Genomic DNA, 121,611 nt, shown 5'->3' on the forward strand with positions numbered 1-121,611 from the left:
ACAGTTTAAAAATATATATTTTCAGTATATGAAATCCAACATACATCAACACATAGCAATCATAGGAAGCATTCCTACAAAAAAGAGCTTTTATCTGTAAAATCCGTTGACAGTAAGAAAGTTTGTACTCTTTATAATACTTTAAAACTGAGTGACTAAAACTTTGAAACTTTTTTTTTCATGAATGCATTTGAAACTTAGTATAACAGCTGGACTGGTGTCATGTTCAAATTATGTTGTTTTGTCCTCAATTATTCATTAATTTCCTTCCCATTTTTGCAGACCTCTAACCATTATAGGACACAGTTCTGGTTGATGTCTTTATTCTTTCACTTACCTTGGCCTATCAGTGATCTTTCAAACTTATTCTCTTGAAACTCTCTTGTTGTCGAGCTTGTTTAAGTCTTTCGCCTTCTGTGTAAATCTAACTTATCAATTTCATCACAAATGAATGCTGCCAGAAGTTGAGGTGTCGGTCAGAACCGAAATAAATCTACCTGAGGTGCCAGACTAATTTCTTCCTGCTGCACGCATCCTGCCAGTGAGATAATGTAGCACCTTAAGTTTTTTTTTTTGTTTTTTGTTTTTTTATAAGAGGTCTCGGTGGCAGTTTTCAAGACAAGCTGAAGCTTTAAAACCGCCCGAGACGTCTCGTCATGGACAGAAGGTTGAGAATCCGATTGCTTGTTGACGCGTTCGTCCCCGTTGAGATCTGTGAGCAGTCAAAGGCATCTTGTAAAGTGTTGTGTTACCTGTCAGGAGAAGAGCCTTGTTTCGGGAAGATACAGACGCCATAATTCATCAGGCCGAGGCGGAAGCTCTTGAAGAATGGAGAAGTGACAAAGTGGATCCTTATGAGAATAATGACGGCTGCCGTCATTCTGAATGGATGAAGCGTCTTTTAGGATCTATCAAAGCCTTCCTCCTGGCCCACAGGTGTGAGGCGCCGCCACAGTTTTGTCAAACTATCTTGTAAAAAAAAGTGAGACGTTTACATTCGAGTCTCAAAAAATGTCCACACTTCGGTTTTTGTAGTGTTAGAAAATGAGCAAAAAATGTCAACAGTTTGTCAATATACTATAATATGACATTAATCCCATAAGATATTATTGAAAAACTACCTGTTTTTTCAGAGTAAATAGCATAACTATTTGTAGGCTTCATTTGATAAGGGTCTTTTCATGAACATTATGGTTTAATGACTCATTTCAAATAATGACCCTTTTTTAAATACATAAAAGTTGTATTGAATCTTTTTTAATAATTTGCATCATTGCTTGGTATGGTAATTTTTATCTGGCCAACATAATAGACCGTAGTAGCCTGGTTAAGGTGATGGATACAGTAGGAGGGAGGACTCAAGTCCAGCTTGTGGACTTTTTTCTAAAAGGTAGACACTAAAGATGTCAACCTCTGTCATGTTGTGCTCTGATCATTCTCTTATCAAAGGCTGCCAATATTTTTCCTCAGGTAGTTGTTCTGCAGTGAAGACCATGAAAGTCTCTTTTGCAGCTGCTGCTTCTGCTATTATCATGGCTAATAACATAAAAATGTAAGGTATTTTGCAGCACTTTGCCTTTTTGTGACGCAGACTGATCATGCTCAGGCTGGGTTTTTTTTCTCTTTGCACAATGGATAAGATGTAGTCCATCCTGAGAGAGCGTAACCAAACACAACAAATGGAGCAATGCCACAGGTAATTGTGGGGGCTGTATGGCATGATATAGATCAGGGATCAATAACATGGTGCCCACGGACAACATGTAGCCCCCGAGGACCACATGGGGTACCCACCTGCACAAGCTACCAGTGAGCTGCAGCTAAAACTTTATTTCATTCCATTACTCTTCCTGTTTATCCACACTTGCATGCATGTAGATTTAAAAATGACAACATCTATAACAAGGCATGAAAAATTTGTTTATTTTACATAAAGTGTAGGCGAACTCTGACTCTTCTAGTTCAAAGGTCAGTTCTGGTGGCCCTTCGTATGGAACGACACCAATGAAGTAGCTCTCAGTTTCAAAAAGGTTGGTGACCCCTGGTTTAGAACATGAGCAAACTGTGAAAATAATGACGAAGAGGATGACAGAAATGACTTCGGTTGTGATGCATTCATGGTGATATACGCATGGTTACACAGACCACAGTGCCTCTTTTTTTCTTTCTGAGAATGTCTGGTATAAAACTTGAGCATCACCCCAACATAATAATAATAATAATAATAATAATAATAATAATAATAATATTCATAATAATTAATACATTGGATTTGTAATGCACTTTATATTTATACAAATCCAAAAGTGCTACATTATAAAACAGGTAAGTGCTAAATAAAAACACATGGAGAGCATGAAAAAAAAATCATAATCAAAAACAAACCCACATATTATGTTAACGTGTCATTTTTTGTTAAAATGTTAATAATACACACTTTAAATTACATCCATATGATATTGTGTTATATTTTGGGTGATGCCTGTGTCATCTCCAAACAGAATCAAACTTCTTGATTGAATGTAAGTAATATCAAATCTAAGCATAAAAATGTAATTAAAGCTGCCTGGGGTGAGACTAATATTGTGCTTAACTGAATGTATTCAAAGTGTTTGAACTGGCCTAATGAGAGTTCAGAGCTAAATCTGGCAGAGAATCTGTAGGATTACCTGAAGAGGGGCTGTGGACAAAAGATGTGATAGAGTTGGAGAACATTTACAAGGCAGATTAGGCAAATAATAATGTCTGTATTGTGCTAAAAAAAAAAAAAGTATTTCAGCTACATCTAATTATGCAAATCAAGTTGTAATTTTTTTCTATATATTTTCCCCTTGACAGATATGTTGGTTTTCAGTTTTATTATAAGGAATATATCTAAATTTTTATGTTTATTGTAATCCCAAAGACTTGTTTCCAACTTCTAAATATCAGCGTGTGTCTATGACGAGACTTCATGTTCTCCGTGTTTGGACATGTCCTATTTAGCGCCTCAGACAACGTAAATAGATTACACTCACAGCGATGTGGTTTCTCCCTTAAATTCCTCATTATTCTGAACTAGTTCTTTTCTTTTTTTTTTCTTTTTTTTTTTTTAGTTGCCTGGTTTGAATGTCAAACGTCGTATTTATTTCATCCCGAGCTGGCTCGAGGAACTACTGTCATGTGGCTGGGTTTCAGACTCTCGGACAGTGTGACGAGTCTCATTCACATTCTGTCCAAACCTGACATCATTTGCATGAGAATAAGCCCAAACTCTGCAAACGTGACACGTCCCAGACAGTGGATCACAACTTGGCTGTCATATTAGGCCGGTAAATTCAGGTGACATGGATCCTGTGTCCTCATCTGGGCCAACCTGACAGTGGTTCATGTTCCCCACTGTCTTTTTGTGCAGGGCTTTGTGAGTGAGCTGGAGGGAGAAAGAGAGAGAGAGAGGGGGGGTGCTTTTAATCAGCATGACGAAACCTGCCACCCCCCTGCACACACATGCACACAGGAGAGTGGGCATACGCTGAGGGGGCAGTGGGCTGGCCGTTATGCCATCATTAGTCCAAACCTACACGGCAAGCTTCTGACACATGTCGAAGGAGCTTCATTCGACCTACAGAAGGCGCATACGCATTATGCAAAGGCAGCGGTGTGTCTATGAGCAGCGCCACTGTCACTGCTTGAAGAACTGAGGGAGGAAGTACAGGGGGCCTGGGGGTAAGAGAGAGGGGAGGAACCGGTGGGGGAGACGAGCCGCAAATCAATAAGAGAAACGGAAGAAGTCATGATTACCTGAGCTAATATATTAGTGGAGAAAAACGTGTTCATTATGAAACAGGTTTTTTTTTTTTTTTTTTTTTGCTCTTCGCTCAGATCGAGGTCTTTGATGCTTCGGTTTGCAGGAGACCGCGGTGTTTCTTCTTCACCTGTGCCTTCTGGCATTTTAATGACTCACTCTGACTTGGACTTGGTTCAGTTTAGACACTGTGGGGGTATGTGTCATTACTGATAAAGTTCTGCAGTGCTGTCATGCCGCTGTGGTGGACTACATCGTGCCTGCCTGCTCAGACCACCAAAGGCCTCGCAAATGCATGCGTTGTCTGATGTTTGATTTCTGGCTTTTAATCATTTGGTAAATCAAGTCTACATGATAAACGTCAGTAATTTAGCGCATAGAGGCTGTGTGGTCAGTTTGTTTTGATGCCTGCTTACCATCTAGTACGCTGGTAATGCCGCATCAGTGTAAGTGAGTAATTCAAACCTGTACTGTTTGTCCTTTAGGCCTAAATTACCACACAAACAAAAATAACACATCCCTTTTTTCTCTCTGAATCATTCAACATTTAATCCACATGAAAAAAAAATATATTATTATTTTGAACAGTGGTAAATAAATGTTTTTCTGGTGAATTATTTCCCATTGGTACAGGTCATATTATTCACTCCTTCACTCAATCCTATGTCTTTAGGGTTCTCTCTTTTTGTTCTGAGTCAGTCAATTTTTAGGATTATTAAAGGGGCCTCGTCACATACAATGATCGTATTACAAAAACACAAAAAAACATCTTCAAATAAAAACCGCTGTGGTTGAAGACCAACCAGATCTACAGAGTTAGGGTTACTTTTAGCCTCCTTCGTTCCGTACCTTCACCGGGCGTTGCTGACTCGCTCTGCTCCATTGCTTCTCCTTGTTTACTCATTGTGCACAATGTCGTACTTCTGGTAACGTTGTCTTGTTTAGGTAAATATACACAAATCGCTTTGCTTACTGGCAAATATAGCAAAAACAAAGTATAAAACACAGAAATAAAATATTATTGTGCCACCGGGCACAATAATTGGATCCATACACCTTTGTATGCAACCAGAGTAAGCTACTACTTGACTAGGACCCTTTAAAAAAGAAGATAGAAAAACACATTTAAACACATTTTAATGCTTAATTTTTTAGTTTCAAATTGATAGTGTTTGTGAGTCTATATAAATATTAATATAAATATCTAAAATGTATTTAAACTGCTCCTTTGACTTGTCAGTGTCTGATAAGTCTGTGTCTTTTAAAATATTTTACGCTTAAACTTTCTTATGTTTTCAAACTTCTAAAGTATTATAGCTTCTGATGATTGTGTTTTTGTTTTTTGTTTTTTGCTGTCAGGCCATAATATATTGGCTTCTATGCAAGCTGTAAATGTATTTATAGGGATAATAAGGCCTGGATAAGTACGGGAAAAGAAGACAATTAAATCATATTAGTATTTTAAGACTTGATATAGATATATATATATACATGTCCATTCTTCCATGCTTTAATAATTTTCTTCTTCACAGTCTATGTCCATTTTCAAAGTATCTCCATTGTAGAAATATATGCCATCAATTAATAAAGTAAGGATATATTTTTTACATAAAAATATGCATGAACTTGTTCTGCAGATTTATACATTCCATATGTATATATATATATATATATATATATATATATATATATATATATATATATATATATATATATATATATATATATACGTTAATTTAAAAATATCAATTCCTGAGAAGAATGCATAATAGACTCGTATAACAAGTCCATTAATTAACAATAGAGTCATTTATTTTTTTCTCCTCTCCGTTGTCTAAAGACTTTAGCATCATTTTGGGATGTATGAATAGAGGAACCAATAATCCACTTTGTGTCCAAAGTGAAGGGTAAAGTCATTTCTGCAAGTCCAAAGAGGAAATTCTGCTTTCATTGCCCACGTCAATACAGTGATGTAGTACCAGGCACTGCCAGTCCTTTGTCACTTGGGCACTGCAATTTTTCTCTGTCAGTTGCCAGGGATGAGCACTGAGATTCAGGTTTTTTCAATAAAGCTAAATGCACATGGTCCAATAGCTCATAAATATGAATATACTTATGAATAGACAAGATGAGGAGGCAGATTGATGTTGGCCTGTCACTTTTGCCTTGCCCAACATCTCCACTGAGGGTGAGCCTGTGTCCTGGATCTTTTAACGCAACCAACTCCCTGCAAAACCCAGCACAGGCATTCCCTCTTTTCATCTTTCATCAGCACGGTGTATTAGTGTTTTATTTATTTTTTTCCCAGCCCCAAAATTAAGCCGCTATCATTAGGATAAGTTTGACATCTCATTAATTAACAGTTATCCAACAATCATGATCACAGTAGGAGTGAGAGTGACAGAGGAATGACAGGAGGGCGGCGGAGGAGCTGTGAGATGGTGACAAGTGTGGACTTTGTACAAAACTGTATTAATATGATGAGTTAGTTAAATGAGCCAAACACACCCAAACAGCTGTTTTCACAGGAAGGGGCAACTGTATCTGAGTAGATCTAATCTGAGACCATTAGCAGTCAACGAGAGAGATGTTTATCTCGTTATGTAAAGCCTGACGCTACTAACAGCACAGCTTCCTGGGGCTATCACTAAATCAGCAGAGACAAACACATTCTTGACTTAAAAGATCTACCAAATACAGTGAAAAAGTATTTGCCCTTGATAGACTTCCATGTTTTTTTATCACATTTATATGGTTCAGATCATTATTTTAACATCAGACAAAAAGTACCTAAATATAAAAACATATATATATATATATATATATATATATATATATATATATATATATGATAGTAAGACATTACCCACAGGGCTTTCAATTTTGTACTTGGTTCTTTTGTAACCTTCTGGATGAGGATGGTCAATGCACTCTTGGAGCAATTTTGGTTGTCAGGCCACTCCAGTAAAGCTTCTCTACTGTTGCACGTTTTCTCCATTGTGTGAAATGGCTCTAACTCTGGAGTCTCAAAGTCTTACAAATGACAGTTAGATTTCAGAGACTGTTTATCACATTTTTGTTGATTGATTTCGGATGGGGGCATGGTGTAAAATATTATTTTGAAGAAAATTCTTGATTCAACAGATCAGGCAGAAATCAAGCTTGGGCGTGGCTAGTGAAGTTTCACCCAACTTTCCAAAAACAATGATTTATTAAAGTTAATTCATGATTTAATTAGGAAGTATTTCTTTTCGTACATTGGCCAAGATGGTTTGGATGGCTTTTCCACCAATAAATGAAATCATTTGAGAGTTTTTCTTTAGTGAAACTTATTTTTTTGTTCAAATTGGTTTGATCATCCGAAACTGGCTATGAAAACTATGAATATCTGCAAGTTTAGGTGAGTACCTCTCTTTCTATTTAGTTATTTCCTGACATATAAAGACCAACACACCACCCTTCAAATGGCAAGTTCTATGCAGTGTTGAAGAGTGGCTAAGAGAAAACTCTGATATATATATATATATATATATATATATATATATATATATATATATATATATATATATATATATATATATATATATATCAATAAATATTGAAAAGAAAAACAAAAGAAAACATGGACCTGTATGAGATACAAACTGTATCACTGCTTTTACACAAATATTTTAAATAAAAAACTATAGCTTGAAGTCAATTATTTTGCTGCTTAAATATAAAAAAATTGATTTTATTTAGTTAGAACAATGTTATCTAAACTGTTTTTAAAATCTGATACCTTACCATAAGAAAAAAAATGTTCAATGAACACTTCCAAGTGCTAGTTGTGCAGAATAGTATCTTTTTACCAGCCTGAATTCAGCTGCTTTACCGACACACAACTGTGGCTCTAAAAGGTTGTTACTTACAGTAACTATGAGTAATGCTCTTTTAGTTTCCATATCAGATCAGCCAAGTTTTTCTATCCTGTAAGGTAAGGGGATGTGTAGCTTCTTTATGCCAACTGACTGGAAGTGTAATGCAACATGTGAGAGAGGGGCTATACTATTTTGCTCTACGCTCCATAAAACCATTTCAGCCTGGAGAGACTCATACAGATAGAAGAGACCATTAGAGAGGTTTATTGACATAAATCAAAAAAGTTCTTCTTTGGCGCTCGGACCCCAGCAGAAGACGTGAAAGCTGTGAATGTCTATGACCTTGGATGTTCATTTTAGGATTAGGATTAGTGAAGTCTTCCACCTGGGGGTCCGGACACTGGTGGTGGAGGTCAGAGGAGTGAAGGAGGGGATAAGGTGGAGGAGGGTCAAAGCGCAGCGGAAGAACAGGAGAATCCATGGATGGAGAACCTTATAGGAAAAGTCTTGTGGGATGATTAGATGATGACGCAGATTGGTTGTGGCACAGGACGAGACAATCAGTGGATGCAGGAGCAGCTGGGGTGAGTCTCCAAGATTGCATTTACATATAAACTTCATAAGTCACTTTGGCATTCAGTTCAACCCACAGGGCTTTTAAAAATGCCAGCAAACTATTATTTAGTTCTTAAAGATGAAGGATAAAATATATTTATGTTGACAAAATAAAGAAAAGGTTTGATCGTCTTGTTCTGCAGTGATCCGCCTCTAACATTATAAGATTTAATCCATAAAACCTGGAATCTCTTTAAACGTAATTCTAATACCATGTTTTCGTAGTAGGTACTATGGGCCTCAGTGTTAAGAGTAAAATCAAAGTTTTTCTTGAAAGTCCGTGTTCAGACTTGTTTGACTTCTTGAAGTGTTAAAGCTGGGAGTTTATTGTGAATTTACCTGTTGTTGTGTGATTTGAAGCCTCCGTTTCAGGCAGTCTTTTAGGGAAACTACCTGCACCTTTCTTGTCATACCTGCCCGGCGCACAATGCAAAGGAGCCGCTCTGCTTTGTTTGTCAAGATCCCCACCAAACTCGGCTCTCCAGCTCCCAGTTTAACTCCCACACTGTCACTATCCGGCTCGTTTCTCCACAGCCGTGGGAGTATTAACGCATGACATCTACAATGGCCCTAACAGAACACGGCGAGATTGAGTTCCTCATGCTGCCTTGTGCGCATCACTTCTTACCTTCACTCCGATTTAAGCCAACACCAAGGCTGGGAAAGAGATGTGACAAAACCAGGGGGAAGGGAAGTGGGAAAGTAAGGCAGAGCCAAAGCCGATCTGCCACTCAGCTGCGGGCGTTTTGACAATCATAGGCTGTCATCACTTTCTGATCAGACCTGTCAGCAAGAACCGCGGCGACACGACAAGCACTGCTGCGGCAGGAACATCCGCCTGCCCACCTCTCCCTTTCCCATCCCCATCCCCAGCCCTACTTACTGCACACAGATATTCAGGGTTGTGTTATTTATGTACACACACATCAGAAAGAGACATGCAAACACATCAGATATGTCAGAAAGTGGGAATAAAACAGGTTTGGTAGCATGCTATAGAGTCAATTAGCTGTGCTCTGCCGAGACTGCAGGGAGAGTCCAAAAAAAGTCAGCAGGCAGTTGATTCTAAGACTGACGGTTCAGCGAGATAAAGTCCTTCAGGAAAAACCTGGCTAAATATTTTAAAATTTTAAGTCTGACTGAAAGTATTAGTAAGATTCTGGTCTAAGCCTCAAACTCATCTCTCCCGAAAAGGATGAATTAAGACAAAAGAAAATCAACGGCACAGCGTCTGTTGCTTAAAAAATAGAATAAGCTCAAATCAATGGCAGCCTACAAACAAAATGGAGCCAAAAGCGTGAGAGTCCCATTCAACAGATCCAATCATTATTCTCTGTCCAAACAGAGAAAAACAAGAAACAGAGAGATGAAATAACATCTGTCATGTCATCTGAGCCTAACTGCCAGTCAGAGGAGCCAAGCTGCCATCTGCGGGACTGATGGAAATAGAAGGGGATCTTAAAAGCATTTTTTGTTTGAATTATTTAAAGACACAAAGTGGTGGAAGGACAGCGTCTCGCTTGCTTCCACATTTTTAAGACAAAAATCATTCTTTTTTTCCCCCCTTTTCTTGTTGATATAATTTTAATCTGATAGTTTGAGCTCCACCGGGGTGGAGTTGTTGGATGGAAACTACATCTTTTTTTTTTTTTAGGATTATAGTGTTATTGTTTCTTTTGTCAAAACAAGTTTTGACAAAACAATGCAAAAGACAATAACGCAAAGGAGTAACAACACACGGCTGATACTCAACAGTCCATCCATCCGTCCATCCATCCATCCATCCATCCATCCATCCATCCATCCATCCATCCATCCATCCATCAGGCTGCAGTGGTAATATCCAGGGGGAAACTTTGATATAGACTCCAGCCCATTCTGGGGGATTCTCCCCAGGCCAGATGTTTCTGGGTCTGCCGTAGGGTCTCCTCCCAATGGGACGTACCTATGAAACTTTTTAATTCAAGCCTCCCGATTAAATGGCTGAACCATCTCAATTTACTTGTTTTGATGCAGAGAAGCATTGACTCTTTGCACCTGAAAGGACAAACCGTCTGTGTTCTTGTGGGCTATGCATAGATTTTATTTATTTTTTTCAGTCTGGGTCGCTTTAAAGGATGGATTGGAATGTGTAACTTATTTGAGCGACTCTTAGCCATTGAACTTACATAGTTTCTATGCACAAATATTGATTAAATGTCAGCCAAATGACATGTATGCAAATGACTTTATGAGTGTTATGGGTTTAACTTCAATGGCCTGTTCAATCAGCGCAGGACTCTCATTGAGCCGAAACTTGTTTTTGGTTTTAACTATTCTCTTTGTTGCCCTCATCAAGCCACTAGTCATCACAGCAGAGGCAGGAGTGGATGGTCAAGTGATGTTACAGGGAAAGACGTGAGAGCAACCCCCACCCACGATTGTTGTCAGCCTCTGAAGCAAACAGCGCTGAAAAATTAGCAACCTCACACAAAGACAAAATACAAAACAAACAACAACAACAAAAAAAAAACAGAACATCTATACAACTTGCTGCTATGATCTAAATCAGAGACTTTTGTCTCGTTCTTTTGTTTGTTTTTGTTTTGGGTGCTAACAGCAAAACAAACAGGCAATCACAGCTCCCACGACCTCGCGGCTGACTGTTAGCCTTCATTTCGTTCCTTCTTCATTCCTCTTCCTCCCACTCAAACGTCTCTCTGACACGCATCAAGCCTCGCGCTGTTTGATGATCCCAGAGTTAAGTGCTCGGCAGCAGCTGAGGACGTTTTGTTTGCGGCGTCTCGCTGTGTCAAGGTGCTCGCGGATATTAAGTGTTTGCTACGCGGAGACTAATTAAAAAAAAAAAAAAAAAAAAAGGTGCATTTCAAAAAGCGGTAAATGAATATGCAAATTTTTTGTGAGCCTGTGCCTCCTCTTCTGAAGTGGTGATAACAATATGGCTCTAAGCTCTTCTCTTAACTGTAATTTTCTTGATCCGCCGTGACAAACAAACAGAAATGATAATCCTATTATTTATTTTTTTAAATGGCACAGTTTTGTTTTCTCAAGGCAGCTGATGAGAGGAGGCTTGTTTTTATATTCACTGTCTTCACCACCACTGACACAACTTTAAATCAATTTCCATCCCTCTCTGTTTCAGTCTATATGTTATTATTACTTTTTTTTTTTTTTAAAGCATTTCACTCTTTGTCTTCCTCTGTGATGTGTGCACTTGCACCGGACAAATAAGCAGAGCATAGTGTTCTCCTTCAGGGCAGAATTTCCCTTAAGTAGCTTAGCATCACAGTAGGTTATTGTTTGTTGCCATTTTTCTTTCTTGTTCTGACAAAGATATGTTCATTTGTTGTATGTATTTTGTTGGATTTTTTTCCCCCAATAAAACCTGTGTTTCAGATTAATTGTTTCAGGGGATTCAATCAATCACTGCCCTTTGCTTTATTATCATAATACGTACATAGCAAGGGTTCTTTTTAGAGCAGACAAAAAAAAAGTAAAACTAAATATAACTCCGATTGTGTAACACTTGGCAGTCAGAAATATGTAACAGGCATCTGCGGCTTGGTAATATATATTGCTTTTGAAAATGCCGCGGCAGTGAAGGCTCTGCTAATGCAGGACAACAGCACTGTCTGAGAATCGTTTGTACTCGCTCCCTTCAGGGGTCGCCACAGCAGCTCATCTGCCTTCATCTCAGCCTATCTCTACCATCCTCCAATGAACACATCCAACCATGATCCGTCTGTTGTCTTTCTCTTTTCCTCCAAACTGAATGTTTAATATTTAACATCCTGTCCCCGGTATCGAAACTATCCTCCCTCTGCACTTGTACAAAACATCCAGTGCATCCAAACTTCTTACAACCCCAGCTGTCCCTTCAATATACTAATTTATTATCCCCTACAATTTAAAATTTAAGTGGAAATGAGAGTACGGCTGCAATTGTTCCATCTTCCATTCATTCATCCATTGTCTTTACCCGTGTATCCTTGCAGACTCACTTGGGAGGCTGGTACCCGGTGTTCAACAGTGATTGATTGAGAAGCGAAGTACACCCTGGATAATCCACCACTCCACCACAGGGCAACACGGAGACAAACGGGACAAACAGTCACGCAAGCAAACACGTATGCCTGAGGGCAATTTATATCGACCAATTAACCTAACAGTCATGCTTTTGGACTGTTGGAGGAAACCAGAGTATCCAGAGAGAACTCACAAATGTATGGGGAGAACATTCAAACTCCCCTGCAGAAAGACAGCACCGCTCCAACCGCCAGGATGGCACCATGGTCCACTTCACCGCTCCTGATCGCTCCTTTTGCATAGGGATGATATGCAAATCCCCCGCTCAGACCGCCTCGTTCACATTCGGTGTGAACGCACCATCCGAGTTGGGATACGGGCAAAGGATCTTCTTGCTGCAAGGCAACAGTGCTACCAACTCTTCCACCGTGCTGCTGCCTATCGTCGGCGGTCAGAGGGAGACAGGCGGGGTCCACCCTGGACAGATTGCCAGTCCATCAAACCAAATGATAAATGACCTGCACTTGTTTAGGCCATTATCAAGTCCGAGGACCCCAAAGCTTGTCATACTACATTCAGTCATTCATTCCCGTTCATCCGTTTGACAGCTATACAGTCGGCGCCATCGGGTCCTCTGACCACCAACAACAGGCAAAGCTGGTCAAGTGCCTTGCCCAAGGACACAATGACTGAGACAGTCGGATCGGGGGTTCAAACCAGTAACCCACCAGTTACAGGATGAACTCGTAGCTCCTGTGACACAGTAGAATCACATTTATTTTTCAAAATGTTCTGAGAATACTTTGGAATAGCATCTGTTGTGCCAATATTTCTGTGAGAAAGTGTAGATCTGGTAAACAGGATTCTGATAGGGACCTTTGGACCTGTTTGGTTTATACAAATGTGGTGTTTGTGCTGGACATCAGTGGTAGCAGATGGTCCGACTGATGTGCTGACAAATGACAGCACATCCAGAGTTTGGTCACCACCTTTATAAATAAACTTGCCTTACAATGTCTAGTAGAACAGCTGCTATTCAGGCCACCGGTAGGTTACAGTATCCAAATAGTCTTCTGACTGGTTTAAAGGAGCCAGCATGGTACATTTAAAGTTTCAACATTTTTAAGTCAGAAAGCTGAGTGGAAAGTTTTTAAATTATTTTACTAATTTCAATCAAAACTTAGGAGAGGAAGGATTTAATTTTGTGGCCTTGTTTAAAGTTGCAGCAAGTTTGACAGATTTTGCAGGTATTAGTAACTTTTTTGTATTTTTTTTTAAACAGGTTAAGCTCTACGTTAAGAGGTAAGGGTGCAACATATGCAGAAAGTGTTGCCTTTTGGCACGGCTGCCAATTTAGCCTGACGACAACCTATGGCACATTCATTTCTCTAACTAATACTTGAACTAAATGCTTTACTCCTCTTGAACCTCAAAGGCTTATGAAGTGCGAGCATTATTATATTATTTTCCACGCCGTGTGCTGTAATCAGTAAATAGCAGTGTTTTTTTTTTTTAAAGAAAAACGAATCAGCTTGAGTGCTTATGATCCACAATGAAGGAATTTATTTTAATTTAAATTAGAAAAAAAAACTTCTCCTGTGGAAATGAAGAAAAGTCAACATGTAATTATTGTGGAAGTGTTTGTTTGAATCTTAGTCGACAGAGGTATTTAAGAGTCTGAGACAAATCCTTATGCAGTCTCCCTTGAACCCGACAGAAGACACCGAGACCCCTTTAATCTTGGCGGTAATGCACTGACAAGCCCCTCTGACGCACCTTTCATTTGGAATGTTTTAATGTCTCTTCACATTCTGCTCCTGTCGTCCTTCCCTTTTTTTTCTCTCCGTGGCTTCTTCACTCTCTTCCACCTTCTCTTTGGAGGTAGGTGTTGTCAAGCGTATTACGGAGAGGGGGGAGAAAAAAAGAGGTGCTTGAACTAACTTTTATGGAACATCAGTCCAACTTTAATCAGAATTTTTCCAGCTTTATGGAGAGGTTTATTCATTAAAGTGACGGCATTTGCAGGAAGCTGCTTTAACACCTTGAATTCCCAGAGGACGGCTGAGCGAGTCACTCCGAGCTTCCCTCCATTAAAAGCGTTCAGCATGGATGCAATAAGAGAAAAGTACCCTCGGCCCCACATACAGCAAACCAAACAGAGGATACCGTGGAAATGGAAGAAACGTTTCTGTCGTATTTTAAAATCTTGACTTTACAAAGATGGCCAACGATTCATTGCATCGTGGCTTTAATTTCTCACATGTCCTTGGGAGCGGTCGTCTTGCGATCTGACAGCTGCTGGTTTGTTTCCAGCTCCTTCCTGTCACATGTCAATGTGCCCCTGGGCAAGGTGCTTAACCCATAATGCCTTCCGATGTCCGTACCGGGGTATGAACATCATTTGTGAGTGCAATTGCGCTGTGAGCGGTCAGTATGTCTGGAAAAGTGCTAACGTACATAAATTCAGTCCATTTACCATTTAGTCCATTCCATTTACCACATCAAAAGATGACTTTTAGCTCTATTTAGTAAAGATTTAAAGCAGATTTTCTTCCCCCGTCGATGGTGTATAATGACATTAGACTTTATCAACTTGGGATCCTTAATCTCCTGCATTTTGTTAATTGGGCCTTCTTAACTGTCTGATGTTTCAGACTCCTGTAAGAGGATTGAAATGCTTTACAAACTGCACGTTTGAGACTGATTTGTCTCAAACTAGACAGGAGAAAGATTTTTGAGGCTTGTTTGGGAGGTATGAGACGAGATGGCATCAAGACTGCTCAGCTTCCCACTGTGTCCACCGCGGGGGTCCACCGCTTACCATATGGAGAGGGATTTAGATATTTTACTGAGATATTTTTGGATTCTTTGTTTAATTTGAAGTACATCACTGCTTCTGTTTCTACATGCGATAGAATGCAAACCTGCAAGATGGACAAGGAAAACAAGAAAATTTGAAACTGCAAACTGTGAAAATAGATTTATGAATAAAACACATTTTCCTCATTTACGTTTGCACAAATATTTGTAGCTGTGTTTTAATTTTTATGTCGAGAATCACAGTCCAGGACGTTAGTATATTGCAACCCCCCAAACCATGGGCTTCCACTTTTCATTGGCAGGCCTGGTGAGAAGAGCATCAGTCAGAAAAGCAGCCATGGCCATGGAGGAGTTGTTGGGATTCACAGCTTAGGTAGTAAAACTGTTAGGAGGATAATTATTCATGATAAACTCCACAAATAAATCATGTTTGCTGTTAGCCCCTTGTACACAGCAAATATCCAAACAATTTGGTGTTGTGGGCAGATGAAACCGTAGTTGAACTTTTCGGCCTAAATGCAAAGACTATCTTTGAGGGAAACCTACATCAGTGTGAACACGTCATCCCCATTGTGAAACATAGGGGTGGGACTATCATGAATTGGGGACATGGAAAGTATGTTGTTGTGGAGATGGGTGGATGGAGACAAATACAGGAAATCCCTTAGAGCAAAATCAAATTGAGACTGCTAAAGATTTAAGACTGGGGTGGACGTTCACCGTCCAGCAACACAGTGACCCCAAAAGCTAAAGCTAGGGCTACAATGAAATAGCTTAGGACAAAGTGTATATATGTGTTAAAATGCCCAAAATTCAGACCTAAAAACTAGAGTGATGTGCTCACTTCATCTCTTTTAAGTCAATATGAGCCTTCTTCATTTTGCATAATTTGAAGGCGATTAAGAAATGGCTGGTTTAACACATAGTATGAGGCATTAAAATGTATCGGCTGGATGTTAAAAATACATGAATGGTGTACTGCAAGTAATTTTAGGGAATTTAACGCTTTAACTTCAAGATTATATTAAAAGCCTGCTTTACCAACTGATCCTTTCTGTTTTCCCATTTTAAAAACCTTTGAAGAAACGGCACATTTTATTTTACAGAGGCAAGTGTATAAGGTTCGCTGTCCAAAAGCATTTACAAATTTGTACTGCACATCAGTTTTACTTTAACATAACAGTTTCATTTCCCTTTAGACTTAATAAGTCTATTTACATTAATGATTTGATGTCATTAAAACAGTTCTGCAAGGTATTGATATCATTTTTTTTTTCATTTCCAGTTGAAGGTCAACTTTAATGTCATTTTCAAAACAATAAGAAGAAATCTACTTGCTAAAGATTGACCCCAGGGGCAGCATATGCAAATAAACATGCAGTTCGGGCCTAGAACCCAGAGGAATGTCATATTGTGATGGGACTAGGGCTGAGGGAACTTATTTCGCGTGGTTTTTGATTTCATGTATTTTCCATGGTTATAATAAATGTCATTCAACTGGCATTTAATACTCCTATATTCAGCAAATAGGCCACATGTGTTTTTGTAGATCAGTGGTTCTCTAACCGGTCAACCTAGGGAATCAATCCCACCAGCTGAAAGGAGGAAAATTTGATTTAAATATTTCCATCAACTGATTTGAGGTGAATTTACCAGGCTACAAATAACGTTGACGTTGCCAACCAGAGTGATACCAGATTGATAATGTGCAGGCGTTCTGCACTTTGTCAATCTGAGACTGCTCCCATCGAATCTGTTCGGCAAAAGGACTGACGTTCAACATTTCCGAGCTGATTGGGCGAAGTGACACCTAGTGTCCGCCTACCAAAGGTTGGTTTTAACCAATCACGGTATCAAATGAAAATTTAAGCAGCAGGCACCATGAGAAACCACAACAAGTTACACTGGTCAAGGCACTTCTTGCTAAAGAAATCTTGGACTCTGACAAAACAGATGTGATGGCAGCAGCTACGCTTGCGTCCTCCTGCGCTGCCATGTTTATTTTGTTTCGGCTGTTTTGTTCGGCTCGGCAGCTCTTGCTTTCGTCGCAGCTGGTTAAAAGGCAGCAGCCTGCTAACATAGGAAGACAGTAAGAGAAGCGGACCAGAAATAGAACAGAATACAACACCATATACCTTTGCCGTGTAAGGAAAAATTCAGAGGAGTTTCACAGCCGCAGGACCGTTGGGTAAATAGCGGGTCTCCGTGAAAGGCATCGCGTATGTGTTGTTCCGATTTTAACCACTAGGTATCATTACTTATTGTTCCTTTAAATCGGCAGCAGCAAATTTTTGCGGGGACGGTACAGCCAGCTGCCTAAACAGAAATTAGAAGCAAAAATAAAAGCTACAGTCTTGCTGATCATAACATCACCAGTTTATGTATAATGCAAACAGTTTAGTGGCCGTTTTAAGCCTCAAACTCTGGCCTTTTTGCGTGTAAAAGCAAACATATAATTATATATTTCACTTCAAAGCCTTTACTTTTTTTCAGTGACATTCACACTTCTCCAGGGTCAAACAACATCTCCCATCCTCTGTATCAATTATTAAATATTTTAAGAAGCATCCCACCTCCACCTCTGTCACCCCCCTGGAGAACGATGCCGTTATCATTTTTGTCAGAGTCAGTTTCCATCTGCATTCGTCATCCCCTCGCACACATTTACGAGTTATCAATCGCCGTGTCAGGATGCAAAATAAATGATGTTCTTCGGGGCGGGATTGGATGGGACTATCTTTGGCTTTCAATCAATGCATATTCTCTCTTCCTCTCTCCTGTTCCTTCACTCCCTCATAAATCTCAAAGCATTGTGGGGCTGTAATGTATTTGTGGTGGTGGGGTTTGGGTGGGGGACGCTCTGCTGTGGGTGTGTGCAAATGGGGGGGATGTGGGGTCGTCTGGATGACAGAGGCAGTAGTTATATTATCAAACATTACACCTTAGGGTGAACACGGTATCAAGGGCTTTCAGGCTGTGTATGCTTGGTGCAGTGGCAAAGGAGGAGGCCCGACTACAGCAGGCAGGACAAGAAGGGATTACTTTCTGTCGTCCATAAATCAACTCTGCAGCTAAACTAATCTTTCTGACTGGATGGCAGAGTAAATACACAGGGAACAGGGATGTAATGTGTGCTTGATGCATCTGGTGGTGGCCGCCCGGCTGCTTGCAGGAAGTGTGAAGAGGCGCTCTGCCAGCGGTTGGAAGTTGGTTAATGTAGACTTTCCTGCTCTTATATCCTTCTCCATCTTGTTGCACATGATAGAGAGATGTCAGCCAGCTGTGCAGTTCTGATGGTGTGTCTGTAGAGATGTGTAACATCTTATTTGATTGGAATTTTGCGGAATTTTTTTTATTAAATACAGACTAAATTAAGCATTTAAGCTATCTGATAAGCACTGTTGCAGTTTGTTTTTTTGAAAAGGGGTTCAGGGCACTATAAGTCACTTAGCTAAGGCACAGCTTTCATCGCTGCTTGGAGGTTTGATTCTTATCATAATCTCTAGATATCTTTACTTGACCTTTTTTCTGTTATAATTTTGACACCTGCTCCATGTTCCCAGTCAGCTCACAAGTGTCCACCTCCCTGTCGATTCCCCCAGTTAATGTAGTATTAGTCTTGGTTTTTACATTTGCGTAGGCTTTTCCCACATCCTGTGCTTCTGTTTAAAAAGAAAAGTGTTGTTTTGGCTTCTCAACCTTCTTGCTTGCGGACTCCTATGTGCTTGCATCCCTCATAATGAGAACCTGTAAACCGCAAAAATATTCACTGTTCAGACCTGGACAGTATTATATTTACACCACTTTCAAAACACAGTTTGTGATTTGTGAGAAGAAATATTGGGGATTTTCAGTTTCCCAAAATACATAACAAAAATCTGGTCTCATCTTGTGTTGACTCTCTTGTCCTGTCAGCTTAATGTATTTTTACACCTCTACGATTAATACAATTAATTGAGAACAGCTATTCATCAGCTGTTGATATAGCTGCAAAGGCAATTGATTATTTCAGAAATCATGGTGCCCAACTCTACATGACCCTATTCACAAATATCACCTACTTTTATTATCAAAATAAATAAGTGAGATGTTCTGAGGGACCAACACAAAAAGGACCAACTAGATCATTAGCAAGGTACCAATTTAGGGATCGGTACTTTGTTGCCAAGGATAATGTAACATATATATTATATATATATATATATATATATCACAACTGTAACGGCTCTTCTTAGTGCCTTAGGTGATGCAACATCATAGATACAGGTGATTGTCCTGGACTCTTAACGCTGGTCTTTGCCTCAGTCTTTGATGCAGTCGACCATCAGTTTGCTCAACAGGCTGACTCAGTGGACCAGATCTTTGAAGCAGTTCTCTTCATATCTATCGTACTGTTTATTTGTAAGCTATTTTGTTAGCCGCTTCATGTCATCTCAATCTCTGTAGTAGTGTGCCCTTTTTTGTAGTTTGGTGCCTTTGTTATTTTGGGTTTACTTGCCTGTCTTCTGCACATTTTGAGAACTTTTAAAGACATCTATACGATTCTTGTTTTTACTTGTAGCGCGCTAACACACATTTTAGAAATTTTAAAACCATGTCCTAAAGGTGTGAGGTGCTGTGACCAGAGCCTGCTGGCTGGAAAATAAGGCCCACACGGAGATGAGATTAGGTATATCTGCAAAGGTATTTTGTTAGGTTTTGTGTTTCTGTGTTTACGAACAAGCTGCCCCTTTTCTTAAATGATGATGTCGTAGTTTCGGTTCTCTCTGTAACCCACATGCAACTCGTTCTGACCAATAACAACAAACATGGCGCCGTCTAGTGTTGCGTTCATGCTCAAGCAAATGCTGGCTTTGTTTTGGCTGCTGGTAGCTCCCTCGGACTCTTCCTTTCTAATGAGCCCGCTCTACACAGCGTGTCCCCTGCCAATCCACACAAAGATCACGCTGAACATGCATACATGTCTGTGTCTGATCCGCCAGCCTGTTGCTGCGTTTACATGGGTTGCCTGTTTGTAGCCGGTGCTTTTGCTGTGTTTCTGTGGCAGTGTCACAGAGTCACCAATGGGCAAAGGCATACCCACTACAGCGTTTTCAGTGGCGCAGCGTCCTCTCATGCGGATGCAGATTTGTTTTTTTTATTATTTATAGGAATTTACACTTTTTGTCTTTGTGTGGACAGGGTTCTGTTTACACAATGTTTCTTTGGTATATCGGAAAAGTTTTGTTGTAGTTTTACAGTTCATCCACACCATTACACTACATGGCACAATGGCACGATTTAGAAAAAAGGTGTTCCCATTTTGAAAATACCCAAGTCTCTTTTGTCATGTACACAGGAAAAAAACAAAGCCCTGGCACATACATAGTAGTATTTAGTTGTGGTGCCTGTTATGTATGCATGTGCATATTGTTGCGTTTCAGAGAACATACCACCTACTTGTGGCTAGGCAAGGAAATTACTCTGTTTTATTTTTTTCTGCTAGTGTTGTGTGCATGGAGATCGTAATTCATGTAGTTGTCATGTAGATATGTTAACAGAAATGGAATAACATTTCTGTTTTTAAATGATTATTGTCATGTTAACAGGGCCTAAAGGAGACAGAGCTTTCATATCAATAGCTGAAACTGAGGGTTTCAGCACTCTGTTTAGTTTAGTTTTTTTTTCGAGGAGCAGCTAAAAACCCATCTTTTTCAAAACTTTGTTTTCTGATTTATGTTTCTCACTGATTTTATTTTACGTTTATATTTTTCCAGTGCCTTTACTGTGTGCTATATAAATACAGCTTTACATATTTTTTTTAATTTTAGCCAATTCTGCCATATCAGCGACTGAAAAGAGGTCATCAGTTCAAGTTAAATATTAGAAATAACAAACCGTATTTTGTTTAAAGTGATTTAATGACATACAGTAGTCAGACGGTCAGACCGCTTGAGAACATATTCAGTGAAATGATACAAATGTTTTTCTCAATCTCAAAACCTTCTCAGTTTTCTTTCTGTTTTTTTCTGTTCTTTGATGAATTAGAGAGCAAGACGTTTTAAAACCTTCCACAGTAGGTTGGCAGATTTTATAAAGTTGGAAAAGGTACAGAATAAGGACATTACCAGTTACAAATACGCTGATATGCAACACATGGGGCTCCTTAATATTTGAGAAGGAGGAGAGGTACGATAATGAGAAGCAAACCCGGGTCCTCACATAGGCAATTTAAGTTCAAATCAGACCTGAGGGACAGGAAGAAAGCCCTGGTGACATGTAGCCTGCTCAGAGTAAATCACCTCTTACATTGTGTCTGCGCTCACCTGATAAGTTGTTAGGCTTTTACATTTCCTTGTGAAGAGGATTTTGTCACTCTAGTTGAGGACCCCACCAGGGACTCAGGACCTTTAATGACTATTTGGACTAGCAGCGCATACAATCATGGATCCCAGTGGAAAACAATAATTGACTAAGAAGATGCACATCTGCCTGCAAAACTGTGGCAAAGCATATTCCTGTTAAAAAATGAGCTTTTCAGATCTCATATGGACTGTTTATGCCACAATCTAACTGGAAATGCTTGCTAAACAAATAGCTCCTGTTTCTTGTCACAGGGTGTGTATAGAGGAATAAGCTATGTTGAGAAAGTCATTAGAATATTTTAAGATTTGAGGATTATCAAGATTGACAGGGGAGACTGCTGGTAAAGACCCATAACTGACATTTATGTTTAAATTGGGCTTTTATTTTACATGAGCTTTTCTCTGGGTGGAACTATTAGAAAATGTTGTATTATGGCACCACTGTGTGCAGCTGACTGTCTGTCAGTGCTTATTTTATACATGATTTTGTTATTTTATAGTATATTATTCAACACACCAACTCCCTGCCGGCGTGTCATCGGCAAACTTTATTAGATCTATGTTTTGTTTTTTGTGAAAAATCCCGGGAACTTTGTCCATTGTGGGCTAGAATAATCTCAGCGGTCTCCTGACTCCACCTGTTTTTGGTGTCAGCATCACCGTTGCAGGGGCACACAGGGTGGCTGCAGGTCTCAGAGGGTTTGCATACATTGTACATGTACGTATACTATTACGAAACAAACGTTTACTTCTTGACTTAAGTAAATATCCTAATGTTTTATTTATATAATTATTTAAGTAGAACAATGACTAGTGCAAAATTAAGATGTATTTACCGGAGATGAAGTGTAGACTGCAAATTCTGTCATGGTATGATGGCTCCCACAGTCGATTAGGATTGTTTGCCTGCATCCTTTTCATTGAAATTATCCATTTCTTTCGTCTTTCTTCGTCCTTCGGTAAACAAAAGAAACGTACATCCAACGATTTGGAATGCCTCTGTGTGCAACCGGGAGCACAACAAGTCGTAGGCATTGTTTAGGTTCCAAAAATAAACGAACTAGAAGCACACTCTAATTCACCCGTTTTGTCATGGTAGTAGACAAGAACAGTCCTGTTTTTGCCTACCAGCGGGACCCGGATGTAGCGCGAATGTAGCTTGTGACGTCACGCGTGAACTGGTCTATTGACTTCTGTGTTTGGATAACACTGTTCCCCTCCAGATGGTGCTTTTACAACAACAAGCCTCAGATAAACCCTGAAATAAAGGCTGTCCTCAAGGAGAAGAAAATGGCCTTCTAGATCAGGGAACAAGGAGGAACTGAGAGTTGTGCAAAAGGAACTGAGAAGAAAGATCAGAGATGGAAAAAAATCTACAGGAGTAATATGGAGGACCATCTTCAGCAGAACAAGCCTTTCGGGTCAAAAAGCCCACCCACTCCACCCTGAAAGCACTGTGAGATTGATATTGTTTGATTTCTCCAGTGCTTTTAATAGCATCCAGCTGGGACTAGCTGGAGCTGTCAGAAGTGAACCATCCCCTGTAAATATCACATAATATTTGCATGCAAATTTAAAAAGAATAAAGGGCTGACACATGATTATAACCAGCTAAAATATAATCATATCAAAAGTATATGAAAACTGCAGTAAACCATTGTTTTAAATCCTGATTTCAACAGGCCCGCAATTTCTATGCTGTGATTTAATCATCTGCAAGTGTTTATTTTTTTTTTTTTTTTTTTTTTTTTTTTTTTTACTTTATTTTTTTTTTTTTTTTTTTTTTTTTTTTTTTACCCCAGTGTCCTGTCTAGCACTATGGCAATAGGAATTGATATCTCAATGCCAGATGGAGCTCGACAGATTTTGCTTTTACAAGTGGAGCAAACAGCTTTCGCCATAGTGCTCCACTTGATTTATGCTTTTAAATAGCTTTATTATGATTCCTGCAAGGAGAATTTCAAATTATATGGACATGACAATGGGAGAGTAAAGGAAGAACAAAAAGTGAAAGAAAAGAAAAAGAGTAGAGGTGAAAGAAAGAGGAGATAAAAGGAAGAGAATGATAAAATGTCCTCTGTCTGCTCCATCACCTGGAAAGAGACACAAAAAGAACAGCACAACCAATAGACATAAAGCAACAGATACACTCGAATAACACCTAGATGCCATTGCTAAATGATATATATTATTATGTAAGCTGACATGTGTAATGTGATATTTGAAAAAAGAAAGTGACACAACATAAATAAATAAATAAATAAATAAATTATAAGATTACTGTATATAAGTGAACACTTAATACCTGGGACCCAGCACCAGTGGGAGATGTGAAAGTGCACTAGTTTAGGTGAAGATTATCCAGAAATAGCTTGATAGTGATTGTGGAGAACCAAAGAGCCACCTTCCCCGAGCACAGAGGCAGGCGTCAGGGGACCCGTAGCCCCGGACTCCCAAAGGGGTCCCTAAAGCAGGTCGCCCAGGAGGGGCCGACACAGGATATCTGCAACCCCCCCCCCCCCCAAGGAAGGAGCAGAGACGACCCCGAGGAAATCCCCCAGCCACCGCAATGCCGACGCCCTCAAGAGCCGCGGAGACGAGCCCGTGGGCTCCGCCGGCAGCCAGCCCCGCTGAAGTGGTCCCGGCCATGGGCCCTGAGGGCCAGAGGCCCCAGGGGCGCCCCGCCCCCGCGACGAGGGCCCCGGCCGCCCCCCGGGGGGCCAGGCCCCGCGAAGAGGCCGCCAGGAGCGGGCCGGCGCACGCCCGGGAACCCGCCCCAAACCCGAAGCCAACTAATGCGCCAGGGGGCCAAGGCGCCCGCCAACGAAGTGGAGGAGGGCAGGACGTGGGGGGATGGGCTCCGCACCTATCGGAGACTTGAGATGTTCTTGGGAGAGGGAGCGGACCACACCCATACCTGGAAAAAAAAAAAAAAAAAAAAAAAAAAAAACTCATTCACCCCATCCCTCCCTTGTGCCCCACTCGCCACACACAAAAAAAAAAAAAAAAAAAAAAAAAAAAAAAAAAAAAGACGCTGTACACACATTCCCACATAACACTCACATCCAACACTGACCAAAGGGGGGAGGGTCACCCCAAATCGACTATACGACTGCTTGTGCCCGACCCCCGGCCCCGGCCCCCGACCAGACGCCCCCCGGACCGGGCCCCCCCAAGAGGGCGGGCCAACACGACCCGCACGAGCCACCCGGCCAGAGCCCCCCCCTCCCCCTAAATACCTAATAAACCCACTCCCTCCCCCCACCTTGCCCTTGCCATCCCTGCCCCCCGTCCCCTGGGGGGAGCGGAGGCATCAGCCCCAGACCTGGCAGGCCGCTGACTGCACCCCGCAGCCCCCCGCCAAGACCCCGGACACAGTGGCCCGCACCTCCTCCAGGCCCCAGACTCCTTGCCTCCATCGGAGAACGGGGGTGTGCAGAAGACCCCGACCCTCCCTACGCCTGCTCAAATGTTGTGTTGTTGCATGTTGTTCTCAAGTGCGTTTAAAAACTGGGAGCGCCGAAGGGGATGCACGGCACAGCCCACCCCCCTTTCGGAAGGAAGCTGTTGCCAGCGCACCCCCTCCGTGTGACTGCCCAGAACCCTCAATGTCTAAGTGGGAGAGGAGGTGAAGGGAGCCGTCCGAGGTGAGGCCCACACAACATAAGCCCCCTCCCAGACGTCTTCCCCCCCACCCCCCCCCCTACCATGGCCTATATGAGTGTGTGATGTGAAAAATGTTTGAAGTGAAAGTGTCTAAGATGCAAAATAAAATTGGGGAGAGGGGCGTCACCAGAAAGTGGCAACCTCCAGTAACGCCCCCTCCCTCATGACCTACATGTGTGGCGGCGTGATGGAGCAGGCAGAGGGAGGAGTCCGGGGATGGGGAGCAAATGACTGGGAAGCCAACCCAGGGAGCCAGCTCCCCTACTGACTCCAATAGGCACCCCCGCTCCCCGAAAGCCCCACCTAGAGAAGGGGGCCTCGCCAGCGGCACCACCGTAGCCCGGGGGCCAGGGAGAGGCCGCAGGGCCCGCCAGCCAACCACCCACCAGGACCAACACCTAAGCCCCCCCCAGCCCACCCACCAAGCCTACTTAAACTAAATAAATAAAATTAATAAATAAATAAATACATAAATACATAAATAATAATAATAATAATAATAATAATAATAATAATAATAATAATAATAATAATAATAAGAGGGGGGGACCTTGGCCAGCCGGCCCGCACGAGCCACCCCAACCCCACCCCCCAGGTGAAACCCGCACCGGAAGACGACACGGACCAGGACCGGGACAGGGGGCCGGACACAAGCCCACCAGAACGTCAACCCCCCCCAACCCCCCCCCCCCCCCCCCCCCCACCCGTGGATTTAATCCCTCCCCAACATTAACGTTCAAACAACTCACCATACATTCGACAGTAGACATCCAGGCTGGGTAGATCCCTACTCCCCCTCCTTTCCCCCTCCCCCCACTGGCAGAGTGCCTTTCCAATAAAGGAGAAGAGCATCTGCCCAGAGGTGTTAATGACCATGCCCCCCTACCAGCTCAACGGGCCCCGAGGCCCCCCAGCGCACCAGAGGCCCCGTGCAGGGGCGGACACCCGGGCGCGCGCCGGCCCACACCAAAAGCGGCACACCCCCCGGAACCGGAACCCCCGAGGCCCCGCCGGGGCCCGCGCCCGAGGGCGGCGCGCCCCAGGGACCCCAGACCCCCAGACCCACCCCGGCCCCACCCAGCGGCAGCACAGCTACCAGGTCAGTAACCCACGTCCGTCAACACGCAGCTCCCAAAGAGCGCCGCAAGCGGCTGCTGTAGGCCACCCGTAGGCCTCCCAAACTCCTCCCAGATGGGGGCAACAGACCCCGGAGCCGGATCCACCAGGCGCCCTACTCCAAGTGCCCCCAGGGCCCCAGGTACCCCTCCATCCAGCCACTGCGCCCTGCAGGAAGCAACCCACCGCCCCCTATTCCACTAAGTGATGGTGTTGATCAGAGGAGCCCAAAAAGACCAATCAGATGTGGAAGCAGATGCTGTCTCTAGATTAATATGATCCAACAAAAGGTCTCTATACTGATTGATACTGAGATTTTGTTTACTTTTCCAATTCATGAGGATAGTTTTCTTTGCGATGCATAAAGCAGTAAAAACCATGTAAACTATTTCTTTTTTCAGAGGACTTTCCTCAAAATTACCGAGCAGGCAAACTGATGGGGATGGTGTAATCTTACAGCTCAAGCACCTTGATAAGTCCTTACATATCTGTGTCCAGAACCTCTGGACTGGTGTGCATAACCATAACGCATGAAAATAATTATCAGGATGATTGCCTATGCAGTGTGGGCAGATATTAGATTGTGCCAGACCCATCTTGAATAATCTTTGTCCTGTGTAATGTACTCTGTGAAGGATTTTGTATTGTATTAGTTGTAAGTTGGTGTTTCTAGTCAATTTGAAAGTTCTTAGACATGTCTGAGCCCAGAAATTTTGTTCAAAGGTGCCAGATAAATCTTTTTCCCACTTCATTATAGGAAGAGATATCGAATCATCTATTTTAGTCAGTGTCCTGTATGATTTAGACAGTAGTTTGGGGGGGGTTAAATCTAAGAACTCTATTATATTAGTTGGGACTTGTAAACCACCATTAATATGCTTATATTTATTTTTAATTATAGATTTAAGTTGTTCATATTCCAAGAATTTATTTTTACTAATGCCATATTGCATATTTAGTTTAGCAAAATTGATGAACTCGGTTCCGTCAAGTAGATGTTCCAGATATTTAATACCTTTATTCTTCCAGTATGTAAAATTTATCATTTTATTATTTTGTAGGATATCAGGGTTATTCCAGATAGGTGTACGACTGCATGGGATAAGGGATGACTTTGTCATTTTGAGGAACTCCCACCATGCTGTCAGAGTAGAACTAATGTTGATATATTTGAAGCATGTATGCCGTTTTATATTTGAGCTTATAAACGGCAGATCTGAAATCATGATATTATTGCACATTTCCTGTTCTATATCTAACCAAGGCTCATCTAAAAGACTATTTTTTATCCATTTAGAGATGTATTGTAGCCTATTTGCTAAGTAATAGTTATGGAAGTTAGGCAGATCTAATCCTCCCCTGTCTTTAGTCTTCTGTATTGTCTTTAAGCTAATACGTGGGGGTTTATCTTTCCAAAGAAATCTAGAAATGGCAGAGTCTAGAGATTTAAACCAGTCAGATGATGGTTTATTGGGGACCATTGAAAATAAATAATTAATTCTAGGTAGGACCATCATTTTTATTGAAGCTACCCTACCCATAAGTGTGATTGGAAGCGATTTCCATCTTTCAAGGTCCTCTTCTATCCTGTTTAAAAGTGGGGCATGGTTAAGTTTAAGTAAATCTGTTAATTTATTCGACACAGTAATACCTAAATATTTAATATTTCCTGATTGCATTTGTAAATTTAGGGAGTTTTCGAGAGAGCAATTAATTGACAGTACCGTAGATTTAGACCAGTTTAACGAGTAATCTGATACTTTGGAGAAAGATTCTAGTATTCTAATTACTTGTAAAAGAGAATTATTTGAATGCTGGAGATAAAGTAATACATCATCCGCGTACAAACTAATCTTGTGCTCTATTTTCATGCATTTTATACCTTTTACAGCTTTTGTTTGTCTGATTGTTGCTGCTAGAGGTTCTATAAAGATGGCAAAAAGTGATGGAGAAAGAGGGCATCCTTGCCTGGTGCCCCTCTGTAGACAAAAACTGGAAGATATTTGATTATTTGTCCTGACACAGGCTGTTGGAGAATTGTATAGAATTTTTAACCAGTTTATGAATAAATCGCCAAAACCGAATTTATGAAGAGTAGCGAATAAAAATTTCCAATTTACTCTATCAAATGCTTTTTCTGCGTCTAAAGACAATATATTGGTTTTAATGTTTTTACTGTAGGAATAATCAATTAAATTAAGTAATCGGCGTGTATTTGTGGATGACTGCCTTCCTCTGATGAAACCAGTTTGATCTGGATGTATTATGAGAGGAGTTACTTTGTCTAATCTTTTTGCTAAAGCTTTACAGATTATCTTAATATCCACATTAATTAAGGATATGGGACGATAACTAGTGGGCAACACAGGATCTTTGTCTGGCTTGAGCAGAAGGCTGATGGTGGCAGAGTTCATATTAGCTGGAAATCTACCTTTTTCCTGTATTTCCTGCAACATTCTGTGGAACGTTGGGGCTAGAATATTCCAGAACTCTTTATAAAACTCAGTGGGGAATCCATCTGGACCTGGAGCCTTTTTATTAGGCATGCTTTTAAGAGCTTCCTGGGTTTCAGCTGTTGTCAGCGGGGAATCCAGTGTCATTCTTTGGTTATCTGATAATTTAGGAAGTGTAATTTTATCCAGAAATTGCTTAATATCCTTCTCTGATGGATTTATCTGTGGTGTGTATAAAGATTTGTAGAAATCGCGGAAGGTTTTATTTATACACTCTGGTTCACTTACTGTATTACCAGTTGAATCTGTAACTGCAAATATAGTAGTTTTCTCCTTATTTATTTTAAGCTGATTAGCTAGAAAGCTTCCTGACTTATTGCCATGTTCAAAATTTTCTATTCGGAGCCTTTGTATTAGAAATCTATTTTGCTTTTCAATATAGTGGTTTAGTTCTAATTTTACTTCACGGATTTTACCTAACTTCCCTTCATCTTGAGATAAATCTAGTAACTTAAGTTTTTCTTCTAATTCCTGAATCTTTTTGTTTTCTTTTTTCTTTTTATGAGATGAGAAAGAAATTATTTTACCTCTCATCACTGCTTTTCCAGCTTCCCACAATATCGATGCCGATGTACCTGGTTGATCATTGTATTCTAAGTATGAAGCCCACTCTTCTTTAATGAATTTTATAAATTCTTCATCTTTAAGCAGTGATGTATTAAATCTCCAGCTTTTGTTTTGTGTGGTTATTTTTTTATTAATTAAGGTGAGAGTAACAGGAGCGTGATCACTGATAGCAATAGGATGAATTACCGTCTCTGAAACGACCGACAGCAGTGAGCTACTTATAAGAAAGTAGTCCAGACGAGAGTACGAATGGTGAACATTTGAGAAAAAAGTGTATTCTTTACTAATAGGATGAAGAGAACGCCATGCATCGCAAAGACCAAAATCACTCATGTATTGTTTGACTACATTTACTGACTGCCAACTACGCTGAGTCCCTGTTTTATTCAACCTGTCTATATCGTTATTTAAACCAAAGTTGAAGTCACCTCCTATAATTAGTGAACAATCCCCGTGTTTTGAAAGTGCAAGGAAGAATTGGTGGAAAAAAGAGGGGTCATCAACATTTGGACCATATATACTGACAATACATAGCTTCTGGTTATGGATAGCTATTTTAATTATTATGTATCTACCTTCAGGATCTATAGTTTTATCTAATATTTTAAAACTAACGCTTTTGTGGATTAAGATTGCTACACCTCTCTGTCTAGAGTTATAGCAGGCCGCAAACACATTAGGGAACTCAGGTGAATTAAGCTCACTTGCATTTGTAGCTGATTTGTGGGTTTCTTGCAATAATACAACATCTGCCTTTAATCTAGTAAGCTGGTTAATGATCTTCATTTTTTTCTCTCTGGTGCCAGCCCCATGCACATTCCATGTCACAAACTTTACATTCGCCATAGATGTGAGTGAGAAGTTAGAAGGTGCATGCCCTTGAGAAAATAGTCATACATAGACCCAGGTAGCATCATATGATGTGCTTGTGATTGACTGATGTTCAGGAAAGAAGCAGACAGATAAGATAGAAATACACAAAAAAATAAAAAAGTGCAAAGAGTAAGAGAGTGTGTAAAAGGATAAACCATAGCCCGTGCCTTCTGTACCCAACCGTGAACACCAACCATACCAACGTACTCTTTAGCTGTGCGTGTATTTAATTTATCACCGTGTACCGATCTGTGCGTCTTATTTATTTATTTATTTTATTTATTTATTTTAAATCATTGAAACATGCTTTAAGTCCACCTGTGGTGTAACTAATAAAGCCAAGGGGTGATCTTCTGATCCCTGAACAACTGTCCATTAATATAAAGTCTGTCAACCGATATGGTGGCTTTAACGCCGTCCATCATGTATTTCTTCCTGATTGGGAACAGCACTCGCCTGCGATCTAGGATTTCCTTAGGAAACTGATCATTAACACTAAAGTCTGTCCCTCTCAGTTCCCTGCCGCAACTTCTAACGAATTCTTTTTGTTTATAATGCTCAAATTTAGCTATGATCGGGCGAGGACGGGTTTTGTCGGGTTTCTTACCTCCGAGCCGGTGGACTCGATGAAAAGTGATGTTTTTTACCTGATCCGCCGGGATTTTTAGCTTCTGCTGGAGAAAGTTCCGGACCGTTTCTTCTGCTATCTCTCCCTGCTGCTCCTGAATGCCTGCAAAGACGAGATTATCTCTCATACTTCGCGACTGTATGTCCAGAATGGATTCCTTCATTTTCTTATTTTCGCCGGAAAGCTGGATAATCCCTTCGGTCAGCTCCGTAACCTTCCCCCTCAGCGCGTCGTTCTCGGCGGCCATAGCTGTTAGCTGGGCTTGGCTAAACTCCACCGACTCCCTGAGGGACTGAAACTCCTTGTGTAGAACCTCTACCAAGGCGAGACGCGCATCAAGGCTGGTAAGCTTCTTGTCGATGGATTCCAAGATGTCGCTGAAGTTCCTGTCTGGGGACAAAGTGGATGAAGAAGAAGCACTGGTGGAATTAGAACGAGTGCGCTTAAGTGACGGTGTGCTAGCAGCTGTAGGCTTCTGGGCCTTCCCCATCACGATGCTATCAAAACACTCGTCCAGGTAGCACTCCAGGCTCGTCACGGTCTCTTCGTCCAGTTTGTTCCCTCGTAGAAAATAAGACAGTTGTAAATGTTTCCATCACATTTAAACACATCTGCAAGTGTTTAAAGGCATAGTGATCTTATTTAGTGATCTCATAGTGGTCTTCTTAATTTAAGAAAGTAATTAAAGTATACATAAAAATCCTCTTTTATCTGGTATTTAGCAAATAGAAATCATTTTAGTGATCCTAACTGAGCTAACCAAGACATGTTTAGGCTGATATAATGTCAGGCAGTGAGGGGGGGAAAGTTGTATTTAAACAGTCTGTAAATATCAACTGTAAGTAAGTGCTCTTGGCAGCAGGATACTATAGATCCCAATGCTGAGCCTCAACAGGAATGTCTATGGTAGGATGCTGGTGAGGGAACACATGAAGGATTATACAGAGTTGTAAAGTTAACTGAAGAATAAAGAAACAGCACTTTGATCACAAACATAATTCCAGAAGACACTGGTCATGTATCACCATCCAGGGAAACCTCAATAAGATTTGTTGACCTTCTTTGTGAATGCCATAGGGAGTACCCTCCTTTACATTCCAGCCAACAGAGCTGTTTGCTTGTATGTTGTCTTCTGTATGTCTGGACATCGTTGCCTGGATCCAGCTGGCCAGCTGCAATATTGCATTATTCATAAAACATAAACAGGCAAAATGGATTCCTCTGGTCCACTCCCCACCAAAGTCAGAAGATTAATGAGTCACTCTTTAGGTTATAATTCAAAGTTCATCCTCACATACATCATATTTTGAAGCACATAGATTATAGGAGAGAGAACATTTATCATATGACAGGGCCATACACAAGCTCTCTTGCACACACAACGCACACAAACACTCCTGCTTCCTAAACTTACACACACACGCACTCACAAAATTGTGCGCACACAATTTGTTTTAAAAGCAGACCTCACCAGAGTGGACCTCCTCTTTCACATCTACTTATTCTAATTTTAATCACATATCTCTGAAGCATTACAGTGCCATTTAAACAAACTGATGAGCGATAATAGTCTAAGAAACTCGCCATTTCTATACTCTGCTGCCCTCAGAGAGCCAGACGGATGATAATAATCCATCATAATAATCAAACCACCACACACACACACACACACACACACACACACACACACACACACACACACACACACACACACACACACACACACACACACACACACACACACACAGGGTTATTCAGGTTCCTGTAACATTTAACCCCAAACGTTGTGTTTGGCTAATTGCAGCGTTATTTAATTTGAAGAGTTAATTATTTAACTTAATTTACTCTTTTTTTCATTTTCTGTGGTTTTTGTTGTTTCATTAACCCCATTTATATCACTTAGGGTAGGCTAAATCATATTTACACCATGCAGCACAAGGCAGTGTATAAGCGCCACTAAAATGGTATACATATTCAAACTAGGGCTGTCAAAAATAATCGATAAGTTGATACATTCATTAACAAGATAAATTATTTAATTTTATCCTCTTTTCAATTTTCTTTGCTATTATTAAGCTATAAAGAAAAACATTACTTTTAAATGTATTATTCTTCAGTGTTTGCTGAATTTCCAACTTATGGCATGTTTTGTGGGTTTGGTGAAGGATTAAATCGCAAACAGGATTGTGTGATGAGCTGTTAATTTTTATAATATAATATATAATTTATATAACACGATATACTGAACTTGAGGAGAATAGAACATAAAGCACAGGCACAGGCAGAACTATAGAGAGAAAGATGGGAAGTCACGGGAGGCTTAACAAGAAGATCCATCTGGGAACAATGGCCAACAGTGAAGCTAAATACTGAGGGATGTGTGGAGAATATCATAGGAAGCTGGTGTGATAATCAGAGGATAGGTAAGCAGGGAGGCTGAAGAAGGGAGACTAATTTACATGAAGATCCTGAACTAAGACAGGGAAACAATTCAGAATCAGAAATACTTTAATAATCCCAATAATTCCACCTGCCTTTTCTGAGACAGATCTCTTCAAGAAATTAAACCAACTGAAGCCTGCTGTCGAAAATGGGTGCATTTAAAACAATATTGTGATAAAAAAAAAGATAAATGTAAGCTTAAGGCTGGGCAAGTTTATTTGTATAGCACATTTCAGTAACTGAATGTGCTATACTGAATGTGAATTGAATTGAATTGATCAGCCATAACTTTGAGAGCTTAAAAGCTTTGCATAAAACTGGTCATGAATAACCATGAAAATTGAAACTTTACAGTTTGTTGCAGGCTTTCCTGCAACCACCAGCAACCTGTTGTATTATGGTCCAGTAATGTCATATATTTGGATACAGATCAGCAAAAAGTGCTGTGTTGCTTTGTCTAAATACTTCATTGGCATACATTTGAAAGGATTTTGGTACATGCTGATCCAGCTGGAAGTTTAAAATTAATGATATACAAGCCAGTGATTTATGCTTTTGATTTTTTTTTAACATACAACTTCAGTGTTTTTAACCAAAACATTGGTTAAAAACTTTGCATACAGGCTTAAATATACTATATCCACTGTTATTGGCAGAATTGGTTGAATTTATTTTAATTTGTTACCTTCAAAAATATTTTCTAAAACTTTAATTAGGTTTAGGCCTAAACCTTAAGGCGATCCCAGACATGTATTGTTAGCCTGGTTTATCCCATCAAAAAAACAATTTCGATGTGACCTTTGGAATTGTTGTCCTCTTATATCACCTAGTTTATCCTTTTTACTAGTTGCCATGTCACAAATCACAAATTTCATAGTATATTTAAGAGACTTTATTCTAGAACAACACAAAGATGCACATAACTGTGAACTGGAAGAATTTGATAAATAGTTTTCAAAACATAAATCTGAAATGTGTTGCAGGCATCCACATTCAGTCTCTCTACACTCTTGCACATGCAACAAATTACTTTTAGACATAAAAATATTTAGTATGAGGGATCGCTGCAAAGTCGTCAACATGCTCATTCAGGAGGAGGGAATGCTGCTTGTCAACGACTTGAATCAATCTTCTTGGTTTCCTTAGATAGGAATAGTAAATTGTGTGTCCAATTTACCCTCAGTATAACTACCGCCATCTTGTAAAGGTGAAGGTGTTAGAGGTTTGTTAGAAACATAGCACAGCATCATCCTATGGGCATGGACTGGGGAGCTGGTCAAAGTTTATGGGTAGTTGGATGGCTTTATATACAGGGCAGAAGAAAACCTGTTGAATGCTGTAGAAGGTTTGAAACTAGAATAGAATAGAATTCAACTTTATTGTCATTTCACTGTCACAACTACAAAGCAACAAAATGTGGTTTGCATCTATCCAGAAGTGCTATACAGGATATAAATATTATTTATAAGTGTATGTATAAGTAAAAAGTAATAGTAGGTGACTGTAAAGTGTTGTGTATAAATATAAATATGGAAGCAATATGCACAGATTAGACAGAATATAATAAATATGGGAGCTATATGCACAGATTATACAGAATATAATAAATATGGGAGCTATATGCACAGATTATACAGAATATAATAAATATGGGAGCTATATGCACAGATTATACAGAATATACAGGTATGTTAGGAAAAGGATTATATATGTATTAGCGGGTTTATAATACAAGATAAATAATGGCAGATAAGATTTACAGAATCTATACAGATTGCATACAAATTGTGTATGTGTGTGAGGGGAACAGTCCATGGAAACTAGGGTTTAGGTTCATATTTAAGCAGGTAGATGACTTAAAATATGCAAGCAGACCTATAATAAAATTTTAGTTAGTTAGTGCCAAAAGTTATTTGGCACTGAATAGTGGTTTTAGAATGGCCCAGTAAAAGTTCAGACCTAATTCCAACTAATAACCTGTGCTACATATAGTAACTTGTTTTAAAAGGCAAATGGTGCAGTTTGCTAAGGGACATTTAACTAAACATCAGTGTGGTTTATGTGTAAAGTTCAGCTTGTATGTATGATTTTGCCCTTTTGTTAATTAGGGGAAACTTGTTCACCCAAATATTGTTAATAAAAATGAAATTGTATATAGCATTAATGACTCGGTGTGGTCTCGCCCAGTGAACGCTGGAGATAGGCACCAGCACCCCCCGCGACCCCATGAGGGATTAAGCGGTTTGGAAAATGGATGGATGGACTCGGTGTGGCAAAAAGCTGAAAGAAGGAAAAAACTGAAATTGTGTATATCATCAGCTCACGTCACAAAAACAGCAAACAAAAAAAATTTATAATTGAAAATCATTATATTCTTGCCCGTCATGTCTTTATGTAAACATCTGACTCAACCCTTAAGGTTGTCACCTGCATGCAAATATGGTGTCTTCTAACAAAAAAGCCTGAATGTATTTCACACTATTTATATTCTTGAGACAAGACCCATGCAATATGGTTATAGAAAATCTCTTAGATGTACAGTAGGAGTGCTGAGGGTAAAGGACCATCCGGACAACTCTGAACCGAGCTGTGGAGGAAAAACTGGAAGTCGCAGCCTCCAGGAGAAACTTGGAAAGTGACAGTCACATCTATGAACTGTACAAACATGCATGAAATTGGCAACAAAAGGGATTGCAGCCACTTGAAAAAACACATCATCTCTGAATACCAGCATGTTCATTGGATTAGCTTCTGGTCACATATGAAACATGGACTTCATCAACTTCTCCAGCAACTTCTACGGACGGCCGATAACCTCTCAAACATCCCAGCAAACATTAACCCCGCTTCTCAAAATGACACACTGCATTATGTTCTAATCTTGCCTCAAAAAACCTAATAGGAAAGACTAATTTGAGTGGTGATGGAGCTGAGACTACAGCTGAAGCTCTAGAATAGATGCAGATATGGTATCATAATCACAAAGCGGCCTGACGGCACACATTTAGGAACAAATTGGTCTCTTCACAAGTCCAATCACACTTTCAGAGCGCCGATGCCAGCAGATTGAATTCTCTCTAAATTGGCATGGCAATGTCACAGATGCCACTTCAAATGAGGTTTGAACATATATTCATTCTGTAGCTCATTGGCTTATGTTAATCCTCTCTATTTGCCACTTGTCAGCCCGCGTGTCATTTAGCGTCGCCATCATCTCACAGCCTTTCATTGACTCGCACAAGACGAGTCAGTCTTTCAATCAAGAAAAAAAAGAGGACTCCGATCAGCTTAAGGTTTTCAGGCCGCTGATTAGATAATAAATTATGCCAGAAATACTTCCCATTTGGAGCAATTTGAAGACTCTGTGGAATGATTTATAGCTGTGAGGTTGAGAAAGTGGCTGTAGTTGGATAGGTCCACCCAGTACTGAGTACAGACCAAATATTGTAAGCATTTCCAAGTTTAAAGGGAAATGGACCCCAGAAGGAGAATAAGCTCTTCTTCTTTTATTTTATGATCATATAATCCTGATATCGCCTCCTGGAGTTGGGCTGAGGGCAAATATACTCTGTAGCTCAAGCTTCACCTGCTGAACAATGTCATGTAGTTACAGCTATGCTGTATAAGAAAAAGCACACAACCTGTCTGACATTAAACTGGACCCAGCTTTGCCTGGTTTAGGTCAGTCAGGATTAGCTGTTCTTTGTTTGCTAAATGCCAGAATAATGAGAAGGGAGGATTTAATATTTTCTTACATCCATTTCTTTGATAGCTGATAATATGGCCTTAAAACTGTTTAACGCACATCTCACATCTTGTGTGTTCTTCCAAAAGCTTTTCACAATAGTTTACTGTAAACCTGCCCCATTCCTCCAAACAGAATTGGTGTAACAGGGTCAGGTTAGTGGGCCATTGTTATTGGACTATTATCCTAAAGTCACTATGACCTGACGCCACTCGGACATGGGAGCACTGGAGACACAAGAACTGCGCATCAGCTCCACTGTCCACTGATTGCCAAGGCCAGTGTTGGCGTATTTGCTGTGCGGGATAGTGACTGTCTTTGTTTTGTCTCGCGGCAAGGCCTCTGTCAGGTATTAGTGAGAGGCGAAAGCAGGGGAGAGACAGAAACAGGGCAGACAGACTGCGGCAGGACCGTTGGGTGCGATTACTTCCATCTATGTAATCTCCGCTCTGTTTCTCAAATAAAGTGCTGGAACTTGACTACTTCACCGTTTCCTTATTCAATAAGTCTTGGAGGTCAGTTATGGTTTGACTTTCCTACCACAGCCATCATGCTCTCCCACAACTTTTAACCTCTGTTCACAAATTATTGATGGGACTGAGATAACAGCCCTGTCGTGGCCATCCCAAAACATTGACTTCTAATTTCCTTAAGTCACATCACTAATTCAGAGGCATTTTAAGGGTAAACACTGATCAGCACACCACTCTAACTTCCTGGTTGATGTCTTTAGTTGTTGCTACAGCATTTCCACATGATGTGGTATCGATGTGCTAGTCCCATGAACCCCCCCCCCCCCCCCCCCAATAGCGTGATGCTGTCAACCTCCATACTTCCCATTTAGGATGCTGTTCTCAGGCTTTGAAGCTTCCCTTTTTTCCCTTCAAATACAATGATAGTCATTATGGCCAAACTATTCAATTTCTAGTTTTATGAGACGTCAACATGTCTTCAGATCCTGGAGTGAATTTTCAAACTGTGACTTGGCATTTGACTTCGCTATTTGAGCAATGGCTTCTTCCTCACCAAGTGCCCTTTCAGCATGTGCCAATAAAGGACTCATGTTACTGTGAATAACGGCATCACCTTACCAGATTGAGCCAGCATCGCTACTAAGGCTTTTTCCTGGGGTTGGTATATCCATCCCATACCGACACATGTTCATCCCTGGGATGCAGAGCTCATCTCCTTCCTGAAGAGTTTGATGGTGGGACACACTGATGGTGTTCAAAGCTGCATAGAACTATTGTACTGTACTATTGTATTAGACTTTCCCATATGTTGACTGATTTCTTTTCCATGATGTCACACAAAAAAAGTAGTGCTTTTGTGGCACTCAAAGACAATTATTTTTTTTATCTCATTCCTTGTAATAGTTATATAATTTACAGCAGATTTAATGTTAGTGTAAAAGAGCACAATTAAACTGAAGTGATAAAAGAAACAAAAACAGCTGCAGCTTCATGACACAAAGCACAATTCCAGCTGCTGACAGGTTATAAAATGACAGAATGTTTTAGAAACTGAAGTTTCTCTTTCTTCTCTTTCATGACGGTTTTTGCATCCCTTGCAATTTCTGTTTATCTCCATCATGACACATTTGCTCAGTTTGCCAGCTCCCTGATGCTAGGGGATAAATAAACATTAAGCAAACAAAAAAGTATTCAGTTAGAATCATCATCATCATCATCATCATAATCATCATCATCATTATTATTGTTATTATTATTAGAATCCCTATAATACAGTAGCTCTTCTGGCATAAATCTCAATAAATCATCCCAGTTACACAAGTAGTTGTTGTATCGCGCCCTGAAGTTCAGATAAAAATACCTGAACGAAGCAATGTCTGCACACGGACAAACTCTGCTGGCTTCACCATACCTTATATACAAGATGTCTTGCTCGTAATTATATTTAAAAAAAAATTTAAAGGGCACTTGTTATGAGAATTGTCGCTTTTTATGTGTGTCATTGTATATATTACAGTGTTTAAAGTAAATGTCAGCCCCAAAAAAGCTTTGGTTCTTTCTTTGTTTCCCTCATGCCTTCTACGTCAGCAGTTTAGATCCGCAGGGTGAAATTAGTCACTTCTCCTGCACCGAATAGATGAGTTGGAATCGTTCAATTTAATCTGAAAAACTTTATGGTGGTAAATTGAAATGTTCCCTTAGCCATAGAAACGTCCTTAGAAGCTATACAGCATGGGTTGAAATAAAATTGGCTCAAAAGCTTTCCGTATGGAATGTGTTACTTTGGGAAGCAGCAAATCATACGTATTCATTAACATCTATCCTGTTGCATGAGGGACTTGAATGATAGAAACTTTTAACTTACAGTAGCTAGGTCTGAAGGAGCTCATTGCAGTAAATCTCATCTTAAGATCCCTTTTTTCCCAGGGAAGCAATCCGGAACCTTGAAGTGAAGCCTATGGATGAAAGTACACTCACTTGGTCCAGATGGGACGCTTTTACCTTTTTCCCAAAACCCGGAGGAAAGCAGTCCTTCTCTAATTAAAAGAACTAATTAAATTAAACTCGGAAACAAACATTTCTTTTGCTGATTTTCACCTTACTGAGGTGCTGAAGATCTGGCTTTGGTTAGGAATTAAGGACTTTCCCTGTATGAGTTTCTGTAAACTGTGCTCACTATATTCTTAGCACACATATATATATATTGCTTTCTCTTTGACATGACTTTATGAAAACATAATATTTATATAGTTGGATCAAAGTTTGACGTGTTTTTTTCTTCCAAGCATTTTTTTTTTTTTTTGGGTAACTTCCACTGTGTAGGAGTTGCTTTAGGATTGCGGGCATGATATTCATTTGCAGACAACAGGAAAACTTTCTAAAATAACTAGTTTCCAAGGAAACTGACACAGTTTTTCTACTCACTATGTGTAAATGCATGTAAGATTGCTAATTAGTTTCTTAGACAATTTAAATTGTTTTCTGAAGTACAATATTTATAGCTGTATGATGGTCATCAAGTGCTTAATTACATGTAATTTTTTATTTTATTTTAAACTTTGAGTATTATACAAGAAAAACGGCATTTCTGCATCACGTCTTAAAACAGGTTTTTATTTAATCAGTGTACAAAGATTATAGATTTGACACTGTTTGACATATTTTAATGAGAACGTAAAAAGTATATTTAAAGCTTACAATTACAAGTACAAATGTTAATTTTGCATCATAAATATAACATAATTCTCTTCTTTGTTTTGCACTAACACATGGGTTCTTATTTTTCTCTAACTATATAGTGCTCTGCAAAGTTACACATACTCCTTGAACTTACACTGTGTGGCCACACAGCCAGAAACATTGATGTATTTTAGGGGTATTTATAGGAGGTAGGTTAACATAAAGTAGTGCACAATTGTTGAGAGGATACAGTCTGAGTCCCGGGTTTGTTTCTGCATGAGGGCCAGAAAGAGAACATTTGCTGCTTCTAGCAGGTTTTCTTCTACGACTGCCCTGATTTTAGCTTCATCCATCTCCCATCAACTATTCCCTGTCCCATCTATCTATCTATCTATCTATCTATCTATCTATCTATCTATCTATCTATCTATCTATCTATCTATCTATCTATCTATCTATCTATCTATCTATCTATCTATCTATCTATCTATCTATCTATCTATCTATCTATCTATCTATCTATCTATCTATCTATCTATCTATCTATCTATCTATCTATCTATCAATCGATTCTACCGCTCAAAAGGTTTGCAAAAGGCATAGAAAGAATAGTTCAAACATTGATAAGGTTAGACATAATGATTTGTACTTAAAATAATAACTTTGTCCTTTGGAGCACTTACAGTCTTGCAGACATTTGGCGTTCTAGCTGTCCGTTTGTTGAGTTAATCTGAGGAAATGTTCCCCCATGCCTCCTGAAGCATCTCCCACAAGTTGGATTGGGTTGAGATCTGGGGACTGTGCTGGTCGCTTCATTATAGACAGAATAGCACATTGACTATGTTTAGAATGTATTTCTGTTTTATTTAATGTTAATTCTAATTAAAATTATGTTAATTCTAATTAAAATTATTATAGTGTTATAAGTACATGTCTTTGTGACTTGCTGTGAAATGCTGTCTTTATGTTCTTGTGCTTCTTGTTATTTTAACCCATAAGTAAAGCCAGATTTTATTTTCACAGCAAAAAAGAAGTTGTTCATGGTATTGGTTTTCTCTGATTTCTGCCGCTTGTTTCCCTTGAGGATCATTGTGGGTAGGTCATATAATCTTGCACTACTCATCAGCTCCCCTTTGATGAACAGATGAGAAGTCCTTCACTTTTTGAGACATTTCGATGTGGTTCAGTCAGGCTCAAACCTAAAGTACGAATCGGTGAGAAGTGGTGAGTAGAGAAAGGGGAAAAAAAGAGGAGCTGAGCTCCATCACTTCTTTTCCAGGTGTCTCTGGCCACACGATTTCCTCCACGTTCTGCAATCAGCTCCCTTAATGAAATAATAATTAACATATTATAATTGTGCCGCACTTTGATTTGACAGGAATCATTTTACATGCCTAATACTATGCTAATTTAATCGGTTTCTCACTCCACAGCCTGACCTTTTGTGATTAAGCTTTAAAGGCGAGCTCTGTTTTGCTCACATTGATGTGGGTGTTTGGGTTTGAATGCACAGGAAGATTTCATTTAGGACTAAAATGTGAACATTTGTTGTGTTTTACTGCAGACAAAGATTGGGAATTCATGGACCTAAAACCTTTTGTATCGCTGTATGTTCCCCAAGTACATAAGCTCAGAGAACTGAAATCCTAAAGAAAACAAGGAACACGTCGGTGCAGACCTTTAGACACAGTTGATGACAAAAACACATGACGTTCCTTTTCTCTTTTTTTAACAGTCCAATGTTAAATCAAACACGTTTTGTTTTTCTGTAATGATTATTTGATTTTTTGGCAAATTATTGACATTTGCCCCCCAAAAAACAAATAATGTGAGAGAGGATTCTTTAGAGAATTTTTGATTTCCTTATTCAAATTAAGAACTTTAAATAATTTTCCTCAATATTGAGCTAGATCACTTTTTAAATAATTTGACTTGAGTTTAGGAATCCTTCTACATGCTACTGACATCACTTTGCTATCCCTCCCCTACCAACCCACCAAACACAGGACCCCTTCCACAGCTGTAGCCTTTTTACTGTTTTCCATCCTGGTTTGATTCTGGGTAGTCCTGGAAACTACAGAATAGGCCAGGACAGTATGATATAGAGTCTTACCACATTGGTTAACACTCAGGCGAAGAAGTGCTGGCAGCAGGCTCCTAAAATACTCTTCTCCCGACAAGGCTTGATGGGTAAGCCACTATGGTCGCTGACGGCGTCTAGTGGAGAAATAATAAACTGCACAACTGAGAGGAGACAAAGTCTCCCAGACCATAACAGTATCGACCCAGAAATTCTACACAAAAATGTATAACATCCATCCATCCGTCTTCTTCCACTTATCCGGGTCGGGTCGCGGGGGTAGCAGCTTCAGTAGGGAGGCCCAGACGTCCCTCTCCCCAGCCACTTGGGCCAGCTCCTCAGGGGGAGGAGGTGTTCCCAGGCCAGCCGGGAGACATAGTCCCTCCAGCGTGTCCTGGGTCTTCCCCTGGGCCTCCTCCCGGTGGGACGTGCCCGGAACACCTCTCCAGGGAGGCGTCCAGGAGGCATCCTGACCAGATGCCCGAGCCACCTCCAGCTGGCTCCTCTCGACGTGGAGGAGCAGCGGCTCTACTCTGAGTCCTCCCCGGATGACTGAGCTCCTCACCCTATCTCTAAGGGAGAGCCCAGACACACTACAGAGAAAACTCATTTCAGCCGCTTGTATCCGGGATCTCGTTCTTTCGGTCACGACCCAAAGCTCGTGACCATAGATGAGGGTAGGAACGTAGATCAACCGGTAAATCGAGAGCTTCGCTTTTTGGCTCAGCTCTCTCTTCACCACAACGGATCGGTACAGCGCCTGCTTCACAGCAGACGCTGCACCAATCCGCCTGTCGATCTCCCGCTCCATCCTCCCCTCATTCGTGAACAAGACCCCAAGATACTTAAGCTTGTATATGTATAACATAATTAGCAGATTGGGGGGAAAAAATTCCAATCCTTTGATAATATTATATAATTATCAGTGCTAATGATGCTATGAGTATTATAACATCAAAAGTTAAACAGGACTCTCTAAGTTCATACAACTCTGCAAAAATAAATTAATAGATAAGTTACTGATTTAATAAAAAGGTAGGTTTAAAAATAAAAAAAATCACACTTAAATTGTGATTGCAAATTATTATTTGTTTCAAGTCCTTTCAAAGTTTTGTGAATTGTGTTTAGGGTGGATGTACTCCCAAGTTTCAAATATTATTTAATTTTTTACAAATGAATTCCATCCAGTAAATGAAAATTATGCATCTAGCAATGAAACCTCTCTGATGATTTTTCCTGTCTTTTTGCACAGTTAGAGTGGGGAACCACCAGTGCCACAGTCGTTACCAAGCTGGAAAAAAAGTTAATGAAACAATTACAAATGAAATACCTTTACTTCACTTTTTAAGTGGATCAAAGCATTCAGGAATTGTTGATTAATAACATACATATTCTACTATTTCCCAAGTCCATACATATGATGTGAATTAGGGGCTAATCTTATCCACAGGCTTCTGGGCTGGTAACTTCCACCCGCACTAAGGACGATGGTTTCAAACATTGGCAAAATCTCCAACGCTCTCTTTGAGACAGCATCATCAGAAATAGGCATCTTATAGTCATGGAGTTTCCGTGACAACTATTAAATGCCATCCTCACTCCAACCACTATTTGGGAGTAATTCAAGAAACGGCAAAAAACAACTTTTTTTCCCTACCAACATAAACTTAAACAACTGGATTATGTCTTAATTAAACTGTATGCTATGGTCAGATGAGACTAAGGTTAATGTTTTACTCCAAAAAACTGCTCATGTCCTCTGTTCCCTACAGCGGAGGACCTGTGATGCTGTGGATCTGTTTCTCTATTTAAGGCCCAGGAAATCCTTGTTTAAATTTTCGCTCTTTACCTGGAGATTTTGAATAAAGATCTGGTGGATTAAGAAAGCTGAAATAGGGGAAGCGCTGCACTGCAAAAATTTTACTAAAAGTAGGTAAAATGTTCTTGAAATTAATATATTTTCCCTTGGTATGAGCAGCTAAATACGACTATTTGCCAATGGAATAAGAGTTCTGCACTTAAAATAAGAACATTTAATCTCCATCATCTTATTTCAAGTGCCGGATATCTAATTATCTTACCTTAGGGGTAAAAATTCTAATCCCATTGGCAAATAGTCTTATTTAGCTGCTCAAATCAAGGGAAAATATACTGATTTCAAGAAAATTGTATTTACTTTTAGTTCCCTTTTTGCAGTGTGGGTGTTTTATTAGTATGACGATACCAAGAATATTGCCCAACAACCCTGAAATTATTCAGATGACGCAGAATGAACTTTCTTCCGGAATCATCTCATCCCCTAGACATAAATTTTGAAGAAAACGTGGAAGATATAGAGAAAAGCAAAAGACACAGAGGGCTGTGGATGATCTGGGTGATCAGGAAAGAAAAAGCCAAAAAGAAAGAAAAGGACAAAAATGCGTCTTTCTGTGTGTCCTGTGAAACGGTGCAGAAGTCATGCTGTCAAAGGAGGGTTCCAACAACTGTGCCAACTGTGATTTTGTAAAAAACAACAACAAAAAAAACACCCAGAAAACAATTATAACTTAGTTTGGGATTAATTATATTTAGGCTTTCACACATCTTTACCAAGGGTGCCGCATGATATGATGGGGGTTTCTTTATGTTGCAGCTTTAGAACACGTGGTTTTATTGCTTTGGCATTTGATACCCTGCATGCTTTCACTCCGGTTTATAATGTAGGAGATGTTAAAATAGCATCTTGCTCTACTATCACGGACAGAAAAGCAAAAGCAAAAAAAAAAAAAAAAACAAGCTGCAGCATCGGCTCAAGCTGTCTTCTCTCAGGTTCCCCTGTCAGTCACTGAGGCCCCTGGCTCCGACGTCCGGTCCTCCTGGCTGAGAGTCAAACCCACCAAAATCTGGCCTCTGCTCCAACAAAATAATCCCCCTGTAGCGATTAAACGCACAAACAATCATACTTTTAGATTATGATTTGTGATGATCGCACTGGGTTTTTTTTTTTTTTTGCCCTCCAGAAAAAGAGAAGTAAATAACTTTTTGCATAATTAGAGAAGGTCAAACAGTCTGAGGGAGATGCAGGAAGTGGAGAGGAAGTAATCGGAGGAGCAAGCTGGCGTTGGGAAGACTGACAGAAAATGTGCCAGCCAGTAACAAGACAGCATATTGCCAGGCTTCTTGTTTTGCTGTATGATGGCTCTGAAGCCTCCAGGGTGCTCTGACAACATTACCATACTCCTTACCCCCCCTCCCCCCCACCCCCCTCACTGTACACAATGCTCGTGTCATTGCCTCCTCGGTGTGGCGCCGCCTGTTTCAGACATGACACTGCTGCTGTTTTAGAGTGTCACTTGTGGTTTCAGGCATGAGCTTATTAGTTCAATCAGACCCAGCGTGGATGCTAGTGAGTGCCAACTTAAAATCAAGTGTGGCCTCGCTGCGTTCGAAAGGCAACTTTGCCAAATCTCCGTGTGAGTCTGTTAAGTGTAAAATTTGATTTCTTAAAGCGAGGTGTGTGTGTGTATGTGTGTGTGTGTGTGGTTAGATTCCCGCTTCAAATTCTTCTCTGCCTGGCTCGATGCTGCTTTGCTCTCACACCTCGCCACTGTTAGTACGTTTCCACGCATGTCACATTAATATCAACACAAGCAGCCATTAGAGAGTCATTATCAGCCGCTGTCGTCATATAAAGAAAACAGTGACTTACATTACTTTTTTTGGCTGCATGGATCTTTGTGAGAGGGAGTCCTTGTCGTTGCATCGTGAATCGACTGGGATTAATCACATTGTATTGGTTCGGTCTCAGTAGCCACACCCTGGCCTGATTACTGCCAGACGAGTGGAATCAAGAAATCACTCGAACGGAATCGGTGGGGCAACGGGAAGTGGAGTAAAATGTCTCCATAAGCCACACAATGGGCTCCAGGCCCAAAGGAACTCAAGAACGGATGAAAATGAAGTCACTTACACCTGTCAGTCTGGAAAAGGGTAACAAAGCCATTTCTGAGGGTTAGGAACCAAAATGAGAGAGTCAAATATCTTACCTGACTCCGCCAGATAGATTTGCTCCGCATATCCATCTGGAAACCTTCCGTTGAAGTAATTTTGGGAAGGGGCGAAAATACTGGTTAGCTGATTGGCCTATGTTGGTGATAGACGGGCCAAATGAACCAATCAGATTCATCATCGCACGTAACAGAGCGACGACGAAAACACAACCACAAGCCAAGCTGCTCTTGCTGCTGCAGGTAAAGGCTCGTTAGCTCAGCAAAGAAATACTCTGTTATTCCAATAAAACTTGCTCGATAGCCACGCTAACGCTAGTTTCATCGGCTGAAGCCGCCATGTTCTTTAGACTGAACTGACGCGCTTCTCGTTGCGTTACACCTCAACCCGCCTCAAAGCCAACGCTGATTGGACGTTCGTTTGGTGAACGGCTCCAAATTTTCTTTAACGCAAAGTAGCCAGACTGATCTGCGAGTGAAACCTTGAAAGCTCGCGAGATCAGGATGGTCTCATGAGGCTATCAAATATCCCCCAAGAGGGAAAACATAAAACAAGGATAAAGGTTCCCAGGAGAGGCCTGGCCTACCATGATTACTCCAAGACCATATTAAGTAATCACCCAGGAGGTCACAGAAGCACCCAGAGTTATATCCGAAGCCCTCCAGGCCCCCCTTGGTCTTTCTCTGAGTTTCATGGCAAAAGCCACTGCTGACCAATAAGAAGACAAGCCCCATTTCACATTTCCTTAAAAAATAAATAAATAAATAGATAAACATCTCGCTAATCGCCTAGATTTTTGGCAAAAGCTGAACCTTCCTCTTACATCAGCAATTCAGAAAAAGAACATCATACCGACAGTGAAACGAGGTGATGCTAGTGTGATTGGGTGGCCTGGAGTGGCCTTGCTGCTTCACAACCTGGACTCTTTAATGTAATTGTTAGAAAGATGGATTTGTCTCTCTGCCAGAGAGTTCTGAAGGAGAATGCATGGCCATCAGTTTACAGTGATGCTGCTTGTATGTTTTTACTTCACTGCCGTCTCGTTTTGTCCTGACTCTATGTCCACCAAACGCCTCAATTGTCAACTAAAGAAGTTAATGACGGGGAACAAGGGCTAAACGGTGGCATAGACATAGCACTCAACCTATAACTGTGGTGGGGATAGTCTTTAATCCAGAACCTCTTTAGTCAGGCTCATTGTCATCTAGTTTGATATTAAGTCATGGAAGAAAAAATAGAAACTAAATTAGTTGAATTTTCTTTTATTCTTTCAGTTTTTACTGAAATGATGTGTATAACTGCACTTTGGTCCAGCTTACCATGATTTAAGTGTGCCAAGTAAATAAACTGAGCAAAGAAGACAGAAAGCAGAGTGATCGTAGAAAATATTGTCATATATTATTTGCTGTTCATTAATTGCTGCTGCTGTTGCTGTTTCTCCAGTTTAGAGTAAGAGTAAAACAGAAAGAGTAATTTAATTTGCTATAAAAGTAGCCCTCATGTTTTAAATTCATTCCATGACCAGAGCAACCACTGACCCCGCCCGCTGGTTCTGATAGGAAAGGCTCACATGTTCATGAACGGAGATTTCTTTCTTTTTAATTTAAGAAAAAATAGATTTACTCAAGTTGATACTGTAATATGCCACTGATCTGTCTGTCTGTGTTTGTCTGCCTCTCTCTCTCTCTCTCTCTCTCTCTCTCTCTCTCTCTCTGTTTCTCTTGGTCTTTTTATTAACATTTAATGGCATCAGCTTTGTTCCCAGAGAATTTCACTCTAAAAAGTGTGCAGTTAAACTCACCTTCTGCTGGACTTGCTGCTAAATTCATCCAGAGGACATCATTCCAGATCACATACACCTTAGCAAAAAAAAAGACTCCTCTCACTGAAGGCTCAAACCTTTCGTGAGATCTTTGGTCTTGATGATGAATCTCTCCTGAACAATCAGATAATGGGTCAAAAAATGGGGCTAGAGTATATTTCACAAACCTGGAAGCTGTTTTGCCTTTGGATTGCTCCAAGGAGCAAAAACACACACTCAAATTAACACCTATGAGAAATAGCAACAAATAAAAAACACATTTTTTCCTCCTGTTCCTTTGTATTCTCCTCTGAACCTCTGACTGGCCAAAACCAATGATTTCTCTTTGGAGAAAACTGGGTTTTTGGGCCAAAACAAGCATCTATCATCTGCAACAGATCTGCAATGAATAGCTTGTTAAACACCCACCTATATAATAAAGACTACTTGGATCTTTAAACCAGTAATTTGAAGCAATGGTTCTGGTTTTTGTGATATCGTCAAAGGTTCTGGTTTCATGTGGAATTTCAAATGTGAAGTGACTGTCTTCCCTTTAGACTGTGTGGTTTGAGCCGACGCTGTTTTCTGTTAATGTTACAGAGACTTTGTGTTTTATAATAAAAGACACCACTATTTTAGTAAATAAAGACACTAACTGTAACTCACACAGCTGAACTAATCTCCGAAAAGTACTCTAATAGTTATAATAACTATTATAATATGCATTTTCAGAACCATTGTAGTAATTTTCAAATCTTCATGTAAAATAAAGCAGATGATGCTGTGGGGCCAAAATTATTTTCTATTTGAATGCAAAGGAAAGCCTGTTGATGTTGGTGTGCACAGTGCAAGAAAAAGCATGTTATTGTCTCATTTGTATCTTATGGATTGAAACCCAATAAAATAGTTGTTACGGACTCATACAGTTCAGAGGGCCTTGTAAGTAAAATGTTAAGCTAGAGGTGTCTAGTTTAACATTAACATCATTCGGATCAAATCTATTTAAACCTCATTTGAAATTGATTAAACATACAGTCTATTTGTAAAAAACAGTCAAAATGTGTAGTTTAAATGCTTTCCGGGCATTAGAAGAACTGCAGATTGAGTCAAGTGCTAACTTTATATACGGGTTAACCCTAACCCAGATTATGTAAAAGAGAGTAAACAAACAACTAACAACCTAACTAGAGAAACTGTAGGGATAGTGTGTTCAGGGTAATGTAAGTGTTTGAAAAAGTTAAATTTGCTGTATGATCTGAACATCTGAGGACCGACATCTATCCAACTTGGTTAATGTCAGATCAATTTTATATTTTTTAAACGTTTTTCTAATGTGCAGAATGGCATTTGTGGGGGTTGTTGTTATGGGTTTTGCCCAGGGTGCTTTTTCTGGCTGAAAGCAGGCCATATGGATTTCAAGAATGAAGAAAGAGGAGAACGGAGTGCCTTAAACACATCTACACTCATTCACACAAGAGAGTAAATGGATGGTTTTTGAGCAGCTGTCCATTCTAGTGATCACATTTATTCAATATGCAACAAGTGTGAAAATTGCACTGATTAGTTACGCAATAAACTAATTCGATTTGAAATCTAATTGTCGTATCCGTGCAGCAAAGATGCCTCACAAACCAGCTGCATAAACACACTAATGTGAAGTAAAAAAGAGAGAAATGCTTCATCAGCCTAACCCTTTCTTTTTAATACTATTCCATTCAAATCGAGGTTTACGGCAAAATAAAACCAAACGTGACCGGATACGTCAAACCATTCTAGGTATATTTGCGCAACGTGGAATAAGATAACACCGCCGTGATGCTTGATCATGCTTCACGAATGTGTCGGGAACTTATATCCGCACATTCACAAGTCGAATGTGATGGCATCCGTCAGGGAGCATATTCACAGCAGTGACGGCGTGTTAAACATCTGGCATGTGAGTGATCGGGAAAACAAAGGGAGCCTCTGAGAAAGCACGCCTGCAACAGAAAAGATACCTTAGAGCCGGAATAAAACATTTCTTTTAATTTAAATTACAGGATAAATGACGATTTGTTTACTTTTGTCAGGATTTTAGCGAAGGCGTTCCCTTAATTTCCGCGAGCGAGCGTTTCCATCTCGTTTGGGCCCGTTTCTGTTTGTGGCAGTGAGGATAAAAGAGCTTAAGGTTTGGCATGGCTTGTTATTCTACCCGGCGCTCAGTCACGCAGCGGCTCCATGAGAAAAGAGAATAATGCCGGAGAACCGTCCTCCTCTGTGGTGCTTTCCTCTTTCCCCTCCCTTTCCCCCTGCAGTGTGTGTGAGTGCTATCCATCTGTCAGTTGTCAGTGCCAGGGAGTGATACAGAGAGCTGTCACTTTTCATCAGCCTGCGTTGGAGAGGCCTTTTGCAGCTGCCCTGCCTGACTCCAGGCCAAAGGAAATGTGGACAGGGTGGAGTGAGCTGAGGAGAAAATGGAAAAAAAGGAGAGGGGAGGGGGGGGCAATTAAAACTGAGACGATTAAAGAAAGCTGCGGAGAAATGGGAACCGGTGCAGGACGCATAACAGACTGTAAATATCACATTACTTTGCCTTGTTTCTTTCACTGTGTCGGTATGTGACTCCGCAGGGCCTAATGCCCTGTTATGATGTTCTGTTGGTGACCAACAGGAACCGCTGCAACAGCTGCAGAGCGATCTTCTGTCATGTTTCCATAAGTTGTGACTCAGGAGGTTGGAAAGCAACAAAATTACTCCGGATGGATCCAACGACGATGGGTTGAAAGACAACTGCGGCATGTGACATGAAGCTGCCATCAACCAGAATTGAACATATAGAGCTTTTGTGGTCCCTGTTCTGTTGTGTGACTCAGAACAGAACCGCTCCCTCCAGGTCAGGGGTCAGTCCCTGCCGCCGGCGGAAGAGTTCATGTAGCTTGGTGTCTTGTTCCTAACTGATGATTGGGCGAAGCAGGAGGCAGATAGACGGATTGGGGTCTCATCTGTGGATAATATGGGCTCTGCTCTGGGCTGTTGTGGTGAAGAAAATAGCTGAGCTGAAAAGCAAAACCCCTGATCTACTGGTCTGTGTTTGTTTCAGTCATCACCTACAGTGACGAAAAGAACAAGATTCTGGATACAAGAAGCTCGAGTGAGTTCCCTTGGTCAAGCTCAGCCTTAGAAAAGAATCAAAGTAAATACAAAATGCAATTTCAACGGTGATTTCCTTAATCGAACAAAAAGATGCAATGCTGACTGACTCGTAAAAATATAATCATCTTGGTGGCTTGGACCTTCATTTTTGATTTTTTTGGATCAGTTTAGAGTTGGTTGTTCTGTAGTGCCGGACAAATTGAGGGCTGAACATTCTACTATTGGATTTACTGCAAATCTGATCAAGTTTGGTTGAAAATATACTTAAAACACTTAAAATAGAGCACTAAAACAGCATCAACATGTTATGGGTCTTATTCAGTTTTTTACATTACAGATGACAATGTGAAGAGATAAAAGTACTTTTTCTTGCTGCCTTAAAAAAGTAAGATAAGATAAGAAATACCTTCATCGTCTTACAGTGGGTAATGTTGGACGTGATAGTGGCAAAAACAAGTAGACAGAGTTGCAAACTAGACTAAAGTTAAGTTCTAAAGCTACAGAGAATGAACTTATCAGAATCGCAAGAATAAATATAACAAGAAAGTGATGATTGCACAATTATTGCTAACATATAGATGGCATATAAAGGTAGAAATTAAATATTCAAGTCAAACAGAGGTAATACTGCAGCCAATTTACACAACGATGTGAGAAAAATGTGCAATACAAGTAAACGATAAAGCATCCCCAAGAGTTTTGGTTATTTGGCTAAAAGCTTAAAGGATAAATGAAGCATGAGTTTTAGAGCTTGGTAGATAAATGGCACTTCATATTACAATCCACACAGGACGAAAACCTGCATTATTAAAGACGGGCGGTTTCAGCTGGTCAGCGTCACTCTCGGTTAGCGGATGCTGCATGACTCAGATGTCTGATTTTAAAATTTAGAGCAAAAGACACACGTCAGCTTTGCTCACGTTTGTCTGCTATCCTCTCATGTACCAATAAAATGCTCACGTGAATTAAAATGTATCGTTTGTCGTTTTTTAGATCAGTTTGAATAATACATATACAGCAGCAATGAGAAGTGTGGAATGAGAAACTAAGCGACGCAAGCGTCTAATTATTCCTGATCTGATGAGAATGGGAATCAGAGCAATGTAGTTGGTGTCCAGCTCTGTGGTCGGTTTAAGGCACAGGATTAACTACTTTTTTTAGGTGTAATGTGGCAAATGTTATATGTGTGCACAGCTTAGCAACACTATACAGGCTCCTTTAACTTTTCCACGTGGTCACATTTCAAAACCTCCCTGTATTTTATTGGGATTTTCCTCTGATAGACCAACTTAAAATAATGCATAACGGTCTTGATTCTTAAAGCTCCAGACAGGTTTTCTTCTATTTCCCTGTATGATGCTGAATCCATTTTGATGGTGGCATGACACACACACACTTTAGAGTACACAGTGAGGACCGTGCCTTGACTTCCATTTATTTTCAAGCCTTTCTATGGCCTAACCCTAACCTAAACCTGATTGACATCTTAGTCCTAAACCTAACCCCTAGTCCAGAAAAAAGTGAGGATCAAAAATAGGTATTCACTTTACATCAAAGTCCTTGCTTTACTAGTAAAATGAGCAAAAAAAAAATTATCGCTCAGCTGCAAGTACAAGAACACACACACACACACAAACACACACACATGTTTCAAATGCTTGCTGAGGACATTGGCTTGAATTCCATTCATTTTCAACCCTATCTTTGGTGTTACCCTGACCCTAACCCTAACCTTTACCAGTATATATTAACACCTAATTAACACCTTAGTCCTAAATCAAACCCCTCGCCCTAAAAACGTGAGGACCAGAAAAAGGTCAACAACCTTGTCATTCTTTGCTCTAAAGCTAGATTTACCCAAAGTACAACTAGTAATTGTCTTGTCAATAGATCCTCTGACCTGAGCTACGGATCTCTGCAGCTCCTCCAAAGTAACGATGAACATCGTCAGCTTCTCCGAATAACGCACACGGGGTGATTCTTAACAACCAGGTGACCTTTGAAGGCAATTTGTTGCACTGAATTGCATTTATGGATCCGGAGTTTAAGAGGGGTGAACACATATGCACACCACTTTTTTGAATTGAAATAGTCGTAAAAAAAATTTTTTTTTTAAAACAAATCGTTTTTTCCATCCACTTCAAAATTATGTCCATTATTATCTTCCACATAACACGTCGAATAAAACACATTAAGAGGTTGCCCTTGTGACAGGACAACATGTGGAAAGGTTCAAAGCATAATAGCACTTTTGCAAAGCATTGTATTTTGTGATGCCAGACGTACAGCGAGAACTTTATCAGTGAATATTTCTCCTCCTTTTCCCTTCCAGCCCTCTCTATGAAGCCACCTTCAGGAACATCGACATGACAAGCATGACGAGTCCTCAGCTGTGCCAAAGGATCCAAACGCCGAGCCTCGGGGGCCCTCACTGTGAGAAACTTTTTTTTTTTTTTTTTATCTTTCATCTCTCTGTTTAGTCCTTTCAAATAACTGTAAAGAAAGAAAAAGATAATCTACAGCTGCTGGAGCTTTTGATATTGATAGTTGTTGTTTTTTTTTTTTTCGGCTAAAGATATTGATCTGCTGTTGCTGTGAGAAATGCTTCACTGATTTTTCCACGAGACAAAAGGGAACGATGTGCACAAAATCTTTTAGTTCCAGAGCGAGGAAATTCATAAAGAAGAGTTAAGAGGCAGCAGCTGCAGCTGCAGCTTTCCTGCAAACCTTGGCTGTGTATTGTCATTTGCTGTCCTTTAATTCTCTTTCATACAAACAGGTATGAGTAATTCGGCGACATGATTGCCACTTTCAGCAACGCCATAATTCAGAATGAGGCTGTTACGCCGCACGTTTCAGGAAGAAGATAAAAATTGTTCGCGTTGAGGCAAATTGCCGGCTCAGCAGAGTTTATGAATCATTTGGCAACACGACAGGAACAGAATCAGAGCGCTGGAGTTTTACAGCCACCGTGATGAATACCTCACATCAGTGGGAGAAATGTCATTGTGTCGCGCCGCGCTTTGAAAAGAAAAGCATTTAAAAAGCAAAGTCAGGGCTGGAGATGTTTTAAACGTGTGTGTATGGGCCTTTTCTATTGTGAAGGGGCAGATTTTCTTCCTTTAACTTGTCGTTAGGACAAAAAATGTTGATTGTGCAATGCAAAAGGCCTTGAAATAGCGAGACCATCTGCTTTTAGAATAGCTCTTGAAAACTTGGCTTTCACCGCGCAGTGCTGGATGCCAGTGGGCAACAAAATCTACTGGGAAAACGAGGGCTTGAATCACAGTGCTAAAGAGTCGTCTGCAAGCTGCCAGCCATAACTTAGATGCATTCTGGCTGCTGGTTTGTATGCGAATAAGCATCTCCTATCATAAACACACACGATCCATAGGACAAATGATTTCCAGATAACCCACATATGCACCTTTACAGCACAAAAAGGAAAGGATCTGCTCTTTGCTTGAACAGCTAAAGAGAGAAAAATAAAAACAGTTTATTACTACTTAAGTTACAGCTAAATCAACCACCAAGTGATGCGGCGTATTTGCACCAACAATGTTTGCAGCAGGGTTGGATTTACTAAACAGCACATATGAGCGTGAGGCCGTCATCCAGAAGAATCCGACCTGTTGAGAGCGCCAACGCTACCAACTATAGAGCCCAGCAAGGCCTCTTGAAATATGTCGCATTTAACAGCCTGTGAAATTGCTTTGTTTTCCATGAAATAAACTCTTCGTTTCTCACGAGTTGTAAGCCATGTTTACCGCTCAGTGACAGTGGATTTGAAGATATTTTTTTTAATGTTTGCTTTGTACTGAAGCTGGAGAATGCTTGTCTCCATAAAGGTTCCCACTGGTTAATGCCAGTGAATCTTTGACATCGCCGTGGAGGATTTTTTGTTTTTGGTTCAGCTACATGGTAGGGTGTTCGAGCGTGGACAGCTGTTTACTTTCATATCTCAGCTACTCAGTTGGATTTAAGTCCAAGATTTGACCAGGTCTTTCCAAAATCTTCTTTTTGATCTTTTAAAACCTTTTAGAGATGGAACTGCTGATTTGTTTCGGCTCCTTGTCCTGCTGCCTAATCCAAATGTGCTGCTTGTTATGAGAACTCATGGTTCCATCAATTAGCTTTCGGTGTGATGAACCTTTTGTGAAACGCTGTTAGATTTTACAACTGATGTAAAAGAATGCAAAACTTCCTAAAATGTACATTTTTGTCGGTCCGCGCAGCATTTTCAGATGTCTTTGGGATGATCAAAGGATTGGGATGATTGGCATTGGACCTCTGTCATGGAAACCGTTTCTGTCCAGTCTCATTCTCATCGTGGATTTGTGAACGCTCAACTTAGGTGATGGAAGCAAGGTCTGCAGTGTTTTAGAAATGAGGTAAACTCCTGTATGAGTCGTCGATGCACTCTTGGAGTAACTTTGGCAATACAAGCACTGTTTTATGTTTTCACCATTCGTGGATAATGGCTCTCGCTTGTCGTTTGCTGGATTCCCAAAGCCTAAGACTGATAGAGACTGATGTTTATCAGTCTCTATCAGTCTAAATATATTAGATGAGAAGGATTGTCTGTGATACACAGAGTGGTTGTGCAGTACAGAAAGGCAGGTTTGAGGTGAGCAGAATATTTTGCTGGCCTTGTTTGTGATCTGGGACAGTTATGTTTTGTGTTTCGCAGAGAGAAAAATTGTACCAGGATAAAATATTAAAATTGATGACTGATTCACTGAGTTATTTACAAATCAGTGGTAAAATGTCCATGTTGGTGGATTTTCTCAGCAGGTGGAGATTTTTTTTTCTTTAACTTGAGTTTTGTGCTTTTTAAAAAAACAGCTGGGTGTCAGTTTCTGTCCCCAGGTATCTAAAAGACTCCACCTGCTCCACCTGCTGGCCCTGGATGCTGAGAGGCTGAAAGCAAAATGATCTGGCAGCTTTGTCTCTGCCCCCGCAGCACAATGCTTTGGTCTTCGTGACATTCAGTTTTTGAGAGTTTTTTTGTACCGGTGTAGCGCCTCATGTGAGCTACCATGGCCAAATGTTGTTGGCGTACACAGAACAGAAGTATAGATACAACACAACCTTGGGGGAGCCATGTGTTCAAAACAGTGTTGTAGTCAAGTCACTATGCCTCGAGTCCGAGTCCAGGTTCGAGTCTCCAGTGTTCAAGTCCGAGTCAAGTCCAAGTCATTAAAAAAAAATCCGAGTTGAGTCCGAGTCGAGTCCACTACTCATCCGAATCAAGTCCGAGTCGAGTCACTGTTGATCCAAGTTCGTTGTAGGATCATACCGTGACGTGTGATGTATGACATGAAGCAGTAACATTCCATTGCACTAATAGATATTAAAATCATACACCAAATAATATTCTAATGACATATTAAAATTATAGCCTAATGATATAAAAAAAAAAAGTCGAGTCTTTTTCTCAATTTCCGAGTCAGAATGATCTGAATGTAGGAGTCTGAGTCCAAGTTCCAGTCATCAGTGCTCAAGTCCAACTCAAGTCACGAGTCTCTAAATTTAGCTAATGACTCGGACTCGAGTACTACAACACTGGTTCAAAACCACCTTACTCGATTTGAAGGAGCTGTTGTGGTCTGGTCCGTAAAACATTTTGAGTCCATAAAATCAGTGATGGATGCAGCTTTTCCGAAAAATGCTGATACAGTGTTAAAAGACAAGAGAAGTCTCCAGGTGTTTGGTGATGTTGTCTAAAAGCTTGAGGCTCTCGTCTTCTGCCCCATGCCGACCTCATTCCTTTTTCCTGGTCACGTGCAGTTCTGTCCATACATACACGTAAAACCATTGTCAGCTCCACCAGTCTGTAATCTTTAAGGTCTTTCAAGTGGGTCTTTTTTGGGGATGGGAATTATCACAGATTCCTTCTACTGGTTAGGGGGACCAGAATCCAGAAGCTGCAGATGGAGAGGTCCACCTACCTGACTGCAGGAGTTCTTCAGCACACTGCCTCTGAGCTGAAATGTGGGTGGAGAGAGCTCGGAGATGGGTGGGTGCAGGTCCATGTGTTGTTGTTGTCGAACCAGCTGAAGAACTTGTTCAGCTGGTCCACAAGAGAGGCAGGATCTGAACAGTGGAGCACTGCAGGCGTTGTAATTAGTGTTGCACTATCAGTATCGGACGGGGCCCCGATCCAGCACTAAAATGTTGGTATCGGTATCGGCGAGTACCAACAAAAAGCTGCACTATTTTGGCATTTGAGAGGCAAAACTCAGGGTTTAAAAGAGATTATTCAATTATTAATGTGATTTTACTGTCTTACTGTTGCACTGCTATTATACATGTTATAATTTCACGAATGTTGCACTATTTTAGCCTTTGAGAGCCAAAAGTTTATTCTATTATTGTCACCCATTCCAGGTAGGCAGTAAAAAGTTCTACTACCCTAAGTAGTATGCAGTTCTTCATATATACACACAACCATCAATTTCAAACAGATGATATCGGTATCGGCCAATACTGCACACCCAGGTATCGATGCCAAAAAATGGCATCGGCGCAACACTAGTTGTAACTGAACCCATTGTGGAGTTAGGGCCATACACGCCTCTCTTGCTTTTCTGGACATTAGTTTGTTCTCCAACCCGTTCTTATATTTTATCTTGGCCAAGACGGGCACCCATCGATTCTTTTTCCAATGCCTCTAGCCCACTTTTGGGCTGTCATCCTACTTTTTTTTCTAAAGGCCCTGATAACCGTGTAATGTTTTTTATACCTTTCTAAACTTTTCAGCGTGATATTAACATTTTTGCAATATAGGACGAATCGTAGTAGTAACAAAACACTATGTTGTGTTTTTTCTGTCATTCAGCCCAATATCAGTATCAAAATCAACATCTGTTGTTCAGTTTCTGTTTAAAATGCCCACTTAAATCATTCAAATATGGTTAATTTTTAAAAGATTTAAAACATATTGTTTCCAGATTAGAAAGAAAGAACTAAAGGTTAAAGCAAACATTCAGGTAATCTATAAATGTTAGATACTAGTTGCCTTTTCCATCTGTTGTGTGGGAAGATTTCTAGTCTGAGAGTCTGGAGCATCACATTTTGTGTCTTAACGTTTCTCTGATCTCAGTGTGTGGATGTGTGTGCGTGTTTGTCTGACATTAGCAGGATAAATAAAAATCAAATGCTGCTTTTGAGATGAGAAAAACATTGCACACCTTTAAGAAAGCTCTCTTCAAAGCCCCTCAACCAAAGCCAGAATTTCCTTCTTGAGGCATCGCTGAAATCAAAAACAACCAACATCACATTTATGCAACTGTTTAGTTACATAGATGTGTGCTTCTTTTTTTTTTTTTTTTTCATTATTTGTTTTCTCGAAGAAATACTTGCTGCTGTCGGAGAGCAAACGCATTATCAAAAAAGTTTCAAACTACAAACGCAAAGTTAAAATCGCTTTGTTTCAGGTGTTTCAGAGACTTTTTGTTCGGTTGAATCGTTATAAAAGGTTTGCAAATTGTGACAAATTACTTTTCTCTTAGTTTTTGTCCTCAAGTTTTTGCCGTTTGATTATTCGAAATACTAGAATGAAAAGCAGAATCCAGGGCGGCTAAACAGAGTGCCCTGTGCTTTAAAAATGTCTTTCACTGAGGAAGAACTGCACAAACAAGGGGTTTAAAAACAGCAACGTTAGAAACAGTGATTGTAAAAATGTTGGCGTTTAAAAGTTGGTTGTTGGTGGAGGTTGTTAGTCTGTTTCCAAAGATGCCTTCACTGCACACGGGAGAGAAACGGACATGACGGGAGAACCGGGAGGAGCTTTCGGCCTATATAGATGCTCCCGTGGGAAGGGCTGAGAATCTTGGATTCTCTTTGAGCTGGCATTTTGTCATGTTTTATATCATTAAACTAATAAAACACAAGTCCTTGACTAAAGACTCGGACTCCCTCTGGACTCTGCTCTGTATGGACGTCTTCGATTATATTTAGACCCCCCCCCCCCCTCATATCACGCCATCTGAAGCAAAGTTTGGTGCTGAAACATGTTCATTTGCTGGACATCAGACACACTTGATGCTTATGAGAGTATAAATCAATGCGTGAGAGAAATTGTGTCATTGATTCTTTAAAGCTCTGCTGCAAAATCTTTCTGCTCAGAAAGCATAAATCAAAGCTAAAACCAATTCTAAAGAGATAATCAGCATTGTAGTTTCTTTCATTTAGGGCATAATACTGAAGGAGGAACCTTTTTATGGGAAAATGACATGAGTAAATAAAAGTACTGACACAGTAAAAGAATAATCTAATTTAAGTAATGATCAAATTTAAGCATCACAGCAGGAGAAAGAAGCAGTATAATGCAAATTTAGAACATTAATTGATGAGTTCACTGGGTAAGCTGCAGTAAACAGTAATGTTTTCAGTCCTGATTTAACACAGCCGATAGTTTCTGTAGAACTCAACTTTTCAGGGATCTAGTTCCAGGACTGAACTAAATGCTGCCTCCCTTTGCTTAGTTCTGGTCCTGGTAACTATTTAACCAGCAGCTCTGAAATGTATCTACTGTTGTCCCAAAACCATTCAGTGACTTATAGACCATATTATAGACCATAAACAACAGATTGGACCAGGGTGATGAGATCCATTTTCCTGGTGCTGGTAAGGGTTCTGACAGCAGCATTTTGGATGAGCCACAACTATCTGACTGATTTAAAAAAAAAAAATTTTTTACAGAGACCATACACTGTAAAAGAGAGAATGCCTAAAGGTTATAAGAAGTTGTCTCTGTTATTTGTTTCCACTCAGTACGACACATTGTACGACTTTCATGAGTTACTGTTGTTGCAACTCAAGGTTTTGAGTCACTTCAATGAAAGAAAAATTTCAATTTGTCAAAATAACTCAGCAATATGAGTTTTTAAAAGATAGCAACTAAATCAAACTGGATTTCTCAGAAACCTATTTTGACCACTGGTGTGACGGCAATATTAGATGATCTCCAACTGCTCGCATTTGCTTAACCAGATAGGGAGCAACATTACTTGAGCAGACTGAGTGTGTGCGTGTGTGCGTTTTAGTCACCATTTTTGTGTCCAGTTTGGGTAGGAAACCATTAATTATGGAAAATGTTTTTAAGATGGTAAATGGCTGGTTTAGCAATGGAGTGGAGTTGAGCGCTAACTTTGTATTTTTGAGGCTGAAAACAATTAGCCTTTTCTGTATAAACCTGAAAGCTGTTCCATTTAATCACAATGGCACATTCAGTGACTGGAATTTGATATAGTTATGTGGAGCCACTAGGAAAAAAAAAAGGTTAAACACTATCAGCTTATTCAAGGTAATAGACGTTGTTATAGGGGGAGCTGATTGATATTGAATGAAAGTGGCCCAAGACTGTAGCCTTGAGAGACTCCCCATGTGGTCTTTGTTCAGTAATACTAGAAAATATCACATGACCAATAGATTTAGTACAGTAATGGATATTGAAACATTTTATTTTGATAGTTATAATTTAGTGTTTTAGTCTCGCTTTACTTAGACTTAGACTTAGACAACTTTATTTGTCATTTTGTATGCACAGAGTGCATACAGAATGAAATTTCATTGCATACAGCTTGTAAATTGCAGTAAAAGATAAATTACAGTTTTAGGTGCAGCAGGGATTTAAAAGTACACAATTTAAATGTAGACAATGCAGGAGAAGTCACAGTGTACAGGTAAGTATTTTTTTTTTTTTTTAGAAAATTGGCTTACACCCTTTATATAGCTTTAGATTTTAATGTAAACTTGGTGACGTTTCTTCGCTCGCTCCGCATACAGTTAACATGTCCGCTCTTTTGTTTTTCCTTTGTTTGTAGCTTTATTGTTATAAAACATCTGGTTTTCTTCCAAGTGATTCGTCTTTTGAATTAAGACAGACTTATAGAGACAGCAAAGCATATTATGCTGCCGTAAAATAATTTCTGAGCCTGAAATCCAGCAGTTTGCCCCCCGGCTGTTTTCTCTGCCTCAGAGACATTTTAAACTGTGAGATGTGAGCGGGGGGGTGGGGGGGGGATGGGAATTTCATTGTTAAGTGGGCTTGGGTACAGCTAAGAGCCGAGAGCCGGTGTTTAACAGGACTATTAACAGCGAGATGGGAGATCAATACAGCAAGGTAGAGAGGAGGCCCCGTCTCTGTCACCGTGATGTGTTATTAGTGCCTGACAGAAGAGCGATCTGGCTTCCTTCCAGTTCCCGGGCTTTGTCACGTACTTTGCTCCACAGCAATTATACCAGAAGCCCCTCTTCCCTCTTTAAGCTCCAGATTCAAAGCCTGTAAATAACCATTTCATAAATTACAACACACACATTAACAAGTCTCGGAGCACGATGGGCTCCCCCAGCATAACAAATAACACCTTTACCTCCGAGATGTATGCCCTCGGTCTTTTTCGAACAACCGCAGTATGCAGCTGTGATGCCTCCAAGGTCTTGTACAAAGCAGGGTCTCTCTCACTTTTACATCCATTCTCACAGTCGAGATCCTAATATATTCTTCAACCTTTAGAAACCAAACGATGCTACAACATACCCTGAGGTGTCGGAAAAGCTTTACATGGATAGCGTGCCGGATTAATACATCAGCAATCCCAGGAAACTGATTTATATTTTATTTCCGATTTTAACCATGAACAGCAAACACTCGCTGCACTGTTTGCCTGGTTAAAAGATTCAATGTTTGCTTATGTCAGTGCATAGGATTACCTATAAGTGTTAGATATTTAGAAATTTCGAGTAAAAGAATATTAGCTGTATTTTAAGATTACCCCCCAAATAAACTCAGTAACATCAAATACTTACAGTGTATATATGCACCACAACTCCTGGTGTTCCACTTATGCAAAAAAAAAGGAACTTTAATCATTCAACTCTATTTGTTTTTGTTGTTTTTTTGTTTTGTTTTATTTTGATTTTTAATTATATAGAACATCAGGAATCTGTGGAGAGCATCTATGTGCTTTGCTTGACTGTTGCACAACACATTTAACTCAAGTTTTCTTTTGATTATTATTATTTTATTTTATGTTTTTGCTGAAGGTTTTCTGTGTTCTGTTGAACATAATAGAGCAGCATTGTTTCATTGTTTCATTGGGTGTGCTTTTTTAAAACCATCGTAATAGAATTACGTTCCAAACCAACAGGCATGATTTTGAAATCATCAGTGTGAAAGGTTATAGTTCCTGTAAGGAAAAGACGGCTAAACGACTGTTTCTTGGGGTGGATTGTGTCATTAAATGAAAATGCTGCCATAGTTTGTTTTATCATCTTTTAGTTTTAGGCTCTCCATCTTTATTTTGTACTTCTAATCATTATCTGGTCATGGCACAGTAGTTAATAATTAAAGTATGACTTAATATCACTAATTACCAAACTGAAGTATTAATTTATCTCACTGTATTAGTCGTGGGGCTTTTTAGAAGCATGTTGATGGAATAAATCTTATAAATGGGTTTACTGCTTGTTTATATTTAGCTTTGAATTCCTAGATTTCCCTTGAATTTCTTTTTACCTTTTTAAAGATTTTTAAAAACTTTGAACAAGCTAAACATATTTATTCCAGCACATCTGTCAACCAGAAGCATTACAATCAGTCATGATTCGTATTCAGTAACGTTGTGTTACCCAATTTCTGAACATGATTTGCACATCTTTATTTTGCTAATCGTGTGCAACCTGTTGTGTTGTGGGCCACTTAAATATGGGCCACATGAATAATACAAAAATGGTCTGATTTCCCTTTAAATGCATGCATAATGCCCAGCGAGTCTTGTTCTAGTCTCTAGCTCAGCTGCTCCTTTCTGTTCTGCCTGTTTTGTGTTAAAAAAAAAACACAGCATTGAGTATTTTATTGGGATTTTATGTGATAGATCAGCACAAATAATTAGTGTGGTGGTCACTAAACTACAAATAAAAATCTCAAGGGTGCCATACATTTGTATTTAGCCTACTTTACCCTAAAAAACTGTGCAGCCAATTGCCTTCTGAAGTCACCTGTCAGCATATTCTCAATAAATATAGCAATTCTGTGCAAGGCTAATAAAACATGACTGATGTGCAAAGCTGGTGGAGAAATGATTCCTAAAGGCTTGCAGCTCAAGTTGTAAAAGGTAGATCTGCAAAGTATGGACTTAATGTGGCTCAATACAAATGCCCCCTTGTCAGATTTTGCTTTGCAAAAGCGTTTTTTAAGACCGTGTTGAGTCCTATCACATCACAGTTATGTGCCGCTGTTTATTGGTCTACTACACAATGGAATACATTCACATTTCCAGTTGTAATGTCAAAACATGGAAAGGTTCTAGGGGTATGAATACTTTCACAAAGAACTGTGACAGCCAACTCTAGTCAGTGAATCTTCAGGAAATAAATTTTCCTGATTCCTTGTCACGTGTTTCTGATGTTAATATTTAGCCGTGCACGTGTTCATTATTGCCCTGGTTTGTTTGATTTCTGCATGTCCTGCACAGTGGTGCAGTGGGTAACATTGTTGCCTTGCAGCAATAAGGTCCTGGGTTCAGACCTAAGATTTCTGCATGGAGTTTGCATTTCTCTCTGGGTGCTCCAGCAAGAGAGGAAAACATTGTTAAAAGAAAAACTGGTGGCATTTTCTTTTCTGACGATTTAATGGATAAAAATATGCACTGTTTTGGATTGTTGAGGTTTGCCAGTGCTCTGAGTAGAAGCTTGCAAAAAGGATGAAACAGAATGGATTTTATGCTGGCTTGTTCCCAGATTGGATCATATTGACTTTTCCCAACACAGGTTATGGATGTTGAAGGCCTGGGATGATTACGCCTGTTTCGTGGATCTGTATTTTCTGCCCCATTATTGTTTGTTTGGCACTAACACTGCTTTAACCTTTTTTTTTGGAGCATTCCGCAGCTAAATATTTGATATTACTTTTATCTTTTTTAAGAAAAGTCTGCGTAATTTCTCCTCTTTCTCCCTTTCCTGGCACAGAGTGCCACTCCAGCACGGGTTTGTCCTCCAGATGTCTCTGTGAACTCCAGATGCTCTCTGACGCTTTCTCCCACAATCATCACTCTTCATTCCCACTAACAATTAGATAATGAAATATTGATTTTTAGTTAGATTCATATTGATGCTATTAGCTTTGCATTGATAAATTACTGATGCTGGAGGCCAGAGCAGGAAGACATTACTGTGTGTTAATCTGATGGATATACCTGCTTCTTCCTGCTTTGGCTCTGATCGAGCTGCCACAGCGTCGGTTGTTGCGGCATATAGATGTCTTTCATAACAATGCCTTCACTAATTCCAACCTTGGTCGAGCTATTAGGCTCCTCCTCTGTTTCAAAGCAATTTTTCTTTGAACGTAACGAAACAATTAAAGGAGAAGCCCCTGCAGCCAAATGCTTTGTGCTGATCAAAACGGGCCGTGCATGTTCCAGTAAAACCTGGTCATTACCTGGTATTTTATTCTGTGAGTCGGTCAGAGATTTTGTGCTGTTCTCAGTTCATTTTCTCAGCTTTTCGAGTTGGATTTGTTGTTGTTTTCTGAGTTTTTGTCCACATTTACAACCGATACAAATGCTCCGATCTTCTGCCCAGACATATTTGCATCTATGCTGTGTTTTGCTGTACATTTACTGTACTCACAGCGCCTTTGCTAAATGTATTTATGTGATGGATCAACATAGGTTAGCACACAATTATGAAGAGCAAGGAAGATCATGTGTGCTTTTCAATTTCTTTTTCAAGTAAATGTGAAGAAATTGTCAACTTATACCAATAAGTACAACCAGTTGTTACTAGATATGGCTCACCCTTGCGTCATTTAATCCCAATATTAATCCAGATGTTTTGTGAAGACCTCAGATGTTTTTGGAGGTTAGTGAACAAACCGTATCATAAAGACCAAGGAACACAGCAGACATTTCAGGGAAGCGTAGCCTTCTGTCTAATCTGACAGGAGAAGTAAGGAAATAATAGATTAGATAAGCAGCCAAGGCGCTCCTGGTTACTCTTGTGGAGCTGCAAAACTCTGCAGCTCAGTTAGGACAGACTGTTGAGAGAACATTTAGTTGTGGACTCAGAAAATCTGGCCTTTATGGAAAAGGGGCTGGAAGAAAGCCATTGTTGGGCAGGGAAAAATAATATTTTTGTTCAATACAACCTATAGGAGACATGACAAACGTGGAAGAAGGTGTTCAGGCCAGATCGCCTTTATTTCTTTTATTTCAAGTATATGTTCAAGGCGCTACTGAGATAAAGGAATGCAGTTTCTTCACTTTAAATGTTTCACATGACGTCAATATTGTTTTATTTGATGTTTTTATAAATGTGTGTTTTAATGCTCCAACAATGAGGGCCAGGTACGTCTATTTCCTGCTGCCCACCCGTCAGAGAGGGACGCTCTATGTCACAGCCTGTTGTTTTATGATTAGAGTTTTAGTGAGCAGTAAAGTGCTTAAACTGTGACAATTCATATCACTCAGGGTTTTTTTTTTAAAAAAAAGCAAATATAAATGTTTTTAGAGGCAAACCAATCATAATTTCATCCCAGGAATGCACCAAATAGCATTTGGCCTAGACTGACACCGTATCTCCAAAAATTAGAGGTTGAAACGTTCCAGTTTGAAGGAAAACACTGGAATCTGGAACCGAGGCTCTCATTTACCCCGGAACACAAACAGAGAGGATCGACTGAGACAGCTGTCAGTCCCATCGGCCACCAGGACGTCTCCCCCACTCTGCTCGGCGACATGCAGGCGTTTCCCTGTCACACAGCATATGCCACAGCAGCTCTACCCACTCCGAGTCGCCTGACATTATCTACTCCGAGACCCTGTGGCCGGCGCCGACTCTCAGCCCTCTTGCTGGTGGCACGGCGAACATGATCCGCGATGTCTCGCAGGCAGCATAACTGATGCTGTCACTGCACCGAGACATAAGACAACTCACTGGCAAATGCACTGTGACAAGTACATGTGGCCTCACCAGTGTGCTCAGAGAGACGCTTGGATGTGAGTCATGAACGTGATCACGTCTCTTGAATGTGCTTGATGAAAAAAACGCGACTACAGGTGACCTAAGCACAAGATAGATGAAAAATAGTGCACCTTCTAATGATTGTTGGGGGTTTCTTATTTCTTATAGTATTATTTTTGATGGAAGTTACAGGCCGGAAATTTCAGGTGAAGCTTTATCGTGTAATATTGTGCTTTATTGTGCAAACAGGACTCAGGAAGTTTAAGGTGAAACACATCAGAGTTTGAAACAAAAAAAGGATCATTTAAAAAGTCACAAACGGAGTGCAGTGGGAAAGAAAGAGTTTACCTCCCTCGTTTGTTGATGCAGGCTGCCATCTGCTGGTGGAAGTTATACTGCAACAACAGCCATTACTATTATCTTTATTATTATCTTTTGTCCTTTAGATCCTTTTATCTCAAATAATTAAAATAGAATGATAAACAAAAGAAACAATAGCTAAAATACTTTTTATTTAATACCATGTTCACTATTATTATTATTATTATTATTATTATTATTATCATCAATCAATAATTATCAGTGTAAGCCCTCTGACTACTTCCTTACAGACGTTTCTTGTGTACTTTTTCTTCCTGACTGGACAAATCGACAAATTTTTCTTTGGCAACTTTAGACTTCTACACAAATAAAAAAAAAACTTTGGACATCAGAAATGAACAAAACTATTGAGAACTAAAAAAGAAGAAGAAGAAAGCACGGCACAATTGAAAAGGAAAAGTTGTGACCATATGATCAGAGTGGAACATGCCTATGTGTTATTAATCAGCGATCTGGTTGTCTGATATCGATGCGTCAAGCATCATTCCGGTTACTTCTCAACATTCACGTTGCTTTTTGTTTCATTTCGTTCTGACTTGACTTTTTTCATCTATAAATCTTCTTGCAACAGTTTACTAGATAAAGCAGGTAAATTGTTTAAAAGAATTTGATAAAGTTCTGATTTAACACTGAATTTGAATTTCTTACATGAATCTCGCTGTTCAAGAGTTCCTGCAAATGTTTGCATCCTTTTTCCCAATTCAAATTCTTCCAAATTCTGCTGTCTTCATACAATTTCCTAGAATTTTTTGTCAGTCATGTTTTTTTTTTAAATAAAACCCAGACGCAAAACAGTGGAATCTGGGAATATTTTTTTTATTTTTTTTCAAAATATGTCAACTACTTTCCTTAATATTTAATTTATAAAAAAAATAACTAAACAAAAAAAAAAAAAAAGAACTAAAAAAACAGGATTTAACTTTATGGCCTGCTCTAATTCGTGAACATGTCCATGTAATATATCCATCAATCTGACTTTTTATTTAATGTGTAAAAGTTGTCTTTACAGTTGCTGTTTTTTGTCTTTTTTGCTCTTAAACGGATAAAAACAAAAACTAGTTGTTGAATTTTATAACTACCCTTCATACAATTTTTCTATACTCTAACTCCCTTTTTTCCGCACTTGTTCAGGCAAATCTGCTTTTCCTGTCCACAAGACTGCATAGAAATTGAGAGCTGCACAATATAGGTGCAACCTCCATAAAACTGTCACTGGAAAGTTGATTTATTTTCATAAATTACAAAAGTGATTTTCAAGTATTATATAGATTCGTTACACACTGAGCGATATATTCCAAGTGTTTATCTCCTGTTAATTCTGATAGCTCTGGCTCACAGCATAACTATCAGAATATGCTACAAATGCAGCATTGCTTCCCTAATGTTACACACATCTTATAGGAATCCTGGTATTCTAAAGCCGCTTGTGCAAAGAAGCTCACACTTTTATTATAAAATGTAGCAAAAACACTTGTTTTAATAAATCAACATTAATCAATTTTTATTCAAATAATTTTACACACTGGAGCAGTTGAAAATATAACATCTGATACCAACATAATTGTTACCTACGAAACGTGTTTACAGTCACAAAAATGAAACCAGTGGGAGCTCAAGTTAAAGCTTGATGTTCGTAAAATAGTCTGGACTTGCAACGACAAACAGTAGCTCACCGTTTCCTGCTGCTTCAGAGAGCAGCACTCCCCTATTTTTCATGTTTTCTCTCCACAGATGTCCAGTATCTATGGGCTTTCACTTTTAGAAAAACAAAGCACTGAAATTCAATTTCATTTACATTGTTCATCAACAGGGAAAGGTATTTACTGTCAACACTTGATTTAATGGTTGTGTGCTCTTTGGATCTCCCGACAATCATACGCTTATGGCTTTGTGTCAAATGCATAGACAATTCATCGGTGGGAGACGACGGCGTAACTAAAATGTAAACATACTAAAAGAAACCTGCAGGCAAAGTACTCGTGAAAACAAAAGGAGAGCAAAGTGAATCGTTAAAAATCAAAACGACCTTTCTTTTCGGTGGCTTGACTGGTAGGGGTGTGGAGGGGACACGTTAGTACAAACTGTTATCGCTACCATTTTTTACTTCTAAAAAGAAACATCAGTATTCAGCTGCTAAGTCGCAATTACAGAATAAATCTAACGGATGCTGCATTTGTATTTTAAATCTGACGGCGCCTTTTTTGCGCGCTACAGACTAGCCGCATGGTGGGCACCAATTTATGGGGATAATCTAAACAGTCTGGGTCGAAAACAGCTCCGAGAGCTTTGATGGTTCCGCCTCCCGTCCGTCAGTGCAACTGTCTCAGGCTGTGAGCTAATGCTTCAAAAACAGTTCAACACATTCGCTCGACGGCGGTCCTTTCCGAATAAAAGACCCCTTATCTACCGTATCTCAACGGTCACTAAAAAATAAAACAACTTTTAATGTACACAGTAGTATTCTCACACAAAACAACCCATACAGGTACCATGACTATAGTTTATATAAAAGTGATTGAAACATAAACCGGCACCTTGAGCTGTACATCCCTGCTCTGAGGTCAACGTTTATTGGTTGAATTTGGGCTCAAAAGCCAACGCCGACTTCAGTTAATCTGTAATTCTGGATGAGTTCACAATAACTTAAAAAGTAATGACAATAATGTTAAAAAGAAAAGAAAAAAAAACATTTACAAGAGATGAAACATAACTAACTGAAACATGACGTTAACATACAGCTTAAAACGGTACATTTTTGCAGTAAGTGTGTTTCTGAATGCTTTTATGGTATCAAGTTTTTTTTTTTCCGGCTGCTTTGATGGATCCATTTTCACAACGTTGCTACGACTAAAGACACGTCCTACGTAGCTACAGGAGCATTATTTCCACGAGCTTTCCCAACACCTTACCATGTGTGACTCTTGTCATTTAAAAGCTTACCAAGCAAAGAAAACATGTGGAAATCAAATAATCGCGTTGCCAAAACGGAGTTGACCTCATTGCTTCGAGCAGTTCGAACATATTGTGCACTTTCCGCGCCCGCCTCTGTCGTTTTCCTCAACAGGAGTTGCTTTTATGCAGCAGGTAGGATCGCGGCATCTGGGACCGACGGCAGCGCCTCATGTTCCTTTATTCAAAGATCCTGAAGACGGAGTGGAGCGGCTGCTCTTCTGCAGAAGGAAAGCATAAAGCTCAGAGGTCACGTCACACGTTGGTGCGTTTGGGTAACTACTGTATGCAATTATGCTTGGAAAAAAAAATGGCAAAGACAGAAATAGTGTTTAGGCTGAGCCCACATTTTGTTTTCCCTTTATTGGTTGAAAAAACTTATTATACTGTCTCTGGCTTCCCAGCAAGAACACTGTCCTACTAACTACACAGATGCAGTTCATTTCACCATTTTGTACCTGCTGTACACGACTTTTAAGGGTAGAAGGTTGTGTACTAAATTGGCTACGGGGCCGATTTTTACCAACCGCATGTCAATTCGGACCTGACAAGGGAACGTTTCACACTCGCTTTAGCAAATAGTGATTCAAACGAAGTCTCCACTCTTAGCCTACTGTAAGGAAATGTTATATGGCTCTAATAAATAAAAGTTGGCAGATGGACGTCACTTAAGATTAAATTTGGTTTGATCAGAAGTCAGAATCTGGCCCACGCAGGGATTAAAGCAAAAATAAAAAGGGAATATGTTTACAATGCGGTTTGTGATACAAAGTAACAGAGTAGGTTTTAAATTATAGATAAGATTCAAGCATTCTATGACTATTTATCTCCATGGTTCATCAAGACACCTATAAACAAAAACAAACTGATACAAAAGCATAAAACAGCAGGAAGGAACAAAATGGCATGTGGTGAGCAGAGGTGGGTTGTAAACTAGTTGTATGTATTAATTTACTTTTTCACGAGTAACTTTTCCGAACAAAAAGAACAGAAGAAATGTTTAGAAGTATCACTACTTTTACTTAAGTACAATTTCTAGATACTCTACTCACCTCAGGGGACTTCACAGAATAAAGAACAAGGACATTCATCAGACACTGAGAGACTTCTTATGTTTACAGTAATCCTTGTTTTAATGTATTAGCTTCAGACTTGACTATATGAAAAGTGCACTATAAATAAAGTTTGTGAAATAAAAATTACATTGGAGGGTTTATATTTTGTACTGATGTTACTTAATTTGATTCATTTCTTATTTTATTCTTTAAAGTACCAGAATTTGCATTTAAACTTTAGATTTTTGTCTGTCTGATTACATAACTTTCAAAAAATCAAATCACACAATATGAACAACTCAGTACTTGAGTAGCCTTTTTTCCAAATACTTTTTACTTTTACTAAAATAATGTTTGCAGATGATTACTTTTTACCTCAACTTGAGTACATTTTATTGAAGTAATGCTACTCTTACTTGAGAACTTGAGAATGTTTTGCTACCACGCTCCCTGTAGGTAAAAACTGGCAAAGAGACAAACTAAAGCTGAGCTTTCTGGACAGCAGATGGCAAAATATCAAACTAGGTCAACAAATTTGTGGCTAAAGCAGCGCTAGAGTAAAGCTTCCTCCCAAACAATGGCAGATTTTAAGATGAATTGCAAGTGGAACAAAAAAAAAAGAGTCTCCACTGTCTCTATAAACAGAAAAAGGCTGCCGCTTTGTCATTTTTGGAAATAAACATTAAAATAAGTTTGCATTTTTATCTTTAGTGTGGAAAGCCTTTTTAAAAAGCCTTTTTTTTGCTCACCAAAACCACATGTTTAACATAAGTGCAAACATAGTAGAAAACATCCATCTAAGTACGGACATGGCCTTTAGAAAGTCATCCTTGCAACTTGTTCCAACAAAGCAGTGTTCCCATGGTGGCCTGAGTCTGTCCGCTCTCCTCCTTGCCAGTCTGCTGGCCTTTAACACGTATAAGTTATGGCAAGTTGCGAGTGAGACGTTTAAATGTTAAGAAAAAAGCCTTTGCAGAGGAGAAAGTGTTGCCTTAAATCGGGCAGCACAAGAAGTGGAAATGGGGAGAACTTCTTAAATCTGGACCTGTGTGAAAATATAATATTCCTCCCTTTATTGCATCATGTGTTCTGGCCTAATTTCACCAGCCACACCCAGCTGCGAATACAAAGAAACCTCTACGTTCAAGAAATTACTCATAGCACCTGTCTGACAACATAAAGTAGGTTGAAAGATCTTAAAAAGCAACATGCTATGATCGATCTAAAGAAATTCAGGAACAAAGTCACTATTTTGATTATTTCTAAGGTTTGGGGACTACAGTCAGACCCATTACCCACACACTTAGAAAACATGGGACAGTGTTGAACCTTCCCAGGAGAAGCTGGCCTACAATCATCACTCCAGAAGTGCATCAACAATGATACCGGAGGAAGGGACAAAAGAACCCAAAGCACTATCTAAAGCACTGTAAGCATCACTCGCTTCAATTAGGATAAATGTTTAAGATCCAACAATAACTGAGGGACTGGGTGCAGAAACTGCCTCAATGGGAGAACTCCATTACCAAAAACACAGCCGACTATGAAGAATTCAAAAGGCCGTCTCATATTTGCCAGTTAAACACTGGGATGATCCCAGGGACTTCCTCTCTCTGTAAACAAACATCATGCCGACAGTCAAAAATGGTGGTGGTACTGATGCCCCCTGGGCTGCTTTACTCCTGCAGGATCTACACGACCCGCCGTCATTGATGGACAGATAAATTCAGCTCTCTACCAGGAAATCCTGAAGCAGAATGTTCCAGTAACAGTCAGCGACCTGAAGCTCTAGTGTCACACCGCAGGACAATGATCCAAGCAGCAGGCCCGCCTCAGAGTGGCTCAAAACATGAAGGTAATGGATTGGCCTAGTCAAAGTCTGGACCTAAAAGTGATTGAAAGCTTTAATGCTGTTCATGCTCAAAAACCCTCCAATGTTGACTAATTAAAATACATTTTGCAAAGAAAAGAGGGGAAATGACTTTTTCTCGTAGGGCCAGGATGGTTTGGAGAGCTTTTCTCCCTTAATACATGAAATCAAAGATTAAAACCGTTCTGTCTTTACTCATCTTTGTGTGATATTGAAATGTGTTTGGTGATCTGAAACATTTAAGAAATCTCCATCATTACACCACTTTGCGTTATTTGTATTGTTCTAACGAAAAAAAAAAAGTTCCCATCCAATTGTTGAATTGAATGGCACCTTTGGGGAGGAAAAAAAGCTTGGTTCACTTTTACTAACCCCCGACAAAAAGGAGATCGAGAATGTATTTACTCTTTTCTAATTAAAACAAAACCAGAGCCAGCTGCATGGCTTGGTAAGGCGGGGCGGTTTGCAAATGTTTCTTCCTCTCCCTGGGAGCGCAAGGCTGCAAAAGTTTGGGAACTGATTTAAGGAGGGAGACGAGCGGGAAGCAAGCAGTTGTAGGTGTCACCGCGGCGGGCCTGAGCGACAGGCCTAACTGACACAACATATGGAGACGCCGGGTGAGTTTTACCCCGAGGGGGGACCAACGGTGTCTTTTTATTATTTGTTTGCCTCGTCCCTGTCAGCCTCCCTTACACACGGTGAAGGAAAGCGGCAGCCAGGTTGCAGGAGCTGACAGCTACGAGCGCAGACAGGAGTGCGTCTGCAGACACGCGTGTGCACGGGGACGACAGGCTGCACTCGGACAGAGACGAGGTACAGACAGGAGAGCGGGCGCGCGGCGTTCGCTAGAGACAGCAAGAAATGAGGCGTCTCTGTGCCGTTCTCCCGCCCCGATGATTCAGATTTCTGAGAATTAAAGCAGAACACGTGACACCAAGGGGACAACGGATCCTTGCCGACGATCTTTGGCGAAATACGAGGTGTGATCTGAGTGTCGTCTTTGTACTGCTCAGCTATTCGCAAGACGGAAAGCGTAATATCAGGTTGACTGGGCCGAAAAGATTGATGCGGCAGGTTTATTTCTGATTGGAAAAAACATGGATAAAAAAAACCTATTTGTTTGGATTGGATTATGTGGATTTAATAATTGTTTAATTGTTATTTTTCAAGCACAAACTGACTATTCTGAGTGTTGGTGTTCCTAACGTGCATGGGGTGATAGAAAAAGGGACAAACAGGTAATTTTAACGTCTGTTGAATATTCAGAAAAAAGGATTGTGCGTCTCATGCAAATATTTAAAATCACTAGCAGCTAATTACATTTTTAAGCCTGACCAACAAAGCTCTGCCTGATAAGAGCAAGTTCAGATCAAACATTTATTCAAATAAATAGTAAGTGTAATGAGTTGAATTTAACAATCAAAGCAATAAATAGCTTTCATTTGCACTACATTATTAACTCCATATTGCGTTAAACAGTTTGTACTGTGTAAAAGAACAAATATGTTGGCTCATACCTAAGAAATGTTGGGTGGAAACTCCCAGAACCACTCAAGTCTTCTTCCTGAAGTGACTTATTATTCTAAAAAAAGGATATTTAAAGCCTCCTTGTAGTAGATTATAATATCCAGGCTCATCAAGACTGCATTCCAATTATTGAAAGTCGCTTGTAATGTTTTTGAGTGGCTTGCAGTTCTACTAAACGAGCACTATATATTTAATTTTGTCCTCAAATTAAGTCCAGAAAGTGCTTGAACATAACTGAGATCCAGTACATCCATTTAAAGTGAAAGTATGGAGAGGTCCAACTTGTAGTTCTCAGCTAATTTTACTCTATTCTATTGTAGTATATACTTTCTTATTCTGTTCTAACCACCTGTTTAAAGATTCCGATTTATAATAAAATGTGGTTGCTTTAGGGATTTAGGTTACAGAAAATTTGTCTTCCACTAAGGTTGAGAATTAGCTGTAATTACATAAGCTGTTAGCATAGTCTAGAAAGCATACCTGCTTGGAAGATTCAGTGGAAGGATGAACTTCATTTCCAAAGCTTCCGTTCAACTGCAGCGTTGCTGTAAAAGAGGTATTTTAAAATAGCTTTTAGACATAAACGCTGTATCTATAATCCTCCATGGTTCATCAAGTTAACAAATGTTGAAAAAAACATAGGAGAGAATTTAGTTGAAGGCACTGGCTTCAACAACATAAAACATTTTAGCATTGTGCCTTCCAAAAGTATTCCTGCTCCATGACACTAGGTCACCTTTTGTCATTTTACTGGTATTTTGTGTGATAGAGGCAACATAAAGAAGTGCAATGTTGTGAAGTGGAAGGCAAATGAGTTATGGTTTTCAACCTAGGTCTGCAAGAAACTTTAACAAAAGCAATTTTTATGCAGACAATAGATCAACAGATTTTTAAAAAAAATTGCTTGCATTCCAATTTGACTGTAGGTAACAAGTTTAGTTCGTTACTCAAATTGGTACAAAGTCAGCCGGGCCGTTCTTAGATGGTGCAGCGGTAGTGAGCGCGACCCAATGTACGGAGGCCTTAGTACTCGACGCAGCTGACTCGGGTTCGGTTCCGCCCTGAGGTCCTTTACCGCATGTCTTCCTCCCTGTCTTAAACCCCGTTTCCTGTCAGCTAAAAACGAGCCACTAGTACCATAAAAACCTAGCAAAAGAATAATTTAAATAAATAAAAATGCTAAGTTACTATGGTCTAGTCAAAGTTCTTGACTTGAAAATTGATGTTAATCAATAATCTCAATCCAAACTGACTCAGATTGAGCAGTGCTGCAGATAATTGCCAAAGATTTCGGGCTTTGGACGTCTGAAGACCTGTGGCTGTAACTGCAGAGAAAGCTGGTTCTGCAAAGTCCTGGGCTGAGTACATATCGACGCCACACTTTCCAGAACTTTAATAAAAGTGGAACCCGCCCATCATTTCCTTCCACCTCACATTTATTACCTTTTATTAGGATTCTATCGCATAACATCCCAATAAAAAGGCATTGAGGTTTGTCAATGTGACAAAATGAGTGTGAATGCATTTGTAAGGCATTTTATATTGTGAAATAAATCTGAGCTTTTCTGTGTTACGTCCTGCAGTGATTATAGTTCATTTTGGCTCACAACATTCCCTCTCTACCTTGTGGATCCAGTCTTGGATCGACATATCCCCAGTGCTGGTAGAGCGCTGCCAGCTCGTGGGGGCTGTAGCTCTTCAGCAGACTTAAAAGGTCCATCTCCCTCGGGGCGTCTCCTGTCGGGTCACTTTTTCCCTGAGCGAAAAGGTGTGGGTCTAAATACGCTTTCCCACCATGCAGCCCCCACATGTTGATGGCCGCCCAAAGATCAGGGCCCTTGAGGCCAGAGGAGAAGTCCCACGACTGTCTTCGGGAGTGGGCTCGGTCTGCTGCCGTTGCCGCGTTAGCTGAAGTCCCGCCTTGATTTCTTGCTAGCATAAAACCCAAACCCTCCTGCGGGAAGACTCCCTCCACCCTGTTGCCTCTGTGCTTGGGGCTGCTTGAAGGCTGCGAGCTCGGGAGGCTCTTGGAGTGCACGCCACTGTTCACTGAAGTCGCCTGAGCAGAGGAGGCTTTACTCGCACCCTCTACGACTCGTTTATGTTCGCCAGGCTTCCTCTGAGCTTGGACCGCAACCTTTCCACGAGAATGCGTGGCGTTTGAGGAATGTGAGTCCTTTGGGTGCTTTGGCCTTGGGATGCTTGTCTGGGTCTTTGGGGCTGAGAGCTTGCTGCTGCTTGGGGCGGTGGAACCCGGAGGCTGTGTGCGCTGCGTTCGTGGGGCGGGTAAAGCAGGGCAGTCCTTGCCTTCCAGGAACGGCGGGGGTCCTGTGCGTCTCCACTGGGAGGCCCCCGCTTTTAAGCTCTTTAGGACGCTTACGCAGGGGGCCCACTTGGGTGCTACAGAGCTGCTGCCATCCACCCGGTGGGTGACACGCTGATGAATCCACAGGACTTCTGGGTAATTGCTAGTGTGGGAGCAGTACAGGCACTGGTGTTGCACCAGGCCCTCTGTTTTTCCTGGAGAAGTAGCATTTCCAACTGCAGCAGAGGGTGAAGAAAGATTGAGAAGACCGCCGCCGTCACCACCAGCGTCCTCTTTCACCTCGACCCCGTCGGACGTCTCCGTCTTAACGTTTCCCTCTGCGGACTCCTGACCTGGAGGGCATAGGTAGGGATTCCAGTACGGCTGACTGAGCAACGCACTCCTGCTCCTGAGGTAGTCCATGTATCTCGAAGAACCGCTTTTGCCGACGCCGCCCGCCTTGGTGCTCGGTTTGCCGTGGGGAGCCAGGTGATGGCTGTACAGGTGCGACCTGAGCAGCGAGGAGTCGGCGGCGTGGAAATCACAGGACTCACAAGAGTAGGGGGTTTTATCTGCAAGGAGAAGAAGAAGTTTGAAACTGTAAGGAGTCTTTTTAGATACACAATACCAGTCAAACGTTTGGACACGCCTTCTCATTCAATGGTTTGCCTTTATTTTAAGAACTACGCCTGGGAACTCCTTCAAGACTGTTGGAAAAGCCTTTCAGGTGACGACCTTATGAAACTCGTTGAGCGTGCAAAGCAGTCATAAAATCAAAGCTTATAGTTAAGAGTGGCTTATGTTACCCTAAGCTATCTCTATAGTTATGATGCTATAGGCTTAGGCTACTGGAGGACATCAAGGTCTATTTTAGTCACTCTGCTGAGTTCTCCTACTGTTCTCCAATTTGCATTGCTTGTGGTTATTTAATTTTTGTTCTGTCATTTTTCTTCTTCATAGTAGGTACACCTGGTTCTGTTAGCTGTGACAACATCCAGGGGAGACAGATCAGCCACTATTGCCATATAACATAGAAAGGATTCGTGGATCATTAAATGCTTCTGTGATTTTGTGTCTTCTCTAGCCCTTGGTCGTGGCAGATTACCGTTCACACTGAGACTGGTTCTGATGGAGGGTTTTCCTTCCCTGTTAAAGGGGAGTTTTCCTCTCCATTGTCACTTCATGCTTGCTCAGTATGAGGGATTGCTGCAAAGCCATCAACAATGCAGACAACTGTCCACTGTGGCTCTACACTCTTTCATGAGGAGTGAATGCTGCTTGTCAAGACTTCATGCAATCTGCTGGGTTTCCTTAGATAGGAAATTTTTTGGCCAATCTGTCTGATTTGGTTGAATTTGAGTGTCTTGAGATGACATGTATAATGAATTGTCGCTAAATAAATAAAATTTAATTGAGTTTTTAAGAATCAAAATATAAGCTTTAAGTTATTTCACAATTTTTTTGGTTTGTTTTTTTGTTTGTTGGTTTGTTTTTTTGTCTTTGTTTGCCTCTCCGCTATGTAACTACAATGTAGAGTAAGTATAGCGATATCTATACAAATGCATCTAATCACACACCTGTTTCTGATGGTAAGAGATGTTAAGCATCCAAGTAGAATTAAGCCAGAAGATTGTTAATAGCTGTTGTATCAATGCCATCACTGTACATGCATCAGCTGGTGTAACTCGATGAGAAACTCACTAGAGGGCTCTGTCTACCCCTTTAGTGACAAAACACTATACCACGGATGACAGAGTTTTCAAACTGGAACCTAACCTTGCAGAGAGCAGCGTAATGAAAGACATTACGTTTAACTGTCGTCATTGCAAAATTTAACCCGATAAGCCTGTTTTATGTTTGAAAAACGACACTAGGAGTGTTTTTCTAGGCTCACCTCCCTGCTCTTGGCTCCCGAGGTTCAGACTCGGCTTAGACGAGAGTTCTCTGATCTTCTTTGTCTGCAGTGCCTCATAAAACGCGTGACCGAGTCCATTCAGGATGATACGGTCCTTCTGGAAGAGCTTTTTGTCTCCACCTTTAGCATGACTCAGGGAGTTGGTTGTGTGATTGTGAGCTGCATCGCCCTTCTTCTTCTTGACACTAGAGTTGGAGCTGTCAGTTTGTTTCCTCTTCTTTTCCTGCTTCAGGGGCACATATTCTCCTTTCTCTGTGTCATATGCCACCTCTGCATCAGCCAGCCTCTCCTCCCAGCCCAGACATTTTTCTGAGGACTCCACTAGCCGTCCCCTTGTGGCTAACTGCCATGCTTGGTAACTACAAACTGGGTCTAGCTCTGGAACCCTCCTGCCCTGAATCTTTTCCTCGGGTCTCCCCTTAGTCTCGGTGCTCTTGAGGCTCAGAATTTCTAAAAAGTGCTTTTTATCCATTTGCGACTCAGACGAACGCGTGTCTTCGTTTCTAGGATCGGCGTTCGTTTTATGCAGCTTTTCGTGAATCCGCAGGGTGTTGCGGTCATAAAAGAAGTTACCGCAGCCGGCGCAGAGCTCGTACAGGCACTCTTCGTTTATCAGCGACGCCGGGTCCTGAGGAGTCCCGTTGATTGTGGCCGGCGGCTCGTTGTTTCTACCGCCTTGGAGCTGAGCTTTGATCCGATGGATGCGCATGTGGCTTTGGAGGAACCATGCTTGGCGGAAGCGTCGTCCACAGATGCGGCAGCCGTGATCCTGGGAGCCGTGGTGCCGTTTCATGTGGGATTTAAGGAGCAATACCTGAGGGAAAACCTGGCCGCATATGACGCAGGAGAAAGGCCCGTCCCCGACCTCGACACCGTTTTTACTTTTGACTTTTTTCTTAGTCGCTTTCTTCTTCACCTTCCCATTGATGTGATGAGCTTTGTCAGGTGTGCCGATGACTTCAGGGAGGCCTAGCATGTCAGGCTCATCTCTTTCTCCCTGATCTCCCTGCACCTCATTGTCTATGTCGTTCTTAGTGAGTAGGCCCAGTTTATGGCTTCGGATGTGAGCCTTCAGGCTGCCTTTCTGAGCTGTCCGGTGCTCACAGTAGGGACACTTGTATGGCTTCTCCCGCGTGTGCCTTCTCATGTGCTGAGAGAGCGAGCTGAGCAGAGGAAAGCTACGACCACACACCCCACATGTGTGGCACGACGCTGCATCCTCTTCTGCCTCTTTTATACCAGCGGTTTGCTTGTGTGATACATCCTCTTTATCCTCTGTCTCCATTACTTTTGGTCGAGATCTCACGAGTTAACAGCTGTTTAGTGAATTTGAGGACTAGTTAAGGTTTAGGCCCAAAAAGTCATTAAGCGCTCAAGGCAGGCGCAACAAATATGCAAAATGTCTTCAGCACTTCAGTGTCCATCCTGACCTTGGAAGATATAGGGTTTCCAGAAGTTTACCTGTAAACAGGAGAATTCAAAATTAGGTCTGGGATGATTAATGTTTAACCAGGTACAAAAGTCAATCAAACAATATCTTATGATCATGTTATACCTGCATTAAAAGATTGAAATCCATGTGACAGCATTATCCACACAATCAACGCCTAGCAAAAGTATTTCCTCAAACTTTTTCACATTTAGTCACCTGGCGCGAACAAACTTCTCTGTATTCTATTAGTAGCAGAGAATTGTGAAGTAGATGGAAATCGATACATGGCATTAATCACCTTTTATCACACCTAGTCTATTGAGGTGCACCTGTATCAGCGTTGGACCCGCTTTGTATGTCTAGAAACTGACATTTTTGCTATTTTGTCTGGAAATTTGCTCATGGTCAGTCTGATTGGAGGGAGAGTCTTTGGATGAAGCAATGCTTAAGTCTTGCCACAGATTCTAAGTTGGATTTTGGTCTGGACTTTGACATGGCCATTGTAATAATGGGCATGATTGGATCTAAGTCATTCCATTGTAGCTCTTGGTGTATATTAAGGATTCTTGTCCTGAATTAATGTGAATCTTGACCCTAGTACACTCTATTGCTAAAGGCATTTCTCTTGACCCGCTTATGCACTTAAGTAACATAGTGTTCAATATGCCGTCGGTCCACCCTTTGCAGCTATAATAGCTTCAACTCTTCTGTGAAGGCTGTCCAAAAGATTTTGGAGTATATTTATGGGAATTTGTGACCATTCCTCTAGAAGTGCATATGTGAGGTCAAACCCTGATGTTGGACAAGAAGGCCTGGCTCTCATTCTCCACTTTAATTCATCCCAAAGGTTGAATTGGGTTGAGGCTAGGACTCTGCACAAGACCATTAACACCAAACTCTCTCATCCATGTCTTTATGAATCTTGCTTTGTGCACTGGGGCACAGTCATTTTAGACAAATAAGGGGCCATCTCCAAACTGTTACCCTAAAGTTGGGAGCATCTATAAAACTGTTGAGGTAATCTGAAGACCAGATGAACTATGGAGGTCTGTAGCAATTGACCTCAGCATCTGCTTGCCCTGCTTCGACTGTTTATGTGGCCTACCTCTTCATGGCTGAGTTGCTGTCGTTCCCAGTCTCTTCCACTTTGTTAAAAAAAACACTGACAGTTGGCTTTGGAATATTTGGAAGCGGTGAAATTTCTCAGGTTGCACAGGTGGCATACTATCACAGTGAACAACAACAAGCACCATGAAATTCACGGAGTTCCCTGAGCAACCCATGCTTTCACAAATGTTTGTAGAAACCATCTGCATGACTAGGTGCTTGATTTTATACACCTGTGGCCATGGAAGTGACCGGAACACATGATTTTGGTTATTTGGATGGGTGAGCAAATACTTTTGACAATATAGAGTATCAGGTATTCTACAGCCTCTAACACGTTTCCCTTTGCCGTTACCCAGCATTTAGCTCCAGGTATCTTCCCATCCACTCTTATAAACAACCGTGCTGAAAAAAATCATCCCCACAGTATCATACTGTGACCAAGTTTCACAGCAGAGATGGTAGGTTCAGGGTGAACTGTTGTGTTGTGTGTTAGCATTGTCAACCTCACAAGGCACATTTCATCTTGGACAACAAGTTCAATTCTGGTCTCATCTGACCAGAGCATATTTCTCTACATGTTTACTGTGTCCCATAAATGGCAAAATGGGCTTAAGGTTGTTTTTTTCATGCCACTCTTCCATAAAGGCCTGATGGAGGAGGGCACAACTAACAGCTGTCAGCAGATTCTAGCACCTGCAGAGCTACCTGTGAAAATTCATGGCTAGTTCAAAATGTTTTAGAAAAAGGACAAATTGTGCCATCCTCTTCAATGTTTAAAGGCAGGATTCAAAAGGTTCTGTGAGATATTCAAAGCTAAAAACATTGCTTTATAATCCAAACTTGCTTTAAACTTCCCCACAACTTTAATCTGCTCTATTCTCTTGATTTGATAGTGCTTGTTGTTGTTCACTAACCTTCTCTTCTAACGAACCACTAAGAAATGTTGTAGTTATACTGAGAATCTATTAGGTGCAGGTTGGCTCTATTTACTTGTTGGGTGACTTCAGAAGGTAATGTGTGGATCACACACTTCTCAATTTAATTCAATTCAATTTTATTTATATAGTGCCAATTCATGAAACGTGTAATCTCAAGGCACTTTCCAAAGTCAAATTCAATCAGATTATACAGATTGGTCAAAAAGTTTCCTCTCTAAGGAAACCCAGCAGATTGCATCAAGTCTTGACAAGCAGCATTCACTCCTCCTGAAGAAGCGTAGAGCAACAGGGAGAGTTGTCTGCATTGTTGATGGCTTTGCAGCAATCCCTCATACTGAGCAAGCATGAAGCGACAGTGGAGAGAAAAACTCCCCTTTAACGGGAAGGAAAAACCTCCAGCAGAACCAGGCTCAGTGTGAACGGTCATCTGCCTCGAACGACTGCTCACTTTTCAATTTGTAAAAAAGCAGTGACGCTTATGGCTGTCATTTGATAAAATGTGCAAAGGTTTAGAGACACTGTGTTTCCAATGATTATCCTCACCATTAGCATCATGTTTTAAAATTAAATCACAGCAGTTTATGCTATTCAGTAATGTGATTAGCATAACCCTAACATGAATGGTTTAGAAGCCCCATTCAAAAACATTTTAACTGCTAAATAATATTACCAAATAAAATCTACAGAAAAATGTGACTGAATCACATTCATCACGTCCCAATTGTACAAAATGTTTAAGAGTCGAAAGGCCCAATGTATTGAATCACAATCGTCATCATCACAACAGCAGTATGTAATATACCGCATTCACAAAGGACTGCTTTGATGCAATAATTGTTCAATCATATCATTTCACATGTTATGCATTCATGCTTAGCAATAATTAAGGTATATTTAGCTAGTTGAATGGACTCTAACGCCTCTTAATTAATGGAGAGTTGCAGGAACAATGTGTTATGGTTAAAGAAGGAAAAGGGTTCAGAAAATTGGGTCAACCTTAATCAATATCATTATCATTCATTTTCAAAAGTATTGCAATTGAATATAGCAACGGTGCCTCTCCTTTTTAAGGATATACACCCCAACAGTGACAAAAGCAATCTGCCGCGTCTGCATGCCACAGATTTTGGAACGGTGTTTTCGTCTCACAGTAAATGAGCGATGCCTGTCCGTACATATTAGCGCGCGGGTCAGTGTCTCAACATGCGTGTCTGTCAGTCCTTTGGTTTCCTATGCCCAAATTGAGTGTGTGAGGTGGAGCATGAAGAGATGTATTCATCCCTGGCCCAACCAGGATGAACCCTTGGGGGCCATCCACTCTAATTCCCGATCAATAAACCGCTATCAACAAACTTCATTTCAGAAACTCACAGACTGGCACAGGCAGAGACAGAGCGCTGGTTCTGGAGTAAGTCCAGGGAAGATACGGACTTGCTCATCAACACCTATGTTGACCTCATTAATTTTGCTTTATTATTCATTGAACATCCTTGTCGCAAAGAAAAAAGCCTTAACAAAATCCTCCTCTCACAGAACTGCGTAACAGAAAAGTTATCATACTCTACAAGATAAGTACTACAGCGCAATAGGCTTGGTTAAACGCCTATTTTATGTAAATGCAACCATTTAGTGGACTGTTTTAGTCAGAGAAGGTGCTCTGTGGTTTCTAACCAGCCAGGCGGTCAAAAGAGAAACGTGCTATTGTGTTGGCAGCACCAGAACTGTCACATCGCCTTACGTCTGGCCGTCCAGCCCTCATTAGGGGGTCGAGGGAGTTATTGTTAAAACGAAAGAGGCCTGGGCCTCTACGTCACTCTCGTCCAATACATGCCTGAGCAAAAAAGGCGGGACAAGAGGCGACTGTCGTTGCAGTCCTCAAATGTGAGGAAAAAACAAGGTATGCATTTGTGATTTTGAAGGCATGAGGCTGTCTGATTGTCTGCACCCCACGGGCGCATCTGCCTACAGGCACGTTGTCATCTACGCTGATCCGCATTGGGTGTATGGAGGGGGTTCAGAGGGGGTCTTTCTGGATATGGCAGGTGTTTTGTAGGCAGACGCTAGCAGATTAGTGCACAGGCAATGTGGCACACAGTCTACAAGGGGGTGGAGGGTATGCAGGAGAAACTGGAGGGTGGCAATTAAGGGTTTACTGTTAAGGCGAATGTAATGAGTTAACACAATGGGGATAAAGTCAGAGGGCCGATGGCAACAGATGGGTATAAACAGGCCATCAGTATGGAGTTAGGCGCCTTGACAGTACAACATTAGGACCTTATGTCTTCATCACAGCAGCCCACATTTATATAAACAAAAACAAAAACAAAAAAACCTATTCAACTATCCACTTCATCCGCTTCCATCCTATAAACATTCAATGTTCTTTGAAGGGTAAAATAAGTAGCGTAATGCACACAGCCAAACGTGTTGCTTCAGGGCTCGGCTCATTTCTTTTAGAATCCCTCGCTCCCCCTTTTTTTTTTTTTTTTTTTTTTTTTTTTTCTCCGCTCTCTTTTCTTTGGCAGATGAATAGGCATGTCCAGTCAGCTGTCCTCACATTGATTCATCCTGACATCCCAACCAGCTCAGCACAAACTCCCTATGGTCAGGCCATGGATGCTGAGAGCGTGTGCGCTGTGATGTGTGTGTGTGTGTGTGCGAAAATATCCGCTATCGGTGGGTCGTATGTTTGCGCGCCGCCTGTGTGCCCCGGTTGCTGCTGTGGACAGGAAATAGCATCTCCCTTTTACCGCATAACGCTCCCAAGCAGCCCATGAATCATATTTTATTTTGGTTTCACACACACACAAAGAAAAAAATAATGTCTCGATTTTATTCAAGTCAGGGTTGGCGCACTAATAATAAAAAAAGGGGCATTGAAATGTTTGTTTAAATGCCCTAAAAATGAGCCTGCCTCAGCGCCTGCTTGTTAGTGCTGAAGTCGTCCAAGTATTCACATCCACAGGCCTGTGCCAGCATACCCCTGACTGGAGATAGCACGTGACTGTCCTTATGCTAGTGTTCAAAGCTCTAAGCCTTACCTCACATCTACGCTTTTGTGTCCAGTAATCCTGCCCGTTTCCACAAACACAGCTGAAGCAGAAAACAACACCGGCTCTGAAAACTGAGGCCGGGCGTTTTGCTAAACGCAGCCTCACAGAAGGAAGGACAGATTCGTTCGTCCACCTTTACGTTCCACTTTTTAGTAAACCCTGTAAACTGCTCACCAGGAACCCTGCCTCCTTACAGATTTTTTTCTGTGACTGCTTTTTGATCGCACTTAAATGTTTCACATCGTCAAACTAAATTTTAAATACAAAAAAGCAGTTTTCAAATAATGACACTTCTACTTATTTGTTTTTTTTAAAGCTTAGCTAAATGTTAGTAAAGCCACACCCATGCTTGATTACTACCAGACATGGGGAATCAGCAAATCCTTTCCAGGACCTGTCTGACAACACGATGTTGGCTAAAAGGTCTTGAATAGCAACACATCACCTTCCTAGAAGTGGGCAACCTACCAAATGATTGGCTGACAACTCATCCAGTTCGTCACAAACGAAATAAGAACAACTTTTAAACCCAGACCTCGCTTGCCTCGGTGAAGGTCAGTGTTCATGGTTGCATTGTAAGAAAGAGACGGGACTAAAGTGCCATTTATGTGGGGGCTTCATGTTGAACGCTACCTCTAACCAAAAAGCACATGAAGGGCTCTGTGGGACATTTGCCTAAAACTATCACGTTCCATTTAGTGTAAAACTAAACACATAACAAACTGATGGTCGGTCCCTCCATTGTGACCGGCCATCAGTTCGTAACCTTAAATCAAGCTAGCTTAGGTTGTTCTCGCAGCAAAACCATTTATCAGGTTTAGGAGGCCATTATGTTTTCATATTGGGCGAGGGTGGTTTGAATAGCTTTATCCACTTGAAAAATGAGATCCCCGGTGGATAGATGCTTTTTTGTGTTTAAGCAAATATTCTGTGTCTGATGGTAAAATTTGACTGATAAGCTGACTCATGAAGATGTGGAAAAAAAAAAGCAATAACAGAAGAATCATGTAAGCCTACTGTCTGGTGTGTTTCTTGGTCTTCGTTATGCTTTCTGAGGCCCTCATACGACAATTGGATTTTTCTAAAAATACATTAAAGATGTATAGCCACTTTATTTGACTTTTTTTTTTTATTTATAGGTCAGTAGCTCGCTCGGGTTGCATACAAAGTTTTTATGAAAGATTATCACGTTCTGCTGGCGTGTGAGTTGTTATTTTTGGTGTTTTATGCTTGGTTTTTGCTCAATTTGTTATTAAATCAACCCTTACGTGTTTATTTACGATTTTAACCAAAGTACAACACTGCGCATGCACAGCAGGGGTTAAAACACGGAAGCGGCTAACGGCTATTAGCATCTCCCAGAGAAACAATGAAGAAAGGTCCAAGATCCAGTGGAAAAAAGCACAAAAAATGTCGCTGGGAATACAGTATGAACGTTGGTGTTCACTGAAGCGGACACTAAACCTGCCGATTGCTCAGATGTGACCGTAGAGTTGACTGACGTGAGTAAATGTTCTGACATGAGGCTCTTAAAGTTTTTGTGGATTGGTTTATTTAATTAATAGCTTGGTCTTCGACGACGCCGAGCTGCCGCTTTATTGTGAGGCAATGCAGAGGGTCAGGCATATTTTACAATTGATTTATAAATTAATTAAACTGGCATTATGATAGTTCTGAGATACTGCCGCTAGATGTCGCCATATCTGTTTATATTTGTTAATCACGCCCAAGAACGAATTATCTTTTGGCTGAAAAAGGACAAAACACTATCAAAGTCGAGGCTTATGTGTTTAACCTTATTTTATCATGATCAAAAGGTTTTTGGTCTTTTTTATAAGCATATTACATGGCTACATACCTTTAAACACTATTTACTAAATATGTGAATTGTGAAAGTAACTGTTTTATTCAGGGGTATTAAAAAAAATTGATTGAGCGCAAATGCAAGCCACACTTTTCAGATTTGTATTTGTAAAAGCTTTGGAGAACCCCAGTATCCCCTTTCTTCCACTTAATTAAGCAGTACTTAGAGTTGTTCCAGCACATAAAATCCCAAACAAGTTTGTGGTGGTCATGATGTAAGATAAAATGAAAAATGGGTTCAAGAAATGCGGACACTCTCACGATGCAGTTTATCCCTTCGCAGTATTATTTCACAGTACCCCGTTGGTCTGCTTCAAGCAGTGAGCTCAACAAAGAGATGACGTTTAACGGAGCTTCGGCACCAGGGAGCGTGCACAACACCACATTTTAGGCCCTTTTCCATAAGGCACAAGAACTATGAACATGCTTCAAATCAGTATCAAAATGTTGAGATGACCGCCAGCTTAACGACGGCCTTCCAAAGATTTCAACCGGACCTATGTTGCCTGCAGTTTATATGCCTTCTTAAAATATATGAATGGTTACGAGTCATAGTAACAGGATCCTTTGTGAGTTCAAGCCAGCATGCTAGCTGTGCGGCATCCCGTTTTACAGAACCCAGTTGAGGACAGAAGAAGCACATTTGCACAACCCAAACCTCTCGGATCACAGTGTTGGTTTACTGCTTAATAACTTATGGCGCTATCCAGGACTTACGGAGTTCACGAAGCGACTGAACTAAAAAGGAAAACAAGTGAAGAAGCGCTCTGCTGCTGGTGAACAGCCTAGTGCACCTACAAGATTAGACAGCCATGAGCTCAGCAGTCACAAGCACGGACAAACTTGTGCACGCTGGTGCCCATCCCCCTCCTCGTGCAACTCTCCGCTCGGTTACACAACATATATAGGGATTACTCTTCGCTGCATGACATGAGCTGCTCCATGAGTGGCCTTTTATCGTGGATGCCCTCTCCGTGCATCGAGAGGTATCCGTAACAGGACAAAGAAACGACCTGATAGGCAAATATCTGACGCAGGGCACGCTTCAGACCTTAGATTAACTAAGGACTGCCTCTAAAAGCAGAAAAACTAAGGCGACGTACTCAGTGGTATCTTTCAAATATCAGAATTATACGCTGTGTTGGGTCTGAGGATGCACTGTGGACCCGCTCTGTTTTCTGTGTGGATTGGCTTGTGTGGGACACACTGGAGTATAATCTGCTGGCATTAAGTTGCTCTCTAAAAAAAGCACTCTCGACAGGGATTAGATTATCATGCCAAGGTCAACTCAGACTCACACTGTCTCCCTTTATGTGTCTCTGTCATTTGGGTTTGTGTCTTTTTAGTGCACCCCCCCCCCCCCCCCAAAAAGAGACACACACACGAACGCATACACTATTATCTATCCTCCAGGCCTCAGGAGGAAATCTGAGATGAGGTTTAGTCTTTTCATTTTTGATCATGCTGATCATGTTAAAGGAACAAAACAGACAACCAGAGATCAAAACCAATGCATCGCAGCGTAAGCAGGCTTTATCTTTGAACTTGCCAATAAGATTTAAATTTCATCGTCTTTTTTTGTGCGGTCTTATGTTCGGATATCAAATATACAAATTAATGTTGCAAAAGGGTTCATCATCCGTCACTGAATATTTCAATCTGACTCGAGGGAGGAGGTCAAATCACTCGTGTTGGAATATTTACTGATGATGATGATGATGTTTCTTCACATTGAGTTAAACTTTTGGGATCAGAATAACGTTGACTATTCTGGGGGATTAAAAAAAAAACCTTGTATTAAAAAATAATGAAATGTCAACGTTTGAACTTAAAATAGAGATCGTTGTCAATGACAACAAATAGGGAAAGTAAAAAATACTAACTACAGATGTCCTGACTTTGACTTGTCACTTATTGGAGTTACTTAAGATTCGGAATTTGACAACAACAAGTCCTAATTCAATGCCACAGTAAAGTTACCAAAAGCAAAGCTGTATTTATGCTTGAAACTTCAGTTGTTTTTGTGCCTTGGAAGAAACAGATATTTTCTCCAAACTGGAGTAACAACAGGACAGCTTTAAATTTAAAACTAACTCAAATTGACTTATTCTCTGTTATGAGTTGGTCTGCTTTCAAATCAGCCGTTGACATACTGTCCAGATGATAATGTTTGGAGGGGGGAGGGGGACTCGTTCTCCTGCTTCATAACCTAGCACATTCCTTAGAACATCATGAAATATAAAGACTAGTGCTTCAGCTGCTCTCTGTCCAGCTCTCCTCCAGCACCGACTGCTGACCACAGACACAGAGGAAACCGAAGCATTCTCTTTTTAGCTCTAAACATGATCTTGGGAACTGTCGACATAAGACTGAGGCCCTTTATTCGCAGGGTTCTCCTCAGTGCATTTCAGTGTAACCGGCCGTTAGGTGGTCAGTTGTCAAAACCACGCAGTAATTACGCTTACTTTCAATCTGCGTAATGGCTCTTTGGCTGCCGTCTGGGCTCCCTTTGCACAGGGTTTCCGCCACCGACCCATTCCCATCTGCCCAAATTGTCTGCGCTTTTTCAGCAACAGCGCACGGACACTCCTGTCTCCTCCCACAGCTGCACACCTGACCCGAACAATGAGCTCCTGGAAGTTTTAAAGTCTGCAAACATGAGAAAAACAGCCAGGAGAAAATATGCACACCTCTTTCTAGCCCAGATAAACACAAAAGCGTTGTTCAGAGAAACTTTCCCCGACCGCCAAATAAGAAAATCGAAAGCTAACGACTGTTAGCTTAGCACAGTGCTACGTGCTAAGCTAACGGTCCATCACGGACGTTTGAGAGCTACATAAAAATGTCGTTTAAGCTCTTGTATCTGCATCAGTGAGGCTGTTCGCCTCCCGGACAACACGAGCTAATGCTAGCTGTTATTAGCTTGACGGACAGGCCCAATGACGGGGTTTTTGCCTGTCTGAGATCCCCCTTCGTGCCGCACCACCCATGCTCCACTGCGTGTGAGAATAAATTAGTTGATGGGGGGGTTACATCCAGACAAAGTAACTGACAACATTTGAAACCCAGAGTGGAAAGGTTTGAAGCTGCCTTCGTCTGGACATCCCTGTCCGCCCACCTGGCAAAAACCCATGTTTGCATATGCAAGCCAAAGTAGACCTTGCCCCTGCCTTACCAAAAATGGGGCCAAGACAAACAACAGTAACAACAGACTTTTGAATTGCGGCTGTGATTCCGACACTATTCAATTTATTGTGGCTTTTACACTAACACTTTTTGCTCCTCTACTGCGTTTCGTCGGGACACACAAATGCCTCTTTATCTCTTGTGTGTTCATTGTTTTCACTCTGCTCTTCTTCTTCTTCCTGCTTTACTCCCGTGGCAGCGTTACCACACCACTCACTAGCATGGCAAAGGAATTACAATGCCTATTAAAGCTCGGTGTGGTTTCATCGCTGTGCTCAAACTTTTCTACACAGATACAGTATTTGGCTCCGTGTCAATGTAGCCCCACTCGCGCGGCTTTCTGGGGGTGCAGCTGATAAAATCAGAGACCATAAACCAACATGTATCGGAGGTTCAATGTAGTCAGGGACTAAAGTGAAATATTTTGTCATTTTAAATTTTCGTTAATTATGGCAGTTTCAGTTTTTACTATGTCCCATTCAACTAATTTCAGCTCTATACTGAGATCAAGTACATGCAAAACAAAAATATGCAGCTTATTCAAAACTGTGACATATGCAACCCTGAACCCCAAGCTGAGCAATGACAAAAGGAGAAAACAGACATTAGATATTAGAATGCTGAATTATTTCAGGGTAACCTCTTTGTGCATTTTACAAACATTTTGGACACTAAATCTGTTTTCAAACCCTTCACTGTTGTTAATTCAAGCTTTACCATCCAATCTTTATCTTTAGCATTCATTTTCTTTCCCAATTTTTTTTCCAGCCTATTATTCTTCTCGTTAATAAACCAAAGTCAATGTTTTATTTTTAATTGTGCTGCTTAACTCAGTTCCTTCATAGATGAAAAACAAGTCAGTGTCTCAGGCTTGTGTTTTAAGAGGATTATAATGACTTTAGCGTTGCTGTGCATATACAACAAACTACCGTCAGAAAACCTCTCAAGTTACAAAGTAAACGCTGATCTATAAGCATACGTGAGCAATTTGCCATTTCCTCTCATGATTGAGGTAAGGTTTGAAGAAAGGTAAGGCGATAGCTGCTTTGCGATTTTACCCAAGAGCAAAAGAATGACAGCTGGCAGGAGGGTCTGGATTAGGTTTCCCATTGGGGTATTGCATCTTTTACACCAGCGCTTCTCTGGAATAGAATGGGCCGATAGCAACCTGATTCCCTCAGACCCATCCAATCTCGTCTCCCTCTGTCTTAATGGGACTAAACAGAAGGGATCTGTGAACGCCTTACTCATCCCTCCCATCTTCCATCTGGACACTGAGCCAGTGTTTGAACTCCAGCTCCTCCACTGGAGACTTAAAGGGCAAGTTCTGCTTTTTCTCTCTATCTCTTTCTATTTCTCTTTTTTTTTTTTTTTTTTTACAGGAACCCATCTCACTTTCAAAAACTGGAAATATTCTCTGCCAGATACCTGATTCCACCAGTGTTTGTCTCTGTAGAAGATGTTAATAAAAAAAAAGTTGATTCTTGACTTTTTTAGGGATGCTTCTTTATATTACATCTAACTTTATCAGAGCCTAATTATCTTTCCAATATATAAAACAAACACTGAAACAAGAAATTATAGTATATTTCTTCCTGTTTCGTATTTGTTTTGGCACATGAGGCTGATGCATCTTGGCGTGACTTCAGCACCTATTGATGGCTTCAACTGTAAGCTAAATCCGTAATCATCTAAATATTAACAGATCAAGTGTTTTTTTTTTCCTTTTGAAATATTTTCACATCCTGACGGTAATTTCCATAGCCATTTAACAAAGTCTAATTCAGTCAAATGAAAGCTCAATTTCAAACAACCAGATGTAATTCCAGTTCTAATTAATGTTGATACAATAAGATTAAAGAAGCAATAAGCGATATTTCACCATTAGGTGGTGCTTGAGCATTGTCTGTAGACCAAAACAAAACCCAGCCCCTCCTTTTCCTTCTCACGCATCACCTTCAGTGCTCATATTTGTAAAGGACAAAAACACATGTAAACAGCGTCACCTTTCTCAGGAACATTTCCAGTGGAGAAGTGAGCAACTCATAACTTTATAATGCTGTTAGCAAGACAGCATTTTAATCTGCTGGGGTGCTCTGCCCATGTTGCTCCAACACTGTGCTGCGCTGCTCTGACGGTGGTATTTTAGGGCAGGGAGGGGCTAAGCCCGGTCCGGTCCGACCCGTTTTTGCAGACAAGGGACTGGAGAACAACGCAGAGAGCTGCGGTGTGAAGTCATACCATAGTCCATCTGAAATACTACCTGTACCTCTTCACATCATTATATTCTAGTTCTTTCTATCTAAAATGTTGAAATTTTGCTTATTGCTCCTTTAAAGAAACTAGTAACTACAGGTAACCAATTTATGGAAAGAATAGCAAAGCAATTCAGTTTTCACTGTGATTCATTAAGAGCTCTGGTCTTTGAGCATTCACTGTTAGCCCAGTGACGACAATGAAGAAAAACTCTATTTCTTTCTGCAAAGCAAATATACAATGTAGTTTTCTTAAGCTGTTAGCCAAGGTATCTTGTGCATTCTTCAGTAAATAAGTTGGTCTACTCGTTAAGGCTAATATTATGTTGTGCTGCTATCATCTGTAAGTGAAGACTCACAGTTTTAAAAGTAGATCCTCACTGCTTTCAGTTTTTCACACTCGATAATAAACATGGGCTGCTATGAAAGTCTAACAGTATGATAACCTTTAGTAAAATACCACAGCTACACATCATTAACACATGAAATTACAACAAAAGCATAAAGCATGATCCAATTGATAGGGTTTAAAAGAGAACCAATCATTAACATATGGATCATCAAAGTTAAAAAGAAAATAGCATCAATAACATTTATTTACCGTTGTTTTGATTTTGATGGACTTAAACAAAAACAAATTGAATAAATGCATGATACATTTAGTAATAGTTGTTAATGACCAAGTGCATAGATTAGCTATTTCTACTGTAGTGCAGTAACACAAGGAGAACGAGCTGAACATGGGAGAGTAAAGCTATAAGATATGGGCAACTAAAGCTAGAAATATTATACTATATATTATACTATACTAATATACTATGACCATTGCCCCCTCCCCTTGCCCCCCAACAAGAAAAAAATTGCATCATAGAGAAAGGAAAAGCACGCTGTCTCAGGGGTCTAGTCCAAGTTCCAGTCATTAAGAGCTTCTATTCTGCATCCCGGCTCTGCCACACCTGAATCCTGCCATCAACGTGTCATTCAGATCTTGAGGACTGGACTTGGACGCTCCTGGTATATATGGGGGATGTGCCCCCTGCAGTTGAACCACTCACATACAAGCATTTTGTTTATAGAGGTTTTTTTTGTATGTTTGTTTGTTTTCTGTGCCATAAAATAAGCCTAGTTATAGCTAAGCCACATAGCTAAGATAAAAAAATAGCTAGTAAACAGTCGCTGGGAGGCCGTTTCTGTGAATGGTGGGGGGGCTTCGCTGCAACAGATGCAGAGTGCATCACACCAGCGTGTGCTGAGGAATGAGTGAATAATATAAGTGTGTTTATATAGTACATTTCCCACATGGAAATAGCAAAGTACTTCAAAAATCAAAGATAATTTCGACTCAATCGTGTTGTTCCCCACTTGAGTTAGCAATGTCTGAAGTTGCCCCACTGTTTAGTCACCGATATTAGCCGCTGATTTGGTTGGGACAGGCACAACTGTGGTTTCTATAATATGACTGTCCATATATTTTGCAACTAAGTATGTCCAAACAGCCCAATTTGTCTTGCTTGTAGGCACGGGAAAGGAGTAGTAGTCTACTTTCAGCCAGCTAAGCGGCAGTGCACAGCCACAGCTGTGGCTGGCGTTATTCTATGCGCCATTAAGTTTGCCTGGGTTTGCACTACAAGGCGATTGATTCAAAAGTAGATTTTAGTTTCCCTCACCAGCTTTTAAATCTACCTGCATTGTGGCGCTCTCCATTAGGACTTTGGCTTTAAGGTGGAAGTTTGATCCATATGGCTAATTCTCCCTTTTCAACTCACACGACTCTGTGGCAGCGGTCCCATCTCACGCATCACACGGCTAGTTCAATTTTTCCAAAGTCGCGACGGGCCTCACCGCTCACATCCTCCTGTCGCCTCTGTCTGTACCCCTCCCCCTCTTGTCCGGCCCTTCCGTCTCCTGACCTAATCTAGATGATTAAATCATTTTTCTTTAGCACAAATTTCGTCCGTCCCCCCCCTCCCAGCATCCACTACTCTTGTCTGGTAGCCGGGCCGCGCACCCTCCCATATTGATCGTCATGCTGAGGAGATTACCCTAATAGCTGGGATTACTTCCCCACATGTTGGTCAGCCACATACTGCAGGGGAGGAGGGGAGAGCTGGGGATGGTGCATGTTGCGCATGATGTGCAAGTTTACACAGGGGAGGGGAGGAAGAGGAGGAAGAGGAAGGAACAAAAAAATCCAGGCCTATTTGTTTTATTTCCATTGAGCAGTTGAAAAAGGGGCAAAACTAGTATAACATCTGGATGTTTTGGGGGCATAAATAAGAGTTTTCTCAGACTTTCATTACAGTTTTTACACACTTGTCCATGATAATTTGAGGGAAAAAAAGCCTTATAGCAACAACAACAACAAAACACTGAATTATTATTTTTTATTTTCCTCCATGATCATAGCCCATTGAAACTGTTTCATTAAAAGGGTAGTTTAGGATTTTTGAAGCCAGGTTATGAGCCCTCTCTTTGCATCTTCATTTCGTATAAATCCAGATTAGCTGAATCCAGGAGGCTGAAGCTAACAGCTAGCCAACACCAAGTTGGACATCTGCCGTCTGAAACCAACGACAAACTGACAAAAAATGCTGTAGTTTATTGAGCAAACTGGACACACTGAACTGTTTTTTGTTTTTTTTACAGAGAAACCAATTATTATTGTCATAGGAAAGGAAGATCAGCCACCATGTACAGAGAGCAGAAAATGTAAAGTAAAAATAAAGCAAAACTATTGGTGGTTTGAAGCTTTGTACAAACAGCGGTGGCAAAAACCTTTTTGGAGTTTCTAAAAGTGGAGTTGTTTGAAGATAGCTAGAAGTCGGCTGTTGTCCTGGCCTGTCTCTGACCAACTGATCTGGCTTTAAATGACGAGACCAAAGAGAGTTAGATACTGCTACTGACAGACCTTCGCTTAGAAAACCTGGACTATTCCTTAGAGATTAAAGAAAACAACAGAAAAAAACTGTTATTTTCTGTTTTAATTAGCAGTTTTATGTCTTCTAATCACAGGCAAAAGAAGTTGTAAATCAGCAAATCTTTGGCTGCTGGCTTTGTTTTGTTTACTTGATATGTGATTACATAAAAACACTTTTGCTTATTGAGGTTGTCAGAATGATGGATGATCAAACAAAACGAACACATCCAGAATTATTTTATCTAATTAGTTACTTCCTGATAATGTAATAGCTGGGGCACAATGTCAAACATTCAAAAAAAAAAAAAATCAACCGTATAGTCGAATAGTTAACCATCTCAAGTGCCAAAAAAATTTAAAAAATTCAACTGATCTGATACTTTGACAAAAACATGTTTCGCACCTGAAAAAAAAGCAGCTTTCCATGTCAAAATGCTAAAGATTTTAGTGAGGTGACACACTTGACTTTAAAAACCCCTTTTGCGAACGCACCTGACACTAACTGTTAAGGTACGATACAGTTCGAAGTATTTCATTGATCCCAGAACTGGGACATTATTGCCTGCACTGATAAAAGGATTCAAGCTTGAACACATGTTTGCTTTAGTTAAAACACACTTTTCTAATTGAAAAAACTTTGAGCTCTTGCATCAATAACAGAATTTTAGAAATCAGTAAATATTCATATTTACTCCAACCACTGAAAACCGTGGAACATCAATCAAAGAATATTTGATTTGATGGTAAAATCCTCATGTAGAGAGTTTACCGTTTTCTGCGATGAATGTCCTATTCTGGACTGTCTACACACAAACCCCCACCTCAGAATTTCAGGATTTGAAAAATGCTGTAACTATCCTGCTCCTATGCGATTTGTGTATCATTTGAAACGTGTTTTTGTTTTCAAATGAATTTGCTAACAAGTCATCTGAAAAATGTTAAAAGAAAACGTTTAATTAACTTAAAAAAAATGCTAATTAAGTAGTTTTAAGTCGTCTAATCCCCAGCTTTCGGTCATGTCTGGATCATAACACCAGGAGAGGCTGGTGCGTTTTACAAGCATTGTCCCCATCCACATGTTTGCACCACATCGTCACTTTGACATCCACCGACCGTTTAGCGCCAGCACGCCCGCTGGCCGACTCCAACTTTAGTGTCTAACAAGTTCAAGAGGCGAGAGCTTCAAAAAAAAAAAAAAAAAAACATCCAGAACCGATGGACACTAAAGAGAGAGATAGATGGAGAGAGAGAGGGAGAGATGGACTGGAGGCCGTTCAGACAGAGCAGAGAAAAGGAATTCCGTTAATCCGCCTCTGATCCGGTACAATGGCAGCCTTGTTGTCTGTCCCGTTTGCGCTCACCTAACCTAACGCAACTTCCGCAACGTTGAGCGTTGTTCGCTTATGGCCGATTTCACAAAGGATGCTCACAAATAATCACCGGCGTCTCCTACGGCGGCTGCTGGGAGCGGGTTGGGGCAAAAAGCTGCCCTCATAAACTGACATCCACAAACAGTTAGACTAGGATGTTGTAGTTCAACTTTCGCCGACACAAACTCTCGTAAAGTGTTCCCAGCCGCCACATCAGCTCGCGCCGCACGGAAACACCGCGGTTTGTCGGTAAACTGTCGCCTTTTTTTTTATTATTATTTTTTTTTTTTTAGCCTTCAGCCCTTACCTCCAGCGGGTGGCAGGTTGCTCCTGGAGGAATCCCATCACCGATAAAACAATGGCGAGCTCCGTTCAGCGGATAAACACTTGTCGACAAATCAGATGGGGGGGGGGGGGGGGGTTGTCTTTCAGCGGTGTGCTAATCCCCGCTCCTCGTCTCGCAGCGTTAAGATAAACTTGAGTTGTAATTTAAATCACAGCGGTGCACCTGAACCGCAGTTCCGTCCTCGGGAGGCTCCTCCGCGCAGAGGCAGCGTCAGGCGGTTGTTGTTGACGGAGGGGGGGTGAAGAGAAGAGGGGGGGGGGTACGAGAGTGACGCGAGAGATAACGTTATTAACGTTAATAACGAGCAGCGGTGGTGGTGTGTGCGTGCCCGCGCGCGCGGCTCTGGCTCTTTTCACTGAGAGGTGAAGGGTGGGCGCGTGCGCGGACGTTCAGATCACAGCGGCAGAGCGGCAGTTCTAAAACATGGTGATCGGGAAACCCACGCTGGGTCGTCAACCAGGACCAGGAGGTCATGGATTTGATCTCTAAATAACGTAGTACATTTAAAGACGTTGCTAACTATTGTTACCTATGCAACAATTTGATTATTGAGTCAGTTATAAAAGATTCAGTTATTTCAGATTATCTATAATACATTTTACTAATTCACTCATTCAGAAAATTGGGTTCTTTATATAAGATTACATTTTATGGGGACACCCTGCTCCCTGTTGAAGGCCTAATTAATCTGTCACCTATATAGTGTCAGTAATGAACGTCTTAAAGGTCTAAAAAGTTATAGACCTATTATTATTATTATTATTATTATTATTATTATTATTATTATTATTATTATTATACAACCTAAATATCATTATGTTATATGTCATATGTACACCTTTAAAACGATTACAGATAAAGTTCAGGGATAAGTAGAGATTTTATGAAAAGAGTCATTCTGTGATTTCCTTACCATTATCAGTTTTTGATGCACTATCAGCAGCTCCTACATGCTAGAAAAAAATTGGAAGTCTGAAAACTAGTGTTGCGCCGATGCCATTTTTTTGGCCCCGATACCGATACCCGAAACCTGGCTGTGCAGTATTGGTCGATACCGATACCATCTGTTTGAAATTCATAGTATATATGAAGAACTGCATACTACTTAGGGTAGTAGAACTTTTTAATGCTTACATGGAATGGGTGACAATAGTTGAATAAACTTTTGGCTCTCAAAGGCCAAAATAGTGCAACATTTGTGAAATTATAACATGTATAATAGTAGTGCAACAGTAAGACAGTAAAATCACATTGATAATCGAATAATCTCTTTTAAACCCTGAGTTTTGGCTCTCAAATGCCAAAATAGTGCAACTTTCATGAAGTTATATAACATGTATAATACTAGTCAGGAGAGAGAAATTCAAGTGACATCAAACATCAAAATGGTATCTGTGCCCTGTTTGTTGGTACTCGCCGATACCGATACCACCATTTTAGTACTGGATTGGGGCCCTGTCTGATACTGGTATCGGTATCGGTGCAACAGTACTGAAAAGTCATGGTGAGAAAACTGAAAGAGCTTCAGCTGTTATTATTAAGCTAATGTTTGTTTTTTAAAGTGACTTTAGAAAGCTGAAATCTTACTCAAGCAGCAAGCGTGTTAAGTATCCCAAAGCAGGCTAGCTAACCAACCCAACAGATCAAAAATACTTGTGACTTGAAACAGACATTTCAGAGGTGAAAACCGACACAACAGGGGACAACTCGTGGATCAGACACATACCTTGTTTTTTAAACTACAAAATCACTAATCTTAATCTTAGTGGGCTATGTTCAGCATTACATCGAAGTTCTTATTTTACTTTTTTCCACCAATTTAAAGAAGCATAGCATAAATTCCAGAAATTTTGCAGACATCTGCCTCCATTGGCGGCAAGTTGAAATGACACCCGTGTTCTGCACGTGGAGGAAGAGGAAAAGCATCTGCCGCTGTGACAACACAGGTCTTTTGTTTAGAGGCGTTGATGAGGTAAGAAAGCTATAAATATTTAAGCTAGCCGTGTCCTCTCGCTAATGCATTGGTTACAGCGGAGACTCAACAATGTTGAGGAATTGTTTGTTACTCAAACAACTCCCTTACCACCCGTCTATAAGGGTGTGCACCAGAATGGACGGTTGCCTGCGTTTGATAACTGACAAAGGTTATCTAACCAGATTTAGTTAGAAAAACACTTAACTTAACACCATCACAAGTACCCCTTTAAAACAAAGTATATTCTATATATTAGTTTTGGACTTTGTAAAATCAGAACAAGGCTTTATTTATAATCCTGATTTCCTCCCTCTTTTACTAAGGCAAGGCAAATTTATTTATATAGCACAATTCAGTACAGAGACAATGCAAAGTGCTTTACATGGTTAAAATATAGGAATAAAAGCAAGTAGGGAGAGAATGTAGAAACAAAAAGAACATTAAAAACAGTAAAACAGTTTAACTAGAACATTCAAAGGCAATCTCAAACAAATGTGTTTTTAATCTCGATTTAAAGGAACTCAGGCTTTCCGCACTTTTACAGTTTTCTGGAAACCGTTTTAGTGTGTAACGTTCTGTGAGGAATCCTATAAGAGCCAGACACGGAGCTGATGCCAAAGATTTATTAAAGTAAAAGATGGGCAGTCCAGGTGAAAACAAAAAGGTACAGAGCTGGCATCCAAGTGATCAGGAAAATCTTGGGCAGGCTCAAACAACAAAAACAGATCAAAACAGGTGACGGACAGGTAAACAGACTGATCATAAATGCTGGACTGTTCTTACCAATGACGGAGTGAGTGGAGGCAAAGCAAGACATCCCGGCAACAAACAGAAAACTAGGGCGGGTTTAAATAGGCGAATGGAAAAGGAAAACAGGGCGGATCTAATTAACCAAAACAGGTGAAAGCAATAGAAGGAACCTACAGACTAATAAAGAAAAACCCTAAGCAAATAAAACCAAGACTAGATGACAACAAGCAGCCTAAGCACAAATCAAAACAACACAGCACAGAAATAAATCCTAAAACAGAAAAGTTGACTAACTAAAAATAACCTAAACAACAACAGAACATTACATAGTGGGCGAATGGTAATGCCTCGTTGTTCAACTGAACGCCTCAGAAACTCTTTTCACTGAAGCGTGAATATTAAAAACAATATGTATTAGTTTTAATTCAATGATAGTTTCAGTGCTTAAGTCCACTAAGATTTTTTACATGTAATTTTAATTTATCTGAAGGCCACAAGTTTAAAAAAGACTTCCTGAGACACCCCGTGTTACATGGGAACGAGAGATTGGAGCTTCTTCTGCAGTAAAGTGGGGGTTGTGAAGAACAAAGAGCTAAGCGAAAAAAACAAAGCTCTCGATATACTGGTCCATCTAGGTTCCAACCCTCACCTATGGTCACAAGGCTGAAACGAGCTTCCTCCAGGGGGTGGCTGGACACAGCCTCAGAGATAGGGTGATGAGTTCTATCATTTGGGGAGAGCTCAAAGTAGAGCCGCTGCTTCTCCGCATCGAAAGGAGTCTGTTGAGGCAGTTTGGACATGTGATCAGGATGCCCCTTTAGAGATTTTCTGGGCACGTCTCACTGGGAGGACACCACGGGGAAGACCCAGAACTCACTGGAGGGACTATATATATATATATATATATCCCCCATCTGGCCTGAGAACACCTTGTGATCCCCTAGAACGAGCTGGAGGATGTTGTTGGGGAGAGTGATGTGTGAGTTTTCCACCTGGACCAGTTACCCCATGAACAGATTTCAAATAAGCTGAAGACAATCGCAGGATGGACAGATAGATTTACAAAACCATTCAGAATTATTTCATTATTTCATTAATTGTGGCATGTAGCAAAGGAACTACCATATGATCCGATAAATACTGGAAAAACCTATCAATGTAGAAGGATTCAATTGTTTCCTAACACACAAACACACCCGTCTAAATTTACAATATACTCTCCTCTTCTCTGATTTATTTGGGTGGTTCCTCTTTTTGTCCCGTGTCATTGTTATCCCCTTTGTTAAAAGTGTCGTTAAAACTTGGAGTTGGGGGCCCAGCAGAGATGTTTCTATCTGCTAGATTCAGTGTCTGTATCAGAAAATAACTTAACATTGTCGTGAACACACCAATCTTCAAAGGGACAGTGAAGCTGATGAGAAGATGGATAGAACTAAGTACAAGACAATCCGAACGACATTTTTTTTTTATTTAACCAGGAAAGTCCCATTGAGATTACTAAACTCCTTTTCAAGGGAGTCCTGGGCAAGACAACGGGACAGATCACAACAATTCAGTACATTACAGAAAATTTCATAACAGTTTCATAACAGTATTTAAAAACACTTATGGATTTCATTTTCAAACCTTTGAGAAAGAGTTCCATGTTGTGAGGGAAGAAAACAGTAGTGAGTCTTGTGAGCGTAAAGAATACAGTCCAGTCGCTTTTGGTGGAATATATTCACACAGATATGAGGGGAGCAGACGAAGAATACCCTTATAAATGAGCATATACCAATGGGTGAGTCTATGATTCTCTAGTGCTGCCCAGTGTGTAAAGTTCACAGCAGTGTGTGCGAGGCTTACAGTTTGTGATAAACCTCAATGAGGCATGATAAACACAGTCCAGTAGTTTCGATACCTGAGTGGGGGCATTCATATAAATGAGGTCACCAGTATCTACGTAGAAAAGGTGTAAAAGTTGCAGCTACAAGTTTCCTTTTTTTCATTGAAAGACAATCATAGCCTATTTCTGAGGTAAAAGCCAATTTTCAGTTTCAGTTTTCCAACCAAATGTCCAACATGTCCTTTAAAACTAGGATTGTCATCTATTGAAATACCTCGACATTTAAAAAATTTGCCCCTTGAAAAGTGACAATTGGAGGACGTATCTGCAGATTCCCCTTTGTCCTTGAGAATAACATTAACTTGCTCTTATTTGCATTCAAATTAAGCTCCAGTTGTAGAAACATGTTCTGAACTATGTTAAAAGTATTTTGCAATGTAGCGACACGGACACTATGAGTTTTTGCAAAGCTGTAGATAATGATATCATCAGCATAAAAATTGTACTTGGTGTCCACAAGATCTTGGCCAACATTGTTGATGGAAAATAAGAGTGACCCCAAAACAGAGAATATTAGAACAAATAATAAATGATTTAACACTTGGGACCTGTCTGTGAGATAATTACAGATCCATCCTACTGCCTTTTTAGATAATCCAATATTGATCGGTCTCTCTTTGAGTGAAATGTGGTTTACAGAGTCAAAGGCTTTCGACAAATCAATGAAAAGTGCTGCACAATGTTGCTTATTGTCAAGAGCTGTCGAGATATTGTTGATCACCTTTGGAGTTGCTGTCATGGTACAATGACCTTTCCAAAAGCCTGACTGTAATTCGCATAAAATGTTGTTGGAATACAAAAATTCTTTCAATCATCCATTTATTAAAGATTCCAAAATCCACTTTTTTAGCCCTCAAATGCGTTAGTTTACTTTGCAGTGTGCCCGTATGTTAGGAATGCCCAGTTAAATGTCTCACCTAAACGCAGTTTGTGATCTGTGGCAAAAACCTGAAGGTTTATTTTCAGATGCTCTCCAACCAATCGAGTCTACACCTGAACTATCTTTTCAAAAGAACAGTAGACAAAAATGTAACTCTTTCTATGTGCAAAACCGATAGAGACACACACCAAAAGACTTGCTTTTGTTGTTGAAGAAAAAGTCAGTTCTACAAAGTATTGACTTTTTAATAAAAAAAAAGAACTGTGAAAACCACTGCTCGGTTACTCCAGTGTGTGCAGAAGTTATATAGGAAATATTGGTGAATAAAACCAATTATGTTTTAATAAATCTGACATATGCTATTTCCTAATTAGGTTGTTTTTACTGTAATGCTGGAGTTAGAGAGGAAGGGCCAAGTTTCATGTTATTTAAAAAAAAAAAGTTTTTTTTTACATTTAAGTCGCTTGTCAACATGTTCTATGGAAATTCAAGTTGTCCTAAGATGCCTGGGACATCTAGCTATCATCATCCAATAAATATGGTCTGAATTAGCTGATGTTTAGCTTAACTTTTGCAGAAGACTTAACATGCAATACATAAAATGGACTCACTCGCCTGTTGGTGAAATATACCAAGTAGCACTGGTGCAATTATAAGCCACTCTTTTCTACTTGTAGATCCTTGGTTGTCCCCTTTGCATGTTCTGGTTTCTCTCTCTTGTGCTGTGATTTGAAGAGGGGCCAAGGAGAGAGGATTATAGACAATTCTCTAAAATGAGACGCACTCGTGTCAGAGCTGTCATTTAATGTGTGTCCCAGCTGCTTCCTCTGCCCATTGTTTTTAAATGCCCCATATGGCCCATTGGTCTATCAGCTGAGCCTATAAGTGTGTCAGTGACGGGCTATATATTTTAATACATTTGACATAATGTCTCTTATGTGTCAAAGGTGCTAAAAAGATTTGCATAAAAGATATGGTGCTACTTCCCTTTTTCTCAATGTTGTTGTTGTTGTTTTGGACTTGCTGCAACAATAATGGTGGTCGGCTGATTTTTAGGCCACAGACAAAAAGACCAGGAGTAACAGGAACCCTTTTTCAGAGGTTGCAGCCAAAATTGCAGTTATTGACAATAACATAACACACGCCAATAGCACATTTTCATTTATTTATCGGCGAAACAAATATCAGTAAGTTAGGGTTTAGGTCTGTCTCAGCTCATAATTACTTTTGACTAATTTTTATTCTCATCCCTGCAATGCATTTTTTAAGTGATTGAAATGGATTCCATGGTATTCAATTTAAATTGTAATATTATAAATAATCACAATTTAGTCCCTTTAGAAGATCGACACTAGAGGGCAGTCTCCTACCTTCTGACAAGAGCTGATTTGTAATGGAGTCACAATAAGAGTCAAAGCAGACTCTAATTGCTGGTATCTGTTGAAGTACAGGGGGCGCTCCTGAAAATAAGTTTTTACTGTTGGGTGGCATCAGCCAACTTCATTGATGCAGTTTTTTTTTTTTTTTCATTCGTGTCTGCTTGTTTGTCTCCCTATTTAGTCCCCCTCTTTCCCTTGAGTCTGTACAAGTTTGTTTTGACTGTTAAAAGTGTTCCAGCATCTTTATTCTTACATTTCTGCCTGCTTCTTGGATGACTGCTTTGTTCTGACCCCTGCTGGACTTCCAACTTGTTGTTTGGATTATGAACTGTTTGTTTAGATAACCTGTTTGACCCGGACCGCCTTGGATTTCCAATTGCTGGAAGTTATCCATATTTTAATAAATTGTGTAAAACTGTCTCTTGACTCTGAGTCATCCATTTGGATACAAGGTTTGAACGCGTTTTATTAGTTAATAGACCCTTCCTCCCAGCAGCTGTTAGACTTTATAAGCATCACCGCTCCTAAAAAGCTCAATAAGTGTTTACTTCCCTAATGTTTTTGTGAAGTATTTTTCATTTTTCTAAAAAAAATCTGTTGGTGTTTTTCATGTATACTACACCGTCTAGATTTCCGTCTAGACTAGATTTCACCCAGGTGGACTCTTCATCAGGCAACTTCTGAAGGCAACTGGTTGCACTCAGAGAAGAGGGGGCTGAATACTTTTGCACACCACACTTTTCAGTTTTTTATTTGTAAAAAATGTTTGAAATCATGTATTTTCTTTCTACTTCTCAGTTGTATAGCTATTTGTGTCTTTCACATGTGATTCCAATAAAATACATTCTATGGCTGTGGTTGTAATGAGACAAAAGGTGGAAAGGTTCAAGGGGTGTGAATACTTTTGCAAGCCATTGTAGGTTGGCCAGATAAAGAAAAGCTCCAGAAGTATAAAATGAGTTTGCTTCTTACTTTTGTGTTTACACTTGGTTCTCAGGTTTTACTGGTGAATCAAACTTTTTTGTTGTCATCAACAAGCTTCAGGCATACTTCTGGAATATTTAAACCAGTTGCCTTCAGAAATTGCCTGATGAAGAGTCCACCTGGGTGTAATCTAGTCTCGGTACAAATACAGCTGCCCTGTGATGGACTCAGAGGTTGGTTAAGGGAAAATTGGGGAGCAAAAAGTGGAGGAAGAATGCAATTGTTAAAAGAAAACCATAAGAAGTCCCATTTGCAGTTTGCCAGAAGCCATGCTGGGGACACAGCAAACACGTGGAGGAAGGTGCTTTGGTCAGACGAGACCAAAATTAAACTTTTTGCCCAAAATGCAAAATGCTATGTGTGGCGTGGAACTAGCTCTTCACATCACTCGGAACACACCATCCCCACTGTCAAATAAAGTGGTGGCATCATGCTCTGGGGGTGCCTCTGTTCAGCAGGGACGGGAAAGATGGTCAGAATTGATGGGAAGATGGATGGAGCCAAATACAGGGCAACCTGGGAATAAAACCTGTTGGAGTCAGCAAAAGACTCCAGCAGGACAATGACCCTAAACATGAAGCCAAGCATACAATTGAATGGTTTAAAATTAAACATATTCATGTAGATAGATAGATAGATAGATAGATAGATAGATAGATAGATAGATAGATAGATAGATAGATCTTGTTCCTGTATTACTTTTTGAGATTTTATGCATATTAGGTGGGAATTCCCCTTTGGTGGTCTTTGCACCGTTTATCTGCAACAGTCAATCATACATTTATTTATACCTCTCATTCAACATAAAAAAAAGCATTACAAAGTAGAACAAAATCTTTTTTTTTTTAATTTTCACTTTGTTTGTCTCTGTTTATATCCAGGGCGTTGCTTCCAGATTAGACTGAGTGACAGAAATGACTCTTCATTATAAAACGCTGATAGTGGAAAGCACATCAGCAGTGAATGACCAAATGAGATTAGAATGCAAAAGGCGGAAGAGTGAAGAGCCTTATTTATGCTGGTCTGTATAAACAGAGTCATCAATGTACTGGAAAAAAAAAAAAAAACATGCCACTCCCTGAGTTTTCCGCCAGAAACATCCTGCAGAAACATCTTCACAGTACAGTCCAAACAACACGCACAGCTGAAACCAGACCAGATATGTCGATATGCTGTGTAAGACTACACAAACACTGCTTTTGTGCAATGTTTCTGATATTAAACATATCTGACATTAAATCAGTCTAAACCTTTCCTGTTTTATTGCCAAAATTACTTCTATGTGCCAGAATAACAAGAGAGAGATTTTTATTAAGTTTATTATGTCTGAAGTCCCAGGCTTGTGATGGAGGAACACCTGTGGATGTATTTTTAAAGCAACACATCAAACGCCCTGTTTGCTTGTGCGCCATCAAAATCAAATGAAGCAAGCCAAGAGACCTGTGGATTGTCACAAGTATGGTTCATCCCTGGGTATAATTTGCAGACACCTGAAGGTGCCATGTTCATCTGCTGTATACAAGTAGGTATGGGCCACAGACTGGTCTCACGGTATGTCTAGTTTATACAAAGTTACTGTTTAAAAACAATTAATATTTCTATTATACCGTTCAAATATGGATACAAATAGTATAATAACAGAGAAAGGTTTTATGGAGCAGTATAGCACTGCACTCGCCTCTTCTTTACCTGTTTCAGTGCACTCTTCACACTTCATTTCGTGGAAACTAAAGTACTGATATTAAAGTATTTGTTTTTTGATTGTACATTTAGCATGAAAGTGGCTATAGCAGTAGGTCTGTTAAAGGGGACAAATCATGCTTTTTAATTCCTTCATTTTCCACACTTAAATCATTCAGCTGTGGTGCATAAAGTGGAACTGCAATGCGTTGATTTGAATTCCTTGTTATTGCTGCCCCAAAGCCCGTCTTTTGCTCCTGTTCCTATAGTTCATCTGAGAGCAACTCGTTTTCGTGCCGTCTCTTTAAACGCAAATGAGGCACTTCACCCTGTTAGGAAAATGTACCACTTAACTGTGTGTTCGTTCATTCTGGAAATTAAGGACTCATATTGACATTAATAAATCACAAAGACAGAATTCTAAGTTAATCAAAATGTATTAAAAGAGTTGAATAGTACAAAACATGTTTCGATACATGGATCTTCCTCGCTTCCACCAACAGCCTCGAGCAAAGAATAAGATTCTGACTTATCTCTTAGACAGTGTTATATAGTATTTCTGTGCAATTATCCATGCTTGGTTTGCTGGGGGACGGTGTAGTATGTATGAAAAACACCAACAGACTTTTTCAGGGAAATGAAAAAGACTTCACAAAAACATTAGGGAAGTAAACACTTATTGAGCTTTTTAGGAGCAGGGATGCTTATAAAGTCTAACAGCTGCTGGGAGGAAGGGTCTATTAACTAATAAAACGGGTTCAAACCTTGTATCCAAATGGATAACTCAGAGTCAAGAGACAGTTTTACACAATTTATTAAAATATGGATAACTTCCAGCAATTGGAAATCCAAGGCGGTCCGGGTCAAACCGGTTATCTAAACAAACAGTCCATAATCCAAACAACAAGTTGGAAGTCCAGCAGGGGTCAGAACAAAGCAGTCATCCAAGAAGCAATCAGAGATCGAGACGAGGAAGAAACGTAAGAATAAAGATGCTGGAACACTTTTAACAGTCAAAACAAACTTGTACAGACTCAAGGGAAAGGGGGGACTAAATAGGGAGACAAACAAGCAGACATGGATGAAAGTCAAGGTGAGAAAGGTAATGCAGTTGAGTGAGGAGTAGCAGCTGCAGACCTGAGAATAACAATGATCCTTTGTGCATTCAGGATGCAGCAGTCTGCCACTAAACAAGCACTCCAGCTCTCATCAGCTTCATGCACGGGGTGGGAGACACGGTCCAACTGTGATTTTATTTTTGCTAGAGTCCTTCTGTAGGCATCCTTGGACAGATCCTGCCTTCGTGAGGAGGTTATCTAACCACTTCCTCTCATAAACTGCTACTCCAAAAAAAAAAGAAAAAAAAAAAAAAAAAAAAGAACTACACCAATGAAGTTGGCTGATGCCACCCAACAGTAAAAACGTCTTTTCAGGAGCGCCCCCTGTACTTCAACAGATACCAGCAAGTTTGAAAACCCATCTTAACACCAGCACCCCCAGTGTGTTCTCTCTGTGCATTAATGACTGCACATCCGCGGACCTGTCTGTCAAACTCCTTAAGTTTGCACATGACACCACTGTCATTGGGCTGATCCAGGACGGTGATGAGTCTGCATACAGATAGGAGGTGGATCGGCTGGTCCACTGGTGCGCCAACCAACAAAAGACTGTGGAGAATCCCCTTCACTCTTCCGACGCTTGGAAACCTCCTCCAGCTGGAAATCGTAATCGTATCCAGGTTTGAACCACCTGATTGAAATCGTCAACACCAGGTGAAAAGAAATTGGGTAGGATGTTAAGAGACGAACAGTCTAGGAACCATCAAGGTTTAAGCTAGCCTTGAACTAAGTTGTTGGACAAACAAAATGCCTTTGAGAGAAAACCAAGACAGAACTAATTGGGTCTAATGACCAGAATATTGTTTATAGAGTTAAGATGAGTTTTCAAACTTAAGAACCATGTAGCAGCTGTCAAGCACGGTGGTGATAGTGTCATAGTGAGAGGCTGTTTTGTAGCTATGCGTTAGAGTAAGGGTTCCCAAACTTTTCAGCCTGCGACCCCCAAAATTACATTGCCTGAGACTGGTGACCCCCTTTTTGCCTGCCAGTGGGATTTTTTTAAATTTTTGTTTGGGGGGAATTTATGAGAATAAAGACATAAAATTTTGCGTATTTTATAAGAACTCGTACAAAAAAGTGTATTTCCCCTGCGTTAAAATGAGGAATGTTGAGCATCTTGTACAGTTATACTTTTGTATCAGTTTCACAAATAAGGAAATACTAAATCTTTTTAGCACATTAGCAACAAATCTCAGGACCCCAAGAGGTCTCTTGCGACCCCCGCTTTGGGAACCCCTGTGTTAGAGCACAGATGAGAGATTGCGCACACATCAGAACTGTTTTTTTTAATCAGGGTAACAGTAACTTGTTGGATTGGCTTCTGACCCTTAACCATTTCGATGACCATGTTCAAAAGCCTGGTTGTGCCGGTAAATCAACCAGTTTAAATTCATTCTTCCAATTATAAAGGGAGCCATCAGGCATTCACCCAGAATCAGGCCAGCAGCTTGGTGGCGGTTACAAAAAAACACGTGATGGATGTCCAACGTTCTAAGGGATTGATTCAGATACTGCTGGAAGTATCTGTACAGTTATGAGCATGTATGTATGATTTTTAACCTGCGGATTAGAGAAAACATAGACATCTAAATCCACTTATTGCTTTTGAAATGTACAGAAGCTGCTTTATGTAGGAAGTAACCAGAATAAGTTGAGTTTCTAAATAGTTTTCTCATAATCAAAAGGTAGTTTGTCAAAGTGAGTACGTAAAAAAAAAAGAAAAAAAAAGATAGTTTATAGCCATTACCTGAAAACATATTAATCGAACCAGAATGGAGATAATAATTACGAAGATAAAAACCATCCTGCTGGAGCAGGTAGTGAGTGGCAAGTTGATGGGTTAGGTAAAGTAAAACATTTGCTAGCAGAGCAAATACATACGCAGCTAAACACAAATTATGTTGTATACTTTACCTTTTGTATTCAGTGACATTTGACTGAGATGAGCTAATATTTTTTCTTACAGATCATGATTAAGAATTTATCTTTTTATTTTTTGTATTAGCGTCATTCCCTAACAAAATTGTACCCACAATCCTAGTTAGGACGATGAGAAATGAAAGCTAGATGGTCTTAGTTGTTCTGAGGACTAATCTGGTTACAAAAGGATGTAGCTCCCAAAATGTGGAACAGTCTCCAAATCTTTAAAAGCTTTGCTAGAAGCTTGGGTGATTTTAATCTCTTTTAAAAAGCCTGGGATTAACTAAATGTACAAATTATGCCTAATATGTAAACTTAGTCAACTCACTTTCTGTTTTCAAATCTTCTCTTAAAACAAAATTGATTTCTCTCTTACTTTTAAGCCAGTTTGACATTTTGACTTTAGAGGTTTTATTGTTTGTTTTGCCTGTCTGCTCTTCATTTTACATTTTGTTGTATTTGCTGGTTTTACTGTTTTTTATTTAGTTTATTAGAGTGTGAAAAGTGCTACAGCCAACTGAGTTGTATTTTACAGTGCTTTATAAATAAAGTAGAGCTAAGTTGTGTTCAGTTAAAGACTGAACACAACGGTAGGTAGGTAGGTAGGTAGGTAGGTAGGTAGGTAGGTAGGTAGGTAGGTAGAGTGTAGTATTAATTATATGAAAGAAACAGGTTAGTTGGACCCATGTTGTTTGATGTCTTTTCATATATTCTGATGTTTTTTTGTTTTTTAAAAACATTTTTTTGTCAATTTTAAAGTATAACCTTGAATGCTGGTTTGGAAACCTGTCTGTAAATTCAAAATCTCAGATTTGAACTTTGATTAAGACAGCAGGAAATATTACAGGCACGACAGCACCTCTAAAGCACTTCAACAACTGTTTGAACAGAGCATCCTTGGACAGGCAGACTATATTTTAACTGGTCTTTAGTGCTTAGTGCTTTTATTATATAAAAGCTGAAGCTATAACATTTGTTGGTAACTATGGCACATTGTAATTTCCAGGAAATTAAAAAAAAAACTCATTTAATCGGACTAACAACAACACACACTCCACATACAGCTAAAAACACATTGAATAACACGCAGCAAAGTGCAAAACAACAGATGCAGAGTATTATAAATGTTTACATATACATAAATGCACTGTTTAACAGAGTATCTAGTCAAATGAAGTGCATACAGAGCAGCACAGCACACATGTACACATGTACATATTTGCTACAGGATATCAGTCCAGCAGTGAGCGAAAGAAGTAACACCTCTCCCCTCTCCTTAATGTTAGGCCAGGTATTTTGAGCTGAGAGAGAGAGAGAGAGAGAGAGAGAGAGAGAGAGAGAGAGAGAGAGAGAGAGAGAGAGAGAGAGAGAGAGAGAGAGAGAGAGAGAGAGAGAGAGAGAGAGAGAGAGAGAAAGAGAGAAAGAGAGAGTTTGATAAAGGTAAAATCTTTAATAGGCTGGAGATACTCTGAGCCTTTGTTAGTATATACGTTTGAAACTTCACTCTACGTAATTATTCACGTCCAATTACAGTGTCAATGTGGTTTCTGAAAACAAATCTTTGTTACAGTTAATGATCAACCATTTATGGGACTCTTATCCTTCTCTAGAAGGTGGAGCTTGAAACAAGGGTGGGAGACAATGAACATTGCTGTTGTTCTCCGTGTTCTTCAGCAGAGCTCGCAGTGGTGAAAAAAAAAAGCCCAGTTAAAGGTTTCCCATCATTCAATTTTCAGGTAAGATTTGTTTTGTTTCTTTTATGGATAATATGAATAGAAACTAAACAAAGTTTTAAATTTTGTGCTCTTAAAAGCACAAAATTTGGGCCCTTAAAATGTCGCTGTAAACATGGTTTAAATAGTTGTAATGTGATTGTTAATTTCCAGTCAGTCTGAAATAAACTTTGCATGTATGGGACTGATTAGTCCTTTTTATTATTTTATGTATTTATTTTTATTTAGTGACTTAAAGCTAGTATATTTAGAATTGAGAGAAATTTAGAAAAACAGTAGTATGACTGGACAGTATTAGTTCATTTAATAATTAAATGATATTAGTGGTTTAAGCAAAGATCTGCAAGTAAATTGGCTTCCTTTCATTCTCACTAAGAATAGTTTTGATCTGTTTATTTGTAAAAAATCATTAATATTAAGAATATTTATAGTTAAATCGATGTTTTGTGCTTTGTGCATCTTCAAGTAAGAATGAGCATTGTTGTATCTGGCAGATCTCTGTGAACAACTCATCTGGGTTATTTGGTAGATCGTCTACTGTCCATATAATGTACCATGCCACCTTCATTTATTAAGCACTTTAAATAAACCAAGGTCCACAAATGATATAAACAATTAAAGAAACAAAAATTGACATATGCTTCAAGAAGATTCTTAAACTATAAGAGTCCGGTTTGACATGCAAGGCCAGATCATTCCATAACTTTGGGGCAGCTACAGTGAAAGCAGGGTTACCTCGAGTTTAAGATTGGCTTTTGGCACATTGAGGAGCTCCTGAACGTGCCAAAAGCCAGTTGCAAGACCTAGGGGAGCAGGCAGGTTTTTGTAGCCGTAGCAACGTATGCACAAGCTGTAGTCGCCTAATGGATTCTTCTCTAATCCTAAACTAGAGTATGTTACAGTAATCAACCCTAGATGGCTGCCTTGATTAAATGGGCTTTATTTTGGCTAAATGCATCTAATGAGCAAGGATAAATCTTACAATAACCTTACAATAGCCTGGCTTTTCAGGGTTTTTTTTGTTTAGTTTTTTTTTTTTTACATTTAAGAGGGACATAAATCTGGGAGTCATCTGCAAAACAGTGGAAAGAAACCCTCATGTTTCCTGAAGATAGAGCCAAGGGGTAGAATATACAGACAGAAAAGCAGGGGGCCCAAAACTGAGCCCAGTGGGACCCCACATTGAAGAGAAGCAGCTGTGGATACAAAATCAAAACAAAGTTTGGCAGGGAAAGTTTGCTCTGCCAAACAAGCTTTGAACCACTGCAATGTAGTAATCTTGATACACTCCTTTTAAGCAAAAAAAAAAAAAAAAAAAAAAAAAAATTAATGATCCAATTCGTCAAAGGCAACAGTTAAGTCCAAAACCACCACGATCATCCAAGTCAGTTACTAAAAACAAACAGTTAAAAACTCTTAAATGCAGATTTGGTACTGTGTAAAATTTGAGTTTGAGAAACCTCTAAAATTCCATGTTCTTCAAAAATGGCCATTAACTGTTTGAAAAGTACCTGTTTGGAAATAGGCCTGTAATTGTCCAAACTTTTATTTTATTTTATTTTTTTTATTTAAGCAAATCCAAAGTACAATTTTCAAAATATCAGATAAGTACAATTAAACATATGGCAGCCATAACAGATTTTTTTTTTTTGAAAGACAAAAAATAAAATAAACTTAAACAGTCTCATTAAAGTTAAATCAAAAGTAAAAAGAAAATAAAACAAATAACACAGGGGTTTAGCTAAGGTATACTGTTATCAAATATGAAAACTTTAAGGCTTTGTTACTTTCCAGTAATTTGATTGAAGCATACAAATTCTTTACATAATTTTGGAATGCTTGAAAATTTGGAGAAATTTAAAAAAATTTGCATTTGTGAATAAAGAATTTTCCAATAATGAATATAGTATTACACAGAAATTCTACCCTTTTATCTTGAAAAGTAATGCCAAATTTAACTCCTTTATATTCAAAATTAGGAATCACATTTTTCGTTGATAACCAATCATGAATCTTGTCCCACAAAGACTTAACCACACAACAACTGTAAAAAAGATGTTCTTGTGTTTCCAAATCTTTCTGACAAAAATTACTTACATCAACATCAAATTTAAATCTTAAGCTTAGGAACTCTGCACAGGGATAAATATTATTTATAGTTTTAAAATGAACTTCTTTCATCTTGGGTAACACAGGAAATGAGAAAAATCTGGTTCTAATCTTAATCCCATCCATCTCTGAAAATTCGTTTAAAGATAAATTCTTTTTAACTGGGAGAGGGAAAATTTCGTTATTTATATGTTCTCTCATCATGTTGTTACTGAATTTGAGATCTGTGAAATTGTATTTATCTATAAGAAGAGAGGGAAAGATCGGAATTACATCAGAATATTGAATCATTCCTTTGACCAAGTTTATCATGGTTGCTGGAATTGCCTTGATCACAGATAGAAACTGTCTCTGTGGGCAATCTAAATGATATTTTCTTTTAAATTCTGTGTAATCTAGAATATTACCTTTTGTATCCATTAGATGTACTATGGCCCAAATTCCTTTTTCCTCCCAGTCCTTGTAGTATAGAGATTTTCTCTTATATAGAATATATTTGTTGTTCCAAATAATCATATTATGTGGTGTAATTGTCCAAACTATCAGGATCAAGAGCAAGTATCTTAAGTAAAGGCTCCATCACTCCCTGTTTGAGATTAACGGGTATAAGACCAGAGGACAAGCTATTATTAACAACTGAATACAACTGGTGCTATAGTGAGAAAAATCTCTAAACAAATTAAGGAGGGAGAGAATCTCATGATCAGTTACTGTCAGATGAATGTTTGTAAATGCTGTGTGACGAGTGCATTATTTTAAAGCAATTAAATGATCTTGAATTGTTGTTGTTTTTAAGTGTCATGTTGTCAGACAATGAAATCAGTTGCAAGACTTTGTATAAAAAAAATAGTTATTTCCTTAAAATCCAGGCAGGATGATCTGACCCTGTTGCTGACACTTCTGTATAATTCATTTACGTGCCCAAGCTAATTCACTTGTGTACTCATAAACTGCTGTGTCTTTGATGTAATTATAATTTCCTCTTCCCTTGCAGGGACAGATGATTGTCATCTAATAAACGCACAGCCGGAACTTGCATATCTGATTCATACTTGCCTCAGAGAGGGCAAGTGGAAAAACCTCAACCACTGAAGGACAAACCGAATCACATCCAAGCAAGTTCCGAGGTTGACGAAGATGTCAAATCCTGATTTAAACTGGCTCGAGATCTTCTACAACCTCCTGAACGGTTGCAGTGCAAGTGCATTTTGCAATAACTCTCTGCTGTCCTTTCACAACTCAAACAATGAAAGTGGAAGGGAAGGTCTGGATGATGGAATGCCCTGGCTGAGAGTATTCATCTCTGTGGTGTACTTTATTGTGGCTACAGCTGGAGTGCTGGGCAACTTGCTGGTCATGTTCCTACTTTATTCCACTCGCACCATCACCACAGGCACCATCAATTTCTTTGTTTTTAACCTAGCCTTGGCTGACCTGCTGTTTTCGCTCGCTTTACCATTTTGGGCTGTGGACATTGCGCTGGACTACAGTTGGCCGTTTGGCTTAGCCACATGCAAGGCTGTGTCCTTACTAACCGGTCTGAACGTCTTTGCCAGTTGCTTTTTCCTGACAGCTATGAGTCTGACCCGCTACTGCTACGTGGCAACAGCTCTCAAGCCAGGATCGACCCTGTGCAACAGATCTTGCACTTTCCCAGTGACCACAGCCATCATCTGGGTTGGGGCTCTGGTCGTTGCTCTGCCCCGGGCCGTGTTCGCGGAACTCGGCCACGTAGGCATTGGAAATGACGCCGCGTGTCTGCTCCGCTTCCCGGATGGCACGGCCTGGCTTGGAATCAACCAACTCCTGCGAGTGGTTCTGGGATTTCTGCTGCCCTACACCATCATCATCCTCTCCTACTTGCTCCTGCTGCGATTCCTCTGCAGGCATAAATTAAAGGGCGGCAGCAACACCCGGCGAAAAGCCGGCATCTCAAAGTCCGTGGCCGTTGTGGTGTTGTCCTTCTGCGCCTGCTGGTTTCCCATCAACGTCCTCACTTTCTGGACCGTCCTCATACAGCTTGACGTCATTGAGATCAGCAACTCGTTCTACTCTGCTCAGACGTACTTCTTCCCTCTCGCCAACTGCTTGGCTTTCGCCAGCAGCTGCTTCAACCCTGTCATCTACTGCCTGGTCAGGAAGGAGTACCGCACGGCTTTGCGTAATGTTTTCTTCAAGCTAAGTCTGACCATCATGTCAAAGATGCCCTATGCGCTAAACTCCGAGGATGCTTTGGGACAGGGCGGTCAGCTTGGAATACCTCTCAGCAATGTCTACAGCCAGACGTGCCAAACTGACTCAAGGGGCTACGCACCGCTGACACCACTTCCGGCTGGAACATCCCCTCTGTAGAGCCTCAACGCAGTGATCATTCAGTCTTGATATAAAAAACATCTGTATCAAACAGTTGATGCACAGAGGATTTGCATGTTTTGGTGTTCGGCTGGGACATTAGGAGCAGATAGTATCTTACCTGCCTGAGACAGGGCTGTATAGTTCTGGAAATCAAGGAATTGCGTTTAATTTTTTTGAACTGTCAAAATTGTATTAGCATTCCAAAATGTAAATTGTCCTCACTCAAGGGTTGAAGTGGCGCAAGCTATAAGTACAAGATCAGACTTTTAACCTGTGAGGTGAATTGGATGCTGCATTAGTTCTCTCTAGATATTCAAACCAACAACTACTCAGAGCGGCGCCAGTTCCAACACGATCTTTAATATACATAACTCATCAATCCTGTTTAAAGAAGCATCCAAAGCAAAACTATTTGAAACAGAAGTTGTTTTAGGATCTACTCTACGCATACGTCTGCTCTGATGGTTCAAAGCACTTTTTTTGAACTATGACTGTTCAGCTACCTACAGCAGGTAAGTTACTGACTGCTGACGATACAAAGCCTCGGTTAAAATAATTAAAATGGTCCCTTTAACACTTCTGACAGCATGCTGTACCACCTTGTAACTTTTCCCACTAATGATCATTACTGTCAATATCAGAAGGTTTCTCTTAAAACAGCTACCAAGCTTTTGTGGTTCTGCACAAAATGTCATGTGTTTCGACATTTTTCAAAGTTGCATTTGCTAATATATTACGTGAGGAGATTGTGCCACTCCACTTCCAGACTTTTCTTTTTTTGTTCCTCATAAGTTGGATGGAAAAGAGAAAACAACATTTCACAGTTATTCTTAATAAGCTTTGTGGAAAGCTTTACTGTCACCTCTGTTATTCTACCTCTGGCTAAATCATGGTTGTCCTCATTTGATTTCAATGTAATGTGTGAAAATGTTTTAGTCATGTTGTTGCATGGGGAGTTGAAAATAAAATTGACTAAACTTAAACCACAGCTTGGTCTTCGCTTCTTTGTATTTACTTTACATTTTGCTGCAACCCTTAACCCCGCCCCCCAAATATGAAGAAAAATTGTTATTATTGTTATTATCATTTTTGTTGTTAGAATATTTAAAGAATAATTATCAGTTCATCTGAACTGCATAATTGTAGAGCTAAATTGAATATTATTGCGCAAACTTGTGCATTAGTTTTCTAATAAGTCTCATTAAGTTCCAAAAAGAGATTCATTTAGAATATTGTAGAAATATTCTCAGCCATGAATTACTGTAAATTATCCAACACGGCACAAGATGGCGGTGTTGTTCCTTTCCAGTCAGGGAAGCTCTGAACTACAAAAGTTATCTGGCGTATGGTTTCAGTGTGTTCCACCTCTGTTTCTTTGCTTCTGTGTGATTATTTTTGTATTAGTGAATCTGCATCGCTGTGGTGTTTAGCTGGGACCATTTTTTTTTTTTTTAGTATGTAGATTTATATGTGGGACAATTTTGTATGCATTGTTGTTGTTTTTTGTCTTAATAGCATCTCTTTAAAGTAATTTTGTATCACTATGTCTTTTTTTTAAATTCCTCTTTGTCTCCTTTGTAATAAATGAACAGGTCTTCTCCATAAATTTGTGGTAAAATGCTTTTGTCAAGCGTATCTAGCGATGAAGAAGCTTTATTGTCATTATGTGTTACCATAATGACTTATGATGATACAGACACTGGCTCAGAATGCACATAAATACACATTACATGCCGACACAACAATACATGATCCTTCCATTTTTGTATTTGTTTTAACTGTTCTACACTGGCCAACTACAACACTCCCTGATGGGCTCAAGCGTGCATATAGTCCTTAGCAGCTGATTGATTATTTTCAAGTCAAAAAGATATCAGTATACAATACTGTGCTATAAATTTAGTTGCAGAACTGAGTTGAATTGCAGTTTTCTTCATTTCATGCTTGTACATTCTATGTGTTTAGTTTCTTTTTCTTGAATTTTGTGCTTATTTGAGGTTCCATTTTTCACAAGTTCTTAACTTGTAAACATTTTTCTCAGGGGACCCAATCACGTGAATTTTTACATGTAATTCAATTGGGGTTGCACAACGGCGCAGTTGATAGCACTGCTGCTTCAAGAAGGTCCTGGGTTCAAAACCCAGCCTGAGGTCTTTCTGCATGGGGTTTGCATTCTCTCCCTGTGCACACCGGGTACTCCAGCCTACTGCCAGAGTCCAAAGACACAACTGTTAGATTAATTGGTCTCTCTAAACTGCCCTTTAGGTGTGAGTATGTGTATGTGTATGTGCATGGTTGTCTGTCCTGTGTCGACCTGACCTTGGTGTAATTAAGTCAGGGCTGCACAAGTCCTGTCCTTGAGAGCTACTATCCTGCAACTTTTAGATGTGTTCCTTCTCCAACAAGCTTGAATCAAATGAATTATTCGTTGCCACTAATCTGCAGAACCGAATGACACAAGTGAGGGAGTTTAGCCATTTGGTTCAGATGTGTTGGAGCAGGGATGCATCCAAAAGATGCAGGATGACAGCTCTCGAAGACTGGATTTATTTACCCATGAATTAGGGTTACATCTGGCAATATTATTTGCCACCAGTGGGGAGCATGATTGTTTTTAATTTTTTGAATGATTTCAGCCATTTTCTTGGCTTTCTATGCCTTTTCAAAGCTTGTTTTCATCATGTGTCAAATACCAGTTCTTTCTGGATTTTCACTTTTCACTGTTACATATATTAATTGGTATTTAGGGTTGTAATGAACACATGATGTCAAATACCTCAGTGAGGTCATCGGAAATATTTGTAATGAGAAAGTGGTTAATAACTTTGGCCACTACTATCCCCGCCATATGTGGTTATATTGCAGCTCATTCTGTTTGTTCAGACATCACAGCTAGCTAGGGTCTTGTCCACACAAGAACAGCTCCTTAACACTCCTCAACAATTACTTGTAAATGTGGCATTACTTTTAGAAATACATTTTTACACAGAAACAACAAAAAAAAAGCCCAAAACACTTTTAGTGTGACATATCGTCACACTAAAACCAAAAGCTTCAATGTATTTTGTAGGGATTTACAAAAACAAGCACAAAGTAAAACAGAACTGAAGTGGAGGCAAAATGTGTGGCAGACAACTAACACTGCAAATCACTTGAAACCTACCACCTTCGGGGTGGAACTGATTCAAAAGGAAGTTTATTGCAGAAAATTCTAAATAAAAGGCATTCAAAAATTTGGTTGGAAAAACTTCTAATTGTGGGAAAGGTGTTTAGATAGAACAATTTCAAAAGAAACAGCACAAGCTTTGAAAACCTGTTAAAATATTCAGCAGCCCTGTTGTCAGCTGTATGGAGGTTGGAAGGCACTGCCTTGATATTTTCTACGTGTTTTGTAGCCTAAATATCCTATACAGCTCACATACCGAAGGACTGTGATTGCTGTTGAGGGACAGCAGTATGAGCTGTGAAACTGATCCTCCTTCATCTACTTGCAGCCTGTCAGAGACCTGGCTGGTGTTCATCCTTTGTCTCCATACAGCGCTCTGATGGGGAACAGCTGACATCTCATTACTCCTTCAGCCACTGAGATGATGAGATTGAATGCTAAGCCACGTTTGGATGAGTGACTCGTGCTGGCTCTGATTAGCAGCGACACAGGACAAAGCTGTGAGTTGACAGAGGAAATATCGATGGTGGCATATCATACATTTTTTTCATTTATTGCAAAGAGGCTGCTGAGGCTTCTGGCGGTAAAACAAGGAATTACTGGAGGTGTGTGGTTTCTGCCGTGGGTACAGGGAATGAATCTATCTATCTATCTATCTATCTATCTATCTATCTATCTATATCTATCTATCTATCTATCTATCTATCTATCTATCTATCTATCTATCTATCTATCTATCTATCTATCTATCTATCTATCTATCTATCTATCTATCTATCTATCTATCTATCTATCTATCTATCTATCTATCTATCTGATATATGTAAAATATAGTTTTATGATACCATTAGACTTCGACAGAATGTTGACCTGTCCAGGATGAACCCCGCCTCTCGCCCATTGACAGCTGGAGATAGGCACCCGCACCCCTTGCGACCCCAACAGGGATAAGCGTGTTGGAAGATGGATGGATGAATACCATTAGATAGTATCTACTAACAGGAAGTTACTTATTTTGGTTTGATCAGGACTCCTAATCTTTTGTATTTTATCAAAATTAACTGATAAAGTAAGAGATGAGGAACAAAATGAATAGAAAAGGGGTGTAATACAAAGTCTCTAGAAAATAATATACAATCGTGTTAAATTACATGTGACATTTGAGCACTTTTTTTTACTTAATTATAGGTATGAAATGAAAATAAGAGGGGACAAAATGGGAACAAGTAGGTACAGAAAAGAGGAATTGATTTACAAAGATGCGAAATGGCCCGGGTTCAAACACCCGTCTTGTAAAACAACAACATGAAGACATGATCAAGAATTAGGGATTTTAATAATTTATTTAAATCACTCGGAAAAAAATCACCTGAAATTTGAATACATTCCCTTTGTTCAAAACAAGTCATATCAATCAAGTATACTTACACTAATAATAATTACAAGCGCAATCATACCTACGATAACTACCATTATAAATAAAACTACCAACGTTAAACATCCACCACACAACATTAGGGGTCTGGAGGGTATGGCTTATCAATGGGGCATGGCTTTTTTCAAAACAAACCTCATGTAAATTAAGGTAGTACATCCAGGAGGCCTAATTCAAGTCAAAAATCCCACCAACAATATATTTGTGACACAGTAGATCAATTGTGCAGGATAATAGCTGCCAAGAAAAAATATCTTTTTTTTCATTCCATAATGCTATACATCCATTTTTAGAAACATAAATAGGTCATTGATGTATATTATTTCTTAAAATATATAAGATAAAGTTACTCTGTTAGGTCCTGCTTTCCCTTCAGGAATGTGGCAGTTTCCCTCCCCCACCCTTCATTTCACAAAGGCTCATAAATTATCTAAAATGTCACAATTTTGTAAACAAACACTTTTCCTTCAAATTCATTCTTAGAATATGTCATTACAGTGGGCCTTCCTTCAGTTAATGTTCGTCTTGTGCGGCAAATATTAAAAGAGGTGATAAATTCAACTGCTGGTCCATCACAGTAATGTATTTGTAGAGACCAAGAGCAACTGATAACAAAACGGGTTTCATCTTCGTGGGTATCTGGAATAGTTTGAACATTTTGTGTGGTGCACTGACTGTGACTTTTTGGGCCGTTTACCTTTTCCAACTTTTTTAAAACACGCTCACACCTGCCGAAGCTGAGCACACTTGAAAGGAGCCACTTTGACTGAAAATAATGTTTTCTTTTAAGTGTTTCTTATAAATTTTGTGCTTCCTCTGAACTTACGAAAATGCTTTTGCAAGTGCAAGTTACCCAGTTACCCACTTACGACATTCAGATTTTTGAACTTCAGATTGGTGAATCTGGTCATCAAATGCGCCGTAAGAGCATCCCTCTTTGTTTGTTTGAAATAAATTGCAATATTTGTTTCGTTTCCTCTGTGCTCATCATAACACCTGAGAGTTTGACGGATTTCTGGAATGCAAATAATAACGTTAGTTTGAGATGGTAACGGCACTTAAATATGAGACACCTCACAAAATGCAGAACATCCAGAAAAAGCAATGAACAAGCAACCAAGATCTAAACCTCAAGTTTCTCCCTGCTTGGTTAGCAGTCAATTTGTACTTAGTTTGTATTTGGGGCCATTAAAAGAAACAAGAGCTTTTCTAACCAAATAAGATAAACTATTTTCTTAGGTATAAAGCAGACAACTGGTGAGGGCATGATTTTAGAGGTAGCCCACAGTAGCCAACACAGATAAGTCTTCAATAATATATAGGCAGAACTTTAAATAGTTTATATTTGCTTTCTTTGAAAACATTCCTCACAGACCATGGATTGCAGTGTCCAAAAATTAAAAACAGATGTGAAATATAACATTTCAGAATACTGTATTGCAATGCAGGCCAAGTAAATAAATAGATACATATTTCAAAACGAACTTAAAACTGCAATCCAGCATTGTTGAAAGCACCACAACTGTTTTGGTTACACAACACAGGCGAGCTAGTATAATAGTCGATCATCAATTCATCCGAAAAAAGAAAAATCACTCCGCCAGCAACTGTTGTTTCTGGATTGCAGCATTAAGAGTTGTCGATATAATAGT

The 121,611-nt window shown here is 40.1% G+C and overlaps 2 protein-coding genes across 3 annotated transcripts; one reads left to right on the top strand and one right to left on the bottom strand.

Annotated features, from left to right (window-relative positions):
• The first annotated feature begins 14,006 nt into the window (after positions 1-14,006).
• Positions 14,007-116,308, top strand: LOC105935098 (relaxin-3 receptor 1). Its single transcript, XM_012875338.3, has 4 exons — positions 14,007-14,031; positions 53,498-53,584; positions 110,772-110,897; positions 113,998-116,308. The coding sequence occupies exon 4, from the start codon at positions 114,141-114,143 to the stop codon at positions 115,353-115,355; it is 1,215 nt and encodes a 404-aa protein (XP_012730792.1). The 5' UTR covers positions 14,007-14,031; positions 53,498-53,584; positions 110,772-110,897; positions 113,998-114,140; the 3' UTR covers positions 115,356-116,308.
• LOC105935150 (zinc finger protein 516) lies at positions 67,954-96,905 on the bottom strand. 2 transcript variants are annotated; one of them, XM_012875427.3, is made up of 5 exons: positions 96,552-96,905; positions 78,100-79,581; positions 75,524-76,777; positions 74,381-74,445; positions 67,954-69,669 (listed from the first exon to the last, which is right to left on the bottom strand). In XM_012875427.3, exons 2-5 carry the CDS (start codon positions 79,403-79,405, stop codon positions 69,619-69,621), a joined length of 2,676 nt encoding a protein of 891 aa, XP_012730881.2. In that variant the 5' UTR covers positions 79,406-79,581; positions 96,552-96,905; the 3' UTR covers positions 67,954-69,618. The 2 variants fall into 2 exon arrangements, with proteins under 2 accessions (XP_012730881.2, XP_036001069.1); XM_036145176.1 differs by lacking the exon at positions 96,552-96,905 and adding an exon at positions 95,644-95,711.
• Positions 116,309-121,611: the final 5,303 nt, after the last annotated feature.

This window comes from Fundulus heteroclitus, chromosome 13 (genome assembly GCF_011125445.2).
Source record: "Fundulus heteroclitus isolate FHET01 chromosome 13, MU-UCD_Fhet_4.1, whole genome shotgun sequence".
Classification (NCBI taxonomy): Eukaryota; Metazoa; Chordata; class Actinopteri; order Cyprinodontiformes; family Fundulidae; genus Fundulus; species Fundulus heteroclitus.

What these genes read in the sequence shown, in the direction of transcription:
- LOC105935150 (XM_012875427.3), bottom strand. Translation starts at nt 79,405, where the DNA reads ATGGAGACAGAGGATAAAGAGGATGTATCACACAAGCAAACCGCTGGT. An exon ending in TCCAAGACTGGATCCACAAG is followed by an intron (nt 74,446 to 75,523) that starts GTAGAGAGGGAA and finishes CCTCTTTTACAG; the next exon opens with CAACGCTGCAGTTGAACGGA. An exon ending in CCACTGAATCTTCCAAGCAG is followed by an intron (nt 69,670 to 74,380) that starts GTATGCTTTCTA and finishes TTCCTTCTGCAG; the next exon opens with AAGAGCAGCCGCTCCACTCC.
- LOC105935098 (XM_012875338.3), top strand. Translation starts at nt 114,141, where the DNA reads ATGTCAAATCCTGATTTAAACTGGCTCGAGATCTTCTACAACCTCCTG.